Source organism: Ixodes scapularis, unplaced genomic scaffold, assembly GCF_016920785.2.
Source record: "Ixodes scapularis isolate PalLabHiFi unplaced genomic scaffold, ASM1692078v2 PGA_scaffold3__209_contigs__length_174095766, whole genome shotgun sequence".
NCBI lineage: Eukaryota > Metazoa > Arthropoda > Arachnida > Ixodida > Ixodidae > Ixodes > Ixodes scapularis.
This window is the reverse complement of record NW_024609868.1, coordinates 74,640,441-74,772,131: the sequence shown is the minus strand read 5'-3', so window position 1 is coordinate 74,772,131 and position 131,691 is coordinate 74,640,441. Positions and strand designations below refer to the sequence as shown.

Here is a 131,691-nt window from a genome sequence, read left to right as displayed (position 1 = left end):
CGGTGTTGTCCCGTGTGGTTATTTGTACTTTCCTTCTTCCCGTCGTTTTTCTGCCGTCACCGCAGTCTCGGGTAGTTCTTTTGTGTTCGCTTGACACTACGGCATTTACGTGGATTTGCGGAACAAGTACTGCTACAGTTTGAACGACGTGTGGCAACTAACTAGCCAACGATGAGACAGGTCGAGTATCGATAGACCTCTCTTTCGACAGAGAGACTTCTTTGTGTTCGTGTTCAAATGTTTTCGTGACGGATATCGCGGGACGTATGGATACGATTGACAGGTGAGAAACAACTTATTTACGGGCTTTGTCGGTAATGTAGGACGCGAGTAAAGTGCTGCAGTCGTGTATTTTGTTTTATATATCTCGTGATAGAATGGAATCTTGTTCTTCGTCGTTATCCGTGTGCAGTTGCGTCGACATTTGTAAATATGCGTGGTAATATTCTAGTTTTCACTGGAAGGTGAATAACGAGTTTTTGTGATTATAGAAAGAGCGTTGTTTGTGCTTATCTGTTTATTTATACTAATGTTAGTTTATTGCCTTTACCGTGTTTGTACTAGAATCTTAACTATATTAAGGTAATAGTATTATTGTATACAAAATAAGTTATATTTTGTTCTAAGGCAGCTCGAGCCCATGTTGAGAAGTAAATTAGTTGAGTGCAAATAGTAAGTTTAGTACCCTTACCACACGGAATAGTTAATATACTTTCATTGAATGATATGGGATTTAATCAGCTTACGGTCTTGAGTGATTATACGAGCGTCGCAAGCTGTTTTGTCGACACCCAAAATGTCATTCAATCGAAATTACATTAACTTTGTCATGTGGCTTGGGTATAATGGGAGAATTCAGCGACTGCACGCGATAGCATCGCTTACATGATCGTGACACTTGTCTAGCCGTGTCCGCGTTGACTACGTCTACCTGATTTTTAACTGTGATATATCTTGCTGTGTCCAATCGCTGTGTGTCTAGCCACTGTGTCGAAGTATTTCTGTATAAAATATGCATTCCTGCATCAATAATTGCGTGACTCAATGTTTTCTCTTATACGCATACCTCGTGCCATCTCGTACCGATTATTTAGCGGTGTAATATTTTGGCCGTGTAGTAAAATCTTTTCTAGGCCTGTTCCTATGTGCAGCCTTCATTTTAGCTAATAAGAGACGCTTATGTGACTAAAATCGCGTAACGACGGTCAATCCACTCGCCTTGCCTTCACTTCGACGCGCGCCCCCGATGGCCTTCCTTTGCGTCGTCACCAGAAGAGTGCGACGTTCTTAGATTTTAGTAGGTCTTGGTTACAGGAGCGCTCGGGGCGCGTACAGGCAGCGCCATGGGGCGGCGGTCGTTGAAACTGGCGCGCGCAGCGGCTAATGGGAGCCTCGTCCACGAGCGCCAGCTAATGGGACCGAAGGCGAACTTCATCTGCTTTACTCCACTCCTTTGGGATTGGGTAAACCAGGTGCCGTTGTCTAGGCTTTTCGCCTGGTTTCATAGCTGGGAGCTCGCTTCACTTGGAGAAAGGATTTAAGGTGCCGTTTGGCGCGATTCAAACTGATGACGTATGCTTGCTCCATGGAGCAGTTAATACTTTCGCAATAATAACGAGGAACACCTCCGGGTTCGCCACCGTCACATACCTATCGGCCGCCGCCTCAAATGGGGCACGAACAGCGATCGCCATTGGTGGAGTTCAGATTGCTGGTAATACTTTAATAAACACAAAGATATGACAAACCATCACTTGCACGTTCGTTGCCTAATCTGTTTTTGTTTTATTGCACCAGAACACAGAGGCGGCTTGCAGTGTAAAACGGTAAACAATCATTGGCTGCAAAAATAAACAGGCCTAACCTTGCGTCTGCCTCCGGATTTTCTGTCGTTCTTTTTCTCGCTCTTCCTCGCACGATCACAGATGTCAGCGCTTACGATTTACCACGCTCCAGTCCCGGCTTTTTATCCCTGATCTAAGTGAGGTAGACGTCATCAGGAACGATGCTCGTACTGCGCGAGCGCGCGTGCTTGGCAGGGACGCTGAAAGGTCGCAGGTCGCTCTTGCATCCTCCGTTACGCTGGCGCTTAGAATGGAACGGAGTATGAAAACTGCACTCGGGAAGCGTATTGACGCATGTTTGAAACGCAAACCAATCATTATGTTTTGCTCACCCGGAGCGCTGCTCAAAACTTGAGAGCTACGGCCTTTTGGAGCGCTTGAGATCTGCGGCGCAATTCACCATCAAAATAGTTCTCGCCCTCACCGTAGTCGCGGCGCTGGCGCTCCTATTACGCGCGGGTTAGAAACTAAAAGTGCCGGCAGATGGAGACACGTAGCGCGAGTTGGGCGGTCTTCCAACCCCGCCGCAGCGCAGACGCTGACGTCTTCCGCCGCTCTGGCAGCTCTGGCGCCAGCCGTCATGTCTCGAAGTAAAATGTCTTGTCTTTTTGCTTGTTTCGCTTCAACTCCTTCCGCCCGCTGGCCGAGCGCTTGAGGAAGGCGCGCTTTATTGGGATACAAGGGCGCATCATCGCCACTCTCGTGAAGAAGTATTCCTTACGGCGTGCAGTGTTCCTTTCAAGCATTCGTGACAACTTCATGCAGTACGGAATGGGCGTCTGCATCGTTGTTTATTCAAGTGTGAATTATTATTATTCAGACACGCACCAGCACGGGCGTGTATCTTCTTTCTGCATAGATTATTGCGAACTAGGACTGTTTGCTCGACAGTTCGTTGCCGATTATAGATTTTTTTATCGTCGTTTACACAAATTACTTAACCTAAGATAACTGCCTGGTAGATATTTCTTTTTCTGCAAGAAGGAACAATTGAAGGAATTCGTGCGTGCCATATTAGTGTATATTATTATTTTTGATCGCGTGTCTCATTTTTTCTTGCACCGCACATACCAGTTAAAACCGGAACGGTCTAATTTACCGACTTTGTGCCTCATAAAATGTTATACTTCATGGATCCTGACATAAGATCGTTATCGGGGTAAGACGCCTCCCGTGTACTTGTTGCTAAGACGATACGTGCTTGTGCTCAAACTCTTCAATGTGTTTGATGCAAATATTTACGAAGTTGTGTACAAATTCCACAAAGTTGTGTTTTCTATTAAAATTGTTTATAAATTTTTGGTGGAAGGGTGATAATTTGTAATGTGTTCAATAATCTGAGTGAATGAACGACCTAATTGTGTAAGTGCAAGTGCTTTTACTTTCGATATTTAAATTATTAATTTATCATTATTGATAGCCAAATTCGGATAACTACGCGATATTTGAAGAGGGGGAGTGCGCGGTCAGGAACCTAATTAAACGGCCTACATTTCTTCAAGATTTGTTTTGTTAGATACACAAAATGTGGCGCTTAATGTCTTCGGGTGAGCGAGGTTGCTTTCCCGCCAGCGCGCGCATGCACGCATATCATACATTTTCTAATTACTTATGTTTGGATCTTACCCCCTCCTCCCTGTTATTTAATCGTACAATTATAATCTCGCTAAAATAACAAAGTAACGCTGCAATAAACAACCTGGATTTGTTATCAGCAGTATCAATTGAAAGTGAAAAGATCGTTTCATATATTTTTGAATGTAATCTAGAAAATTATCGTCTACAATTATTCTATTACACCCTCAATTGAAATAACTATTACGTGCTATCAAGCAAATGTAGCAACACTTAAACCCAATTGCAAACAAAACGACGTTTCGGGCGTACTCGAAGCACGAAAACGTTTATCCATACTATTTTACAGAACTCCAGGTCATAACTTGAACAAACAATTTATCAGTGACTACTGAGCTCGTCTGCCAGAATACGATGAAGCTCCTGGCAACGCTCCTGGCGACGTCCTTTAATTGTCGCCTGCTTTGTCTTCAATCGAGGAATCGTAACTTCTGTCAGGAGAAGTTCACGGTCCTAGAAGAGCTGGTCAAACCTGCAGCAAGGGTAAAAATAAAATTGCACGTTAATTGTGTAGACAAAAAAAAAAAAAAAAACTATCTGTGTTTTGTGCTTTTGATCAAGCGCAGAGTTAAAGCGCATATGAGCCATGAGTCATGAACACTTTGATAACCATAATTCGGTTAAAATAATAAATCACAGTTTGTGTAAACCTCTAACAAAGTGTAAAGTCTTTCTATACAGGTTGTGAATGCCGCTCAAAAGCGCATTGATTTGAAGTGAGCAGAATCCTAGACCCGGCCACGAGCAGATGCTCCGGGCGGAGCTGTAACACTTTGTGAGGAATAGATACAATGGACATATTTTCGTCTCGCTGGATGATGTCGATAGCAGAAGTCAAGGGCTTCCTGACCTGTGAAAACGATGCAAGAAAGACTCAAGTGTTTACCATGCAACCTCCTGCAATTTCCTGCAAGCCTGCACGCGAGAAGCTCAGTTCTAATGACAACTCCCTTTACCCTAGCTCCGTCTGTTTTCTAGACAGCCGATTCCCATAATACCTTGCGGCGCCCCCGCGGAGGCCCTGCAATCATTGAAACAGGGCTATTGAAGGTATTGTATATTTACACTTATGATCGTACGAAATCTGTTTTGCACGCTCGATTTAACAAAGACTAGTCCTATGGGTCAAATAATGTTGCACTTTCGCGTTGCAAGTAAACTACAACAGCTCTGTTGCCCTTACCCGCAGTGCTCATTTATAAACTGAACGTCCTGGGCGCTGGAAGGCCGCACTTGCAGAGACCTGCAAAGATCGTCTATAGGTTCTTTCCTTCAGCGTAAAAGGAGAGGATGCAGTTTGGAGCATCAAGGAAGGGGTTCCACCGAATTGTCACCGGTCTTAGAAGTGTCCGCCCGCAATACTTGACGGTGTCCCCCGAAGCGACATGAGGGTTGGCCCTGCTTGTTCCACAGCGCGTAGCATGTGCTCAAGACGGATTTGAGAGGCCGCGTGAGCAGTTCGTGATGCTCTGCCTCAGTTATATCAGCACTTGCCACCAAGTTCAAGCTGTGCTGCGAACACCGGTGATGTGGAGGGAGGCGGGCTTTCCTTTCAACCACGTTGTTCTCGAGAGGTGTCACCTCCATCACTTCCGAAATGCTCGCTTCATCGCAAGAGCCCATATCACGTGGTTCGCCAAAAATCTCTGCATAAATACACCGGATATATTGAAGCGGAAGAGGTCGTCAAATTAAAAAAATGCTGCGAGTCTCCGGATTGACGCCACCTGAAGCCAGAGTGTCGAACCGAAATTTTTATCGGTTCGGTTCCGGTTCGGGTTCACGGCTTTCGGTTCGGTTCCGGTTCACTTCCGGGGTGCAAAAAATAACGGTTCGAACCGGTTTGAACCGCTAGATTGAGAATATATTTTCCGCGTTGTTGTGACACTATACACTATTTACGCCGTGAAACAATTAACTATATAGTTTCTCCTCTCATCCGTGCAATTAACTTTTGTTTTCAAGTACCAAAAATATGAAATTCATTTTTTTTAATTTCTTAACGTACTTCGTTACGGCGTGTTCATACCACATAACATATATACCTTTGTTTACCAGTAACATATATTTACTTGAATCCAAATGTTTCAGTACAACAGTAAAGAGTTGAGCTTGTTGGTATATACCTGTGAATTGATCAGCTTGAAATTTAGAACTATACTGTCATTTCCTGTCCTTTTTTTCGTGTTCAAGTAAAATTCTAAAATTCAAGCTGATTTATTCACACAGTATAAAATGTTGACGCCAAGTGTGGTCGCTCACCAAAAATACCCGTGATTGGTACAACTTTGTGTCGCAGTATTAAAAGTTAAATCGTGATTGTGTCCTTGAACTAAGGAATTAATTACTGCAAAAAATTATGAAATGGGCACCTCGGTGGCCATATATATCGTGAAATATTGTTCACTCAATACGTTTCACAATATATATGTATATGATGACGAAACAAATGAGAAAAAGGCAATGAAATTTTTGAAATGTCACGAAAGTTCTAGGATGATCCCTTTCAGTCTATTTCTTTTTAAAGAAATGCCAAGCGTCAGTCAAAATGCTTGTTGTTTTAACCAAACATTCCTTACACTCAGCACCGCGATGCATGCGACTAATCATGCAGCAAGGAGTAATCGAAATTGTTCACTCCAATCTATACGCACCTTCGCACTCAGATCGAATCTGGCCCAAAATAGCACTTGTCCAAGTTAACATTTTCTTAAACAAGATAAGCTGGCATAGCCTGCCTGTTGAGGTTTGTTCTTGACAAGATGCCGGTCAATTTAATTTGCAAATGAGCAGCACCCTTGCTAATTGATGATTTTAACGCGATAGCGTTGAGGAGCTCACGTCGCAGAAAAGCCGATTTCGGTGGAGTGACTGGAAAATCCTGATTGGTCGATAGGGTCATGACGTTAGAGCTACATGCCCTCGCTCAAGAATTTCAAACACTCACAATGCCCACGTGAAACGTGACATCACGGATGGAATGAAAGTGATGAAAACATGACCTGCAACGCGAATTACAGGTCGCCGCATGTCTCTAATAATTTCTCTTTGCCTTAAAGAAAAAAATTTAGAATTTCAGGCGGGATTCGAACCCACGACCCTTCCGTTGCGAGTCAGACGCTCCTGACTAGGCAACTGAGGCACGCTTGCGTGGGAAGTAAGAAGGCGATGCAAACAAGGTCTTTTAACGCTATCGCGTTCCAATTTTAAAGGCGAAGCTTAAGCGTCCTCCAAAATACTCTTCTTATTAAGTAAAACGAAGTAGTATTTAAAGTTGTGCTCGACATGGCAGCTACTTAATTGGACATTTTCTGACAGTTTGCGTGCGTAATCGTCATGGTTCCGCCGCGCGCCCCTGTTTACTTAGTTTTTGTCCAGCCCAGAGGCACATAAAAGCAATGTTTACCACATAAAAGAGGCAATAACAGGCTTCTATAAGTTTAAGAAGTTATATGTGTGAGGAGCACATTGTTGTTTAAATTAGCTTCAAAATCAGAAATGTGTGTAAGGCTGTCTCAAATAACTTTCAACGTACCTGTCGAGGATACAAACGCCGGAAAAGATTGGCAGAACACCTTTCAAATAATTTTGGGGAGCATAGCTTTTGGGTGGTCGGCCCTTTATTTATGTTGTCAAATATTCAGTTAGCAATTAAATATATTTTTATAATGATCAATAAAGATTACCTTAGAAAGTTCACATAACCGCGTGAGACCGACACGGAAGGACGATACTCGAAACTACGCGAGCTGTTGAGACTGCGTAAAAGTGTTTTTCTGTTCGCTGTTTGGTGAAATAGTGTAAAACATCGGGTTACAGGGTTCGCCAAAAAGGACTCTGTGTTCACATGGCATATTGGAAGGCAAATACTCGAAACGTTAAGAAAAAGATAATTAATGGCATTTTTCTAAATAGTCTCTTACAGATCGCCTTACTGCAAAAAGAGATGCGTAAAGATACACGCAATGAAATTAATAATTTTGCACGAATAGCACGAAGGACAGATGAAGATTTTTAAGATCTTAATATAAATCATATTTCATCAGCTTGCATGAGCTCGAAACTTCGCGAAATACTACCTCGTGAGGCTAATGTTATATTCGGTTTTACCTGCACTTGTTTTGTGCCCTCGCTTTACAACTCTATGCTTCAATAGTCATGCGCTCTAACATCTTTCTAGGCTGCCGTATATCATCGCGAGAGTGCTGTAAATACTGCACAAATTTACAATTGGGACATCTATTGCTAGTGTTGCGAACATCACATTTCACCAGAAAGCTGAACTGTTTAACATGGCATGCAAGTGACGTCATCACACTATTTGCTGGTGGTCATTTTGACTTCTTGCTGAGAAAATCAAATTCGATGGTACAAAAGTCACGCTGCAGGAGGTTCAAGCTCAGTGAAAGCCAAGTATTTGAAAGGCACGTATTATTATTCTTAGTGCATCTTCGCGAGGAACTGCGCGAGCGTCTGGCACGACAAAAACGTGCTTTTTGGAAAGTGTTTTTGCAAACAAAGTAGTTTCCGGGCCCACGCTTTTTGGTCTCCGCCAAAGATGAGGGAAAGAGGAACCTCTTTACAACGGAGTATGTTTTTAAAACTACCCCCCCCTCACACACACACACACTCACGCATACACACACGCTTATTTTTACAGCGGAGCTATTAAGGGCCAGCTTCCCATCATGTCAGTCAGCAAACAAATGATGGCACAAAACTCTGGACAGCTACCGCCATCTATAATTGACGGCGGCAACCAGACAACCGGCTTTCCAGTTGTCTGGTTGCCACCGTCGCGCATTGATGGCGACAACCTTTACAGCCTTTCCACTCTGGCTTGCCGACTGGCGGCCGGCGATTACTTCATTCCCACCATAGTACAGCTTCCCTGGTGTTCCTTCTTCACCAGGGTGGAAAGGCTGAAAGTATTCCTGAGGAATTGCCTCCTCCGTTTGCATGTGCTAATTCCACAATTTTATTTGTCACTTGTTAACAGCAACCCTCCATTGCTTTTTTTTATTATTTTGCACCCCGTAAAGTTCAAAGCGGTCGTAAAATGATATCTGGTCGGAATGTTCATGAATTTTCAGAGGCATATTCGTCCTAGGCTACGTTTACATGAATGCGATCGTAGCGCATCGAATCAAGCAGGGACCAATCGCGCGCAGCCTGTCTTCCTACTTCTTCCTCTTCTGCCCATCTGGTACCAATCAAAATTGTCAAATCTCGATTCGATGCGCAGCGGTCGCATCCATGTAAACGCAGCCCTAGTCTGGCCCAAGTATACTCGCACAGGCCGCCACTGATTCAGAAGCTTCTTTGTCGCGGTGAAATCGCGAGGATAAAATAAGACTATACCTTTTAGTCTTGCCTTCGCAAAGATTGATGACGTAATTGCGGGATCGAAACCACCCGTCTGACGACAGTAGAGTTCGGCTTATGGATTAGACACGAGAACTGCGTGAGCACTGGCCATCGGCTCGTAACAATCAATGCCTCGGCGGACACTCGGGTAGTGGCTCGTGTCCAACCACTGCGGTGAGGAGAAGAGCCAAACTCTAACAATGTCTGGAGCTCCAGCAGGCGTTTTCTTCCTTTCCAACCCCAGCACGGGGGCATGATTAACGTTGGCGGCCTCAGATAGGAACCAGGCCACGAGGCCACTTCTGGCTCCGAGTTGAGGGGAGCAACGATGTTCATATTTCTTTAATTTTTTGGCCACTGCCATTGCCTAAAAAAGAGAGTAAAGCCAAGTTTATTTAGTTATTAACGTTAGGAAGTGATTTTAAGCAGCGTTATGTGAATGTATAGAAATATTTTTATTGTTCTTTAAGCAAAATACAGAGGTGGTAGAAGCCTTGAGAACGACGCTCGTGTGAGACTTAGGCCGTGTTCCAAAATTTACTCGATCTTACTCCAGAGTAAGGGTTTTGTTTTCTAGCGTTCCAAAACCTACCCGCGTCCAGCACTTTTCAATCTGTGATGTCACGTGACACGACCCGCGGGAGTAACTCGGATCCATTTGGGTAAGATTTGGAACACAGCCTTAGAGCGACTGCCAATGTTCGGCTCTCCCTCTGAGGTCACTAATTTTTTTTTATTTTTTTCTTTCAAGTATTCCTTCCGTACACACATGTAGTTCGATGTAACGCCATATTAATAAGTCGAATTTAGTCATTTCAATACTTTTATTCTCGGGGACATCTTTCGGATGCAGTTCAACAATAACAAAAAAATGTTTGGGTGCTTCAATAATGTAAAATTGGTCGTGCAACATTTGTTTTTGTATTTTCAATAAATACTGTCAAGAAGTAACCCCTGACGTTGATAGCTTGCGAAAACATCCATTAGCTTTCCTCTCCACGCAATAGCAGACGCAAAAGAAAATAAAGAAAAAAGACAGCTGTCGATCCCCTCCTCAACTCGCAATTTGAACAAGCAGCCACGTGATCTGACGATATTTATATACCGTCAGTGTTCATCATAGTCATGCGCTAGGGTTTGGAAAGCAAAAGCTTGGGCTGGAGCTTCAGATATTGTTAGAGTTGGGCTATTATCATATTTAATTGAACACGAGGCGTTACCGGAATGTGTGGCGATGCTGATTGCCATGAACCCGAGCACTCAATTCGGGGCTATGAAAATTGCTTGCGTCATGGTGTCACGTGACTCTCCGTACAAAATCGTGATATCACGTTACGTCACGCAGTCAACAAGGTTAATACATCTAATGACTTCCTCAAATTAAATTGACTTGACGCGGTGAGTCACGTGACGTCAGAGGGCCACGTGTCGTTACTTGACAACATGTATTGACACCATGACGTCACGTGACAACGTGACACATGGTTAATCATAGTGCCAATACAAAAGCGCCACGAAAAGCCACAGTGTACCATACACTGCAATTCTGTATATGACAATTTCATCAATAGATAGAAATACAGCTGCCAATTTCATATTCCTATATGTTCATTTTGTGATACTAACAAAAAAAAATATCTTGAACCGTTTTGAACCGGTTACCGTTATATTTTTTTTCGGTTCGGTTCCGGTTCAGTTCCAAGATGGCGGCGAAGATTTTGGTTTGGTTCAGTTCCGATTAGGCTAAAAATAACGGTTCAGTTCCGGTTTTCGGTTCGGTTCGGTTCCGGTTCGACACCCTGCCTGAAGCACATGCATGTGGTTGATTTTTTTTTCTTCAGCTTAACAAATTTGTTTAAAAAAGTCGTGAAAGCTACACTAAAGCAGTTTGTGCAGGTAGGTTATACGGCCAGGGGGTCATAGTGTAGGGTCTAGCCGTAACGATCAGTCGGCGAATGAACTAGAATGTGTTCATTAACGCTTTAAGTATTGCAAATAAGCATATGGTTTCAAATAAAAACTTGCTGAGCGTCATCGAAAATCACTAAATCAGTCAATATTTGAAAGACTTGGAAAACGTGCGAAACACGGTGGAGGTGCTAAAGTTACCACTCGTGGAGCAGAAGCAAGGCTACCGGTATGACTTTGCGCCTGTCCGGACAAATCAGCAAACAAATTAAAAAGAGACACAGAAATTAAGAAGGTATTTAAAAGGCATAAATAGGACACATTTTTTAATAAGCTTTCAACGAAAAAAAAAAAAAAGACATTTAGCGGTATTTACGCCGTTAGACTTAATTTAGGTGGAGGTCACCGCACGCTGTAAGCTCCGCCACAGATCAGTGGCCCCGCCCATTACTACTACATTGGCTTGGCTGTTCGGGTGAACACGCTAACAAGCCTCGTTTCTCTTTTTCGCGACATACGGTGCGTCTAGTCACGGTGTCTCACACAGCCTGCTGCTTCGTGTGAGCAGACGCGCGGCATCCTCCGGTGTCGTCTGCTATTTCACCACCGTCTTTCGTCGTCTGCAATGACAGCCTTCTTCAACGCTCACTAGACGCGACCGTGAAAGCGGAGTCGATGTTGCCATAATAAGCGACCGAGAGGACAAAACATCAACAAAATGGATGTGTTTAAAAAAAAAAAAAAAAAAAAAAAAAAAACAAGACTGCAGATAACAACACACGTACTCAAAAGTCTAAACATGTTTCCTGAGACGCTCGATTGCCTCCAAACAAATGGCTCGCTTTGAATCATGTTTAATGTACACCAGCTCGTTTTCGCCCTTACATTTATTTCAAAATAAATATTCAGCCTTTTCAGCTTTACTGTTCTTGTTATTATTTTTCCATGACATGCGGGAGCAATGTGGGTTTAGTGTCATGACGCACAATTAAAACGCGCCGAAAAAAATATTAGCTTTGATAGGCCTGGTGAAACGCAAAACTTGAGAGCGACCTCAACCAGTGTAGCTTATGGAGCACGCCGGCAGCGCCGGCATCCACGTTTGGCATCGTTTGAAGCCGAAGCGAAAGGCAATTTCGGGATATTTTTGAAAACAACGAATCTATCTGTATTTGTTTCACAACCATAAAGATATTGTCAATATAAATACTATTAGGGCAAGGAGAAACAATTTTACATCGAACATTTCAGACGTCAATCATCTCTCCAATGAGAGCTGAGAAAAGGTGCTTAGTTTGCTAAGCACCGCGCGGGGCCCAGAACAGGGGACCCCCCCCCCCCCCCCCTTTCCTAAATTGCGTCTAACGCTGTAAATATTTTCTGCCATACAAAACATTTTTCGTTCAAACATTCACAAAAAAAATTGTATTTCCAATTTAAAGCTTGGAAAAGTTTTTTTTTTTTTTTGTTTCAGTGTTTTTTATGGTGTATTCACAAGACGGACATGTTCTTTTGCTCTGCGAAATCCACCGTGTTCAAGGAGAAAAAGAGCTTGTAAAACTCAAGAGCTAGTCCGCGGACTACAAAAACATGCGCCGGGACGAATCCGCGAACCTGTTGAATGTTGCGAATCACTTGGGTAGATGTCATAAAATAGGTGCCTGGACCTGTCGTACCCCGATTATTCAGATTTTAAACTCGTTCAATTGCCGCTGTTTCCTGGTCCGGCGAGGTCCGTGCCCGGTCCGCGGACTCGGCTAACTCGGAAAGGGGTATCCACACGAAGGAGAACTCCGCGGACGGAGCTCGTGACGTCAACAACCCGGGAAACTCTGTCCTCGGCTCCGCCGCCCACCTGCGGAGCTTTGATGCAAACATTACGAAGCCTCCGCGCCTGCGCCACGGAGGAGAACGGCGCCGCGAGACGTCAGAAAGGGATGACGTATGTCTCACGTGATGCACGCTCCGCGGAGGAAAGGGGCGGATTTCTCCTTCGTGTGGATACCCCAGAAGGAACCAATCGCGCCAAACTGCTCGCGCGACAAGTGGCTGCACAAGTCGTCTTTTTTTCTTCTTCTACGAACCACTTTCAGCGTTTGTTTCTACACCCTAGGTACACGAGCGCTGTCATATTTCCTTGAGCCAAGGACAGTTCACTCAATCGCGATCGGCCGGAGTTTCGCGGTGGCGCCAACTGTCATTGAGCCGCTATCGATAATTGGGTTGAACTGAGCTGGCCTACCTTAATTAAAGGGGCGGTGCAATGATTTTAACACTGAACGAATGTGCAGCTTGTATTTTTTATATTGTTTACCTCGGCATAAGTAAGAGAAAAAGTGCCTCCATACCCAAAATACCTCTATTTCCCTGCGTAATCATAAAATAAAAAACGCTTTTTTTCCCAACCTGCGGCCACATGGTGGCCGCAAATGGAACCTGTGGTGTGACGTCATTCGGAGTGGTTTTTGTAGTGATAGTGTTAGGCAATTGTAAGCTTGATTTAAGGTTAAGTTTAAAAAATCTTGTTGTTTAGGCATGCAGAAACGCTTCAAAAGCCTAATATTGCCGCTAAAAGGGTATGAACTATTTATGGCGCCATCTACCGCAAGTCAACAAAACCTGCCGTCGCCGTCATCCGTCGACGCCCGAGTGGAACACGGGGAGTAGTTGAAAAGGCCTTCCGTGCTCTCCTCCAATATCTTTGGGACAGTGAGCTCTCGGATCGACTCTGATGTTCGCAGACACAAAACAAAACTTACACGACGGATAGAGGACAAGTATTCAATTTTTAAATTAACGTATGCAGTGAATAGGTAGCACAGCAAGTTAGCAACATTCTTGTCTGGTGCGGAGCCGAGATGGGAACCTCCGCGGTACATTGACGGACTTTGCCATCTATGATCGGCTCTGCGATAGGAATGGTCATGGATGCTATCTTCCTGCTCGCTGTGGAGTCATTTTCTCACAAGCCCAATTCTTAACAAGCCCGTTGGCTTTTGGACAACAATGCATCAGATATGTTCGAACTTGTACATAACCATTTCTTCTTTCTCTTTCCTTTATTTACCCATCTCCCAAAAAGCCAGGTAGCGACTTGCCCCTGACTGGAGGCCCACATATCTCCTGGCTCCCCCCTTTCTCTTCACCCCAAAATAAACAAACAACAAACAACAACGAGGCGCCTACGGCGGCTACACGAGCAACCCGGCCGTTTTGTCTTTCCCTCGCTCGACGGAGTGCGTTGGTCGTGGTCCGTAGTATCGTGGTATCGTTATTGTTCCTGGTGTCTCTACCTCGACTTCGACTGCCCGCCGCGTCGCAAGCATCTTGGGCTCGACGTCGCTCAGGCCGTCCGCCCATGCCGCCATGTTGGTCGGGAATCGGCGGGAGAGCGGCGAGCCTGGCGAACCGGCGAGCGCTGGGGAAACGGAAGCCAGAAGAACCCAACCGGAAACCAACGCCACTCTGAATGACGTCACAGGCGAAGCTGGTGCCGCTTCAATGTTGAGTTGAGGGGTGCCAGAGATACCAATTTCTTTTAATTTTTTTTTAATGAAAACTAAGGCAAGCAGAAAAGAATAGTTTTCGGTCCTTCGTTTTATATATGGCCGAGATCAACTCCCGCAATTAATTAGCCAAAGTCCGCAAATTGTTGCACCGCTTCTTTAACTGGTGGGGGTTGGCCCCAATAGAGCTAAAGATGGCGGCGTCCACCGCATTTCCGCCGATGGCCGGCGCCAGCGAAGCATTTCCTATTCCGGAAACTCGGCGAAGCGGTATGGTTCGAACCCAGAGCTGCCGCTAAAACGATCATGGCACGTCGAAGAAGCCCAAGCTCGGCAAGCTCAGGCATGCTGATGTCAGTGCAGATAAGATTTTCGTTATGTCTTTGTTGCTTGAATTCGTGTGAAACGCTCTGATTATTGTTTTAAAAATAAAAATGAAGTTAATTATATTTGGTCGTAAACGTTTATATTGAATGAAAAGTAAACAAATAATCCATTTGCATCACGAAAAAAAAAGTGACATCAGTTTTCGTTTTGTCTCGGTTTCAACTCTGTTCGAAAGTCGCGGGGTTGCTAGGTCTATGTACCGTGCAGCACTTACCGTAACACCGGTAAACTTAGTTGAGCTCCATGACAGTTGTGAGATGCCAATTGTTGAAACGGCCCGTGAACAGGGGTATTACTTGACTGTGTTTTATGTAATGGTTTACATTAGTTGACACCTCATTGAACCGAAAGTGTTTATATGTTATTTCTTTTAATTACTGTATTTGTCCCTGCCACATGTAAAGAAACTTCAAAAATCGACGATGCTTTATTTTCTTTTTATTGCAGAATTCAGATATGTGTCTTAACATTTCAATTCGGGAACCCACTTCGACGAAAACAAACACCAATTAAAAATGGAATAAATACGGAAGGCAAAAGCAGTCATCAAAAAGCCCCAAGCCATACCATAATCCGTATCTATGCAAACCTATGCGAAGGGCAAGTTCGTCAGCTTTTTGCGCAGGGGGCAACGTTATTGGATTACCTCAGTTGTGGAACTCCCGCGGAGGGGGGTACCCCCCTCACTCACTTCAATCCGCCGATGATGATGATGATGATGATGATGCGGCTTTTCCCTTTATACCGGGCGAGCTCGAAAAGTCTTCGTGCCCTAGCCCAAAAAAAAAACTATAAGCTATCTGTTCTAAATTTTCTTCCACCAGTGTTCCAGACGCGCTTTCGTCCTTCGCACGCACTGCATGGTAGAAATCTCATGCCTGTCTTGTGGAGGGTCGTCTGCTTCGCCCGTGTAGGGTTTGTTTGAGTCAGCCGTCGTTTTAAAGCCCAGTGCATATGCTAGCATCGCCTCTGAGTGAAGCCGGCGATCTACCAGTGGGGTTGGCAGCAGGCACTCACAGTAGAGCACTATGTGTTCAACTGTCTCAGGTTCTTCTCTGCACGCGCGGCACATCGTGGAAACCACCTTGGGGTCAAACCGCGCCCGGTATACCAGAGTTCGTAGAGCGCCCGCTCGCGCCTCGAACAGAAGGCGGCTGCCCAAGCTGTTGTCATAGAGCAGGGTTTCAGCCGCGATCAGTTGCTTGTTTTTACTGTACACCAGCAGCGTTGGCTTCGCTTGAGCGGCTTCAAACCACTGGAAGACTTCCCTCTCACGTACTCTGCTTCTCACTTTCGACTCCAAGCTCTCGCCCGTCACTACCTCTAAGGGTTCTGCAAAGAAGCCATACTTTTTTTGGAGTTGATAAAGGCGCTTCTGCCACCTTGTTCTTGTCCCAGTCATGTGAGTGTATACAAAAAGTTTTTTGGCCCATCGGTTTCGATCCATGTGGCGGAGTCGTGTATCATAACTTATCTTGCTGGTGGCTTCCCTGGCTTCGAAGCTAGACCATCCTAGGTCTCCCTGGACGGCTTCGTTAGCCACATTTCCGTGGCAGGCCAGAGCCTGTCGTCCCACTGCTCGTTGTCATCGCTCCAGAAATTCTCGTAATTCACCAGGGACGCACACTACAGCATTCGCGAAAGTCAAGCCTGGAACCATTACTGCCTTCCACACTTCCCGTGTAACTAGGAACCTATTGCAGCTCCAGCGACTTCTTTTTCGGAGGACGTTGGCCCCTCGCCCTGCTGACTGGCGAAGATGAGCGTAATGATCTCGAAGGTATTCCGGCGTATTGGCAAGGATGACACCCAAGTATTTGTACGAGTCCTCAAGTGGCACAACCTCGTCACCAAACTTAAGTGTGCAGCAAAGCGTGTCTTCGACCCCTGAGAACTGTACAAGCGCAGATTTTTTTGCGTTGAAGCCTAGGTGTCGCACAGCAGCCTCCGCAGTGCATATATCCAATAGCCGCTGCATATCTTCCGCTGTCTCAGCCATTAAAACGATGTCGTCGGCGAACGTGAGCCCTGGAAGCACCCAGTTCACCTCCTCGCCGTCCTCTAGGTGGGTTAAAGAGAAGCCCACTCTTGACTGAATTAGCCTCTCCTCCATCCCAGCCACGTAAAGCATGTAGAGGAGCGGGGAGAGTGGACACCCCTGTCGAAGTCCCCTAGTCACTATCACGTCTTCGGATTCTACCCCTTTCATTTCTGCCCTCACCTTATTGCCCTCATAAAGAGATTGGACGAGAGAAACACACTGTTGTGGCAGGTCTAGTTGTTCCAAACACTGAATGAGCAGTGAATGAGGGACACTGTCATATGCTTTGGCAATATCCAGAAAGCAGCACAGTAATTGTCTTTTCTCCTTTCTGGCTACCTTCGAACCGCGCCAGCCGCCGTTCGAAGCGCCATCTATATTTTCGTTTCATAACTATGCGTTCCAAAGAGCCCAGCTCAAGCGTCAAATGGCGATCACAACGCCTCCATTTATCCTGCAGCGGTCACTCAAGGAACTGCACGTAACATCTATTTTGGCTTCAATCGGCTATTTCGGAGCCGAAACAGATATAGTGGTAAAGGTTACAGGGATGCCACCCCCCTCTACCAAGTGGACGCGCCGGGAAGTTACCCCGAAGTTAAGATGAGCCTATAGGTCGGGACGCGCTACCTGAAATCACCGCTGAGGCATGGTTGTATGAAAACAATATTAATTGTGCCGCAAAACCTTGCAAACTTAAGATTTTAGAAAACATCACGCGCCCCTCCATTTTGTACTAATCTCTAATAAAAGTTACTACAAAAAGAGTTTTTTTTTTTTTGTTGGTTTTATGTTTCTACCAACGTTACTAAAACACTCAGTTGGGAAACTCCCATAGAGAGAGCCCTAAAAATATGGACCCAATCTGTCTCCGAGCACCGAGCTTATGACGAAAACAACGCCACCATTTTTCCCGCAGCGGCCACTGGAGAAACTGCACGTGACTTCTATTTTTGGCTTTGACAGGGTGAACCCCCGTCTTCCCGGCGGGCGCGCCGCGTTAAACTACCGAAGTTGAAATGCACCTAGGTCGGGACGCGCTACCTGAAAGGCCCGCTGAGGCATGGTTTTATAAAAACAATATTAATTGTTCCGCAAAACCTTGCGAACTAAAGATGATAAAAACATCACGCGCCCATCATTTGGTACTAAACTCCAATAAATTTCATACAAAAAGAGTCTTTTCCGTTTGTTTTTACGCAAAAAAACAGGCTTTCAAAAAGCTCGAGGTGACCATAGTACAGACAAACGAAAAAGAGTGGCGCTGTTGTCGCATTTAGCTCGGTCTCGGTGGACGCCAGCGGCCCAGGTTTCGACGGCGAGTTTCCCAACTGAGTGTTTTAGTAACGTTGGTTTCTACTAACGTTGAAATGTTCGTATCCTGATTCAGTTACCAAAGCAGCCGTCTGGCGGCGCGTCGAGCGACGCTTGGCGAGTCGTGGTGAGTGAGGGGGGTACTCTTCATGCATGCGGCGTCTATGAGCAGTTCCGTAACTGAACTAATCTAATAACGTTGGCAGGGGGTAGCGGTGACGTCAGAACGCGAGCCTTGATTGGCTGATCGCGACCCCCTATCTGAGCGTCGTCTGCTCCTATGCAACGTCGTCTGCTCGCAACGTCGTCTGCGTCTGTCTTGCCTTTCCTGCGACTTTCGGAAGTGCAGAGGCCAGATTCACGAAACGATCTTACGCCAAAAATGTGCGTAAGACAAAACTTAAGAACAAATTCGTATTCACGAAACGAAATTTTCGTAAGTTTTGCGCAGGTTACGACAAAATCCTACGACAAATCCGAAGCTGTCTTACGCACTTCTTACGACCAAATCAGCATGGCCGACAGCGTCGTGGTTGCGAGGACCCACGGACGTTTATTTTTCTACGTGCGCTTCTCACGCGTCCCGACTTCAAGCAGCAAGAAAAAAGTACTTTAAACAGACCACGACGAACAAGAACCCTGGATCCACAAACACCCCGGGAAAAGCTCCAACGGCCACGATTCCACCGAACGCGACCAAGCGAGCTCGGCAGTTAGGCCTAGCAGCATTCCGCGACTTGGCGACCGTCTGCCAACGACCGGCTGGCGTGCAGAATGGAATATGCCCGCGCGACCCTTGTGAACCGTTCCCGTATTATACTTTGATCGCTGACCTCAATTTTAGATGAAGAGGTTCATTTCTTCCTCTTGTTATTTCCTTGTTTCCTGAGGCAACGGTGACTCTCGCCAGTAAAAAAGCGGTGAATCTCCGACAGAGGCAGGAAAGGTAAAGCAGCCATCGCTTTGACTAGCAGACGTAAAGCAGACGACGTTAACTGCGCCAACCCGCTGACGCCGTTAAAGAATGAGGGGTCTCGCCGCACACGAAAGGAGGGAAAAAGTAATACGCCTCGCAAGTGGGCTCATTTTCGTCTTCTGCGCATGAGAAAGGAAGTAGCAGTGACGTCAGAACGCCGAGCTCTGATTGGCTGATCGCGACCCCCCTATCTCAGCGTCGTCTGCTCCTGTGCAACGTCGTCTGCTTGCAACATCGTGTGCGTCTGTCTTACCTTTCCTGCGACTTTCGGAGCGAACTCGACATCGCCTTTAAGAGAAGGCAGACGAAAAAACTCGAGCGGTACGTTTTTTTTGTCTAACAACTAGCAAACCCGCATCAAGGAGGGAAGTCAAAGGACTCACTGGCGAGGTGTCCCGAGGCGCCGAGGTTCGTTTGCTTAGAACCGAGAGTGAGCGTGTTAGTGTCCGCAAGTTCCCTCCCAAATACTTGTTCCCTTCTTTCGTGTGCGGCGAGACCGCTCACTCCTTAACGGCGTCGGCGGGTTGGCGCAGTTAACGTCGTCTGCTTTACGTCTGCTGGTCAAAGCGATGGCTGCTTTACCTTTCCTGCGTCTGTCGGAAATTCACCGCTTTTTCACCGGTGAGAGTCACCGTTGCCTCGGGAAACAAGAAGATAGCAAGAAGAAGAAATTGACCTCTTAATCTAAAATTGAGGTCAGCGATCAAAATATAATACGGGAAGGGTTCACAAGAGTCGCTCGGGCATATTCCATTCAGCACGCCAGCCGGTCGTGGGCAGACGGTCGCCGAGTAGCGGAGTGCCTGCTAGGCCTAACTGCCCAGCTCGTTTGGTCGCGTTCGGTGGAATCTTGGCCGTCGCAGCTTTTCCCGGGTGTTTGTGGATCCAGCGTTCTTGTTCGTGGTGGTCTGTTTCAAGTACTTTTTTTTTACTTTTTTCTTGCTGCTTGAAGGTCGGGACGCGTCAGAAGCGCACGTAGAAAAATAAACGTCCGTGGGTAGTCGCGACGGCGACGCTGTCGGCCATGCTGATTTGATCGTAACAGCTTCGGAGCTGTCGTAGGATTTCGTCGTAACCTGCGCAAAACTTACGAAAATTTCGTTTCGTGAATACGAATTTGTTCTCAAGTTTTCTCTTACGCACATTTCTGGCGTAAGCTCGTTTCGTGATTCTGGCCTCTGCACTTCCGAAAGTCGCAGGAAGGGTAAGACAGACGCAGACGACGTTGCGAGCAGACGACGTTGCAAAGGAGCAGACGACGCTCAGATAGGGGGTCGCGATCAGCCAATCAGGGCTCGACGTTCTGACGTCACCTCTACCCCCTGCGCAAGAAGCAGACGAACTTGCCCTCCGCATTGGGAATGAACTTGTGGACACTAACACGCTCACTCTCGGTTCTTAGCAAACAAACCTCGGCGCCTCGGTACACCTCGCCAGTGAGTCCTTTGACTTCCCTCCTTGATGCGCGTCTACTAGTTGTCAGACAAAAACAACATACCGCTCGAGTTATTTCGTCTGCCCTCTCTGAAAGGCGAAGTCGAGCTCGCTCGTAAAGACCTGCACTTCCGAAAGTCGCAGGAAAGGTAAGACAGACGCAGACGACGTTACGAGCAGACGACGTTGCAAAGGAGCAGACGACGCTGAGATAGGGGGGTCGCGATCAGCCAATCAGGGCTCGGCGTTCTGACGTCACCGCTACTTCCCTTCTCATGCGCAGAAGACGAAAATGAGCCCACTTGCAAGGCGTATAGCCGGATGTAACACTCAATGCCAATACCACAACGCGAAATTGTGCAGTTATTTATGGCTCTGATAAGTAGCAACGAAATGTAAAATATACTGTTTATTTCAGGGGAAAAGGCTAATGAGCTTAGACTTCTCGTCCTATTCAGATTTCTCAGAGGATTAGTTATCTCGCGGTCTCCAAGTGAGCGCTTTTTTTTATCTAACTAAATTATAAATTAAACATGCAAATGCTAACTGCAAAAACTTTGGAATGTGTTCAAGAATAGAATGCTGGGAAAGCTGGGTGACTTTGTATATCGGTAATATCTGTTCCTAAAAATGTTTATCGCGTGCGGAGCATTAGGATTTAGGTAGAATAGGAAGGATAGCTATTTATTCTCGGATGGTCTCGGTAACATTCAATTAGTTACACGCCTCTATGTGGCACCGAATAAAACGCCTTTCATTTAATTTTGAGATGCGCTCCACCACTGTTGTATTAATATTGCCAATCACATTATCAAAAATCTATGCCGTGAAGCTTTCGGTAATTTTATTGAACGGCGCAGGAAATGGAAAAAAAGCATTGATCGTTTGCGTTTCCTTTTTTTTTGCGATTACAGACACTGCCGGCTCCACTCCATGGGATAGCTAAAGCTTTCGCATTAAGACGTAAATTACTCCCATGTTTTATTAGCTCCAAAGAGTAAGCAATAAAAAAGATAGTATCTATCTAAAAAATAGCCCTCTACAGCCCAGAGAAAGCCGAAGTGACACGTGTTTACCTTTCTTGCCTCGTGAACTCTTCTTTGGCAATTTTGTCGGCTGCCTTAAACGATGCGTAGCGAAAATAACGTGTTCGGGGGTTGTCAGGAATCTTAACTTGTCAATATTTAGCTCCCTCGTTTTTTTCTTTCTCTCCAAGATAATTAATTTCTTTCTCTCCAAGATAATTAAACGACATTAGGTCGTTTAAAACGAAACTTTAGTGAAGCATACCTATATTTTATGGAACTGGAGATGTGGTAAACATTCGCTACAAAGTATATAGTATTAAAGCATAAATAAAAAAGTGCCATTGCTTGGTCCCTTCCTTCGACGATAAAAAAATAAATAAGTTCCAGCACCGTTGTTGTGCGCAACACTCCTGAAATCTCACAGCCACGCCAGATGCTCACGCCCAGCGGGAGGTTACGAAGGCACGACGGTATGAAGGAAATTCGAGTTAAATATACGTTTCAAAGATCACACCCGCGTTTGGCCACAGCCGCGCGGAATACCCGCAGGAACGTGCTCTAGGAACGACAAGAAACTCTTATGGCTGCATTCCACCGCAGTACGTTCAATCGCACCGGGACTTGCGTCAATATAGCCCTGTGCCAACTTTGATAAATATTGCGAGTGGGACTAAAATCCGTTTCGTTTCGGGCACCAGAAGGCAGCCAGTGAAATCGTGTGTTGTCGGAAAAACTATCAGTTCGGCTCCAAAGTTCAATAAGCATAATAGTCGCAAAAAATTTTTTTTTTTACCTTAAAGGGGCACTGACACTCCAAGGGTTGTATATTTTTATTGTCTAAAACGATGCAAGTTATAGTCATTAACAACTAAAAAAAAAACGCATCGCAAAAAAAAAAAAAAAAAAAATTTTACGCGCGCGAGCGTTTTTTTATTTTTGGCGCTTTCTTCTGCCGCTCCTCGCCTCCTCGTACAACCGTTAATTCGGGCTCTGTCCCACGTGGCCGAAGCCACGCGGGAGAGAGCCCTAATTTGTTTCTGTCCCGCCTGTCCCCAGCTGTGCTAGTTAGTTGTGCATCATTCAATTTTCCCCTGATAATTTACACCTACCTTCTAATCGCCTCTTTGGGACTGTAATCCTTTGTCTTCCGTCCTTCCATCGTCGCCAGCAAAGCCCAGGGCCTAGGCCAAATCCGCTTCCCCTTCAGAGGGGACAGGGCGAAGCCCCGTGCACTTCAAAACCAAGTGCTCTAGTGTCGCGCTCTCATTACGACAGGCGGTAAATAATATGTCTGTCTCCTGAAACTTAGTCCTATACGTCCCCGTCCTCAAAACTCCCGTTTTTACCACGAACAGTAAAGAACTTCCCAGTGAATTCTCAAACACATATTACTTTCAACCCTGTTTTTGTGACCTGCACATTGTTAGAGCTGATTTTTTTTTTTTTTTTTGCATTCTTCCCTTTTTCATTTTCTTTTATGCCTACTTAACTCCCTTTTCCACCTAAATAGTTCGCTCAGCCCCATTTATAGTGTGTAGGTATTTAAATGTAAGTTCTCGGGTTTGGTTTGTCCAGTTTGCATTTGAAATTGTCATGTATAAATACTTGAATTCCTTCCGTGCCCACCGCGTATGATCCATATCGGCCAACCTTTCTTCAAATTTTACTTACTAATTCCTTCCCTGCTCTCAAAAGACAACCAGCTCATGTCCCCCATAATTCCTCATTTGGTGTCTTTTCATGTGCTTCAAGTGCCAATCTCACGCTTCTTTGTCGAAATTCTAATCCGGACTGAACCTATGATTTCATGTACAGTACTTCATTACCAAAAGAGTCCTGATACCACTACCCCTTTCCATATACCCCTGACCACTTCACATATATTGTAGTTCCATAGTGCCTTGAGATTCATAAAATATTCATTTATTTTTCCCTTTTCTAATTATATTCCCCTGATGTTCCTCTATATATTTCCTTCCCTAATTGAGCCATACTCTCAGATATCTGTATATTCCTGCGTGGTCTATTACAATTACTGGTATCCTCAAGGGTTCCCTCTCCGTCGTTCAACACAACTAGGCAAGCACTTCTTATGAGTTGTGAATGCGAAAGCATGAATGTCGTTCTTCCGCTCACTTACTTCGTGTGCGGTCTACTGGCGTGGACGGCCGCGGTTTGCTACTGCGGAGCTTGCAGCCGCCGACGAAATAAATGCGTCAGGCGCCGGCATGTTTCTCGGCGCCGAGAAAAGCGAAAGCGCCCGCAGCCCCCCCCCCCCCCCTCCCTCCCCCCCCCTCTCCCCCGCCCTCCGGCAATTCCTCACACTAGATCGCCGGCCGAGCGCGCGCTCTCGCGAAGCCGCCGCCGCGACCTAGCTAGGAGCCATTTGGCTCAGGCAATGGGAGAATGGGCATTTCGTTTGCGTTTACTTTCCTTTTCTTTTTTTTTTTTTTTTTTGCGATTCCAGAAATTGCGGGCTCCGCTCCTTGGAATATTTAATGCTTTCGCGTTAAAAAGAAAGACGGAAATTACTTCTATGTATTATTATTTCCAAAGAGTAAGCAAAAGAAAAAAGATTATCTATCTAAAATATGGCCCTCTACAGTCCAGAGAAAACCGACGTAACACGTGTTTGCCTTTCTTGCCTCGTAAACTGTTCTTTGGCAATTTTGTCGGCTGGTACCTTTATTTTAAACGATGCGTAGCGAAAACAACGTGTTCGGGGGTTGACAGGGATCTTAACGTGTCAATATTTAGCTCTCTTGTTTTTTTTCTCTGCACGATAATAGTATAAAACATTAGAACATTTAAAACGAAACTTTCGTGAAGCGTACCTATGTTTTATGGAACCGGAGATGTGGTAAATGTTCGCTACTAAGCGTATAAGTATTAAAACATAAAAAAAAAATATGCGCCATTACTTTGTCCCTTCCTTCCATGATAAAACAATAAATATGTTCCATGAACGCGGTTCTGCGCAATACCGTTAAAATCTCACAGCCACGCCAGATGCTCATGCCCAGCGGGAGGTTGTGAAGACACGACGGAACGAAGTAAATTCGTGTTAAAGATGCGTTTCCAAGATCACGCCCACGTTTGGCCACAGCCGCGCCGAATACCCGCAGGAACGTGCTCTAGGAACGACAAGAAACTTTCATTGCTGTATTTCACCGCAGTGCGTTTAATCGCACCGGGACCTGCATCAATATAGCACTTGTCCAACTTTGAGAAATATTGCGAGTGGGACTAAATTAAATCCGTTTCATTTCGAGAGCCAGAAGGCAGCCAGTGAAATCGTGTGTTGTCGAAAAAACGATCAGTTTGGTTTCAAAGTTCAATAAACATTTTATTCGCGGATTTTTTTTTTACCTCAAAGGACGGTGCAACGAAATTCAGTTCAAACATGCTTTTCCCTTTACACGTGCATACTGGCACTAGTGGGACCCAGAAATATCTTTGACGCTGTGTAATTTCAAAGATAAAAGCGAGCGTTTTCTTTAAATATCTCCTTCGCAAAACTTGATGATGTGGCTGGGTCGCAGTATCCCCCATTGACGGACGGTATTTGAATGCTGCCCATAGACTGGATTTGAGCGTTGCGTGAGTACTGGATTGGTGCTCGTGATAATAGACAGCTCGACGAGCATTCCGGTAGTGGCCCGTGCCCAATCGCGGCAGTGACGACAATAGCCGAACCCTAACAATGCCTGGAACTGATCAGCGCGTGTCCTCTGCTTTGCCAGCCCCAGCGCGTGGCTATCATCAACATTGTCGGCAAATAATCGGCTCCATAAAACGTAACCATTTCTTCCGGCTCCCCCGCATCGACGATACGTTAGACCGACTGCGCCACTCCCGATATTTTTCGTCGATGGATCTGAAGAGTGGCTACTGGCAGATTGAAGTCGACGAACGCGACCGGGAGAAAACTGCCTTCGTCACTCCCGACGGACTGTACGAATTCAAAGTGATGCCGTTCGGGTTTTGTACAGCGCCAGCCACCTTCCAGCGTGTCATGGACACCGTGCTGGCAGGTCTGAAATGGCAGAGCTGCCTCGTCTACCTCGACGACGTCGTGGTATTTTCACAAGATTTCGACGAGCACCTGAAACGACTTTGAGCCGTGCTTCAAGCCGTCAAGACCGCCAGCCTGTCACTCAAGACGACAAAGTGTCGATTTGCCTATGGTGAACTTAAGTTCCTTGGCCACGTCGCGAGCAACAAAGGTGTTCTCCCGGACCCCGAGAAGACCCGCGCCGTAGCTGCATTTACGCCACCGTCTGACAAGTAGGCCGTGAGAAGATTCCTCGGTCTTTGTGCCTACTACAGACGATTTGTTCGGGACTTCGCCAAGCTGACCGCACCGCTGACGCACCTCACGAAGGACGCCGTAAAGTTCGAATGGACAGACGAACACCAGCGGTCATTCGAGGAGCTGAAACGAAGACTCCAGACGCCCCCGATTCTTGGCCATTTCGACCAGTTCGCTGATACAGAGATCCACACGGACGCCAGTAACACCGGACTTGGCGCGGTGCTAGTTCAAAGGCGGGACGGGGCAGAGCGAGTCATCGCATACGCGAGTCGGATGCTGTCTAAGGCGGAGAGGAACTACTCAACAACTGAAAAGGAGTGCCTTGCTGTCGTCTGGGCAATAACAAAGTTTCGCCCATATCTGTATGGAAGTCCTTTTCGCGTGGTCACGGACCACCACTCGCTCTGCTGGCTCGCGAACCTGAAAGACCCCTCCGGACGCCTCGCCCGGTGGAGCCTACGGCTGCAGGAGTTTGTCATGACCGTTGTGTACAAGTCCGGCCGGAAGCACTATGACGCCGACTGCCTGTCAAGAGCTCCTGTCGAGGCCGGACCTGCCTGTATCGAAGACGACGACGATGAGTGTTTCCTCGGCGCTTTGGACGTCAGCGACATGGCAGCACACCAACGAGACGACCCTGAACTGCGAGTGCTCATCGAGCACTTAGAGAAACAAGCGAGTTCGGTTCCCCGTGCTTTCTTAAGAATCCTGCATACATTCTCCATGCGGCAAGGGGTGGTGTACAAGGAGAACTTCGTCAACAACAACACAGCATGGCTGTTAATTGGTTGTTCCTGCCAGCCTTCGAGATGAAATATTCCAAGGATGCCATGACGACCCAACCGCTGGACACCTTGGCTACAGCAGGACGCTCGCCAGGATTCGAGAAAAGTACTACTGGCCGAGGCTACCGAAGACCGTTCACCTATACATTCGATCATGCCACGAATGTCAGCGACGCAAGAAACCGCCGACGAAGCCGTCAGGACTTCTGCATCCGATTTCTCCCCCGTCTATGCCGTTCCAGCAGATCGGAATGGATTTACTTGGCCCTTTCCCGCCGTCAACGTCGGGAAACCGCTGGATTATCGTCGCCACCGATTATCTCACACGGTACGCCGAGACGAAAGCCCTTCCAGCAGGCACGGCCGTTGAAGTCGCCAAGTTTTTCATCGAGTCCATCGTCCTCCGGCACGGCGCTCCAGAAGTTTTGATTACTGATAGCGGATCATCGTTCATGGCACAACTGACCCAAGAAATCCTCCGACTCAGTCACACCAGCCACCGTCGTACAACTGCGTACCACCCGCAGACCAGCGGGCTGACGGAGAGACTGAACAAGACAATCGCCGACATGATCTCTATGTACGTTGACGTTGAGCGCAAGACGTGGGACGAGGTGCTGCCCTACGTCACGTTCGCCTACAATACGGCGGTTCAGGAGACCACTGGATTCACCCCTTTGCAGCTGGTACATGGTCGGAAGGTAACGACCATACTGGACGCAATGCTGCCCCATGAGCCATCTGACAGTCAGAGCGACGACGCCCAGGTGGTTGCTCAACGCGCCGAAGAAGTCCGCCAGCTCGCCCGACTCATGATTCAAGACCAGCAACGCGTCGACGCGGGCCGCTACAACCTTCGTCGCAGGGACGTTCACTTCCAGCCCGGAGACAGAGTGTGGGTGTGGACGCCCATCCGTCGCCGCGGCCTTAGTGAGAAACTGCTGAAACGGTACTTTGGAAGTACCTTGTATATACAAGGTACTTCGTCGCCTCGGCGAGCTGAACTGCGAGGTGATGCCCGACGGAACAAGAACATCATCACGCCGCCCACCACGACCTGAAGTCGTCCACGTCGTGCGCCTGAAGCCGTAACTACGCTCGATAGGACTGTGGATCTTATGTGTTTCAAATAACTCTTTAGTTTGCCTTTCTTTTTATGTGCTTTGTTTTGTTTTGTGTTGCATCGTGGCCATGCACTTTTTTACGGGGGGAGTAATGCCGCGCGCCAGGTAGGCAGCGCGGCCGTAGCCTAACGGTTATCGCGCTTGCCTCCCACGCGAAGGGCCAGGGTTCGATTCCTAGCCGCGGCTACGCATTTTGTTGACACTGTAATGTGATCTTCTGCTGAATTCGAGAACCGTCTAGCTGATTGGAGTTTAGAATGTTCTACCCGTCGAACCTTCTACGTCGAATGCTCCAGAAGCCAACGCGTGTACAAAAGCGGCTCCGCGTGGCAAGCCGGAGTCAGTTTCGCTCCAGCGTTCGACTCTGCTGCTACGCCGACTTCGACGCCCGCGACGCTCTGTTATTATCTTTTGTTCCCTTTTATTTTGGCACAAGTTCGCCACATTAAACGTTTATTTCTTCCTGTTCATTTCTTGTTTATTGGTCACCACCCGTGACAATATATATATATATATATATATATATATATATATATATATATATAGTGGTAGCTTTTGGAGAGGTTTATTATGAGACTGCTCAGGGCGCAGGCAGGATTCGAATATCCCGGTAGCGCCACAAGCAGCCAACGATCAATCTTCATGATGATGATCGTTGTAAAGATGAGGACGATGAATGTCTATATGATTCTGTGTATCGTGACGATGGAAGAAGATGATGTCCTCGTGACAATATATATATATATATATTGAAATACCTAAATTAAAAACTTATACAAAAAAAGTTCGGCAACTACTATATTCTTTTTTTCTAATAATTGCTCTGTGAGGCAGATCTCGAGTTAGGAGTGAAACCAAAATTATCAACAACATCAACACCGAGAAGTTGAATCCAAAATAAAGTTAGTCCCGGTTTTGTCCCTGATTTACAACGTGCCTACTGTCTTAAATTTTATCCTTAGTATATTTGTTTATGTTTACAGAAGAAAGAGGTGACCTCCGTGCTTAAAGGAACCATGAAACGATTTTGAAATCGAATTTCATCCACCGCACGTCGTAGGTGTGAAAAGAAAACCAAAACACAAAAATAGAGAGCCAAAAAAAAAAACGTTTTTGGCTACAGAATTTTTGAAAGATAAGCGCACTCCTTTATACCTTATTTCCTTCAAAAGCTGTCTGCCTTTTTGCTGCAATGCGTCCGCGGTGCCAATGCACGTCAGCCAAATCCACGTCGCCTATTGGATAAGAACATCACCAGCAGCACGATCATAAACAACAGCCGGCGAATGTTTCTTCGCGGTTTTTCAAAGAATATTCAAATCCACATTTTGGTGAATAATTCGCGATGTGACCGAAATTGCCGAATTTGATAATGCTAGAGCCCTTTATACTGAGAGAGTTTGGCCAATGGGCGGAGCTTGTTGCCCGATAGAACCAGCCGATTTTCCGATAACACAAAATGGCGTTACTTGTTTGTCTTCTTTATTGACGAGAAATCGTATAAAGTTCCTATGAGTAATAGCCCCAAAAGGGCAGACGGAAGTAGTCATCCCTCGGTTGTCAGACTATGCTATACTGCGGTTGCAAGGCTGTCAAAATCTCCCTAAAAAGGCCAAACTCTCTAGCACAGTGGTTCTCAACCATCGATGTTTCACGGACCCCTTGTGGATCGGCGGAGATGATGGAGGACCCCGTTCGGGGTGAGGGGAATAGAAAGGTATAGGTTAAATATGATAACGATTTAATAAATGGATATAACTAAGGACTAGTGTGAAGTAGAAATCTCGTATTGACATACACACGAGAAAACTAGCCCTAAAACTGAAACATTTTTTCTCGACCTGAAGAAAGACAACTTTTATTGCCGTGCTTGACTGATGAGGCAGGGCTTCGCGGACCCCTAGAATGCCTTCGCGGACCCGAAAGGGTTCGCGGACCCCCATTTGAGAACCACTGCTCTAGCATAAAGGGCTCTGATAATGCTCGGAGCTATGCGCCATCTATCGTGTGGGAAACGAAGCAAGAGAAAGATAAGACTGCGCCTGCGCGGTTCCCGGTTCCTGCTCTGCTGAAAAACATGACGCCGGTGGTGATCGTTGACGTGGCCGGTGTGGTGGAAGCTCATCGTTCCGAGTCGAGCGCTATCCTTGACTCAATTTTCGTCATGTGTCGCGATGATAACCCAGCTCGTCCTACAGAAGGAAATATCCATTTATTTGTGCGGCGATGTTGTGGCCGCACCCCCAAGAAAGCAGAAACGCTGGAGCCGCCGTCGTTATTTACTCCGACTACAGTGGTGCTTATTTAGCATTTGTGTCCTCGAACATCGCCCGGATTTCGTATCTTGCGCATTCCATACGTGTGTCAAGTTCAAGGTATTACTCGTGTGTACTGTACTTAAAAGCATATATGACGGATTCGAAATTTTACGCGTTTTCACCACTCAAGAAAAGTGATTAGTGTTAGCATTTTTTAACGATCGCAACGCCTATGGGATTACGAAATCGTATTACCACGTTGCTAAACTTCTGCTAAGATTATCACGTTGCTAAACCTCTGGCATGATTACATCGTCTTTTGCAATCGTAGAAAATGTGTATTGCGAGATTCGTACCATCATCAAAGTCATCTGTTAAAGCCGTGATTGTTCAAGACTACGTAATACGTATTTTTCTATTTTCTTTTCATCGGCTCTGCCCTACGAGCCTCTCCAGACAAAATCAAAGTGAATAAAGCTTGAGCCGATAGAAAACTCTGTGCACTTTCTGCTACGCAAGTGAGGGACAGCGCGTCTCCTTCTTTTTAGCGATACCGCAGAAACAATTGACGGCGGCGAAGAAGCGGCTGTTTTGCTGATGACCTGCTGCGCTTCTTGCAGCGGTTGCAGCAGTGTGTGCGCGCGGCACAGAGCGGTTGTTCCGGTCGCTCCGGTCACAACGGACGAAGTCGTAGCTAACGCGTTCGTTGCAAGTGCCCGAATTACAGCCTTGTGCAGTCCCCAGTTTAAAAAGAAACGGCTGCAGTTTGTCACTCGAGGAACCACGTCGAAGCACTTGGTGAAGGCTCACCGGTTTGAGACCCCAGGTCTGACGTCATATGTGCATGCTTGCAATATTCCCGTACATTGGAGTGGCCACTCCTTTCCGCACTTTCCAATAGGCGTGCAGGTGTATGGGACTAAATCAAATAGAAATCAAATCAAAATTCTTTTTTTTTCTCCATTTCGAGAAGAAAAACCTCCCATGCTATCGCTGTAGCGCAACATATCTAATTGAATTTCGTTCAGCGACGATGTGTCCATGGCTATCGCGGTGATGAAGTCGCCGTTTCTGAAAATATTGTCACGGGTGGTGGCAAAAGAAACAATAAATAAACAGGAAGAAATAAACTTTTAATGTGGCAAACTTGTGCCAAAAATGAAAAGGGTACAAAAGGTAATAACAGAGCGTCGCGGGCGTCGAAGTCGGCGTAACAGCAGAGTAGAACGCTGGGGCGAGACTGCTTGCAGATCGCCACGCGGAGCCCCATATGTACACGTGTGGGCTTCTGGAATAATCGGCGTGGAAGGTTCGGCGTGTAGAACATTCCGACCTCGAACAAGCAACACGGTTCTCGAATTTACCAGAACATTACTTTACAGAGTCAACAAAAATGTGACTTCGCGGCCAGGAATCGAACCCTGGCTTTCAGCTTGGAAAGCAAGCGCGATAACCGTTCGGCCACGTGCGCGCTGCCTACTTGGCCAGCTGCGCGCGCGGCATTACTCCCCCCTTTAAAAAGTGCATCGCCCCGATGCAACACAAAACAAAACAAAGCACATGAAAAGAACGGCAAATTAGAGTCTTTTGAAACACATAAGATCCACAGTCCTATCGAGCGAAGTACGGCTTCAGGCGCACGACGTGGACGACTTCAGGTCGTGGTGGGCGGCGTGATGATGTTCTTGTTCCGACGGGCATCACCTCGTAGTGCAGCTCGCCGAGGCGACGAAGTACCTTGTATGGTCCAAAGTACCGTTTCAGCAGTTTCTCACTGAGGCCGCGGCGACGGATGGGCGTCCACACCCACACCCTGTCTCCGGGATGGAAGTGAACGTCCCTGCGACGAAGGTTGTAGCGGCCAGTGTCGACACGTTGTTGAGCCTTAATCCGGAGTCTGGCGAGCTGACGGACTTCTTCTGCCCTTTGGGCAACCACCTGGGCGTCGTCGCTTGCGTCGACTGCCGGTTCGTGGGGTAACATAGCGTCCAGCATTGTCGTTACCTTGCGCCCATGCTCCAGTTGAAAAGGTGTCACTCCGGTGGTCTCTTGTACGGCCGTGTTATAGGCAAATGTGACGTACGGCAACACCTCGTCCCATGTCTTGTGCTCCACGTCGACGTACATGGAGATCATGTCGGCGATGGTCTTGTTGAGTCTCTCCGTTAGCCCGTTGGTCTGCGGGTGGTACGCCGTGGTGCGACGATGGCTGGTGTGGCTGAGACGAAGGACTTCCTGCGTCAGCTGGGCCATGAATGACGATCCACGGTCTGAGATCAGTACTTCGGGAGCGCCGTGCCGGAGGACGATGGACTCGATGAAAAACTTCGCGACTTCAACAGCCGTTCCTGACGGAAGGGCTTTGGTCTCGGCGTACCGCGTGAGATAATCGGTTGCGACGATGATCCATCGATTTCCTTGCGTCGACGGTGGGAAAGGTCCGAGTAAATCCATACCGATTTGCTGGAATGGAGCAGATGGCGGCGCAATAGGCTGAAGATGTCCTGCCGGTCTCGTCGGTGGCTTCTTCCGTCGTTGACACTCGTGGCAAGATCGGGTGTAGTGGTGCACAGTCTTCGCAAGCTTGGGCCAGTAGTACTTTTCGCGTATCCTGGCAAGAGTCCTGCTGTAACCAAGGTGTCCCGCCGTCGGGTCATCGTGGCAGGCTTGAAAAATTTCTTCTTGAAGACTGGAAGGGACCACCAACAGCCACGCCGTGCTATTGTCGCTAAAGTTCTCCTTGTAGAGCACACCTTGTCGGATGGAGAAGGTTGGCAGTGTTCGTACAAAACCGCGCGGAACGGCGCTTCCTTGTCCCTCTAGGTGCTCGATGAGTGCTCGCAGCTCAGGGTCGTCTCGCTGGAGTGCTGCCATGTCGCTGACATCCAGAGCGCCGAGGAAACACTCATCGTCGTCCTCTTTGGTGCAGGAAGGACCGGCCTCGACTGGGGCCCTCGACAGGCAGTCGGCATCACTGTGCTTTCGGCCGGACTTGTACACCACGGTCATGTCGAACTCCTGCAGTCGTAGGCTCCACCGAGCGAGGCGTCCGGAGGGGTCTTTCAGATTCGCCAGCCCGCAGAGCGAGTGGTGGTCTGTGACCACGCGAAAAGGACTTCCATACAAATATGGGCGAAACTTTGTTATTGCCCAGACGACAGCAAGGCACTCCTTTTCAGTCGTTGAATAGTTCGTCTCCGCGTTAGACAGCGTCCGACTTGCGTATGCGATAACTCGCTCTGCACCGTCCTGCACTTGGACTAGTACCGCACCCAGTCCGGTGTTACTGGCGTCGGTGTGGACCTCGGTTTCAGCAAACTGGTCGAAATGGCCAAGAATCGGGGGCGTCTGGAGTCTTCGTTTGAGCTCCTCGAATGACCTTTGGTGTTCTTCTGTCCACTCGAACTTTACGGCGTCCTTCGTGAGGTGTGTCAGCGGTGCGGATAGTTTGGCGAAGTCTCGAACAAAGCGCCTGTAATAGGCACAGAGTCCGAGAAATCTTCTTACTGCCTTTTTGTCAGACGGCGGCGCAAATGCAGCTACGGCGCGGGTTTTCTCGGGGTCAGGTAGAACACCTTTGTTGTTCACGACGTGGCCGAGGAACTTTAGTTCCCCATAGGCGAACCGACACTTTGTTGGCTTAAGTGACAGGCCGGCGGTCTTGATGGCTTGAAGCACGGCTCGAAGTCGTCTGAGGTGTTTGTCGAAATCTCGTGAGAATACCACGATATCGTCCAGGTAGACGAGGCAGCTCTGCCATTTCAGACCTGCCAGCACGGTGTCCATGACGCGCTGAAAGGTGGCTGGTGCTGTACAAAGTCCGAACGGCATCACTTTGAATTCGTACAGTCCGTCGGGAGTGACAAAGGCAGTTTTCTCCCGGTCACGTTCGTCGACTTCAATCTGCCAGTAACCACTCTTCAGGTCCATCGACGAAAAATATTGGGAGTGGCGCAGTCGGTCTAACGTATCGTCGATGCGGGGGAGCGGATAGACGTCCTTCTTCGTCACAGCGTTCAGTCGACGATAGTCCACGCAGAACCGCAGGGTCCCATCCTTCTTCTTTACAAGGACGACTGGGGACGCCCATGGACTTCTTGAGTGTTGAATGATGTCGTCGTCGAGCATCTCCTGGACTTGATCTTGAATCACTTTCCTTTCCTTTAAGGAGACTCGATACGGCGACTGGTGGACAGGGAGTGCGTCGTCGTCAGTAATAATGCGATGTTTCACCATTGGTGTTTGGCGAACTTTAGATGTCGTGGCAAAACAGTCACTGTATTCGGCGAGGAGGTCAACCAGTTGCCGGCGCTTGGGAGCTGGGAGCTCGGGGTCGATGTCTAGCGGCGGCGGCGTCGTACTCTTCTGCTGTGGCGACGAGGTTTCCTCGGAGATTGCGGTGACCACGGCTGGCGCCTGAAGCTCCTCGATGTGGCCCACGGTGGTACCCTTCGTTAGGTGCTGCGGCTCCTCTCGGAAGTTCGTCAAAAGAACAGTTGTACGTCTTTCTTGGAGATCCGTCACGCCTCTTGCGACACCAATTCCTTTTTCGAGGAGCAGTTGGACGCTGCCTTCCAGAAGAGCTTCACCGTGCATGGCTGCGTCGGTTATAACGGTGACGAAAACACTCGACCGCGGCGGTAGATTCACATGGTCGGTGATAACTCGGATTGCGGTTGACGTCGTGTTGATCTCCACCGGCGGCACGACGGGCTTTCGAAGCGTCAACTGGTTTGCAGCGAGGTCGATGACGGCGCCATACTCGCAGAGAAAGTCCATTCCGAGGATAACGTCCCTCGAACAGTCTTGCAGAACGACGAACTTCACAGGGCACGTCTCACCGTGGATCTCGACGCGAGCAGTGCACCTCCCGACTGGTGTGATGAAGTGCCCTCCGGCGGTTCGTATTTGAGGTCCATCCCACGTCGTCGTGACTTTTCGAAGGCGGCGGGAGAGCCTCTCACTCAAAACTGAGTAGTCTGCTCCGGTGTCCACGAGTGCCGATGCGTCGTGGCCGTCGATGATGACGTTTAGGTTGTTGGACACCGTTTCAGGAGCGTCGTTTCGGTCCCCGGTAGCGTTCGAGTGGGGGCCCTCCGACGTTCGTGGAGGATCTTGGCGTCGGTCGTCTTCGGCAATTCCACCTCCAGGGGTTGCCGCGCCTAGTTTCCCCGGCGTGGAGCGAGGGGCGACAGGCTTTCACGTCGGCGTCGGTGCATCGGCGAAGCTGGACGTCGTGGTGAAGGCGATCGAAACTCTCGGCGGGACGCAGGCTCGGGGGACTGGGGTCGTCGCAGGTACTCGTCGATCTCCCGAGGGCGTTCACCATACCTGGGGCGCGGGTCACTTGGGTGGAATCCGCACAGCCCGAGTCGTCGGTATGGGCATCGGCGGTACACATGGTCAGCTTCCCCGCAGTGGTAACACAGCGGGCGTCGGTCGGCCGTCCTCCAGACGTCTGTCTTCCTCGGCGCAGGTCGGTCTGGGTGAACGTGCGCCTGATCTTCCTGTCGTCGGGGATACTGCGGCGTTGGGGCGTCTCTTCGCGGTGGCGCCGCGGCTTGGCGGGGAGCTTGCGGCGGTCGTCGGGCTATGGCAGCGTAGCTCAACGTCGGTTCTTCCGGTACCACCGTGGTGACGGGAACCTCTGGTTGGAGCGCCCGTTGTACTTCCTCGCGCACAGCCTCGGCAACGGAGAGTGTCGCTGGACGACTTGCGGCTGGCAGCAACTGGCGGAGTTCCTCCCGGACGACCTCCCGGATAATTTCGCGGATGTCCGTACCAGGAGCGTTTTCGCCGCCAAGCAGCGGGGTTGCAGCGACACTTGGATGTCGCTGGTAGTGGGAAGCGCGCGCTTGGAGGGCGCGCTCGATGTTTGTCGCCTCGGTGACGAAGGCTTCGACGGTGCCCGGCGGGTTGCGCACGAGGCCTCCAAAGATGTCGTCTCTCACCCCGCGCACGAGGACCCGCAGCTTCTTGTCGTCTGTGGCTCGTGGGTCGGCACGGGCGCTCAGTCGGAGGACATCTTCTACGAAGCTTGTGATGCTTTCGTCGGGGCCCTGCGTTCGAACTCGGAGGAGATCTTCTGCCTTCTCCCGTCGGTGTAGGGTGGCGAACGTCAGCTGCAACTCGGCCACACAGATGTCCCACGACGTAAGCGAAGCCTCGTGATTCTCGAACCAATGCCTCGCAGTACCCTCCAGCGAAAAGTAGAGGTTCTGGAGGCACTGCTCCGCAGTCCATCCGTTGTGCCGCGCCACACGCTCGTAGTGCTTGATCCAGTCTTCGACATCCTCATGGATCTCGCCGTGGAAGGGAGTCGGCGTACGGGGAGCGGCGGGCAGGTAGACGACGGCTGGAGCGGCGGGGGTCGGCGACTGGTCGGCCATCGTCGGCTTCGTTGGCTGCTTGGTCCTGGGCGGCAGAAGTCCGAATTCCGGGTGTAGGCCTTGGGTGCGACGACTGAACCGGATCTCGGTAGTGCCTTCGTTGGTTCTTCGTGGGCTTGGCGTCGGACTTGCACTGCGGTCCCTCGGAGGGGTACGCGGCAGGGGCATGCGTTACCGAGCACCTCCACCAAAATGTCACGGGTGGTGGCAAAAGAAACAATAAATAAACAGGAAGAAATAAACGTTTAATGTGGTGAACTTGTGCCAAAAATGAAAAGGGTACAAAAGGTAATAACAGAGCGTCGCGGGCGTCGAAGTCGGCGTAACAGCAGAGTCGAACGCTGGGGCGAGACTGCTTGCAGATCGCCACGCGGAGCCCCTTATGTACACGTGTGGGCTTCTGGAATAATCGGCGTGGAAGGTTCGGCGTGTAGAACATTCCGACCTCGAACAAGCAACACGGTTCTCGAATTTACCAGAACATTACTTTACAGAGTCAACAAAAATGTGACTTCGCGGCCAGGAATCGAACCCTGGCTTTCAGCTTGGAAAGCAAGCGCGATAACCGTTAGGCCACGCGCGCGCTGCCTACTTGGCCAGCTGCGCGCGCGGCAATATGTCGGCGCCAACAGCATCGAAACCCTGTGGTAAAACCTACGGGCACACCACCAGCTCGCCGCTAACGCTCCCATTCTTCTACTTCCGAGAGAACTTTCGGCTCCGGTTACAGAGCACGTCACGAGCGTCAAAATTGCGCCGCGGCTTGTTTTGCGGTGAGTACCGAGGAGGGCAGTGTTATCCACTGTCCCCCTCTTCACAAGCTGGTAAAAAGTAGTGATAAACCGAATCTGCCGAATTTCAGATTCGGCATGAACTTTTGAAGGAAAGTTCGTCAAAGATTCGGCAAAAATTCGGCAAACGTGTGCGCACGCGCGAAAACGCGACGGGGCCATGAATTGGAAATGGACGCCGTGCCGTTACCATTATACAGTGTAGTACTACCAGCAGTTATGGCGAGGTGCGGTGTAGACGACATGGTAAATGTGTAGTTGTTAGCCTTTGTGAGTGCGGTTTTCTTCAATATTTTCTGTCTCAAGAAGGGAAGTTCGACCGGAAATGGACGCAAAAATGACGCAGCCGACAGCGCAAGAGATAAAGTATGCGGCACATTAGGGATAACGTGATTTTCATTTGATCTTCCCAGTGATGCAACGAGGTAGTTGCAGCATTGGCTGACAAGTAGGTTAAAACACTCCTCGTCATTCTAGCAATTCTCATTCGGCTCACAAGCAGTTCGTTCCAAAATAAAATACTATTGCTTTTCACTGCGTTATTTCGCGGATTTCATCTATCCGCATAAAACTAAACACAAAACTATCATACTCGACGTTGCACATCCGACATTCCTAACTCCTCCGATTTTCTAAACGTCCGGCGTGTCCTGATATCAAAAACCGGCATTTTAAAGGTTAAAAATGAGACGTGAATATGCGATGCCCACTTTCATACAAAGCTAAACTGACTGAAATCGAAAAATATGCATATTTACAATAATATTGTTATTTCTTCTGATGCAGGCTAAGCAGCCGTTGCATTCATTTTCGCGCACGACACGATGACTCGCAGAGGAAGTAACAGCACAGTGTTACCGTCTTTATCTGAACAGTACACACCTGCAGGCTTGCGCTGATGAGGCCTCAAAAGGAAAACTCGCGTATCGTGACTGCGCCGACTCCGCCCGCACCCAACCCCGTTGTCACAGCACTTCTGCAAGAAGTCACTTTAAAATTACCAGTAAACACACAAAAATTACACTGATACACTTATCTCGTAGAACATTCCCTTATTTTGTAAGAACTGCGTCAATAGGCACTAAGGAAAAAGCCTAGAAACCTCTTTCGCATGTAAAAATTATATATCAACTATTAGGTTTGGAAAATATGTATTCTTGCCGAAATTTGCCGAATCTTTAGAAAAGTTTGGCCAAAATCGGCTTTGCAGAGTCCCAAGATTCGGCGCGGAATTTTCGATTCGGCAAAAGTTCGGCCCATCACTAGTAAAAATCCTCTTCGATTGCCTTCCTAATACATTCTCCTGCCTCTTCCCTCTCTATTCTTCTCCCCTCCTGTGTGGTCAGTAGGTGTTGGAAACCCCCTGTTTTTTTCCCCTGCGCTTTAATGTGCTCCCGAAACCTTTTTGCCGCTTTCCTATTTTTTTTTTTAATTTATTTTCGACATCCACTGCACTCCTGTACTCACAATCTTAGCCTGTATTAAAGCTCATGCTTCCATTTTCCGCTCTTGGAAGTTCTCCCATTTTGATGCTACGTCAGCTGGCTAGGCTCATGTTTCCTTTGCCCACCCACGCTCCCTAGATGCTTCTTGGCGCCACAATATGACTGCTTTGACCTCCTTATCGTCAAAGCTTTTTTGTTTTGTGTGTTCGTTTTCGCTTTCCACTTTGTTTAATTCGATGCTTTTCCAACTCTTTTTAATATATTCCTATTAGATCCTCATACGTCCATTCTCTCTGGGGTTGTTTCGATACGATGTTCTCAATACTTTCAGATACTTTTTTTGCATTTCAGCTTCACTTAGAGTCGGCTTACCCTCTCGTTCCTGGGCTTGATCTGGTATGGATGCACCAATATTTTTTTTTGTCCCTTCCTAAGGTTTTTGTACCTTCCATCAATGTCCATACTTTCAAACCTGTCTTAATGTTTGTTGCACATGGGCAGACGACTATTGTTGAATGAGTTGTTTCGTTCCCACGTTATTTTCCCGTCACATTTTATGTGTCGATTAACTAACACTAGATGAATATATTACATAAATCTTCTAACAACTTTCCGGTTGTCTCTGTGAACCCGTCAAACGCGTTAGTGGGTATTCATGTTTCCTATGATAGATATTTCATGATTCAGGCCAATTTCTCTGATGTACCTCGATATAAGTAAAGTGTTCTGTATTTTCGTCCCTTGAATCATTTCCTGTTTTCAGATAAGCAAACACCAGAAGAGTGTTCAGACCTGTTATTCTACTTTCACTCATAAGTGTTCGCTGCAGGTTTCCTTCTCTCTCTCCCAGTCTCGTCCTTTAACAAATAGATCCAAACCTCCGCCTTCGTGTTCTCCTCACTTCGGGTTGTATCCCATCCACGAGTAGAATGGTATGTACGTGTGGGTTTCCGCTACCCCATACTCAGTGAAATTTTCACCCTTTAATTGTTCACCAATCTCCTCCCATATTTTGTTCCTACCTCCCTGCATGTTTCGGAACCCTATATTGAGCCGATTCTATATCTTATTTCTACGGGGCTTCCTCCTGCTTACCCTGCTCCTCCTGCAGTGCTCACACCCAGGAGCTTCTCCCGACTGTGGTACAGATGCATTCATAATGGTATATTTACACCGGGACCCTTCGGGCTCTGTGAGTTCCAAAAAGGTTGAAACATGACAACCCAGCCTATCTCCCACTTTCCTACTTGTGTCTCCACTTTAGTGGATTCCAATCCCGTGTAAAGAGGCAGGGGCAAGCCGGATAAACTTCCCAGTTTATCTCTTTTACGCTGTACTGAGGTCGTCGGCTTATCCCCTTAATCACTCGGTAAGTCTCAATCACTCGCCCCTCGATTTCAAGAGACTGTCTTTGGACACGTGAAATAGTGCATATTTCCACATCCACCCTATCACTGACCGCTCTTAGCTCACCCGGTCCTTCCTCCATCTGTCTTCCCAAGTTCTCGCTCCTCCCGTTCAACGCGTCGTTGAACCCTGCATTGCTCAACGCTAGATTTTCCGCCTCCATATTGTCCAACAATACCTCCACAGCTTTGGCAATGGCATCGACCATGTACGTTTCTGGCTCGGCCCCTAATTGCACCACTTTCCACCCTTCCACCTTGCCTAGAGCTCTCTCTTCAATCCTTGCCACGTTGGAGCCTCCAACTACCAAAACTCTCCTAACTGTCCACGGCTGCCCTCCTTTTCCTGGATGGAGAAGGAGGGCAGCAGGGTAAGCGGGAGGAAGCCTAAACTAATGCCATTTACCATCGGCACTATAGGTCCTGTAAACCTCCTGCGTGTCCGCACTGCTGGTTCCCTGCTCGCTAGCCCTCTGTACTCTCGCTATCGACTCCTTCTTCACCTCTTCGCACTGAGCTTCTAGGTTGACCCTCTTCTCAACCTCTACTCTGAGAGTACCCAGTGATTCTGCCATCACTGCTTGTCTTTCGTCGCTCTTCTCCTTTGCTTTCTTAATTACACCTATGTAACGCTCCACCCTATCCTCACACTCCTTTTTTCGCTCTTCTAGCCCTGCCTTCTACGCTTTCGCCTGCTGAGCTCCTCCACCTGCTTCTCAAGTTCGGCCCGCCTCTCCCTGTCCTCGTCAAGCTCAGCCCCCATGGGATCTAGCTTGCCGACACATTCCTTAATAAGCTCCCGCACACTTACTTTAGGCTCCACCTCTTCAACTCACCGACCTGCGTCTTGAGCAGGACCCGCTTTTTCCGCTCTTCCTTCAGTTTCCCTTTCATCCCTTTGAATTTAGCCTTCCATTCTCGGTGTATCCTTCCAAAGCATTCTTCAATCTTCTCACAGAGTTGTCAGGGAAGGTATCTTTCTCTGCATCAGTTTCACTCACGAAGTCAGTTTCTTGTAAATACCTCCATCACTTCCATCCTCCGCACTCCACCATGTTCAGGCCCCCTTCATCTTCCTGCCTTTTCTAATACCTAGCTCAGGGGTCTCAAACACGCGGCCCGCGACTCGCTGGGACGCGGCTCGCCGGCAACCAGCTAAGAGTCCCTGTACCAATGTCTCGAGGTCTGGAAATGGCACGCGCCATCGTCATCTCATCTCGCCGATTCATTTTCGCTCGAAAAGTAGCCCTGCTCTCTTAACGTATTCACATAGTTTATACTTATCTATGTTCATTTGCCTTTCGTTTCGCTTTGTATTTTGGTTCCCAGACTTTTGTAATGTACAATAACTCCGCTACTAGGCTGCAAGCGCAAGCTATTCGTTGGAGGGTGCATTTCGGCTGCGCGAACTCTCGATCAGCAGGAGCAACTGGCAAAGATAAAGCTACGAGCTCAGAATTTTCGCCTTCAAAAAGATAACAACATTAAAAGAAAACTATATGTCCGAGTGTTGTAGTAAAAATCGCAAGGAAAACAACAACTGTCATATCAACTGATTGTTTTTAGAGACATGTTGAGTTTGGTTAATTCCTGGGTAACTTGAGCAACGGGAACGACAGTGTACTTCTTTTATTAAAAATGTCAGCACTTTGGCGGAGCGGTGTCATTTTTATCGTTACCACATCAGGTCAGGGCCCAAAGTAGTCTTATAAGCAAATCAAATCTAAAGAGGTCACTGGCAAGATTTTGAGTTTAAAAAAGCATAAAGCACGAGGTCTCCAGAACCCCCCCCCCCGCCCCCCCTCTCCCCCCCGCCCACACACATGTCTTACGTTGGCCCTCGACCTTTCAGGTATGGGATATATCTGACCCCCACACTCAAATGAGTTGGAAAGCACTGGCCTAGCTACTCGAAAACTCGCGCTTCTATCACAAACAAAAAAGACCCGCCAATAAACTACAAAAAGACCGACGCTACTCTACCTTCCAAAGGCTCGCCCGGCCGCCTAGACTAACTCCCTAACCCTAGCGTATTTAAACGTGCAGCCATTACACCATGACACCTTTAAGGAAAGGTGCTGAGGCCAGATTCACAAAGAACTCATAGGTTAAACAAATTAGCTAAGAAGTTCGTAAGTTAAGAACAAGGCAAGAAGATGAGAAATCGGTATTTACGAACGCGTTCTTAAGTGAGAGGAGAAAAGCGACATTCTCATACGGAAAAACTAGAACTTCCGATGTAACGCAAGCTCCCGATCCCCGCGAGAGCGGGCTGTTGCTATGGTGACGGCGTGTTTGGCAACACGAATAATCAATCGAAGAGCTCGGCATGGTTCGGAGCAGGTCGGAGCATGAGGATTTTTTATGACTAACACAAATGGCATTTCCACCTCCCTTTGTCTGGGATTCGTATCCGTGCAGTGATACGTCGACCCTAAGACGATTTAAACGCGCCCGAATGCCGAGGCCGGGACAACCGCCTTCGTTGAATGCTACGAACTTAATCGCTACGAAGTCAACACAACTGTCATCATTGTTAAATGAAGACGGCCCGTGCCAGTCGTTTGCAAAGGGGCGTAGATAGAAACAAATCGCCGCGGCGTTTTTCGTGGCCTCGGGGAATCAGAATCGAGCCGACGTTAAAGAAGATACGCTTGAACAACGCTTTGGTTTTAACTACGAGAGTGTCAGTATGGGCCACGTAAATACCTCTTCACAGCACTCGAAGCGGACGCGCGCGTTGGATCGACGTGCTGGCTTCGCGCTGTTAAACCGCGCCTTGGTAAGCGCTTCGGGACCGATATTTTACGATTGCAACTCGATACTGACGTGACACTCGCCAAAGAAAGGTTGGACCGGCATCGTGTAGACGTACCGTCATGTCAGAATAAAAATGGCATACCAATTACAAAGTGTACATAGCGTGTTGCGAAGGTAATCCATATGGCGTTTATTTGAGCTCTATATCACACAAAACAAGGAGGTAGAATCGATGAGAGTCCCTTTTCTACGACACCGTTCGTCACAGTTGCCTCGGAAAACAAGAAGACAAGAGGAATAAATTGACCTCTTAATCTAAAATTCAGTTCAGCGATCAAACTATTAATACGGGAATGAATCGCAAGGGTCGCGCGAGTACATTCCATTCAGCCAGCAGCCGGTCGTGGGCAGATGGTCTTGGCCAAGGACCGTCGGAGCAGGTTGGAGTGCCGGCTGGGCCTATATTCTGCCGAGCTCGCTTGGTCGGCGGGATCGCTATCGTCGGAGCTTTTCCCAGGTGTTCGCGGATCCAGCGTTCATGTTTGTCGTGGTCGGTTTCAAATACTTCTTTCTTTTTTTCTTGCTGCTTGAAGTCGGGACGCGTGAGAAGCTCACGCAGAAAAATAAATCTCCGTTGGTCATCACGGCCAAGTAACTGAGCGACGCTGTCGGCCATGTTGATTTGATCGTAAAAAAAATGCATAAGACAGCTCCGGAGCTGTCATGGGATTCCATCGTAACCTGCACGCAAAAGTTACGATAATTTCATTTTGTGAATACAAACTTGTTCTTACGTTTTGTCTTAGGCACATTTTTGGCGAAGATCATTTCATGAATCTGGCCTCTTCTTTTTAATTTTGTTTTATTTATCGTGCTAAAATATAGTATACTGAAGTATTTCTCAAAGGCGATTTCAAATATGCAATAAGTTTTCCGATAGCTTTCTCAGATCCTGAGTTATCAATAAATTTCTCACTTCATTTAGGTCCTTTTTTCGGGTCGTTACCATAAAATTCTTCAGAATATATCAGAATTGTTTAAAAAAATTGCGTTTACCAAGACATTTTTGGTGCGGTGATGCTATTTTAAGCCTGATTTAATGATATTACATTCTTAAAAAACATTTGCAATCAAGTTGCAGAAAACGGGAGGCTATATCTTTTTTAGACTAGGTAATTAAAATTATTGTATGACATATAAAGCAACAAAAATTGCATCACTGCCCAAAGCATGTCTTAGTAAATGCAATTCTATAAAAAAAGTATGTAATTTGAAGAATGTTACACTGAGAAGGACCTAATTAAAGTTACAAATTTATTGATAACTAAGGATCTAGTAAAGGTATCTGAAAACTAATTCCATATTTGATTTCACCACTGAGAAATACATCAGTATACTAAATTTCAGAAAGATAAATGAAAAAAGGGTAATTTAAATACAAGTTCAATCCCTTAAACCCAAAAAAATATAGTAAGAAAAAAAAAAGGAACGCACTTAGCTTCGCAGGTTGACCAGGTACATTTCTGTGTTGTTTTGGACAAAACCAGACAAAAACCTGCCTTCTCGTTGAAACGCCTCGAATAGGGCTGTACCAAAAGAGTCTGGAACGGTTTGAAGGGCAGTTTTCATGCGTCTTCTGCTTGCTCACTCGGTTCGTCCGAGAACATAAATAGGGGTCAAGAAAAAAAAAAAACTAGACGCCGTCGGAGCACGATTGCTGGTGCGGGAAAAACTTTGGGTCAAATTCACGGATGCTTGTGGTCGTCAGATTTATTTGTTTTGTTCCAATATGAACACGGGAAAACCGCCAAGTTGTACAAACCACCTGCGTTCTACGTTCAGTGCGCCTTGAAATTCAAACCACCGCCTGAACTTTCGCACTGTCGTCTGCTCTTTCAAATGTTTCTCCTTGTCGTCGTCTGCTCGTTTTAACGTCAGTGCCCGTAGACCAAACGTTGACCCAAAACTTTTGATAAGAAGGAAGTGGAGGCCTCAAAAGACTTTTAAGTTTGTCGGTTGGTTGGGGCAAGTAGGCTCGGTAAAAGTAGTAGATACAAGAAGATGTTGATAATTGTTACCAGTGGCCATCACCGACTTGCTACGCCTGATTCTCTTGTTCCGATTCTGCTTGAGATTTTCAGTATCGACGTCGATCATCTCAGCCACGGTTTACGTTTTTGCAGCCCAAGCGACGTCATGACTGAAAATAGCGAGCAGAATCTCATCGCGCAAATCAGGCTTTAGCGTCCATTCTACGGTGTCCACACGGAATAAATCGCCGCATCTTTCACATGAAGTTTTGCGATGTAACAAGCCTTGTCAGCTTCGCTGAGGCCGCTTGATTAATCCGACATTTCCAGGAAGACCTTCAATCAACAACAATTCGAAAAAGAGCAGGGGGACTCACACCGACGCCGATAACATCGCATTCCAATGGTCTGTTCATGGGTAACGGCGAGTTTCTTGCCTACCCTCCAAAGCGCATGCGCAGCACCGGTGGCGTCCGCTAGGGGCGCTCCGCTTTGCTTGTAAACATGAGTTTGTCTGTGTAGGGTTACGGGTAGCACGTGGTTCCCTGTTCACAAACAGTATTCCTAGATGCTAAAATTGCAACGCCGCCTCCTCGCTTAGCAGTACGGTTAAGAAAATAAGATCAGAAGAATCGCTTGGAGCAGATTGTACTTTTAGAAGGAAACACTTTACAGGAAAACGACAACCATCGTCACGAAAACTTCGCAGGTCACGAAGCAAAAAAGATGTACGATCTGCCAACTTAAAGAATACAAAGATAAAACAAAAATTGCTTACAACGACGTAAGAACGATCAGTTTATTCATTAACTTAAAGTAGGTAATCCGCGTCCTTCACGACCCAAGCTCTATCCTTGGATTTTTTCCTTTTTTTTTCTTTTTTCTAACTAGTACGCTTCAATAACGATGCCATACGTACTCATATGTTTTTTCACTGCCCACTCATTCGCAGCGTGAAGCAGAGCCGTGTGTTTCCTCGTCAGGTTATCGAGAATGCACGGGCCAGATCGAGTTCGGTTCGACTTTCCCTGCGCATGCAGCCATTATTCTATTGTGCGCTGTTTCGTAAAAAGAACAATGATGAACGTTCAACGGTTCGGAATGTGAATGACAGGCCGCTAAAGATCTAAACTGTAGAGCTGTGAATAGTTTCAATTGTGTTGTTCAAACCAGCTATACGCCACACCAAATTAAAATTTCCGACCACAATTTTTTTTTTTTTTTTTTTGGGGGGGGGGGGGGGGGGGCGGGAGGGGCTTTGGAGGTTTTCGAAATTAAATATATAAACAGGTGTTGAGTGCCGTAACTGCAATTTATCCGCTCTGTAAACTGACTTGCGGCCTCTCGCCTTCTCTTTCCATTGAAAAATTAACAGTTAGATTGCTCCTACGCAAAGGAATCCCAAGACTACATCGGACCACTTGTCAAAATATGCTGCAAAAAGTAGGATATTTGTTTACAGGCTTATTGCTAATCGTAAACGCTGCATCAGACGACCCAAGCTTCGACGACGCAAGCGTATGCCAAAACGTGTCTGTACCTGTTGGTTTCAAAGACATCCCATCGTCAGAGCAGGACACCTGGAGTGTAAGTTTTATTGCGAAAATATTGTATTACTTTACAATTATCAGCAATCTCGGAGATTTAGTTCGACTGATTCCAAGATTTCTAGAACCATGTAGAGCGCTATTGATCTGGCAATATTCAGTATGGGGATATGTTTTCTATATAGATAAATTAAATAAGTTACTAAATTACATCTCACTTTTTAGATATACTGGGCTGACATGTACACTGTTTGTTTATTATTGTTTTATATAAAAACGTTGGTGGAATAACTAAGGTTTCTCGAACGACCTTCAAATCTTTGAAGATCCGCATATTCTATGTTTTGGGAGGAAAGGCAACGCAAAATATCCCCTTGGCGTTGCCCTTTATCGCGTGATTATTCGAGTACAGCACAAACTACGGGAGCACCAGATGAGCTTCAGAGCAGGTTCTGGATTTCGTTCATTTTGTTGCCTCCTTTGAGTGGGGATGCAGTGTGTGCACCTCCTGTAGCGTGCGAGAGTTTCTACGTTAGAAGGAAGCGGGAACCAGCCCTTTCTTCGAATGGGTCAAGTCTCCTTGAACGTCGGGATTCAAAGAAACGTCAGTCTTCGGCTCTAATCCCGCAGTTACTCGGCCTCTCTTGCGTCGTGCCTGTTCGCTCCCCGCGCTTCGTAGCAGTGTTGTTGAAGGGGGGGGGGGGGGGGGGGGGATTTGGGAACATTTTGGTGGGTTTCGGAATGTCTAACCTATTTTCTTCCAACCCCCCCCCCCCTTTCCTACGCCACATGCTTTCCCCTCTTTGCGAATATCAGCTCATCTTCCCACGCCTTATCTCTTTTGTGCAGGAATGTTTGTTGGTAGGCAAAACACCACTAAAATTCGAAAGTAATTTGTAATTTGAGTAGAAGTTACTCAGAAAAACAAATTAAAGTAAACTCCTAATTACCGAAATAAAAATGTAATTGAAAGTTAGTAAACTACTCAGAAAAGTAGTTAAACTACAGTAACTTGAGTAGAGTAGTTGAACTACGTACAAGTCTGATACTGGGTGTTTGGGAGAAAGAAAAATTGCGTTTTTCTTTTCCCCAACTAAGGGAAAAAAATTGCAAGAATCATTGCACTTTGATTTTTTTTTAATTTTATCTGTTTTCGGCCTTCTCACAATTTTTTTTCAAGCAGAACGGCGATTTAACGATTGAAGCATCGCAAGCGAGAAGGGGATATCGACATGTCTCTCGCCAATAACACCGGGTCTTTCACAGATTGTAACGGGTTTGTTCCTAAACTCCCTTATGTGTACACCATTGCGCTCTAAGTCGGATCGCATTCGATGGATCCAATCAAACAGCGGCAAAAGTGCAACGTCATAACACCCTTTTTTTTTCGGGGGGGTGTTTAATTTATTGGTTGAACCAGTTACGTACAAAAAATACTCGAAGATCCAGTAATAAATTCTTGTGGAATCTTAGAATTTCTCTTGGGAACGCCACACGCACCTCCCTTTGGGAAGCGCTAATGCTGACCACTTCACGTTTCTCTTTTGGCTATCTTCTTTTGCTTCCTCTATTTTGTGCTGCCTGTTCTTGGCCTCATTACGGGGTCAGTGTTAGCGTTGCCCAACGTTGCTAAAACACTCAGTTGGGAAACAGCCATAGAGGCTAATCTGAAAAAGTGGCCCCCACCTGTCCTCGAGAACCGAGCTAATGACGAACACAACGCCGCCATTTCTCCCGCAGCGGCCACTCGAGGAACTGTACGTTACTTTTATTTTGGCTTTGATCGGCCATTGTGGAGCCGAAACAGATACAGCGGAAGAGGTTACAGAGGTGCCACACCCGTCTCCCCAGCGGACGCGCCGCGACTTACTACCGAAGTTAAAATGCACCTAGGTCGGGACGCGCTACCTAAAAGCACCGGTGAGGCATGGTTGTATAAAAACAATATTAATTGTGCCACAAAACCCTGAAACCTAAAGATTTTAAAAACATCATGCGCCCATCATTTGGTACTAAACTCCAATAAATTTCATGCAAAAAGAGTCTTTTCCGTTTGCTTTTACGCAAAAACATGCTTTCTAAAAGCTCAATATGACCACAGTACAGACAAATGATAAAGAGTGGAGCTGTTGTCGTATTTCGCTCGGTCTCGGTGGACGCCAGCGGCCTAGGTTTCGATGGCGAGTTTCCCAACTGAGTGTTCTAGTAGCGTTGGCGTTGCCTAAAGGGGGCGTGTGTGGCGTTTCCAAGGTACACTGGAGCTACTGCGGCCCACCATGAGGGGCATCGTATGGCCTTATTAGAACGCCTACTCCTGTGGTGACTCTGCAGGCTACTTGACGCGTGTGTATTTGTGCGAGTTTTCTTTTTTTATTATTTACCTGAGATAGCATTTTTTTGTTTTTCCCATTTTCTTCACCGCCTGAGACTGCTGGGAGAACTAAAAAATTAAGTGGACGAGAAAAAGAATAAAAATATATAAGACGTTGCCTTCTGTCATTCTGCTCCTTTCTCTTCCACCTAGGATTCTTCTCATCCTCCGCTCACCCCACTGTTTGGCCCAGTCTTAGGTGGTATAAAGGGACACTGAAGACGATTTTTTAAATTATGTTTTTAGGTTTTTTGGGAGCCTAGCACGCTGCCTAGTTTTTTGTAGACATTTGTGACGCGTATTTCTGTGCCTACGAAAGAACTGAAGAAACCGAAACTGAACTATCTCCATTCTCATTTCTGGGCCTCCGAAAACGGAGTTGACGTAGGGAGTGACATCACGTGTGAATAGTCAGTATCGGTAGTATTTAGGAGATCGAGACTCTGGTTACCGCGGTGGGTTGTAGCAGCGCGGTGGCGCGGTCGTTTCATCGGATCTGTCAACATGGACGACAATGCCGCTCTCGCGAGTGAGTTCGGGCTTCCGTTCACTCACCTAACACCTACGGAAAGGGAGTACGTGTGTGGCGGCCTCCGCCATCACCCGACGGAGACCGTCCAGCCGGCAACGAGCGGCCCGCAGGCTACGACCAGGGAAGCAGTGAGCAACATTCGCGCGGGCGAGACGAGAGCGGCGCGTTGCCGAAGGACAGGGACGCGGGGGAGATGCCGAGGGGAAAGCGGCAGTGAGCCGGCCGTTCCGGGAACGGGTTTCTCCGCGGGGGACGCTCCTCAAGAAGGAGAAAATAAACAGCACCTTTTATGTTTTCACCAAAGTCGGACGTCCTCTGTTTTCGTTGTCAAAGAACACAATTAGTGAACCACACGTGAAATCAAGCGTCGCCCGAACGAATACTGGTATTCAGTCGACCGTTAGAACCGCCATCTACAGCCCACAAATTTGGCATGACTACCATTTTGAAGAATCCTTCTAGTACCGTTCTCCTAAAGTAAACACGACACCGACATCTGAAAACAAAACCAAACGTCTCCCGCGTTCTTTTTTTTTTACTTTATTTTGTTTGTCCTTAGTTTCTCGTTGCCCGTTTTGCGTCCAACGTAGCAAAGAGAAAAACAATTATGCGGTTTTATTTACGGTTTAGTAATCATTTCCGGACCGATTCATACTTTTCATGGTTATTCAAGTGGAAATTACAACACTATTGCTAAAAATCGCGAAGGAGCGCCCCTTGCGGGATGCCGCTCCTTCGGACGACTCTGCCCATGCACCGTTGCACCTTCGGTGCCCGGTCCCGGCGGACTTGCCGGACCCAGGATTCGGCGGCGGTCTCGCAGAGTTCCCGGCGCTCCCGTCCTCGGCGGTCGTCCCCGACTGCTTCGCCCAGTCGAACCATGGACTCGCCTGCGGCTCTTCGGCAAACGCCACCCCTCCGCCGTCGGAGGACAACCCCAAACGTCCCGCCCTGGCGACCCGCCCTGCGGGGCGAGTGAATCGCATCCCTAGGCCTACCCTTCTACCCAGATACAACCTGCGGAGCACGTTCGGCGACGTTGTCCGTTCCCAGCGGGATTGACGACCACCGCGGGACACATCACGAGCTCCCCCTGTACTGAGTGAGACCCACGCAGGCCGCGACAACTTGCTATCTCGGACGTTTTTACAACTTAGAAAATTAGATGACAAAAGAGTACGCCATGATTTGCATGCCGCATACCTTAAATATTACCTTGACGCGCGCATCGCCCCTAAGGGCTTACAAATTACCTTGAAGCCTGGCATGACAGCGCTGTCTCAGAGTGAACTGGAGAGTTAGAATACGGTTCTCACTAACGCGTCTCTCGAGTCTCGAGTTGGTGAGGATAACTATTGAACATTGCGAAACAGCCTCAACCACGGTTAAACAAGCCGAACGTAATTTACTCCGCGATCGTGATTTAGCACAGCATGAAACCGTGGCTTTAAGAGTGTTGGAAGAGTGAAAACGGGGGATGCCCTGTGAGGTAAAGGAAAACAAATTGACAAGGGACAATGTTGGACCTCCTCCGGCAGGTGTGTTTGAACGCAACGTGCGGAGCTGCAGGGCCGAATCCCATAACGCAGTTAGCTCATCAGACGTAGAACTACCAGCTCGGGATCCACCGAGGACAGTGTGCGAACGAGAAGCGCAGAATTGTGTTCCCGAATCCACTAACATAGTTAACTTATCAAACATAGAACTGTCCACCGACGAGTCGTCGCTCCTCTCGCGGGGACTCAACTTCTGCCCCACAACAGGCCGATATGATGAATTTCCTTTGCTTCAAGACCTAGACAATTTTGCCCGCAATCTTCGGCTTCAGGAGTTCTTTTTCGACAGGCCCCGCGAAGGCGCGTCTGCTCTTCCATCCACATCGACTGGTTGGACTCCCAAAACTGGCAGATACAAGCATTTAGACATTTTTTATTAATGCTGTTCAGAAAGACATCGTAGCGGCATTTAGAAAACAGCAGCCTAACCACTACAACCTTTCCGCTCTAGAGCGGAGGGCACTCAGGTGCCTTAGCGAGAGAGACGACATCGTGATAAAACCTGCCGACAAGGGGGGCGCCATAGTCATTTTTAACACCAGCGATTACTTACAGGAAGGCAATAGACAACTTAACGATGCAAAATTCTATTGTCATCTCAAAAACTATCCGACCAGGCAACATGCCGACACCATATGGGGGCAGGTAGGCCAGCTAGTAAAACAGGAGGAAATTAGCGAAAATACGGCAAAGGCATTAACTGCTAAAAACGCCGTGCCAGGTAGATTTTACATGCTACCAAAAATTCATAAAGAAGGGAACCCAGGCCGTCCTATTATATCTGGATCAGGAACCCTCACCGAACCAATATCTAGCTATATTGATAACTTGATTAGGAACATCCCACCCAGCTTCCCATCTTACATTCAGGACACGAACCACTTCCTCAGGGAAATTTCTGAAATTAATATCCCTAGAGATGCTTTTCTTGTTACGGTGGACGTGTCGTTTTTATATACAACATCCCCCACAATGATGGCATAGAGGTTCCTGTGAATGCGTACGACACTCACAGGAGTGACGATTTACCAGATAAGCATGTCGTGGCTACTCTCTCGCGTCTGGTGCTTGAGTTAAATAGCTTTGAATTCCAATGGAAGTTTCTTCCATCAAACCAGCGGCACTGCAATGGGAACGAAGATGGTATCTAACTACGCTAATATATTTATGGTAAATTTAGAGTCCAACCTTTTGGCATCGCGTTCACTCAAACCACTTTTCTATAAAAGGTACATTGCCGATATATTTCTTATTGGTCGCATTCGGAAGAAGAGCTTCTCGAGTTCTTTAGAGCTTTTAATTTTGCGCACCCCTCCATTTCTTTTACACATAGTTACTCAAAATTTGAAATTACCTTCCTAGACACAAGAGTGCTAATTAATGACTCTAAATTGGCCACTCGACTATATCGAAAACCTACGGGTCGTCAGAAATACTTGCACTACGACAGCTGCCACCCACGGCACTGCAAAACTAGCATACCTTACAGTCAGGCTCATAGGTTTAAACGTATATGTTCAAACAACGACGATTTTAAAACACACACCGATCAATTACGCCAAGTCCTGAAAGAACAGAAGTATCCGGAAAAGATCATAGACAGTGCGATCAATCAGGCACAGGTCCTTGATCGTGGCCTCTTGTTGAGTGAGCGGAGCCCTCAGACACAGGAGCGTCGGGCGAACCTCGTACTAACTTTCAACAATAAGACTCCGAATGTCCCACCCATATTAAGAAAACATTTTAACATTTTACAACAAAGTGAACGCCTCGCAAGGATTATCCCTTCCGTTCCCCGAGTAGTCTACAGACGCTCACGCAATCTTAGGGACGCCATAGTTTGGCCTAAGACAACCTACACTGAAAGCACTGGCAGTCGCCCTTGTGGAAGAACAAATTACGACGTCTGTCAACACGTGACACCTAAAACCACGGTAGAGAGTACGAATTCCAATTTCACCTACATAATACACGGAAACTTAAACTGCGGCACAAGTAATGTGATATACCTCCTCACATGTGGCACTTGCGGTAAGCAGTACGTGGGCCAAACCAGCACACCTTTCAGATTGAGGTTTAACAATCACAGGGCGCATGTAAATTCATTTCCCAAACTCCCCCTTTCAAAAGATATGGCTTTACCCAAACACACGTTTGACAAACTGGACGTTACATTTTTACAATCCAATTTCAAAAGCAACCGTGATCGCGAGCAGAGAAAATCGTATCTTATTCACAAATTTAATTCAATCCGGGCCGGTATTGATGAAGATCCAGGTATAATGTCATTTATGCATGCAGTCCACCTTGATCGCCCTGTAGCGGAGTGACTGTAGCTAATTCAATCCCATTATTTCAACCCTTTAATTTTTCCGTGTACCGTTCTGTATAACCTGTCGATGAGTCAACGGGTCATGACCTTCAACGGGCATCTTCCACCTGTTGGTCCTTGTTGAATGTTCTGGGACTGTGGTTAACACTGGTTATATTTACGATTCTTTTTCCTTTTTTTTTGCAAGAGATTTGTTTATGCTTTTTGGCCGAGCGTTTGCTTGATTTACTGTGTGCGCTTTTTTCAGTCTTTTTTTTTTTTTTCAATGCAGAGATTTGTCTATGCGCGTTGGCGTTGATTTACTCTGTGCGCTTATTTCACCTTTTCTTTCTCTATGCAGGGTTTTTTTCTATGCGTTTTGGCGTTATTTACTGTGTGCGCTTATTTCATTCCTCCCTTTGCTTTGTTTGGCTTTGTGTCCTTCCGCGGCGTGTGTTGCTGGCCATCTGGGCTGACTCTGTGAACGTTACTGCGCCCACCGCACGTGACGCTCCTGGGGTCACGAACTCTGACGTGGCCTTTGGTTGGCTCTGATGGCTGGCGGCGTCTGCTGCGGCCGTGCGTTGACTGGGGTGGAGTACAGCAGCGTTTTTTTACTTGGGCTCTTTTACTTCGGCATTTTTACACGTGATCTGACAGGTGACGTGGCCCGGGTGTGGAAACCGAAAACAACTCTGTAACCGACTCTGGCAACCACTCTTGAGGAAGGCCTGTCTCAGGCCGAAACGTCGACTCACTAAATGCTTTAAAACTCCAACAACGTTTCGAAGTGCGACTTCAATACTTTATAGTCTTCGGCATCCTACGCTATATTTTCGTTATCTATATATATATATATATATCAGGGTTCTCCCCACGGTGGGTGGCGGTGGCTTTGCCGCCCACTGCTCCCCCCCCCCCTCCCCCCCCCAACTGGCCGTCCACCGCTCCAACTAACCGGCCACCGCTCGTTTTTTTGTTTGTTTTTTTAATGCCGCGGGATGACGATTTGATTTTGCCCGCGCACATGGCTGCAAACCGTCGGCGTCGTGCTCAGCACGTCCAGGGCCGGATTAAGGTAGGGGCTAAGGGGGCTGCAGCCCCGGGCCCCCGACTCTCTGGGGGCCCATATGCAGCTCGTAAAAAAAAAAAAAAAAAAATGCCGAAATTTAAAATTATTTTGGAAAGCGATGTTGCTTTGCCTCAGCATTCGAAAAGAGGGAACGCGCACTTCACGTAGCACACCCCTGTCCCTGAACAAAGCCGGCCCTTTGGGTGGGTGACCGGCCCCTGAGGGTGCTTGAGCAAACGAAGAAAACACGCGAGGGGCCCCACGATTTGGGGTTTTCACTCCTCTTTTCTTTTTTTATCAGGAAGGGAAATACCATAAACACCTCCCCCTTCGCCCTACTCGGGCACGTGTCTCATGGCCGAAAACACGTGTTTTTGAGCAGCGCTTACACTTTGAAAGTGCGGCCTTTGACGCTGCTGGGGAAGGGAACAAAGCTGCATGCCACCTCCGCGGTGGTCTTGCCGGAGTGCTCCCTAGTTGAAACCAGATGGGAATGGGATTTTTTTTTTGTATTTTGAGGCTACTTTCTATTGATTAAAAAATAAAGGAAACTGCATTATTTCCAGGTTCATTGCATTAACCAGACATCATTATCATCATCATCGTCGTCGCCATCATCATCATCATTAGGGCCCCTGAAGCGTCCTTAGCCCAGGGCCTCGAGATGCCTTAATCCGGCTCTGAGCAGGTCCGCGCACCGCCACGTTATCGTTCGCTATCGCATCGCAAATTGCCGCCACTGCTACACTGCTTCAAAGAGCGCGGGCGCTGGGCGTGTCTTTTTTTAATTTTCTTTATCTATCTTAGCGGCGCGCCGCCGGCAGTGCCAGGGGGGGGGGGGGTGGATAAACAAACGCGACGAACCCCCCCCCCCCCCCCCCCCCCCCCAAAGGGAGAGGGATAGTGGCGGTGTTGTAGATTTACCAAAGAAGAGTTGCCGGTCCGTCGAGCCGGTGAAGTTAAAACACTTATAATCATCTAATGGCGGGCCTACCCGCTGGGGTTGCGGCGGCTTCCCATTTTGCCTCCTTATCCCTCTTCTCCCTCTTATCTCCCAACTGGCGTTGAGCTTGTGGCCATTCTGGACCGAATGACATTACTCGGTTTTCTCTCTCCTCAAAGCACTATATCTCTCCATATGCTGAGCTGGTCCTGCTGGCGGTGGCCTTCTGGCAGCTCAGAGCCCAAGAACATACCGCCTTCTTCCTTTTCTCAAAACTCAGTCACGCAGTCAGCTGAGCTGGTCCTAGCACCGAAGAAGGGACGATGGCAGGCACCTTCAGCAAATGTAGACTCTTTTGCCGATTATGCCAGAAGACACTAAAGTAAAATTGAATACCAGCGCAATTTCCGCAAAGTGTCTGATCTGGACTTCGAATTGCTGAAGCAGCTGCTTCCAGCTGAACAAGCGGCATATGTCAACGGCGACGACAGCTTTTCCAAGAACTGCTTTGCAATGTTCAAGCGCGACCTGCAAGACTTTGTCAAGGAGCAGAGAAGACTTTCACTGAGCGACGCCGCAGTTGAGGACGAGCAAGCCATGATCGAAGACGTGAAGGAAGTCATCAGCGCAGCAAACGTAAGTGTGACACCGTTAAAACTGCCGTCTGCGCTGAAGACAGATCTTCGACATGAATACTTCGAAAGAAAGCTAACACAAGCAACAAAAGACTTCTCGAAGAAGGTCGGCCGCCGTCTTAGTGAGGTTTATAACGCAACAGAAAGCCCCGACCTGCAGAATTCTTGTTCGTCCTGCTCTGAGTGGGCATCCAACATACGGTGCGCTTACATGAACAGCTCGTCCTTACAAGAAAAGCGCCGAATCCTGATTCTGCTACCCTCCGGTTTGACGAAGAAAAAAGTTATGTCTCTAATTCCCGAAGTCACAACTTATCTTCTGGAGAGATCAAGAAAGCCGAAAGCTGAAAATGGTGTGTGGGCGATCGTCGACGCCTATCAAGGCCATCCCTTAAACAAAAATGATGTGGCCCTCGCACTGAGCTACAATAGGTGACATTCACTTGACGTCACACGCTAGGTGCGCTGGCATCGGCCACCGCGGTTGCCGATTTCGAGGTCTCCTTCTATCTCAGGTAGGTGTCGGGTGCCGTCTGGCCGGACCTTTCAGCATAGGTTAGCAGCATTTTACAACTTTAAAGGGTTTTTTTTTGGCCGAAACTGCGCGTTATTCTTACACTTTGGTGCTTTTGAAGCGCCGTAGGAATATTTCTTGTGTGTGTTTTAGTTCGTTTCTGTCGCTATCGGACTTTTCCACTGTGACCGTGTTGCTCCATGGCTCCATGCAGCGCTCCGTGTCGCATGCCCTCGGCGGTAGCTCTTTTGCAAGAACTGTGAATTTTCTACTTTGGGCGCTTTTGTAGCACGGTGTGATTACTCTTTGTTTTGTTTTGCTAGTTTCCTTATTGTTTTTTCTCTAGCCGATTGTCTGCACTACGGCCGTGTAACCGTGTTGGTCCATCGCCACCGTGTTGTACGTCGTGCCTTCGATGTTCGTTCCTTTGCAGAAACATACCGTGCAGCTCACCCAGTGCGCAGGTAATGGAAAATGCGCCGCATTTTTCATTAGCCCAAACGATTTAAAAACCGCATGCAACCGATTTGGCGAGCGACTAGACAAGCGACGGCGACCCGCTTCGCTATCATTCGGTGACTCGCGCGACGAGGCAAATGGCATGAAAGCAACGGAAGCAAACCACCAAGACGATGAGCGCTAAGTTTTCTAGAACTCCAAAAACCGAGCTACGCCACAAGCGACAGTGAAGGGTGAACCTCATGTAAAGGGGTGTCCAAACAGGACACTACAAAACGCACGACTCCGACAAATCGTGAAAATTGAAGCGGACGCGCCCGCTTCGCGCCCGCTTCAATTTTCACGATTTGTCGGAGTCGTGCGTTTTGTAGTGTCCTGTTTGGACACCCCTTAAGCGAGCGACGGCGACAGCGACGGGAGTCGGCGACAAGCGACGGAGATTTCTCACGGTCGCTCGTCGCGTCGTTCGGTTTTTAGATTTCTAGAAATCGTCGCTCATCGTCTTGGTCGCTTGCTCCCGTCGCTTTCATGAGGCTTGCCTCGTCGCGCGAGCGACCGAGCGACGGCGAAGCGGGTCGTCGTCGCTTGTCTCGTCGCCGTCGCTCGTCTCGTCTTGTCGCTCGCTAAATTGTTTACATGCGGTTCAGCCTTTACACACGGTACTCGGCAGCAACAAAGGAATTTAAACGGCCCACCCCCGAGATAAACTGTTTTCTATTTTTAGCTCAACGAAGCTTCTTCAACGATAGGAAATTAGCACGCACTACCAACGGACGACCGCGTACCCAAGCCAGTCAAACGTCAAACCGCGACCTCGAAGATGGCGGATCGACGGTGGCGCTCCCTGGCAAAGTCGAACCTGCAGGCCCAGTGAATACCACCTATAGGTGACATTCACTTGACGTCACTCGCTAGGTGCGCTGGCATCGGCCACCACGGTCGCCATCTTCGAGGTCTCCTTTTATCCCACGTAGGTGTCAGGTGCCGTCTGGCCGGACCTTTCAGCGTGGGTTAGCAACATTTTACAACTTTAAAGGGTATTTTTGGCCGGAACTATGGGTTATTCTTAGACTTTGGTGCTTTTAAAGCGCCGTAGGAATATTTTTTGTGTGTGTTTTAGTTCGTTTTTGTCGCTATCGGACTTTTCCGCCGCGGCCGTGTGGCTCCATCGGCTCCATGCAGCGCTCCGTGTCGCGCTCCGTGCCCACGGCGGTAGCTCTTTTACAAGAACTGTGATTTTATACTTTGGGGCTTTTGTAGCATGGTGTGATTACTCTTTGTTTTGTTTTGCTACTTCCCTTATTGTTTTTTCTCTAGCGGATATTCTGCACTACGGCCGTGTAACCGTGTTGCTCCCTCGCCTCCGCGTCGTTCGTCGTGCCTTCGGTGTTCGTTCTGTGCAGAAACATACCGTGCGGCTCACCGAGTGCGCAGCTAATTAAAAATGCATCGCATTTTTTCTTAGCCCGAACGATTTCAAAACCGCATGCAAGCGATTTGCCAAGCGACGATACAAGCGACGGCGACCCGCTTCGCTGTCGCTCGGTCACTCGCGCGACGAGGCAAACCGCATGAAAGCGACGGAGGCAAACGACCAAAGCGATGAGCGCTACGTTTTCTAAAAATCTAAAAACCGAGCTATGCGAGGAGCGACAGTGAAGGGTGAACCGCATGTAAGCGATTTAGCGAGCGACAGCGACGGGAGTCGGCGACGAGCGACGGAGATTTCTCACGGTCGCTCGTCGCGTCGTTCGGTTTTTAGATTTCTGGAAATCGTCGCTCATAGCCTTGGTAGCTTGCTCCCGTCGCTTTTATTCGGTTTGCCTCGTCGCGCGAGTGACCGAGCGACAGCGAAGCGGGTCGTCGTCGCTTGTCTCGTCGCCGTCGCTCGTCTCGTCTCGTGGCTCGATCGCTAAATTGCTTACATTCGGTTCAGCCTTTACACACGGTACTCGGCGGCAACAAAGGCTTTAAAACGGCCCGCCCCCGAGGTGAACTGTTTTCTCTATTCTGTTCAACGAAGCTGCCTAAACGATATGAAATTATCAGACACCACCAACTGACGACCGCTTACACAAGCCAATCAAACGTCAAATAGCGACCTCGAAGATGGCGGATCGACGGTGGCGCTCCCTGGCAAAATCGAACCTGCAGGCTCAGTGAATACCACCTATACGTCCGATGACAAAGGCTGCACAAGGGCAAGCCCCAAGACAAAAAATGTTGTGACGCTGTACTGAGACGGACAAAAGACCCTCGTTGCAAAACGTTTTTTAACAATGCCTGTCCGTGAGATGTACAAAAAAATGAAGACATCTTATCCAGAAATCAAGCTTGGGTTGACAAAGTTTCACGCCCTGCGACCAAAATGGGTCATGAAACGTCCCATGCACGAAGAGTGCGTTTGCATTTATTGTGCGAGCTACGCCCTTTGTTTGGCAGCATTATCAAACGCAGGCAGAAAAGATTTGAGCCTAGAACACGTCAAGAAACTTTGCCTGTGCGAAAAACCATCGAAGGAGTGTCTTCTGCTAAACTGTATATCGTGTCCAAAAAAAGATGGTTTAACTCTAGAATCGTTATCAATCAATGAAAAAGGCGAAGTGGAGCTGGCAATATGGGAATCCGGTGAATTGACTAAGATACATTTGGAAGGTAATGCATTTCTTAACGAAATAAGAAAATGGGCAACGAAGTACATTCCCCACTCGATCATCCGACAAGCCCAGAGACTTGCAATATGCTTCGAAAAAAGTCAGATCAAGCCGCGTACTGCCGTGTTGCATTTTGACTTCGCAGAAAACTGGAGTGTTGTTCTTCCTCGAGCCGTACAAGGTTTTCATTGGAAAAATCAAATGGTATCTACCTTCACCTGCGTTGCCACAACACAGCAGACGACCTACAGCTTTGGCGCCATCAGTGAGGACATCGTACATGATGCAGCACACGTATTCTTCGCCCTGAGTGCAATTGAAGAGTGGCTTGAAGAAAATATTCCCGTGTTTCTAGAACTAATCTACAGGGTGTCACAAAAGAAAATTTACACGGTCTTTTTCACCGCAAAAATAAACTAGGCATCGCCGAACGCTCATTGTCCGCCCAAAGGTAGAGCTAGACGTCACAACCAGTTGCCAAAGTTTCAGCCCGATCCGATAACTTAGTCAAAAGTTATAAGTAATTTTCTGAAAATTTCAATGGGAAAATGGAGCCCATTTTTGCCCGTTTTCGGTGTCTGGTGCCATAAAGCCCCATGTGTGTGAAAACTCCGTCGGCCGCCATTTTCCCATTGAACTTTTCAGAAAATTACTTATAACTTTTGATAAAGTTTTCGAATCGGGCTGAAACTTTGGCATCTGGTTGTGACCTCTAGCTCTACCTTTGGGCGGAGAATGAGCGTTCGGCGATGCTTAGTCTATTTTTGCGGTAAAAACGTCCGTGTAAATTTTCTATTGTGACACCCTGTACGTATCCGACGGAGCAGCAAGCCATTTCAAGAATAGGATCCAGCTGCACGAGGTGGCGAAAAGAAATGAAGTGACCAAGTGTATTTTTTCTGCTTCAGGACATGGCAAAAGTGCATGTGATGGCATGGATGCAGTGCTCAAACACCAGGCATGCCTACACAACCTCAGATCATCGGAACTGGAAACAATCGGATGTGCGGAGGACTTTTTTTGGGTGGTTGCCGCAAAAGTACCTGGAATCGTACTTCTAAAAAGTGACGCAACTTGCCTGAAAGACTACCGTAACAAAAAAAAACAAAAAAAAAAAAAGAACGAAGACGGGTCTGTTAACCTGGTGATTGAAAAATACGCAAAACAGTGAAAGTGAAGTGTTAGCCAAGTTACCAGACTGATCCCATTGAACGTTTTTGAGGTTTTGTATTGTTCGTATTAGAGTCCATACTTCTATTTCCCCTACACAAGTTCTTATTTTAAAGAGATATTAAGATTAGAAAAAAAACTAGTCGATTGTCAATGGCCCTAGCGCGTAGGGAGAAGCGGCCATGTTAGTTAACTTTTACTTCTCCTCGTTCTGTAGATCGACGTGATCGACCTGTCAGTGGTTCGACAGGATTTTTTTTTTTGTGTCACGGTAGCAGTCTTTACAAAACCTTGTAAATGTTGTACCTACATATTTGTGAATGCAGCTGTGCCAAGTTTCAGAAATATTTTTTTGCTAAGAAATTGCGTTTCACATTGTTTTTAAGTATTTAATGTTGAATTGCGCCAATAGATGTTCATATCTTGTATTAAACGTACCTTTCATGTATCTGTGCTGCTTAAATATATGCGAAATTTCAGTCAATAAATGCAATAAGTCAGTTCTCAACAAATAATAGATAACCACGCAAAACAATCGGTAACAATCGAGATTGTCATTGCACAGCAAACCGTATAATATGTTTTTAAACGCTTGGCGTTACATCAAAAAACAAAATACCCACTCTAATTTTTATCAACGTTTCAAGACTATGTTAAAAGGTTTCCGTACACAAAATTAAAAAAAAAATGAAAAATGTTTTTTTTTTTAGAAAATTGATTTTGAATATTGTGTGTACTTTTAGCGATTCCTCTTTTCTTCAGAGGTTTGTTTCACTGTATTACACCTGATTGACAATACCGATTATATTTTTCTGAAAAAGATACTGTTTTAAGCTTTCGTTTTATGTGCTGTTTATGCCAAAACATTGAACGAAACGAAAATTATAATCACTCAAGTTCGGCCAATATTTGTCAAAGGGACTAGGTTTGACCATTTTTATTTTACGAAATATTAAAAAAAATATTTTTCTCAGTGGTAATTAGAAAATTGTACCTAAAGTATAAAGCAAGTAAAAAAAGTTTGATAGCTGTGCGGCTTATATATGAGCGTAGCGGGACTCTCAAAGGTGCGACCTCTGACAATCGCCAAAATCTCAAAACCCGCTTTCGGTCAAATGAGATATAATAACTCGAGAACAAAATTTTTTTCTTCAAAACCGCTTCCCATTTCGTTCTAATGAAGAATTAGCCCACAACATATATTTTTTCCAGAATTTTTGAAGACCCAACATTTTTTCTTGCATGATTTGAGATGAAACCACCTATACGTATATATATATATATATATATATATATATATATATATATATGTATATGTCTGTGTGTGTGTGTGTGTGTGTGTGTGTGTGTGTGTGAAGTAAGGTAAATGTAAATACAATGGACCGGGAAACGTTAATAAGTCAAAGATGCGTACTGTCAGAGTTACTAATTCGAAGTTAATTACGACGTTTCAAGCGGGGACCGCTCTTCATCAGGTGACGAGTGTCACCTGATGTCACACTCGTGTGACATCACACACACATCACACACACACATGTCACACTCGTCACCTGATGAAGAGCGGTCTCCGCTCAAAAGTCGCAAGTGTGAACGGACCTTAATGGCGAACCCGCGACTTCAGAAAAACGTCAGTGGCTGGAAGCACATGTAACGTCGTGCGTAGATAGGGACGCTTCCGAAGCCACAATTACTAGGAATCTTATATGTAGATCCCCGGTTTTCTCTCTGTGCGTATAGTTCGTCGCTGCACCCGGAGACTTCATGCACGTGCTGTACAGAAATTATCACAGTGACCGTCAAAACCAGGGAACAAATAAGTGTACCATGGTACAGAAAGTGCCCTATAATGATACAGGGGAGACAAAATTTGCTAACTACACAAAGTGGTACAATGGAACCACATGTGAAAGGTATGTAAAATTGAATTTTGTTGCTACTAAACCAAGCATTTTCAATTAAAAACAAATAGGAAAGTTAATAACGCCCAAGTAACAAACTCTTGTTTTCAGGCGCGCAATGCGGTCGTTCTACAAAGTGGTAAACTTGTATGGAAGTGAAGGTACAACAAATAACGTGTTGGTTGCACGGCATAAAATTGGTAAGCCTCAAAGACCATTTACGAGAATGCTGACTGCTCGTCGTGACACACAATTGCAGTTGTGCTTAATGCATTCCAAAAATTTCTGCGCGCCTCGTTTGTAGCATTTAAGGCAGATCAACACGAATGGCGTGACCGCGAAAATCAATTGCATTCCAACACACAATCGGCTTGAACAGAATGATTCTGGTGTTTCAGATGTTGATTGTACCTGTGAAAATCACGTTTTTTATGGCCAAATCGCTTTTTGCTCGCATCGTTATTTTCTGTAAAAGTCATACATAAGCATATACGACCAGACTAAAATTATTACACTGATATCTTTCAAGTTATGAAAGAACTTAAGCAACAGTGACCGCCTTATTAGCTATCACTTTGTTCAAAGGGCTGTCCTCACTGAACAGGATTGTTGCCTTCCACAACAATAAGCAAATCCGCGCCACAGAAGTGCGCAGCCAAGGGGATTGGCAACAAATTGGACCCGGACGGCGCTTCTCGTGCGCGCCTGTGCGAGGCGGATACGATTTTTGACCTAGGCGACAAAAGTCGTGTTCGGTGTGAGAGCCCTTAATTAACTTTCCACGTATCTGCTGAGGAAAAAGAGATGGTAATGGCGCGATTGACTCAGGCTGTTGCCTAAATGCCTAAATCATTAGAAACTCTGTTTAGCATAATCGTTACTGCAATCGCGTTGACTTTTCGCCGGAGACAACACACTGGTCATGCCATTCACAGAGTGGTTTTCACTTTTTTTCAGTATTTGATCGAGTGGCAAGTGACAGCAGGATTGTGCCCGGTTAGTCTCTTTATCGAGCACACCATTGTACGAAAACTTGCAGATTTAAAGTCGGACATTGGCGCTTTAAACGATCTATAATAACGCGATTTTAAACCACGTTTGAACGCCAGCCGTAGGCTCCTAAGCACGGTCTACATAGCAGACGACTCGCCGGGGTGAGAGATGAAAGGGCGTTTCCCTCTCTCCGCTCTTCCGAGTGGAATGGTAAACGTAGAAAAATGTTTGAACAGCAGTAGAGGCTCTAATACACGACGTTTCGGGAAGAAACTTCTCTTCTTCAAATGTGCAGAAAATACAGTTGCAAAGCGTTTTTAGAGAGACCAAAGGAGAGGAGGAACATTGGAAACAGCAAAAGAAAAAAGTCATATATATAATAGTACAAGTAAAAACACTTGAGCATGAAAAAACTACATTCCAACAAAACACACATGAAAAAAAAAAAAGAAAAGAGAAGTGGTAGTTTTAAGGGGAACATGGTCGCGGGCACTCGTTAGCGAAACCAAGAAAATATATCACAGGCAACGGCCTCCGTCACGTTAGAGTTCGAGCTCCCGATCCAGAAAAATAACAACATACAGGGGTCAAGTCGAGTGAGCCTAAGGCAATATAACGCTGAAGCAAACGAAGGTCATAAATAAGCCCGAAGTGTGTGTAAGCGGACACCAGAAATGTCACACGTGGGTGGCACCGCCCAACAGAATACCGAGAAATACTCCTTAAAACGCCTCCCAACACGTTCTCCCTCCTCCCCGCCAAAAAAAAAAAGAAAAAGGAAGAGGAGGGAAGTTAGCGGGCGACGTCCCCACATCCCAATGTTTCTAGATCTCCCCTCAAAGAGCTTTAGCTCTCCCCCGCTCTCCTCTGCAATGGGGGAGGTGGTTTGCCTGTAGTATACTAAGAACTAAAAACCTACAACAGCCTATACAAGTTTCCTTTTAAAACGTTCATACCAAATGGGGTTAGGGTTTTAAATTTAGATACATGAAAGGACTCTTTCTTTTTGCGCTTAATATCATTTTTGAAACTGCTTTCCACGATGATCATTTTTAGGTGCGTATGAAGGTCGGGGTCGTCGGAGTTAAAGTGTTTAGCTACTGGTGTTTGTCCTTTATTTACAATGTCAGACTTATGGCCATAAGATCGCGCTTTCATAGAATTTTTAGTTTCTCCTATGTATTGCTTCTTACACAGTGTGCAGTTAATAATATATATCACGTCAGGGGTTTTGCAGTCGATATGCTGTTTAATATTTAAGTAGAAATCTGATGCGTAGCTCGAAATTTTATCAGCGGTCAAAACAAACGGGCAGAGTTGGCAAGGAGTGTCGAGGCAAGGACCACAACCGCGGCATGAATTGGGTTTTTTTTATATACGAGGGACATAACATCCTCCCAAGATTCCGATGCTTACGAAATCTGACAAATGTTGATTCGGGAAATATTTTTTTAAGTTTATCGTCGGCATGTAGGATATTTAAATGGCGTTTCAATATGGAATTCAGGCTTGATAGGTTCGAATAGTAGTTTATAACCAACGGCACCCTTGTTTCGTTGGAGTGAAGCTGTCGTGTGGATTCAAGGAGTGTGCTACGTTCGAGAGGGATGCCTTTCTTGTGGCGTCGTCGAGAATAGATGCAGGATAATTTCTGTTGAATAGTGTGTTCTTCAAGGACATTACGTTCTCGTTAAAGTCCGATTCTTCAAAACAAATTTTACGCAACCGAAGGAATTGGCTGTAAGGTATATTATTTTTTTTACATTTTTGGTGGTGGCTATCATAGCGTAGAACCTGAAGTTTGTCTGCAGGCTTTCTGTACAACTCCGTTATCAAATGGCTTCCCATCTTTTTAACGTTAACGTCGAGAAAGTTCATAAAGTCTGCTGAGTAATTACATGTAAATTTAATTGTACGGTGACAACCGTTGAGGTAACTTAGAAAAGAGAGGAGTGCATCTTTAGTGTCATTCCAAATGATAAATATATCGTCAATATACCGGAGATATATGGCGGGAATCTTGGCGTAAGTCCACACAAAGGTCTCCTCAAACTTCCCCATAAAAATATTAGCGTAATTTGGGGACATTCTCGACCCCATGGCCGCGCCTTGAATTTGCAAATAATGATCATCATCAAAAAGAAAGTTATTGCAGTCTAAAATTAATTTTAATAAGCGCAGAATATAGCTACTGTCTGCGAGAGACCAAGGGTAGAAAAAGAGAAATTCTTTTAAAAGTACCAGGGTCTCCGGGTTTAAGTAGAACAGTTGTTAAAACGACCTCCGCTTCAGTTGCAAAAATATGTCCCCTTTTTGTAGCTGCTTTTTTTTACATACCGCCACAAACAAGTGTCATAAACAACCATTCTTTGCTATCGACTCTATTCAACAAAAACAAGCTTATAGAAAAAATAGTCAGAGTGCAGGCGAGCTGGTGTAAGTTGAACATGATTGGAAACCTGAGACTGGAGCAGGAAGAGAACACAACAGAAGGTAGTAAAAGAGGAGGCAACGTCTCAAACTCAGCTGCAAAGTTTATTTCGAACACGCTTTATATACCCAATCTCCAACGTCGTCTCTACAAAAAAAAACATGACAAGAGGACAATGACACTTCGGTACACCTTCTCTTATCTCCCTTGACCTTGGCTGTGGGACACTCACACAAAGGGACACATTCTAGCATAACCACCGCTACCCGGCGAACGTAGGTGAAAACACTACTGAACACAAAGAAAGGGTTTGACCTTCAAAGGTGCGTTCCCTTTAACAAATCACTCAGTCCAAAGAAACAATACTATACACTGCTACCAGCCGGAACTGGGGCCATCTCCAAAAATGAGAACGACATTGCCCTCCTACCACGAACCACAAATGCGACTTTCTCGAAAATGTCCAAGGATTCACATATAAAACACAGTTGTACTACAAAAAAAAAAAAAAAAATTTACAAGCGTAGAAATTGTTTACATTCGTTCCCAAACTGCAATGACGCCTGACTTATACAGTTGCCAGACGTTTTTATACGAATCGTTTCTTGGACTACACGTTTCATATCTTCGCGTTCTTTGTGAATTACTTCCGTTTCGTAAAGCGTGTTCGAAATAAACTTTGCAGCTGAGTTTGAGACGTTGCCTCCTCTTTTACTACCTTCTGTTGTGTTCTCTTCCTGCCCCAGTCTCAGGTTTACAATCATGTTCAAGCTTATAGGTCATGTGATTTCGAGCTATAAGTTGCACACGGACTTCAATTTCTGCACCAATCCCGATAATTCCTCCTTGTTTGTTTGTTTGTTGTTGTTGTTGTTCTTTTTGTTGTTTTTTTGTGAAACTGCTAATGTTTAAGACGGCGCATGTTAATAGTTATTAACGGTTATAAATGACTTAATTTCTGAAAGAAGACAGTGAGCAGTCTGAAAAAATACACTGCAGGTGAAGCTCGTCTCTGTAGTCAATATTGCGAAATTAGTGAGAAATTATTCCACTACATACTGACTGTGCGGTCGTTCATCTCTCAATGACTAGCAGTCAGTAAAACAAAGTTGAGAACACTGTTACCCAAGCCCGGCTCCTCCAATTTAATCATTTTATCGACGTACACAGCAATTGCCGCCCCCGCTGACTGCTCCAATTGGACTACGAAGCGCCTGGGAGTATGCAACCTCCAGGGGAAGCGCCTCCAGGACCTACTTCACCGGACATAGACCTGATCTCAGATGCTGCTTAACGGCAACAGCCCATTTTGTCAAGCGCTGCCTCCGAGGACTCGGTAATGAACGATGCTGATCATGAAGGCAGGCTCTTCCATTTGCCCAAATAAAGGCTGAGGTCAAAAAAATCAACCTCAAGTGGTGAAACCGTCAGCGTTGGCTCATCGCATCGACTGACAGTAATCCTGAAGCCGAAAGAGACCACCAAAAATTATCATGAAATTGAATCCTCTGAAGCTTAAAGACACGTTTAAAGGTATTGCACCGGACGGCGTCATAATGGTACGACCAAACCGCAGGCTCGACGTTCTCACCCTGGACACAAGAGACATTGAATCAACAAAGTATCTTCTTAAGCTGACATCACTTGCAGGAATTGGGGTCTACGCATACGAACCACGCCCTTAGGACTCCGTGATCGGCATCCTTCGGGACGTGGACTAGGCTGTCACCGAACTTGAACTGGAAACAGCTCTACTAGCCAAGGTACCGGTCATCAGCGTTAGACGCATTGGCTCTTCCGAGGTAGTCAAAGTTGCCTTTTGAATAACTTCGCCTGAGTATGTCACAGTCGAGTAAACACGTTTTAAAGTATATCCATATTTTGAAAAACCCGGTGATGCCCCAAGTGTCACCGCTTTGACCACGTTAAAGGCGTCTGTGATGAATCACCTTGCTGCATTTTCTGCGGTGGTCAACGTGACTCTTCCCTTTGTGATAGGCAAAATGCGAAAACTGCAAGAAAACCCATGAGGCAATCTCAAGGCAGTGTCCTGTACCTAACAGAAAAAATAGTACTATACTGCCGAAGAGAGAACAGTGTCGACTATATGATGGCAAAAGCAACTATCGCCTCAACACCTCTGGCCAGCAACCACCAGAGCTTTTACCCGAACGCACATTCGCGTGGAGCGCCAAGCGCAGCATTGCAAACACTACCACTTCACACAAACTTTGTCGAGACCGATGCAAAATCCACTGATGCATTTCCTCCCCTCCCCAATCTCTCGGGAAAAGCCCACTCAACAATCCGTTGTGAAGTAACCCCACTAGAAACATCAAACGCCAATTCAACATCAGCTTGGAAGCTTCAGCCTAAGGGACCCTCCTCAGTTATTACGCCGAGAAAAGAACCCGAACCAACACAAGCGGCTGCTCCGTCGTCAACTAGCAGGACCGCTTCCGGTCTGTGGAGCATTTTTCATATTTGAGGAATTCTTTAGGCGATTCATGTCACCTTCCGCGCAGACATTTCTTTCAAAATTGGATATGGTCACACCTCTTCTTCTTTCGTGGGGTTCCTAATAATTTTAAATTCACTTAGATATGACCTGGGTTGCACCCTGTGACTTCAGCAGATGAAATACGTACCACAGCGTTAATTTTTCAGTTGAACACAGGAGGTCTTCAAGGATGTCTTGCAGAGCTCAGGAACTTTACCAACAAACATCGATTTCCAATCATAACTATATCGGGGTCTCGAGTAGACGAGAACTTTCGGCTATCCGGACACGAGGTTTTCCAATCAGAAAACCCCCGTGGACGAAGCAGTGTGTTTCTAGATTGAAGTAACGATTTAACGTCCATCCGACACAAAATATCATCTCATTGTAGTAACGAGTATATTGCCGCGAGTGTTACACATAGATCTCTGAAGTTCACACTGATCACATCGTATATACAACCAGGCCTTACATTTGACTCAGATCGTTTGGCAGAAATTATTCGAAGAACCCCTTCCCCACATATACTAACACGTGATTTCAACAGCCACAACATAGCCTGGGGGAGTAAGACCACGAGTGCTCGTAGCAGAAAAGCCAGCTGACCTTGCCGAAACTACAGATTTACTATTTCTGAACGATGGAAGCCCAACCTTCTTCCGGGGAACGTCCACTGTCATCTGCCTTGATTTATCTTTTGTAGTGTCACGCCTAGCTGACCAGGCGGTATGGTTCACTGACTTTGAAGCCCATCGAAGAGACCATACTTCCACATACACTATCATACAGGACTTCAATCTTCAATATCGGACGCCCATTGTAAAACGAATAAATTGGATCGCTTTTCAAGACAGTCTTGAAAATAAAACAAATAATAAAGCTACCTACACTGATTTTGTGGATGCAATATCTACGTCGAAATGTGAAGCTACAAGAGCCCATAGGTTACCAGTTCTCCGAACAGTCATCGATGCTGAATTTGGACGTTTACGCGCCTTACGGCGTCGTGCTGAACGGTGGGCAAGGCGCACTAAAGGCATTTCTGACGCCAAATTGGCCAGCTATCTCCAGAACAAAATCAAGCGACATTCATCCAAATTGACACGGTGGCAATGTCAGTCCCATTCTGCGAGGCTAGATCCCAGGAAACCGATTACTAGAATATAGAGGACAGCAAAGTATTTTCAAACAACACCACATCAGCTATGTGGTTTCCGAGCATTAGATTTTTCTCGTGATAGCTCTTAACTTGCTTTGTCCGCAAGAATACTGCCTAAAGCTCACTGTAAATCCTAATGCTCCTACATATGTAAAACAAACGAGTACAAACCTTCAAACCGCTAGCCTTGATGAACTTTTACGACTTCATGAACTTGAAGAGGCTTTCCGAACATCAGAGCCCACATCCACTACAGGGCCCGATGGAGTTCGATACTCAACATTGGCTCACCTAGGCAGCGCTGCCAAAGCAAAATTTCTCGAATTTTACAATTTTCATGGTTGTCCGGTGGCATTCCTGAGGCTTGGAAATGCGCGAAAACTATCCCAATATCAAAACAAGGTAAATCGCCAGCGTACATTTTGTCCTATCGCATTGGGAAGATCCCTGACTGCAATGGGAACATCCCTGAGCGCATGATTCTTGTAAGATTTGAGTGGTACCTTGAAGAATATAAGATATATCCCAGCAATATTACTGGCTTTCGCCGTAAACTCAGGTCAGTCTACAACGTTATCGGCCTTGTCACAAGTGTTGAACACCAAAAATCACGCCGGCACATTACATCAGCTGTATTTCTCGATGTAAAAGGAGCTTTTGATTGTGTTCACTATCAAGCAATTTCAGATTTTTTTAGGCAATTTCTCAGAAATTGTAATTGGTGGGAGCCTCTCGAGATGAATCGAATGTCACTTACAAGGCAGATGCATCTACATCTCTACCTCTAGAGGAGATACCGAACCAGTCACAATCACTAGAGAAATGCCCCAAGGAGGAGTTTTAAGCCCTACACTTTTTAACATCACACTCATAGGCTTTTCCAGATTGCTTCCAAGAACTTTGAATATCTCGCTTTATGATGATGACATTTTTATATGGACATCGTCAGTCTCACAGCGCTACGTTTCCACCGGGTACAACAAGACTCGAGTTAATCATGAGACACCTGGCAAAATGAGGCCTCACTTTTTCTCTAAAAAAATCAGCAGTATTCGCGTTTACAAAAACAAAAGTTAAGAAATGTCTTATATGTGAACAAGGGGTTACTATTCCTTATGTAAAACAGCATCTTTCCCTTTGGATAACCTCGACAGATCTTTAACGTGGACATCGCATATCAAACGGCTAAGACAAAGCTTATCAGTCTTCGTAAATATCGTAAAATATATCTGTGGCACTAGATGGGGCACTTCAGTATCACCTTTGCTACATCTATATAATGCCCTCTTCGTTGGCATATTGCACTATAGCATGCCTGTACTACATGGGATCTCACGTTCGACTAAGGTCGACCTTGAGCGCTTGCAACACAAGCTTTACGAATTTGTCTTGGATTGCCCAGTCAAACCTCGAATGTTGGTGCCTTGGCCGAAGCTAAAGCTATATCTCCAGCGGTCATAAGAACTCAAGAAACCATTCGCGTTCATTTGAGACACTGATCAAGGCACAAGGCACACCCCTTTCCTAAAATTGGAAGCACACGTACAACCATCCGCAGGATATCCACAGGTTATTGACCTACTCAATGAATTTATTCCAGAAAACTTTGATCATATGGAAATAAGCTTGTCCCCGCCATGGCTGAACTCTAGGACACCAATAATTTTGAATATTGAAGGAATTAAAAAAAAATCAAGCACACCATCCCATGTCCTAAAACAATTGACCCTAGCCTGCATTGAGGAGTATCACTCTTCGTGTACACATATTTTTAAAGATGGTTCGTGCATGCCGAACTCATCACCCTTTGGACTGTGGATTCCAGACATCGATTATGAGATGCACGGTTCGTTCATTCATGCAACGTCATCAACGGCTGATGAGCTGGCGGGGATTCGACAGGCCATGAAGTATGTTACAACTTATAGGTCACAAAGATTAAAACATGGACTTACCGATTCCAAAGACGCACTACAAGCTCTGTCGTCGCTAGGCAACTAAAGGGACTTAGCGCACCTAGTTCAACAGACAGTCACTGTACGTCAAAAGGCAATTACTCAGGGACATGGCATAATCCTCCAATGGCTGCCTAGACGTTGTGGTGTGTTGGGCAATGAGACTGCCAATGCTCTTGCAAGAAACACAGAGCACTCGAAAAACGTTATGATACTATATTTAAGGGCTGACGGAGCACGCTTAGTTAGCAATGTCGGCTGAGAAATTACAAGATCACTCTGCGAAAATACACAATATCATTATAAGTACCTTCATGCTATAAATCCTCTGCTCAATATTCGTGTACATCGTGGTCTGCTACGATCAACTGAAACAGTCTTACATCGGTTGCGCTTGAATGTGACTTTCACAGGGTCATACCTCCATCCAATTGGCAAGGCAGCCTCGCCCTTGTGCCCAGCCTGTCAAGAACCAAAAAGCGTCTACTATCTTCTCTGCGCCTGTACAACCCATATACAAGAGCGTGAAACATTGTTACGTTTTACAAAAAAACTCGAAGCGTCCGTGTTGACCATCAATGATATTCTAAGCCCAAAGAAAACTATCAAAGACTGCCAGAGAGCAACAAATTCGTTGTTAATTTTTCTTGAAGACACAGGCCTGCTTCACAAGATATGACACAACTGCACCAAGACATCATTTCCTGTGCAACCTTGACGGCATGTTAACTGGCGTGTGTTTGTGTGTGTGTGTAACTGTGAGTTTATTTAATGATATGGTATAAACATTTAATGCTTTTTCTTTGTTGTGTTTCTATTCATTTTGTTTAACGGGGCAGCCGACGAGCAAAATTTGCGGTGTCAACATCTCCGCGTTTTATTTTTTCCTTCATTAATAAAACAAAAACTAGAAGTCGGACAACTACTATGAGTGGTCCAAACCCAAAACCTTATGCGCCTGCGTTTTTTTTTATTGTTGTATTTTTGTTATAAATTTCGTGTGTAAGCAATTTGCCTAATTCAAAAAACATGTTCGACACGCCAACTTTCAAGAAACGTGTTTCTACTACCAGGGGGAAGCACTTCTAAAAAGTGGGAACTTATTAAACGCAATCAGCTAATGCCGCTTCGAACATTTTCCAAACGGTCTATCATTCGCATCATTCTTCCTGTCAATGCAGCATGTAGGCAAAAAAAAAAAAAAAAAGATTGTTTTCTTTTTTATTACAATATGTTGTCACCAAAGTAAACGGCACAGGCACCCGCAATGTTATTTCTTGGTGTGACAAAAAATTAAGCCAAGGTGGACGTCGGCTCATACAGTATATTAAGTTTTTCTCTTTCTGTTTTTAATCCAGGTAACGTCACGTTTTAAAACGTTCGCACTTTATAACCAGTACTAGCATTTATTTATGCCTGCCGAAAAAAGGTATTTCCTTTTCTAGGTGAAATCCTCTATGTCCGTCTGTACTGGGTTCATTTACTGATGCATTACGATAAGAAAATAACTCGAAGAAGATGACGGACATGTGCAAGAAACAATAAAACGAAGCGGTCTCTTACAACTGAATACTAATTTAGAAAAAAAAAAGAAATTCGCGAAACCATTAGCAATTCACTGCTCTGATGCTTTTCACGATTGGCGTGATACTGACTTAGAAATGCTATCTGGCATTCACATAATGCAATTGATGGTGCACTAACGCACCTGCCCTTCTAGTATTGTGAAACCTAGGAAGCTTCAGGAATCTCCGTTGTCCTCTGGCTGCCATGCCGCGTCTTGATCCCAATGTCGGTAAACTGTCAAACACATCCATATCTCTCACAATGGATCGCTAAATGTCCGGAAGGAGATGACCTCGTATCTAATGCGGGAGGTCATTGACTTTGAGAGAGTTAATTATAGCTAAAACACTATCCATCATTCGCGTTTTACTGCGAACAAAATCCGACATGGTGCCATCTCTGAGAAGCTCCTGCTAATATACTGCCCCCTAACGCGCTTACTATAGAACTATTTTTGTTTTTAATTCTTTACTGCACAGTAAAAAAAGGAATTGAAAATCACGTGCTGTTGCGCAAAAAGAGGGAGATGCATGTGCACGGTGCATGATAATCGTCGGAAATACTTTGTAGCTAAAACAGTTAAAAAGGAACGCGCGCGCACACATACACACACACTCACACACATACAAATATTTTTTAAAAAAAGTTCCGAGACAGAAAATGCGCATTCCACCTTAAAGGGATGCTGAACCGAAATCTGGATTCCCCCAAAACACGCGGCAAAAGCGTGCAACGGGATGCTACAAACACCAAAACATCACTCATACAGCGATCTCTCAACGGATGACCGTATTTTTCAAAAAAAAGAGGCGCATTTGGAAGGAATCTTGACGTCATGTTTCTCTGCGAAGGAGAGCGAACGGTCTCGCGTCTTCTCCGCCTCGCAGCCTCGACGGAGCGAAGCGAAGAGAGGAGGATACTAGGTATCTTGACGGTCACGCGCCTCGTCGGCCTGGTTCAATCTCGACTTCTTTTTCCAAAAATACGGCCGTTCATTTGAGACATCGCCTTACTAGTAGTGTTGTACGGATTGTAGCGTCCCACCTACATATCCAGCATTGTTTTTATGAAATCCAAATTTCGATTCACCATCCCTTTAAACAACCCGTAAAACAAATTCAGAAAATAGTGTCTATACACCAGGATCTAAACTCTTTCCTGGACGATTTAAGTAACTGCGGTTTTGCGAGTTCAGCAGGCACCACATTATAGTAATGAGGTATCTAAAAATAACGTAATTCTTTTGTACAAACTTTGTAAACCCAGGACAATTAATTCGTGAGATCATGCGCGTCAGTCTGTCATGGCTTGACAGCTAAAATTGAGGTAGCGTTTCTCTCTCGCTAATTGTAACGGGAAACCTGAATTTGTGTTTGGTTATGCATCAAATCAATTTTCCCGTTAAATTCAGTAACTAAACCTGAGTTGATGCATAAAATGAGTGTACTGAACCTTTTATTGAACGCCTCTCAACGAACACCGTTTGATAGAGTAAGTGAACATTTTATGAAACGCCGATTTGTCGAACTCCATTTCATCGAAACTCTTGACGCTGTTTCATAGAATTTCACCTCACCCAATTTTGGAGGTTATAGTGCATTTTAAGTGTTTTACTCTCACTTCTGAGTCGTTTTGACGCTGTGGTCAAATCATCAGAAATCGAATTACTACCCTATTTGAGAAAAAAAGTTTGGTTTTTGAATAATAGAACATATATCGAAACTTGAGTGGGTATGCGACATACAGTTTACAGGTAAGATAAGCGTCCGTACTCCACCGCATACTGTGTTCCCTTTCTTCACGCTAATAGTGTTATTCTTCGCTGCGCCTTTTCTTTTAATTTGTATTTATCTATTTACTTGTGTTACTGTGTTTATTTATATATACAGCTGCCACCCACGGCAGTGCAAAAATAGCATACCTTACAGTCAGGCTCATAGGTTTAAACGTATATGTTCAAACAACGATGATTTTAAAACAAATACCGATGAATTACGCCAAGTCCTGAAAGAACAGAAGTACCCGGAAAAGATCATAGACGATGCGATCAATAAGGCACAGGTCCTTGATCGTGGCCTCTTGTTGAGTGAGCGGAGCCCTCAGACAAAGGAGCGTCGGGCGAACCTCGTACTAACTTTCAACAATAAGTCCCCCAATGTCGCACCCATATTAAGAAAACATTTTAACATTTTACAACAAAGTAAACGCCTCGCAAGGATTATCCCTTCCGTTCCCCGAGTAGTCTACAGACGCTCACGCAATCTTAGGGACGCCATAGTTAGGTTTAAGACGACCTACACTGAAAGCACTGCCAGTCGCCCTTGTGGAAGAACAAATTGCGAGGTCTGTCAACACGCGACACCTAAAACCCAGGTAGAGAGTACGAATTCCAATTTCACCTACATAATCCACGGAAACTTAAACTGCGGCACAAGTAATGTGATATACCTCCTCACATGTAGCACCTGCGGTAAGCAGTACGTGGGCCAAACCAGCACACCTTTCAGATTGAGGTTTAACAATCACAGGGCGCATGTAAATTCATTTCCCAAACTCCCCCTTTCAAAAGATATGGCTTTACCCAAACACATGTTTGACAAACTGGACGTTACATTTTTACAACCCAATTTCAAAAGCAACCGTGATAGCGAGCAGAGAGAATCGTATCTTATTTACAAATTTAATTCAATCCGGGCCGGTATTAATGAAGATCGAGGTATAATGTCATCTCTGCATGCAGTCTACCTTGATCGACCTGTAGCGGAGTGACTGTAGCTAATTCAATCCCATTAGTTCAACCCTTTAATTTTTCCGTGTACCTTTCGGTATAACCTGTCGATGAGTCAACGGGTCATGACCTTCAACAGGCATCTTCCACCTGTTGGTCCTTGTTGAATGTCCTGGGACTCTGGTTAACAATGTTATATTTACGTTTTTTTTGTTTTTTTTTTTTTGTTACAAGAGATTTGTTTATGCGCTTTGGCCGAGCGTTTGCTTGATTTACTGTGTGCGCTTTTTTCAGTCTTTTTTTTCTTTTGATATAGGAGATTCGTCTATGCGCGTTGGCGTTGATTTACTCTATGCGCTTATTTCACCTTTTCTTTCTCTATGCAGGGTTTTTTTTTTCTATGCGTTTTGGCGTTATTTACTGTGTGCGCTTATTTCATTCCTCCCTTTGCTTTGTTTGGCTTTGTGTCTTTCCGCGGCGTGCGTTGCTGGCCATCTGGGCTGACTCTGTGAACGTTACTGCGCCTTCCGCACGTGACGTTCCTGGGGTCACGAAATCTGACGTGGCCTTTGGTTGGCTCCGATGGCTGGCGGCGTCTGCTGCGGCCGTGCGTGGAGTGGGGGGGGGGAGTATAGCAGCGTTTTTTTTTTGTTTTTTTTTTTTACTTGGGCTCTTTTACTTCGGCATTTTTACACGTGATCTGACAGGTGACGTGGCCCGGGTGTGGAAACCGAAAACAACTCTGTAACCGATTCTGGCTAGCAGTCTTGAAGAAGGCCTGTCTCAGGCCGAAACGTCGACTCACTAAATGCTTTAAAACTCCAACAACGTTTCGAAGTGCGACTTCATTACTTTATATATATATATATATATATATATATGTCTGTGTACGTATGTGTGTGCGTCAGCGTGTGCCAGCTTCAAAATTACGTGCTGGTATCAATATTTCCTGAACTTGATTTGGCGTTTGCGCCATTGCCGTTGACAATACTAGTTTGTCCCACGACAAAAGTTGCAAACAAGCGTGCCTTCGATAAACCGTCGAAACCTTAAAATAAAACTCCCGGAGGTGGTCGCTAGGAAACTCGTATTTCTCCCATCTAGTTTTGTTAGCGTTACCGAAAAAAGTAACGAAATACGTTACTCGTTCCTTGCAAATAACAGGAACGCGTTACCTCGATATAAACGGAACGCGTTACCGTTACCGATAAAACGTTACACAAGTTACTTTTGAGTCACTTTTTTTTATTTATGGATTTACATGCTTTACTGTTTTGATGTTACAAGTATGGATAACGCATAAGTGCCATATTTTAAAAAAATATTATGCCCATGCAGAAACGGAACTTAATTACTTATCTTTTTTTTTTTTTTGCAGTTTCACCTATCAACTTACAAGACAAAACACAAAAGTAACACGCAAAAAAGAAAATAATTCCTAAGTCTTGGAGCCTTGAAACACGAAACTAATTGAGGCGTAACTTTTTTTAAGTCTTGAAAAAAAAAAGTAACGAGTAACGTAACTCCGTTACCCGTTACTCGAAATAAGTAAAGTCAGTGGGTTACTCGTTATTGTTTGGAAAAAGTAACAAACCAAAGAAACGCGTTACCCGTAACGCCGTTACTTGTAACGTGTTACCGCCCACACTTATCCCATCCTATCCATCAACCTACCCGCGGCTGCGCTGGTTAGTGTGGTCAAGGGGTTTCCACTGCCCGCCCGCTATTCCCCCTTTTAGGAAATCTCTAAGGTTCACAGCTTTCACTGTTACAAAAACACAACCCCTGCTTTCTCTAGGTAGTGCTAAGGCCCAAACTGAAATTGGGAACAGTGGTTTTTGCCCTAGAAAATCCCAGACCTTTTGTCAATGGTCTGAGATTTGAAAGAAAGGTGGGGTGACATTTTCTCAAGGCTATTGACCATGCGCGCTGTTCAAACCTAATTGTAAAATGTCTTTTCTATGTTAACATTGGGACTCTGAAATTTAGAATTTATCGGATAAATCTAAATTGATGACAATTTTACAGGCTGTTGTTTTTCGGGGTTTTTCAGATCTATCCTAAGACGTAAAATCCTATACTCCGTTTTACTCCAAGTGTGAGCGTAGCAGAAGCTACAAGAGCGAACTCTCGGCTTTCAGCGTTCATGCCAGGCACGGGCGCTCGTGCAGTGCAAACACTGTTCAGGTACAGTGTAGTTAAGGGCCACATGCTCGCGCTTGTAGCATCGGCTACGTTTGGTGAAACAAAGTATAGGTATAATTCAGCGGTTTCTCACCTACGCTTTCTTATAATGTTAGCAGAGCAATTGAATAAGAGTATGACTACATTGGGTCCAAACACTTCATCGAACACCGTTTCAACGAAAACCATTTCATCAAAACCGTTCAATTGAACGCCGTTTCATCGAACGCGTTTCATCGAAGCCGTTTCACTGAAAAACGCCCAGTTGAGCGGGAGAAATTTTTGAATTAGGAATTTATTTTTAATGCGAAAGCATTCACTGTCACATGGAGCGAAGCCGGCGTTGTCTGTACCAGCGAAACGAGCCATAAATTGCCATTGGCTGCAAAGCGTCATGTGGCTCAATAGCAACCGCGTCGTTGTTGTTAAGGAGCCAGATGAACTGCTGTCAGAGCAGCGGTCAGAGCAGCGGGAAAGATGGACGCGGGTATGCATGTCCTCTAGGCGCGTCTTGTAGGCGGCGTCTTCGAGGTCGTCCTAGATTTAGTCCTCTAGGCGTCGTTCTAGACGTCGTCCTAGATGCCGTCCTCTAGGCGTCGTCCTCGACGTCGTCCTAAAAGTCATCCTAAAAAGCGTTCTGGACGTCGTCCTCGACGTCGGCCTTGCGGACATCCTAGAGGTCTTCCTTAAGGTCGTCCAAGAAGTCATCCTGCAAGTCGTTCTAGACGTCGTCCTCGACGTTTGCCTTGAGGACATCCTAGAGGTCGCCCTCGGCGTCGTCCTTGACGCCGTACTTGACGTCGTCCTATAGACGCCGGACTCGGCATTCATCTCTAGGACGCCGTCCTTGACGTCGTCCTATACGTCGTCCTAAAGTTTAGTACGTGTAGAAAGTTACATTACCGGAAAAAATTTCACCCGCGGGACTATAATGCTTTCGTGTGCCTACACGTAAGCGGTCTTAAGAGTTCTCGTGTAATTTTATTTGCTAGCAAAGTGGGAACTGTTTTCTAACACGGCGCGCACGCTAGGATCCAGCGTGTGTGCCAGAATACTCGGACCTACTTCCGTCGCAGAGATTTCTCGGTCGGAAACCAAAAAGATGTCACTCTGCTGCAGACTTGTACACGTTACTGAAAAATAGTAAGGAATTACATTTACAATTACTCAAGGCGACATTGTAATTTATTACAATTACAATTACCCTCCCATAAAAGTGACTGACCGTTACCCCAAAAAGTAATCCGTTACTTTCGTGGCGATTTCCCCGCAGGGGGCACCTGTGAAAGCAGGTGTTCGGAGGGTGGCGTCTCCACGGACCCCGAGCCATGCGGGTTCCCCCGCCCACGTCTGGCTGTGCGTGGCTTTCCCGTGTCTGGGGAAAAGGGCATCCTGGTGGTTGAGCCGAGCCCGGGGTAGGTTTGGACCCCTCGGGGCCCCCCGGGTGAGGCAATACACCACTTCGGCCCCCGCTTCTCATAGACGGGAGTCCTGGTAAGGCCCGGCCAGGATGATTCAGTCTAGTCGCCTTTTCTTCTACTATCCCCTCCGATCTTTCACTTTTACCTTTCCTGGTTCTTTTACTTCTCTCTCACTTACCTTACTCCTTTTCACCCCTCTTTGGCGACAAGGGCTAACCATGGGTGGTGATGGACCTCTGTCTTGACCCACACTTGGGTATAGTTTCCCGGCAGCACTGTTAGCGTAACGTCTCCAGCCAAGCCTTTCTTGTTATGGTGCGTTACCTAACCCCTTGTTGGGCTCGGTGGTGGGCGGTGCACCGCGGATTCTGAACACTCTTTGCCCTCTTATGGCGCCCCACCCCTCTAAACCCCGTTCAGGGCACGCCCTTAAAAGGCGTTGTCTTGAACACAAAACCATTGACAAAGATGCTGAGATAGAATCCTTCACAAAGTTTTTTGTTGTTCATTCTCTTGATGAACAGAAGTCAGTTGCAAAGATGTCACCTTTCATTGTAGCCAAAGTTCTAGAGCACCTTGTAGGGTTTTCCTACAAGGCAAAAAAACTGTACTCTGGAGACCTCCTTGTGGAAGTCAACACAAAAAAACAAAGCGAAGCACTCCTCAACCTAACCACCATTGTTGACGTAAAGGTGTCGGTGAGTCCTCATCGCACACTTAACACCATTCGTGGAGTTCTCTCTGAGGACGACTTTTTGGACACGAGTGAAGAAGAACTCCTCGAGGGACTCAAAAGTTCCGGCGTTGTTGCTGTTAAACGCATCATGTTTTGGAAAAATGGTGAACAGGTTCCTTCCAAACATGTTATCCTGACCTTTGAAAAGCACATACTCCCTGAGACCGTCAAGGCAGGATATCTGAACTGCCGCATTCGCCCTTACGTCCCCAACTCCCAGCGGTGCTTCCGTTGCCAACGTTTTGGTCACGGAGCACGCAGCTGCCGAGGAAAGGAGACATGTGCAAAGTGTGGCAGTCAGGGCCATGTTTCTGACATTTGTGAGGAGGCTGTGGCCCACTGTGTTAATTGCGGTGGACCACACCCCGCTTACTATCGTACCTGTCCCTCGTTTAAACAAGAAAAAGACGTCCTTACCATTAAAGTGAAGGAGAACCTATCGTATTCAGAAGCAAAGAAGCGGTTCTCCTTTGTGTCAAAGGGGAGTTTTGCCGACGTGGTGCGCAACGGCCCAGCACCACGCTCGGAGTCGAGGGCCACCCGGGTCTCTCCCGAGATCTTGGCGGCCGACCGCAGGGCCCCAGCTCCGCAACAGAGGCAGCGGCAGCTTCCCCCAGTACCTGGTGGTAGCACGCGTGCTGCCCTTCCATCCAAGGACAGGCCGGCAGCAGCCGCGCCTTCCCCCTCTCCTAGGTCCCCTCCTAGGGAGGAGCGAGCTTCTCGCTCCTGCTCGGTGGAGAGGGTCCCCCTACCGAAGGAGGAGCATGGTACCCATGCAGCTCCTGTGAAAGGAGGTGTCAAGTCGAGCTTGGGTGACCCCTCGCCCAGCTCGTCTGCCACTCCCCCATCCGGTCGTGGCCGGGGTTTTCCCCCGCGCGTGCCAGGCCGGACCAGCTCCGTCGTACTCCATCCATCGGACACTTCCCAGGACATGGAGATAACAACTGATGCTGACAGTCAGTCTACTCCTGGGTCCGACCAGGAGGGTATGGAATGGGAAACACCTTCTCGTAAATCTAAAAAGAAGCAACCTGTAGTAGCGCCCAAGTGATGACCCAATAGCTGCCGTATTGTGGTCACATCTTCCGCCTAGCTTGAGTTGGCTCTCTATAGCTTTATATATTTTGCTAGGTTTTATCTCCTTATATTTACATATTTACACACTTTTTTAATAGATGACGAAGTTACATTTTATGCAATGGAATTGTCGCGGTATTTTAAGGAATATCGATGATGTCAATCATTTCATGGATGATCTTCGACCCATCGCTCTTGCCTTGCAAGAAACCCATCTTCATTCTAATTCTTTTAACAATTTAAGACGTCACCAGGTTTTTAGGAAAGACCGTCCCGCTTCCCCTCCTTCTGGTGGCGTTGCAGTAGTTGTGCAGAGAGGAGTCGCTTGCTCTCAAGTTCCGCTCCGCACACCTCTGGAGGCTGTTGCAGTGCGTCTCCTCGTGGACCGCCTTGTAACGCTTGTTTCTTTATACTTGCCACCAAATGTTCCTTTGAATATTCAAGAGCTGCAGGGACTTGTAGGACAGCTTCCTCAACCGTTCTTAATTTTGGGTGATTTTAACGCTCATCATCCCATGTGGGGTAGTACCCTTCAGGACTCCCATGGCAGTGTGATTGAACGTCTTTTATTGTCTTCTGGGCTGTGTCTTCTTAACGGGAAAGAACCAACTTTTTTTAGTGCGGCACACAACTCATTCACATCTATTGATTTTTCTATCGCTTCACCTTCATTACCTCCTTGCTTTTCATGGAAGGTTCTCCATAACCCTTTTGGAAGTGATCATTATCCTATTGTTTTAGAAAGTACTGTTCCATTGCCTAATCTTTTAAAGCGTTCCCCTAGGTGGAAATTAGACAAGGCCGACTGGACGCTTTTTAATCTTCACTCCACTTTAGATCCTTCGATTCTTTCTTCTATGTCCCCTGAGAACGCTACACTTTATGTTACTGAGCAGATACTAAAGGCTGCTCAGCAGTCCATTCCACAAACATCTGGTAATATACCCAAAAAATGTAAACCTTGGTGGAATAAGGAGTGTGCCACAACCCGGGCGGACCAAAATAGGGCGTGGGGCAGATTTCGCAGATACCCCACTTCAAGCAACCTTGTTGAGTTCAAGCGACGAAAAGCCAAGGCTCGTTGGACAAGGAAGCAGGCAAAGCGGAAGTCGTGGATGAAGTATCTCTCTTCTTTAACCAGCTTTGTCCCAGCCAAGGAGGCCTGGGACAGATACAGGAAAGTAAATGGGGATTACAGGTGCTTTGCCATTCCAACGTTTAATGCTCCTTCTTCGTCACTAAAAGATATTGGGAACATACTCGGGAAACATTTTATAATTCATCTAGTTCGGCCAACTACAGTGTTACCTTCGAACAGTTAAAAGCTCGTGCGGAACGACAAAAGCTTGTCATGTCGGGAGGAAACTCAGCATCCTATAACCAACCATTTACGCGATGCGAGCTTGAGATGGCTCTTAATGTGACAAAGCTCTCTGCCCCTGGTCCCGATGGAATTCATTATGAAATGCTGCGCCGCCTTTCCCCAGAATCCCTTGAAAGCCTTCTCCTATTTTTTAATCTTTTGTGGGAAAAGGCATGTTTCCCTCAGGCTTGGAAACACGCACATATCATCCCACTCCTAAAGCCTAACAAAGACCCCTCACAACCATCAAGCTATCGCCCAATTGCTCTCACAAGCTGCCTTGGGAAAACATATGAAAGGCTTATAAACAGGCGACTGGTCTACATGTTAGAAAGACAGAGGGCCTTTGATAACTATCAATGTGGATTCCGCCAAGGTCGATCTACCCTTGACCACTTAGTTCGCCTGGAAACTGTGATACGTGAGGCATTTGTAAACAGGCAGCACTGTGTTGCGGTTTTTTTCGACTTAGAAAGGGCATATGACACAGCGTGGAAGTACGGGATTCTCCGAAACCTGTATGCCTGTAATATCCGGGGCCGTCTGCTGCAAAGCATAAAGGAATATCTGACAGACAGGACTTTCTAAGTTCGTCTTGGCTCAGCCCTATCTGATTCCTTTGTTCAAGAAAATGGAGTCCCTCAAGGGGGTGTTTTAAGTGTAACTTTGTTTTTGCTAACAATGCATTCACTCGCACGACTGCTGCCACCCTCTATTTCATATTCTCTTTATGCTGATGATATACAGATTTCATCATCGTCCTGTAACCTTTCTAGTTGTGAGCGCCAGTTGCAGTTAGCCATAAACAAACTGTCCAAGTGGGCCGACGAAAATGGGTTCAAGTTTTCTGCTTCAAAAACGGTCTGTGTTCCTTTTTCTTTGCGTCGCGGGCTGTCTTTGGATCCATCCCTGGAATTAAATGGAACACCTATTCCAGTTAGAAAAGAGCACCGATTTCTTGGTGTAATATTCGATAAAAAACTTAACTTTATTTCCCACCTTAAAGCTCTGAAGCAAAAATGCCTTCAGTCCACAAACCTTTTGAAAGTTTTATCTCACAAGTCTTGGGGGTCTGATAGAAAATGTATCCTGCAGTTATACAACGCCCTTGTACGATCCCGTCTTGACTACGGTGCAGTAGTGTATGGATCGGCTCGGCCCTCTGCCCTTAAAATGTTGGACCCAGTTCACCATCTCGGCTTGCAACTGGCAACAGGAGCCTTCCGGACGTCGCCCGTCCTCAGTTTGTATGCAGAATCCAATGAGCTGTCCCTGGACAAACGACGTACATATCTTAGTCTAACGTACGCTTACAAGATTCTGGCCGACCCACAGCATCCGACGTACTCTTCACTTACAAGGTCAAGGTTCTTTCGCCTTTTTGAAAATAAACCAAGCATTGTGACACCGTTAAGCTTCCGTATTGAACATCTTCGCACTTCTCTGCACCTTCCTCTGGACCAGGTCAGCCTCGTTAGGAGAGTCAACGGTATTCCACCTTGGAAAGCACAGCGAGTTGAATCTGACTGGTCACTTGCGAAGTTCAACAAGCACGGCATTTCCCATGTTGTAATTACGCAAGAGTTTGGTGAACTGCAAACTAAGTATGATGGGTATCTTCATGTTTATACAGATGGTGCCAAGACCTCTTCTTTTGTCGGTTGCGCTGTACATTCTGAATGCTTCTCCAAGGTTCAACAACTCGATTGTGTCGCCAGCATTTTTACTGCGGAGCTCTATGCGGTATCAATGGCGATCGAATGCATTATCAATAGGAAAATACTGAGGGCGGTCCTGTTTGTTGACTCTCAAAGTGTGATTCTTGCAGTTTGCTCTCTTAAAGATACTAAAAATATGCTTGTACAACAGATTCAATACAAACTTAACACTGCTTTGCATGGAGGTCAAAATATAAAATTTTGTTGGATACCCAGTCACACTGGCATACAAGGCAATGAAGAAGCCGACAAACTTGCAGGGTCTGCCGGTAACCTTCCACAATCTCTGTCCTGTTTACCCTATCAAGATATTAAGCCCTTGGTGAAGTCCTCGATTCTTCATTCTTGGCAATTGGAATGGGACATGGAGTGCGGTAACAAGCTTCATGTTACCAAACCGGCTTTGGGAGTTTGGGAAAGCTCTTCATGCAAGAGCCGACTTCATGAAACGTTGTTGTGCCGTCTGATAATCGGACACTCTTTTATAACCCATAGGTATCTGCTTTCGGGAGAGGATCCACCAGTCTGCGATCAGTGTGGTGATAGGCTTACTGTTTTGCATATCCTGTGGTTGTGCCCTGGCCTTGAGCCCAAGCGCCGCATTCATTTTCCTGAATTTTTTCAACATCATATCCCATTTCATCCTGCTCTCCTTCTGGGAGAGAATCCTCTGGTCTCTTTTGAACGAGTAATAGAATTTCTTGCTAGTATTGGCCTTTTACACCGATTATAGCTTTTTGGTTTTCCGTTTTGTAAAACCCGTTTTATAGTAAGGACCTTCAATTAGTTTGGCGCAGATGGCCTGGTAGCTATTGCGCCATAAACCCCCGAAATCAATCAATCAATCGTGGCGATACTTTTAACATTATTGTCCTCAAGTAAGAAACAAAGGGAAGAGAGTTCTTCAAGTTCTTATCGTTGCCACCTGTTCCATTTAATAAGCTTGAGTATTTTGAGATAAGCTGGCTCTCGAACGTCTCGTCAAATATTTTGCGTTCTTTCTTACTCAATATGTCGACCGCTACGCTCAACACCATTTGAACTGAGGGACCGGATGGGAGTGCCATATTGTTCCTCACGAATTCTTCATGTTCTGTAATTGAGCTTTTTCAGCGAAACAATGGAAGTACTCTTTAACTCAAATGTAGAACAAAGCTTCGTCGTTGCAGCCGTTGCCTAATATTCGAGAGATTTAGTAGATTTTTCCGATAAATCCGGTACCCGTGGTAACGGTACCTGGTAACAATATGATGCATGCGCAAAGACGCCGGTGAAGTATCGGATATCGTTATCGGAGTCATCGGACCGATCCATTAAGATTCTCCGTTATCTAAGTCTCGAAGCTGTGGAAGTCATCATACATCTAGCCAAAACTAGAATAAGAATTGATTTATGTCCACCTTACTATACCGGCATATATTGCCAGACAATAGCAAAACATAGTTGTAACAGTAAGGTGATATATAAATAATAAATAAGGTTTGGCTGGATATTCTTCTTCCTTTGGTTCTGAAGATGTCGAGCCTGGGTTGAGACGTAGGTGAATAAAAAAAAAAGGTTCCAGCATATAAATATAAGTAATAAAAAAAACACTCATAGCAATTAATTAGAACGTCGGTTAAAACAAGGAAATGTAAACGCACGTTTGCTTTGTGTATACCTTTCTTGGTGCCGTTCAAAAACGCACGGACCACGAACCGACTGCAGTTTACTCCGGTGTTCTCCAGATAGACGTCCGCTGATGCCACGGCCAGCGAAGGGCAGAGTACTAAGTACTGCCCTTCGTTAAACTGCTGCAATCGTTCGTGGTATTAGTGCAGTCAATGCCCGTCACCGATCCCCTCCAACAGCCTAAAGCAGACGCAATTTTCAAAACCACGGCCATCGCTATCACTGCAACGAATCCCGGAGAAAAGCTCACCGGAGAAAAGCTCACCGGAGAAAAGCTCACCGGAGATAAGCTCACCGGAGAAAAGCTCACCGCAAAACCGGCGGATGCGGAGAAAAGCTCACCGGCCATTGAGCGTATGCGAAGAAAAGCTCACCGTGTTTATCTCTTCTTTATATATGAAGGCTCTTGGATCATGCGTAACATATATCAATTTATTATCCTTAGAATTCGTCAACTTTATAAAAAATAAAATGTCCTACTTTGTATTATTTGTTAAGCTTATTGGGTATATGGCTCCCAAATTAATAATTGCGGGCGTGTGTTTTCTGTGGCTTACTCTGTAGGCAACGAAAGCCAAACTGAAAACCTTATGAGCTTCAAAAACAGGGCAAAGTTCGAAAACTTAATAATGTCTGCCTAAAACCTAAAAATCAAAACTGTGAATGCCAAAAATACGAAAGTGCATGCGCAACAACGTGATGCCTGGAATTCTATTTGAACTTTTGTTAACCTTTGAAAACAGGTGGGATAAAATAGTCAGTAGGATATTCGAGGTTTCTTTCTTGCACGGACACGCACGTTTTCTAGCCGTTCGTGCTGGTGCTTCGAGATGTTACCTTTGTATGATAGTGCCTTTCTACGGTGAGCCACCCATGATCTTCGGAGGTGCACACTGTCACCGTTGTTACTCGTGACCTATATAAGAAGTAGTCTTCGGTAGCGCACCGAATAGGGCGAATTGGTAAACATTATACTCGATGAAAACCGCTCAAACGACGAAGACGGAGTGAAGACAACAAACACGACAGGACGAAGCTGTTCTCGGAACTAAAGTTTGGTTAGTGAAATTAACAGAAAGAAAACAGTGTAGCCGACACTGATTGCATTAACAAACACCTACTTATCTATTAGGCACTACACAAAATTTGGAGCTGAAGCGGTTCACACACCGCTTCAGAATCCGCCAAGTTAAAAAAATCGGTGAGCTTTTCTCCGCATCTGCCGGTTTTGCGGTGAGCTTTTCTCCGGTGAGCTTTTCTCCGGTGAGCTTTTCTCCGGTGAGCTTTTCTCCGCCGCCCCACTGCAACGCACACCGCCGTGGAGTAGGGGGCGTCGTCTGGGGATGCAACATTTGACGTCACGAGTGCCCCTGCTCGTTGTTGCCAGTAGAGCGGCAGCTAGTGATACGGAGGTGTACGCGGGAAATATTTCGTCGGAGCTCGCCTTTATATAATGCCTTCTTTTACACGAAAAACTTTTTTTTTTGTGCAGCGTTAGCTGTTATTGGCACACTTAGCCGTTTCGCGCCGTCTACCGCACTTTATATCGACGTGGGCCATTTTCAGCACTAGTCCAAAACATTCCACGGTCCGCTGGTAACAAGATAACAAGCAAGCAATATAGCATGCCTGGTCCTGCATGGCCAATAAAGCGGTCCCCGCCGGGCAATCTGACAGTGCACTGGAATAGAAAGCCAGAGAATTAACACAAACAACAATTCTCGGGAGATACGCAGATAAAAGTGCCTCGTAATTTTACAATGGCTCAAGTATCAGAAACAAGGGGAAAGCCAGGGCCTTAGTTTCCCGTGAAGGCACCTTACAGATACAGTTTCTTTAACACCGGAAGGATAGCAGACCTATCGTTTCTTACTGAGAGGGAAACTTAAAAATAGGAAAGTTCATTTTCTCCCCTGCAACTTCCACTTATTCGTTTTCATGGTAATTAATGACGTAACAGTAAGAAAGCACAAAACAAACACGCTCGTCAAAGTCTTCTAGTTAATTACTTGTGCTGCTAATGCGGCCAATAATAAACTGTAACACCGCCTTGACAATTTATGAAACATGCGGTCATCGGGTGCGGTGACAAAGGTACGTTCCTTCAAGGGCGTGTCCTCGCCCTTTAAGGTACGTACTGTGCTTGAAGCACGAAGCCGTCCTTAAAGCAATGACATAAAACAGAAGAAAAAGACGCACATCCCACTTCTGTTTATTTTGCGTAATACGCATAATCGTGAACCTGCCGGGTTTTCAACCTAGGATCTTAAAGAGGAAGGTATTTTCCTAGGAGTAAATAAAAACACATGTAAATAGGTAAGAACAGACTTCAAAAAACGTACAGCGAAGACTAATTATATTTGCGTGAACAAAGGGAACAAAAAATGTGCTGAAGCACAGCCACTTATCTTACCTGAAAACAGCACGTCGCATACCCACTCAAGTTTTGGTATGCTCTATTTCTATGATTTAAAAACCAAATTTTTGGTAAGAAAGTTACCAGGGTAGCAATTCTATTTCTGATGATTTGACAACTGCGTGGTAATGGCTCAGAGTCGATATTGAAACATGCAAAATAAGCTATTGTCACAGGTGGTGACCGAAATAACAATAAATAAACAGGAAGAAATAAACGTTCAATGTGGCGAACCTGTGCCCAAAACAAAAAAAAAAGGAATAGAAGATAACAACAGCTAGAGCGTCGCGAGCGTCGAAATCGGCTTAACAGCAGGGTCGAACGCTGGGGCGAGAATGACTGCGGCTAGTCCTAGAATTCGACTCACTGACTGCGGCTCGCCACGCGGAGCCCCCTGTACACGCGTGGGCTTCTGGAACATTCGGCGTAGAAGGTTCGTGCGTAGAACATTCTAACCTCGATTCAGCCAGACCTCCTGGGTTCGATTCCCCACCGCCCCCACCCGTTTCGATCTGGATAAGTTTCGTACCGGCACGTGTTCGTGTAATCACTACTGCGTGATGCACGTTAAGCATCTCAGGTTAGCGGTTGTACTGCACTGGCTAAATTGCTCATCTACAGCTAAGAGACCGATTACCCGTCGTGGCGTATCTCCATCAAGGCTGTATAAACATAGAGAGCAAACCAATTTTTCGGGGCAGGACTTTCGCTGGGGTATGCTGTGCTCGACGGAGCCTTCCTTTCGCTATCTGATTCTCCCCCTCCGTGATACTGTCAATAGCGGCAGCGCGGACTCCGACTGGCGATCCTGTCAAAAGAGACAGCGCCGTCATCTTCGACATTGTTCGCCCTCAGGACAAGCGTGTGGCGTTATCGTGAATAAACACGGCTTTATCCGGACCAAAGGAATCTTTTTTGTGTTTCTAAGTGGTACCCCACGAAGAGGAAACCCACACCTTTCGCGTGGAAGGCAAGCGCGATAAAGCGCGAAACACATGTACGACGAAACCGTCCGATCCGACGTCCGACCGCGAAATACGACGGTCGGAGGCGAGGGTTTTCAACGCTCTCCGATGCTACGAAAACCCTCTCCCCCCAAGGTCATTCCGGCAGTCCGCACGTCGGATCGGAAGATTTCGTCGTACTTGTGTTTCGCGCTTAACAGTTAAGGCACGGGCGCGCTGCCTACTTAGTCAGCTGCGTGCCTTGCACTTGACGTCATTTCCGATGCCCTCCAAAGAAAAGGGGAAGAAGGAGCTCCCCTTTTATCAGGGTCCTCCTTTGTGCCTCCCGGATTGGCACCAGGCGTCGCTTTTCTGCTCCCAGAAGATTATAGAAGATTAACCTGTCACTCATAACTTTTACAAAAGCAGCTTCCCTCTCCTCCTTTTACTTGGTGTTCAAAAGTAGGCGATGTGACATCAGTGCAAGGAGCCTATACACGAACTCAACTCTCCTACGTCACGCCGCGGTGGTGGCGCGCCGGACGCACTTCCGGTCTGGGGCGGTGGGCAGAAGTCGCCGTGCCAGACATGCATTCCTGTGTTCCCTTGGAAGAAACGAGACAAAAAACCTGCCTTCTCATCAAAATGCTGCGACGGGGGTTGTACCAAGAGAGTCTGGAAAGGTTTGAAGATCAGTTTTCATGTGTTTTTGCCCCTCCGTTCGTCCAAAAACGTGGATAGTAACCGTGAAAAGGGCAAACCAGATGCTGTCGAACTACGACTGCGTGCGCGGACAACACTTTGTGGTCGCCAGATGTATTTGCTTTGTTCCAGCATAAATGAGAGAAAACCGCCAAGTTGTCCGAACCACCCACGGGTTCAGTGCGTTTTCAAATTCACACGGTTGCCTGATCGTTCGAACTTTCGTCTGCTCTTTCAAATGTCTGCTTTTTGTCGTCTGCTCGTTCAAACAAACGCGGCCCGAAGACCAAATTTTGACCCGGTGATTGAAATAAGAAGTAATTGCAGGCCTCAAAAGACTTAAGTAGGCTCGGTGTAAACAGTAGATACAAATGTTGATCATTAGTACCGGTGGCCATCACCGACTTGTTACGCTTGGTCTGTTCCCGCTTCCGGTTTTCAGTATCGACGTCGATCATCGCAGCTATCTTCTACACTTTTGCAACACGAGCCACGTCACTACCGAAAACAGCTGGAAGAATCTCATCATGGTTTTGGCGTCCATTCTGCGGCGTTCATGCGAATGAATCGCCGCACGTCAAATTATTTACGGAAAGTTTAGCGGCGTAACGAGCCTTGATAATTTCGCTTAGGCGATTAAAGTGGTAAAACATTGGCGATTAGGACGTAGAATCGACAATTCCAACGCGAAAAAAAGTATGCAGACTTACACAGACGCCGACAACGTGACATTCGAGTGGTTTGTTGACGTGGGACGGCGGTGCTTCTTGCCCGTACACCATTACGCATGCCTTCGAGCTGATCGTCTGCTCTTTCAAACTTGGCTGCTTTTTGTCGTCAGCTCGTTCAAACCACAGGGGCCCGTAAACCAAACGTTGACCCGGTAATTGCGATAAAAACTAAGTGCAGGCCTCACACCACTTTTGAAGGTTGGTTGGGGTAAGTAGGCTAAGTGTAAACAGATACAAGAAGATGTTTATCATTATTGTTACCGGTGGCCATCACCGACTTGTAATGCCCGATTCTACTTGCGGTTTCCAGTAGCGACGTCCACCATCTAGCTACGCGGTCCACGCTTTTGCAGTCCGAGCAACGTCGCGTCTGAAAACAGCGAGCAGAATCTCATCGTGGGAGTCAGGCTTTAGCGCCCATTCTGCGGCGTCCACGTGAAATGAATCGCCGCACGTCACATTATTCACGCAAAGTTTTGCCTCCTTAGTTTTGCTGAAGCCGCTCAAGTAGTCAGATATTGTTAGGAGGACGTAGCATCAACAATTTCAACGCGAAAAAGAGCACGGGGACTCCCACCGACGCCGACAACAACGCAATTCAATGGTTTGTTTATGGGCGACGGCGGGCTTCTTGCCCACCATCCACCGCGCATGCGCGGCGCCGGTGGCGTCCGCTAAAGGCGCTCCGGTTTGTTTGTAAACATGAGTTGGTGTATAGACCCTTTCTTCAAGGGCGCCGCTATCTTGAATTGTCCCCACTTCCAGTATGGGCGAGAACATTGTTTTGCCGTCGCCACGCCAATAGAATGCACTTAGGAAATAAGCGTAACCGTCACACATTCTCGTTTTGCCTCCCCTTTATAGGTCCAGGTTGAAACGTTTTAGTATTTTTTCGTCGCCCATACCGGATACGCCTATTAGGTGGCTGGGGACCAGAGTACACAAAAAAGGTCTATAATACTCCAAAATTAGGAGAGGGGAAATTCGATAAAACGGTGTCAGGGGATTCGATGAAACTTAGTTCCATGAACCGGCGTTCGATGAAATGTCCGCTTATTCGATGAAACGGCGTTCGTTGAATGGCGTTCTATATATGTCCGATACTATCATCCTATACATCAACTCAGGTTTACTTACTGAATTTAGCGGCAAAACTGATTTGATGCATAACAAAACACAAATTCAGGTTTCTCGCGACATTTAGTGCTGGGGAAACGCTTCCCTCAATTTTAACTGTCGAGCCGTGACGGACGGACGCGCATGGTCTCACGGTTTGATTGTCCTAGTCCTACAGATTTTGAAAAAAAAAAAAAGTAGTGCTTATTTTTTCTTTTTTAAAAAATGAACTCAGAATTCTTGGCAAAAACTAAACTCCGACAAACACTCCGAATTCGGCAAAACAATAGATTCCCAAAACACCGAATCCTAATTGTACCCCTTTTCGGTTGATGAAAGATAGGCGCAAGAATGCCGCCGCGCTGAGGCTGACCGAAAGCGCGAGTTCATTTCATCGGGTTGTGATCTCGCCCGGCCTTCACACTGAATGAGCAGAATAAAAAAAAATTATATTCATTGGTGTTTCACGAGTATCACGATTGACTACGCCTATGTGAACTTTGAGTGTGTAATTCAACTTCCTAACATATTGCAATTATGAACTCATCACCGTATTCTCTCGACCACGATCAGTGTGCGCATATGTAAAATAAATTTTAAAAAACGCTCCCTCATTTTTATTGCCGTCTCGTACCCTTCTTTCAGGTGAAAACCTCACAAATGAATCTTGCTACCCTTTTGCGTACACCGATGCAAATTGCGCCGTCGTGTTGATGAATCATTGGAACGAAGGTAGGCATTCAATATCCAGACCGGGTTTGTATGTAGCAGCAGCTAATTCTTCTTCGGTGTAGTCGATCTATCCTTGACATTTTTTTGTTTGTTTATTGTTGTCCTCAACCTAACAAACACTCACCGGTTAGAGCATTGTTCAAAGAAACAAAACACAGCTACCCTGCCGTCGTCGCCTGTCATACTTATTATTCCTTATTTCAAGTCAGTCCGTAAACGTTTTATTAGTAAGTAGGTGACTCCATGTCTCGACTAAACCGGGACTCGGTCCCCACCCCTGCCTCTTTCGATCGGGATGGGCGTCGTACCGGCGTGCGGACGTGTATCACGGCTGTGTGATGTTCGTTCAAGACCTCATCCATACTGCTCTGACTGCGTGTCTCTTCTACATAACGCTGCCTAAACATCTGAGTAATTTCATTTGTGACTTTAACACTGGAATACAGAAAAACCAGTCTTATCAGTTAATACTCAGCCCTTAGTAAGAAAAAGAAAAAAACAACAAAGAGTGAAACAAACTATGTTGTTGAAGTGTGGCGTTCGGTTAGTAAAAACGTACGGCATACAATGTTTCGTGATATGACCCATCTGACGAGCGTAATTAAAAGTAAATATAAGAAACAAATACTAATAAAAGTTGGAACAAAAAAGAGACATAAACTAAGTAAAAGCTCATACAATCCTTTGATCATGGCTGTTTCGTCTTCCTGTTTTGGCTGTTTCGTCTTCCTGTTTAAGTTATGTTAAATTTACTTTAAACATATTTTCTTAGAGGAACTGTTGATTTCTGCGGGCTAACATTAATGATGCCCTGAGCGCCAATCAAACTGAAATATTGTGTATTGTTTCATAAGCGGGAAATTTGTCACTTTAGTTTTATTACCTATCCTGGTTTTATGGCGTTTAACTTGTCATATTGTCCTTTCCTATTCAAGCTGCCAAACTACAGTGCAAAAAGAATCCCTCAGCTCACAAGCACGAAGGCGGTGAGAACACTCTCGAAGCGGGTAAACTGGATTTTTTTTTCTTTTATTTATAGTTATTGCTTTTTACGTCGCTGTGAGATGTAAAAAAAAAAAAAAGGTTTAAAAAAACGGATAGCTTTAAACAGCTAACTTTAGCGCTAACAGCGCCCATTAGCCGTGTTTTCTATTATTTCAGACAGACACTTTAAGACTGCACATTACTCATAAAAGAAGGTACTACATCAACGTAGCGAGTTCAAAACAATTATCCACCAACGTGTTTTTTTTTAAGAATCGAGATCAATAAAAACGCATTTAGCTAGTGTTCACAAAAATCATTAACGAAGGTAAGATTAGCTGGCAGGGTCGCAAAACAGTGGATAAAGACAAAACCTGCATATTTGTTGTTGGTGTTGTTTTTAGGCAACAAAGTGAGAAAAAAAACACAATGGCACATCCACATCTGGCTTACATTGAGAGGTATATATAAGACACATAAATAAGTGTACGGCGTGCATGCCGGTAAAAAAAAAGAAAAACATAAAAAAACTGGATTGAAGAAACATTTAACAACGTGTTGCCTTACCGGAATCAGCTGGAACAAAGATACGCTCGTTTTTGTGATTTGGCTAGATGGAAGCTAGACATAAACAAATAAAATACCTATATGCCAGCTCAAAAAACAGTAGACTGACACACAGATTCACCAGACTATAGTTTCTCCGGAATATATTTTGAAAGAAATCGATTCCAGAGAACATGTCTACGCTAAATTGTACAATAATTCAGAAATTAAGTTAACGTTTTTATGTCACAATAAATAAAGGCGAAATCCCACCCATGTGAGGTTTTCTTTGAATGAGTATAAATCGAAAAACATTTGTTAAAGCGTTGCCTAAACATCTGACTAATATTTTCATCACTTTGACACGAGGGAAGCCAAAAAACCTGTCCTATCAGTCATTACTTAACCCTTACTAACAGAAAGGAAGAGATATAAAGAGTAAAAAAAACTATTGTTGAACTCCGGCGTTCGCTGACAAATAACGCACGGCAAAACTGTTTCGTGATATGACCCATCTGACAAGCGTAATTAAAGATAAATTTAAAAATTACAAGCACAGATAATTCTAATTTCAAAATCACAAAATTGTGTGCCGTGTCATTAAACAGCAGATCAAGACCAAAAACAAAGAAACGTGTTATTCAACTGAAATATGTCTGAGAGAGACTCAGCTATAATGAAATTTAAAAAAAAAATATTATAACGTAGAATGACGTGTATGACCAGATATTTTATAAAATACATAATTTTGAATGCTATAAAATCCGTGTATCTTGGGAACATTAAGCCCCAGGGCAAAACAACAAGGACGCCTGTACATGTAAACCATGCTGTTGGTCAGCGTTTTCGGTTCTTGGTTGGCTTCCATCTTACAACACCACCGTTCCATGTTTCTTAAAACGTTAATTCATTTTCTCGCAGTAGAATAAAGCATTTTCTTCCCGAGTGTGTGTGTGTGTGTGTGCGTGAGTGCGCGCGTGTGTGTGTATCGCGTGTGCGTCTGTGCGTGTCAGCGCACACAGGCAAACGCGCGCGCTTGTGTGTGTGCGTGTGTGTGTGTGTTTGTGTGTTTGTGTGTGTGTGTGATTTTACGTAGTATTTTGAGGGAAATTAAAGTGTGAGAACAGGGTAATTTAATATCTCCAAGTTTCATTTCTCTGAAACGATCTCTGTAATGGAAGTGGGCCGTTATCAAAAACCTTTGACTACCAACAAACCTTCAATACTACGAACTCAAAAGAGCGTGTTTTATTACTATTTGCATTCCACTTCATACCAAAGAACTTTCAAAGATAACGTGGATATACGGGTGTGATATAGTTAGGGCTCATTTATTAGACAGTTCTAGTATCGCGTTGCTGGCTCTTACGTAGGCAATACGCAATAATATAGCGTGCGCTAAAAACGACCTGCTCGGACCGAATTTAGTTGTGCGTTACGTTTCCGAGTGAACACCTCGCATGATCTTGGTTAAATTCGCCCGAGCCGTAGAATTCCGCGGGCTTATACAGCCACCATGCTCCTCACAAAAAAAAAAAAAAAAAAAAAAATGAAAATGATAACGTGGAAAATCATTTCATTTCGAATTAAACCAAGCCGTAGCTGCCTCGTCAAGCGAGCTTTTCTGCAGGGTACAGAGGCTACGAGTACGAGTGCGTAGCAAAATTCGATCACAAAGTCTCCGTCAATCGTCCCGTGGAAACGGCACCCTTCATCAATACTATCGCGGAATGAATCCATGACCTACTAATGTACAGTGCATAGCGAGAACTTGAGCGATTTCTTGAAGTTCGTCCGTCGGCGATGAACTGTGCGAATAGGCTTAGCGTTGAGCAGATCGCAGTGTTGACGCACATTGCGAGCGGTGAACGTTTTCACTGTGCACTCCTTCAGCTGCACGGTGATCTGATTCGACCGCGGTATAGGTCTCGGAAGGAATTGCCGAGCTGAACATCACACAATTTCACGTAACACTGTACTTCCCGAATACCCTGTCGCCCTTGCTGCGCCAGTCGAGGTAACTGCCATCTGAAAACTGATGCCCTCGTTGGGCCCGAAATCTCTCGAGAGTTTCCCGCAAAGTCCTCTAGCCCGCAACGCAACATCCCCAGCGTTGCGTGCGTACGCAATACGCTAGCTCTTCAATTGCGTTCTGGGCATGCGACGACCCGCAATTTCCTTGCGCTCTAGCGTACGGTCCACTAAAACTCTGCATTATAGCTATGGTTAACCAATGTCTAGATACGTCTGTATTTGTTTTCTTTTTTAATCCTTGATTTTTTAGTGTATATTACGAATATAAACCTGTTCAATATATTTTCAGGTGAAAACATGCCCTGCCAACAAGCTTGCGAAATGTGGGTGAGGCATGAAAATCTAAACGAAACTTATCTAAACGAGAACTGCACCAAATATTACGAAAAGTTTTGCGGTGACCGCAAATTTTTTCTCTACGAGAAGCCAATTTGTGATGGAGTCGAAAAACTTCCAATTAACATTACCGAACCTATATCTGAAGATCAATAAAACAGCCATTCAAATGGTGCAGTTGATTTTGTTTTGAATGTGTCACGATTAATATCATGAAAAAAAAACGCTTGACAAGATGCTTAAGTGGGAGGGGTGGCGGGACTATAGTTCTGCCCTACGGTGCATGAGAAAAGTATGTTCAGATTCCGAACTAAAAACATGTATTTCGTGTAAAGGTATTAGGCACTGGGGAAAATCAGCCATCTGCACAAAGCTCTTATTTCTACCTCTTTTGGTTCACATTCAGCCCATTGAAAAGTACACCGGAAAAAAAAAACAAGCAACCACCTAATCTCGCCACACCACGGTCTCCTTCCGCACGATAAACCCATCTGATGTAGTCATTTTCACCATGGCAACGAAACCTCTGCTGAAAAGACGCACGCGCGAACGCCGTGTCCGAAGTATGGTGCCTGCAACGCCTCTCTGACTGATGTGTTCACCGCGCCCAAAAAAGTGGTCCCTCGATTTCCGCCTGATGACGTCATAGAAGTGTCATGCTGTCGCCGGTCGCGATCCTGGCGGCGTCCCAATAGCTGTGGTGTATGTTGCAGACGCCTGTTTTGCTGCAGGTCGCTCTTTCGTCCGCAGCCAGAAGTTGGGACGCCGCGACAACAGTGACACTCACGTTGGCTCGTGGTTTTCGCCAGCATTTCGACGGCCAGCCGCCAGGATCGCGACCTCCGACAGCGTGACACTCCGGTTTCTGTGACGTCATCTGTTGCCACTTCGGGATCACTTTTGATGTATGGGCGGCATAGGACGATAAACATACAAGTCGGAGACGCGCTAGAGGCACCAAAGTCTGAAGCCAGCAACAACAGACGCCATTTCTCAAACACCGCCGTGTTTGTAACTAGCATCAACGCGGCGACGCTAAACAAAACCGGGCATGCTGATGCGACGGTCTACCCTGAGAGCGCGAAGCTGTCGCCTGCCAAACCGTTGGCAGTTCCAACGTGGCTTGACAGGACCTCGAGTCTGAATTACACGTTATCTTTCCCGAGCGAAGCGGAGCGAAGCGGAGCGAAGCGGAGCGAAGCGGAGCGAAGCGGAGCGGAACGAGGGTTGAGTGTGCGTGAGGCGGCCTGTTCGGAAGCCTACACTCGAAGAAAAAATAGAGAGAAAAGGTAACAACGGCGCGTCTTCCTTCCTTCTACTGACGCGCCTCCATGCGGACACAAGAAACAGGGATGAACGAAACGTTTTTCTCCTCCATGCAGACGGGAGAAAGCTTTCGCCTTCCCGATTCATCTTCTTTTGGTTTCGTTTGTCGAGCACGTCGCGCACGTTGCTTAATGAATGTTGTTGAGTTGATCGAGCTTCAGCGGCACCGAAGGCCGCCTGTAATTTCGTCTTCTAGTCCAAACGTGCAGAACATTTCGGTTGCATTGACGTTTTAGATTAAGGCACGACCACATTGGCGTCGCGGAGGCCTGCGGCGCGACGGTCGGTGCTGCCGTTTGCCGACCCAAACAAGTTTTCGGCTTCAACGGCGCGACGTACGGCGCCGCAGAGTCAACCGCTTCGTGCGTGGTTCAGAGCTCGGCGCCGTTCGCCGCAGAAGAGAGGAGCCAATGGGAGGTGGCGTAGATAGTGACGTCGCGATGCCATGGCACCGCTCAAGCCGGTCCTCGGCGCGTCTTTCACATTCCGAAGGACGTGTTTCGTGTCGTCTGCTCTCCCTATTTCCCCCCGATGCCTTCTCCAACGGAGCGGTTCCTTGAGACTGCGTCTGTTTCCCTTTTGATATGACAAGACGCAGCCAGACTACCTAGATCAGGACGCTAAGAACAACCGCTGGGAAATTATAGGAGAGGAATTCGGAATTACAAGTGAGTTTCTACGTGGCACTTTTTGCATGCCGTCTGTGTTGTGACGGATGTCGTGTTGATTTGGTGACACTTTCGAAAGTAGCCTTCATCTCTGGCGCGCCGCCGGGCAGCAAAGCCCCGGCGGCGCGCCACACCTGTCCCGTCCTTCGGTATTTCGGTAGAACCAACTCGGCCGGATCCAAAACCTGCGCCTCCTTCCCTTCAGAGCGCGGCGACGTCGCAAAATCAACGAGCAGGCTAGGATAATCACATTCACGCTGATCACCAGTTCATTATGGACTCCTACCATGTAGGCAGCGAGTGCGGAACGGAAGAATGTAACGAAGAGCAGACGACGAAAGAGCGGGAAATCCGCCGGGAGGCGCGATCGCGGGATCCAGTACTGTCACGTGACGCCTGCAAAACGGAGGCCAATGTGGACTTCTCACGTTAGGACGCCGGACGGCGGTGCCGCCCGGCGGCGCCGCCCGGCGGCGCTGTTCACGCTAGTGTGGTCAGGCCTTTAGGCGCCCGTTTCCGGCTTGAGGTGAGATGAGGTAGACTTTATTGGGTCCAAGACTGTTAGATCCCCGCGTCAACCGAGTCTCTCTTAGGGAGAGACTCTTGACGAAGCGATCCCCTCGGTGGACAGACGAGACGCGATGTTCCCGGCGGCGTCCGAGGCCAGCTGGACTAGAATTTTCTGAGTCGTATGGTCAGGATCCCGCAGGAAGGATTCCCAGGCGCCTGGTTGCCTGGCTTGCTTGATGAACTCCTTATTCTTCAAATGAAGAAGCAGCTCCGGACACCCCCAGAGTATATGGTGGAGTGTTTCGATCTCGCCACAGTCCCTGCAAGACGGGTCGTAGGTATCTGGGTACCACGAGTGCAACTGCGCCGGGTTGAGGAAGGTCTCCGTCTGGACTTGACGGAGGATGGTGGATTCTGCCTTGTTGAGAGTGCTGTGAGCCTCTGGGTGGGCTCGGCGTTCTACTCGGTAGTGGTCCAGCACCCCCTTAAAGGTGTAGAGGTTGTCGTGGTTCCACGTGGCGAAGGTCGAGTGCTCACTTGGTGTGCTAGCCCGGTTGGTAAGAGCGCAGGCTGCACTGTGAGCACTCTCGTTGCCTGGGAGTGACGCATGGGCTGGAGACCACAGTATGAGGACTGGGTGGTCAATCAGACGATGTCCAGTGGCGATCTTGAGGGCTTTGTCAGAGATATGACCACGCATGTACTGGCGGATGGCCATCTGGGAGTCACTGACGATGACTTTCGTGGTGCTGAGGGTGAGGGCCAAGGCGATGGCTGCCTCCTCTGCCTCTGCACTGTTGCTGGTATACACGCTGCCTGCCGTGAGGATTTGGCCGGAGCGATTCGTAACTGCAAGGGTCATTCGACCCCTGTCAGCTGAGGCTGCGTCGACATAGGTCACCTCAGAGTCGTCGTAGCCTTGCTGTAGAGTGTTCTCCAGAGCCTTAACTCTGGCCATGCGTCTGCCTGCGTCGTGCACTGGATGCATGTGACGAGGCAGAGGCGAAATCTTTAGTTGCTCGCGTAGCTCGTTTGGAAGCCAGCCTCGCGTGCTGTGCCCTGCTGGGTGGTAGTTGATGCCCAAAGATGTGAGGAGGGTTCTTCCCGCTGTGGTCAGAGATAGCCTTTCGTAGTGGGCTATCCTCTGTGCCTCAATGATTTCCGAGAGGGTGTTGTGAAGCCCAAGCTTCTCGAGTCGCTTGGTCTCTGTTGAAGGTGTTAGGTGAAGCGCTTTCTTGTATACGCAGCGGATGATGCGATCGATGGCATCCCTCTCCGTGAGTGTCAAGTCCAGGAAGGGTGCAATGTAGGCAATCCGGCTAATCACGAAGGCTTTGATAAGGCGAATGACATTCCGCTCTTTCATCCCGTACCGTTTTCCGGCGATTCTTGCTATGAGTCTTCCTACTTGCTGTGCGTGGTTACGGAGGACTCCGATGCTGTATGTGTTCTTGCCATCCTCCTGCAACCACAGACCGAGTATCCGAAGTCGCCGGACCCGAGGGACGTCTTTGCCTCCGACCTGCAGTATGATGCTTGAGGGAGTTTTTACCGTGGTGCCGGCCATGAGCAGCAACTCCGACTTTTCCTGAGAGCAGGCTAGTCCGCGCTCCTTAGCGTAGGCTTCCACGATGCGTATAGCTTCTTGCAGCGAGTCTTGGATGGCGCCATCGCTTCCTCCTACCATCCACAGAGTGACATCGTCTGCGTATATGCTGTGGTGAAGGTTGGGGATATCTTGTAGTTTCGTCGGTAAATCTTTCATGGCGATATTGAAGAGAAACGGAGAGAGTACTGCTCCTTGCGGTGTTCCGACTCCGCCCAGAGTTTGCAGGTCAGATTGGAAACCGCCGATCGAGACCTGCACCTGCCTACTTGATAGGAAGTTCTGTATGTATTTGAAGATGCGCTCGCCCACATCAATGGAGTTTAGCCCACGGAGGATGGCTGCGTGGCTGACATTTGTGAATGCTTTCGAGATGTCCAGCCCGAGTATGGCTCTGGTGTCCCTTTTGGGTGCGTATTCCCGTTCCACAATCTGATGATACAGTCGGAGCATCACGTCCTGCGTCGAGAACTTGGGTCTGAACCCGACCATCGTGTCCGCGAAGACTTTGTTGGCCTCTGCGTACCTGTTAAGGCGATTGAGTACGACATGCTCCAAGACTTTCCCGAGACAGGACGTGAGCGAAATGGGGCGCAGGGCTTCCAGTTGAAGTTTTTTCCCAGGCTTGGGTATAAACACCGTCTTCGCAGTCCTCCAGGATTCTGGGATTTCTCCTTTTTGCCAGCAGACGTTGAAGTGTGATGTTAGCCGGTCAATCTCTCTGTCATCCAAGTGCCGCAGTAGCTTGTTGGAGACCTCATCAGGTCCTGGAGCGGAGCGGGTCTTGAGCTCTCGGATCGCAGCCATGACTTCGAAGGGTCGGAACTCTTCGTCTAGCGTAGGGTTTGGCTGGCAAGTGTATTCCATCGCAGGTGTTGGCGGAGCTCGTCCGATATACTTGTTTTGTACTGCTTGGACAAGCTCGTTTCCATCTCCCTTGAATGAGTTCAGGATACACTCCATCTGATTTCGGACTGTGGTTCGGCTTTGTCCGGGGTCGAGGAGATGTCGAAGGATGTTCCACGTCTTTGGAGTGTTGGGAGCTCCTTCGAACTCTTTGTAGGTGTCTTCCCATTGCTTGAGATAAGTGGCATGACTCTCGATGGTCTTGTACAATGCTGCGATTCGCTTGCGTAGCCGACGATTTCCTTTCTTTCGCCTTAAGCGTGCCTCAAGGTTTGTCTTCATTTCCCATAGGTGCAGGAGCCGACTGTCCGCCGCGGTCAGATTTGCTTCCTCGGGAATGTTTCTTGTGGCTGAGGCTTCAACTTCTCTGATGCCTGCGGTCCACTGATCCAGGTCCTTGATCTCTCCGTCTCGGTCCACTTCGTCAAGCTCCTGCCTGAAAGTGTCCCACTCGACTACTCGCAGAGGCCTTCCCATGGGCTTCGTAGGGCCGCGTCTCAGGAGAATGTTGAGGATATAGTGGTCACTGCCCAGAGTTTCCAGGGTGTTGTGCCATTCTGCGTGCAAGCAGTGACCGAGTGTGAGGTCTGGTGATGTGTCTTTGCATCCGCCCGTGGCTTTCCGAGTTGGCTGCGTCGGGTCTGTGAGCAGGTCCAGTCCCAGGGTGGCAATGTCCTGCCAAAGCTGCCGACCCTTAGCGCTATCTTGCGGATAGCCCCATGACATGTGTGGTGCGTTAAAGTCACCAACGATGAGCAGAGCTTTTCCCTTGGCCATGTCTATGGCGGCGCGCAGGAGCTGGTGAAACGAGTGTCGTGCCTTCGGAGGACTGTATACATTGAGGATGAACGTGCTGCGATGGCTCTTCTTCTTGCCCGCCAAGATTTCGATGAAGGTGTGCTCGATGTTTTCGATGCCGGTTCATTGAAGTTGTGCTGGTAGGTTGCGTCGCACTAGCGTGGTGACTCGTACGACCCCTGATGAGTTGGTGTGATTAAAGGCTTAGTATCCCGGAATAGTGATGGCCTTCCACGTTTCTTGTATGGCCAAAACGTCTGTTCTGCGTTCTGGTGGTAGGATTGTAGGTACTGGTGAAGGTGTCCCCTCTTCGGAGCCAAGCTTGAGCGGCGTCGCCGTCGCCGTCGGCGTAACCGCGCGGTGCATTGTGCGTAAATTTCCCCGCTATATCGAGCGGAAAAACTTCCCCGCTAAATGTAGCGGAAAATTTTCCCCGCTAAATCTAGCGGGAAAAATTCCCCACTAAATCTCGCGGAGAAAATTCCCCGCTCAATCTAGAGGAAAAATTATCCGCTAAATCTAGCGGACAAATTTCCACGCTAAATCTAGCGGAGAAATTTCCCCGCTAAATCTAACGGAAAAACTTCCCGCTAAATCTTGCGGAAACAATTCCCCGCTAAATCGAGCCGACAAAATTCCCTGCTAAATCTAGCGGAAAATTTTTCCCGCTAAATCTAGCAGAAAAAATTCCCCTCTAAATCTAGTGGAAAAATTTTCCACTAGATTTCCACGTGACCCCCGACGACAGGTGACCCTAGTACCCTTGCCCCCTGCACAAAAGCTGCGCTCTAATTCGGCGTTACAGGGAGTTGTAATTGGCTTTTTTTATCACTAATTTTTTCAAACAAGCAAATGAAGCCTCTAGAAACAGCGAAGTTCCGGAGCAGTTCCAGCAGCGCTACGTACACTGGGTAAGATGGCCGTCTCCGGATTGCGCGTGGGGTTTGCACATGGATCACGGGACCCACGTGGAACTACAATAGTGGAACCATGATGAACTGTGTCGACATTTTCGACGTTATGGAAATCGTAGGAACTGCGTCCAAGACGCAGATTTTGCTGCCGGCTGCCTGGGTGCCTTCCGTGCTGAGTTCGGTTCTGTTTTCCGATTTCGAATGCCAACCGGCGTTCAACGAGGTTTTGTATTTCTGCGTGGCAGCAACATAGCAGCAACATCGTGATGGCAGTGTTGTGCGTTGTGAACAGAAGACTGGAATTATCGCCGATGTAACCGTGTGTTCGCGTATCAGTGGTGTAGCAACAGGATGAGATGACGTAAACTGGTCGGGCATTGATGGCGCTGGTCGGGCCGTGATCGGAGGGGGCGGGGTGTCGCTGGTTGACATTCCGCTTTACATTAAAGAATTAGACCACTTGAGGGATTAGGTGCAATCGATCGACGTGCGGATAGTCATGTTGGAACGTTGGTCTGAACAGTAAGCTTCTATCGTACAGTGGCCAATGTGACTGTAGGTTGTCTTTTCCCCGAGAGCGATTGCGCACTGGGGAAAGGACTGAACAGTACGAAATTATGACGGAAAGTTCATATCTTTACAGTGCGGAATTATATCATTAAAAAAGAATAGTAGGTAAAATCGGAAAAAAAAAGTGAAAGCCGTTTACAACTTCCTGTAACGCCGAATTGGAGCGCAGCTCTTGAGGAGGAGGAGTGGAGGGTATATTCCTCCTCCTCCCTCGTGATCATGCCTGCTAGTCCTCCTCCCCTCCTGCTCCCCCTCCCTCTCCTTTACCACCTCCTCGTCCCTCAAGCTCCTCCCCTCCCCTCGCATCCGCCTCCTCGTCTCTCCTCCCCCCCTTCTCCACCTTCGTACTGCTTTCCTCCTCGCCGCTGAAGTCATGTGACCCCCTCCCCCCGAGGTCACGTGACCCCCCCGAACCAGACAATGAGGGGAGGAGGAGGAGGGGGAGGAGGGCAGAGGTCCGGGGTGTCACGTGACCTCGAGGGGACGGGATCACATGACCTTGGGCGGGCCGTCACGTGACCGGCGGGGGGAGGGGAGCCACCCCCCGGGGTCACGTGACCTGGGCGGGGGAGGAGGGGGGAGGAGGAGGAGCGGGGGGGAGGAGGAGGGGGAGGGGCGACGCCGACGCCCCACAGGCTGGAAACGGGTCATGTGACCCCCTCCCCCCGAGGTCACGTGACCCACCCGGACCATACTACACAATGAGGGGAGGAGGAGAAGGAGGGGAAGAGGAGGAGGAGGGAGGAGGAGGAGAGGGAGGGGCGCGGTTACGCCGACGCCAACGCCGACGCCGACGCCGACGGCGACGGCGACGGCGACGCCGACGGCGACGCCAACGGCGACGCCGCTCAGGCTGGAAACGGGCCCCTAAGAGCTGCGCTCTAAAAAGCTACCCTTTTATTTGCTCTTTAAATATACTACGGTTCTTGGAGAAACTACCCTCCAAGTGGCGCGCTGGGATGAGCGCTAGAATTTTTCGAGCTCGCCACGTCGTAGCTCCGTACATTAACACCCGCCGCAAGTCGCGGCCTGACTGCATTCAAGATTATCGGAAAGCGATTTCTCTGCCTGTGAAGCATCACTTCCAGCTGAGTGAATATCCGCTCTAGAGAGATTAATTGAAGATCGCAATTGTAGCCGTGCGCGAACAGCACAAATAGAAAAAAAAAAAACACTACAATAGAAATACACACTACGACCTGCCGTACGGGGAAACAAACTCATGGCTTTGAACCGCATTGGAGCGACTTGATGTATTGGTTTTCAAAAAATTACGGCATGATCGAGCGTTTACTTTTAGAGCGCAGCTCTTAAGGCCCGTTCACACTTGCGACTTGGGACAGTCGCTGGGGCAACTAGCGACAAGCGACTGGCAACCACCAGTGTTCACACCTTGAGCGACCGACGAGTCGCCAGGCTCGCTGCCAACTTAACGGATAGTAATCAACACCTTTTCGAGTCGGCTGAAAGGTTTTTCTGATCAAAGGTGCCGGCAGGAAAAAACAAGAAAACGTAATGGTGCTTCGGAACGTAAAACAACGGCTATATGTGCGCTCCCTCAACCGTGATATTGTACGTATTTGCCATGCCGAAAATGTCGCCGATCTCGTTTTAGGCCTGCAGCTTTTTGCCCCGATCCTTGTGGTCGGGGTGCCGCTTATTGTAAAGAAACAAATAGTCTTTGGCAGCATTAATATGAGCTTCCGAGGAGAACTACATGCCAGTGACCGTCGCCGTGCGCGCGTCGCTATTTCCCGCGGGTAGCTGCGGGTAGCACTGCCGGATGTAAACAAACGCACGCATCACTTCCGACGAGACTCCGATTGGCTCCGCCGTCCAGCGACTCGGTTTTGCGACTTGAGAAATCGGTCAGGGAGCGACTGCCCAAAATCGGTCGCTACCCACCTGTTTTGGTCGCTCCGCGACAAAAAAAAAGTGAAAGCCGTTTACAACTCCCTGTAACGCCGAATTGGAGCGCAGCTCTTGAGGAGGAGGAGGGAAGGGTACTGAGGGGAGGGTAGACCCCTCCTCATCCTCCTTCTCCTCCTCCTCCCCTCATTCTTTAATATGCTCCGGGGGGGTCAGCTGACCTCGGGGGGGAGGGGGTCACGTGACCTCGGGGGGGTGGTGTCACATTATTCCGGGGAGGGGGAGGGGGGGTCACGTGACCTCGGGGAGGGTGTCACGTGACCTGGGGGGTCACGTGACCTTGGGGTGACCTGGGGGTCATGTGACCTTGGGGTGACCTTGGTTACGCCGACGCCGACGGCGACGCCGCTCAAGCCGGAAACGGGCGCCTAAGAGCTGCGCTCTAAAACCAGTCGCTAGTCGCTGGACGCTCCAGCGACTGTCGCAAGTAACGGGCCTTTAGGCGCCCGTTTCCGTCGGCGTAACCGCGACCCTCCTCACTCCCCCCCGCCCCCTCCCCCCTCCCTTCCTTCCTCCCCCCCCCCCCCCCCCCCCCCCCCCCCCCGAGGACATCGGGAGGACCTCGCGTTCCTTCGGGAGGACCTCGGGAGGACCTCGGGTTACCATAGTGTAATATAGTAAACGTAAAGAGGAGGCAGGAGCCGATTCGCGGCCAAGATAGTGCGTTTAATGCCCTGTGGCGTTTTTCTGTAATTTGGTTCAAATTAGTTAGAACCCTTTCCGTGATGAGTATTCATTTTTTAAAATGTTATGCTTTAGAATTCTTTAAAGTACTTAAAACGACTAAATAGTTTTAATTTAATACGCCACAAGAATCACGTGAGGTATGGCGCCAGCCATGGCCTGCCGTGTGCCTGCCTTGCCTCTGCTCGTCCCTGCGTCGTTCGTCCGTGCCGTGCGTGCCGTCCGTTTGTGCTTTCTGCTACAGCGTGTTGCAGCGGCTTTGCATCAAATAAGGTGACGCATGACTGCCCGCGTGCTCGCATGCTCAGCGGGAGTTTGGGGAGCCGAGCGGCTTGAGCTTCTCGCGCCGTTGTTTCCGTCGGGCTGTCGGGCTGCAATCATGTGTGCACCTTGATTTTCGATGAGATTTCTTTGAAAAGGGACTTGACTTATGACTCTGCGAACGACATTCTCCATGGATTTACAGATGACGGTGTTGAACGGTGTTTCACATAGATCCTTGGTTGTTGTGTTGTGCTCTCTGGAATTTCCAGGAGGTGGGTTCAGCCACTTACATACACTGTTGTACACACTTCAACACCGTTTTCTGTTATCCGCAGTCTCCCCAATGCTCTCATTGCAAGAGCTGTGGGCACCCTGGCGGCTCCCAAGCCAAGTTGCCCGACTGCGAGGCTCAAGCCGAACTTTTCCCGCGTGGCGGCGACGTCGCGCCAGCCACGCGCACATCGGATGCGCCGCCTTGATAAGGCAGATCAGAGGCGGCGCACGGAGAGTCGCTGCCTGGACTCCGGCACCGCCGGTTGCAATGTTAATCGTCTTGTCCATGTCCAATTAAATGTAGTTTCTTGTTGTTGAAACCGTTGGCTCCGTGTTGTTCCTCCGGGTCGGGTATGCAGCAAGGCAAACCGACCACAATGGCGCCCAACCGTGGTATGCTACCCACTCGCAGGAATTTCACGGGGCTTGGTTTCTTCTTTCGGTAAGCCTTTTTCATATTCCCCGTGTTTCCTATCGTTGTTTCGTACTTCCGTCACGTCCACGTTTGCTGTATTGGCGTGTTTGTGAATGTGTCTTTGTGACTGGCGGCAATTGTTTTGCGCGCTTGTGTTGTGTTTTTGGGGCGTTTCTTTTTTTTGTGCTTGCAGGAATGCTTACGCGACGCAGCACCCGGATGAAAGTCTGGCCCGGTACGTTCGGGTCATGCAGGAGCTCTTCAAGAGGGCGGACCCGAAGTCACCGGAATCGGACAGATTAGCTCGGGTCAGAAGACAGTGTCACCCCAGGTACCATGGCTACCTGATCAACCGCACCTTTGAGACCCTTGAAGAGCTAGCCCGGGGCGCCCGCCTCATCGAGGAAGCTCTTCATGCCGAGCGGAACTACGTGCCGCCGCCACCAGCCAATTACGCGCTCGAGCCGGCATGCGCATGGCGGGGCCCCGAGGCCTCCACGCAAGTGGACTGTCCGAACGAGACCTCCCTTCCCCACCACGTCAACCAGGAGAGTTGGCGTGGCATGCATGGTGAACTCCCGTGCGGGATAAGCGTATGTTCGCCTAACTCTCCCCGAGAGGTCCCCGGAGGTCACAGCGAGGCCCGTGAGGGTTTCGGGCGGGGGTCGCCACGACAGGTGGGAGGTCGTTGGCCGTGCCCTATCGTAAGCTGGGGCCCAACGGAGATCACCACCCAAGCGAACCATCTTCATCAGTCTGCTCCTGCAAGTGCTGGCGAAAACTGGCACGGTGCGGTCGCAAACCCGCAGCCCAGCAGCATTGACCCCCGCCGCAACGGAACAAGCCCTCCTCACAACAGCCAGTCGCAAGCCTGGTGGAGGCCCTCCCATAGTGGTTCCTTATCCGATCACTGGAGGCCGTCCGACGGGCACCTCGGTGCGGGTGGCCTAAGCAGGCAACTGTCGTCGGACTGCTGCTACGAGTGCGAGCAGCCCGGCCATCACCGAAAGCAGTGTCCAAGGCTTCTGGACACTACAAACAAGAGGTGGCACGAGACGGCGGCAAAGGGCCGGAACCAAAACAACCAGGGAAACTACTACGGCCGGCGACGCTGAAACCAGACAGCCACTCGCCGACGGCCGGTGCAGTCCCTGGGAGCGGTCAGGCCGCGGCACAGATTCCATCGGTGCATCGGTATGTCGAATCCAGCCCGAGCCTAATATCATTGAACCGCGCATGACTATTTTTCTGCTCGATTTTCCTATTGCCGCACTTTTGGATTCCGGGGCCGCTATCTCGCTCATAGGGGATTTCGTTTTCGAACTCTGCAAAGCAAAAAAGATAAGCCTCCGGGAGTGCGAAACCCGTTTGCAGCTAGCTTCTGGTACAGCGATAACAGCTGGAGGAGCCGTGAGGCTGCAGATTCGGTTTAATGGAAAGAAGCGGCGTCAGCGATTTCTTTATATGCCAGGACTTGTGGTACCCGTGATCTTGGGCCGAGATTTCACTACAGGCGAAAGCATGACACTCGACTTTTCTGGTGGTGGATACCGGCTGGGACAACAACCGGAGCTGACTCCGTTTACCAAAAGAGAGGACTGCATCCCTAACCCGACCACCGCAGCCCACTTCACCACGGTGCCAGACGTCTTGCCTGTCGGCGTTCCGGACCGTGATACCCCGCAAGCTACGTATGCTTTTCATCCGATACATGCATGACTCTGCCCTGGCAGGACACAGCAGTGGGAGCAAGACTTACGAAAAGTTATCCCGAATTGCTACCTGGCCAGGCATGAGGCAAGATGTGCTCCGATATGCTCGTAGCTGCTCGGTGTGCCAGAAGGCAAAACCACGTGGTGGTCAGGCCCCCGGTCTAATGCAACCAATCGCGAGTCAGAGCCCTTGGCAGATTTGTTGCTGTGACGTCATGGGCCCCTTCCCACGTAGTACCCGTGGCAATCAGTACCTATTCGTTGTAACCGACCACTTCACGAAGTGGGTCGAGTTATTCCCTTTGCGGAAGCTAGATTCGCAAAAAATCTGGGAGTGTCTACTCGAAACATTCGCTAGGTTTGGCTTTCCCGCACAGCTTGTAAGCGATAATGCCTCCTATCTCACGAGTAAGGTGTTTGTGGACGCATGCGCGGCACAAAAGAACTTCCCCGTACCACCCGCAAGCAAACATCACGGAAAGGGTAAATCGAAACCTTAAGATGATGCTAGTGGCCTACACAGAGCGCCACAAGGACTGGGACGCGAAACTGCCCGAGCTGGCATTCGCGACCCGTACAACCACTAATCGGTCAACGGGTCTCACTCCTGCCCAATTAAATTTCGGCAAGGAGCTCGCATTCCCGCTTTCTAACAGCCTCCTTTCTACAGAGTCTGGAGGAAGGCCTCGCCCCTACGTGAAGTTCGCAGAGGACCTGCGAAAGCGCTTCTCCGATAACCTTCGAGAGGCCAGAGAAAATCTAGACGTCACCCGGGTACAGCAGGCTGAACAGTACAACCGGGGGCGACGTGACTTGCAGTTCGAGGTGGGAGATATTGTGCTCCGGCGCACTCACCCACTGAGTGACGCCGCTCGAGGCTTCACAGCCTCCCTCGCCAACAGGTGGGAAGGTCCGTTTCGCGTGCGTGAAAAGTGCTCGCCACTCACTTACAAACTAGTTAACTGTGAGTCTAGTGAGGAAACCGGACCTGTTCATGTCACCGACCTTAAACGATTTTTCCAAGCAGAAGACGAAGATTCCTCGCAGGACCGGAACGACACTGACGGCAGTGCCGTTCCGGAAACCCCCTTGTCTCCACCAAGGCGGCGGTATAACCTGCGACGTCGGTGACACCAAAGAGAGAGGAACCTTTTTTTTTTGTCTCCTTGGCTTTGCCTCTCTCGCATTTTGGGGGTAGTTTTCTACTTCCACGGATCTGCCCCTTTTTCAAGAGAGGGGGGAGAGGATTGTGTGCCCACCTCAGATCCGTTATTTCAAACTTTCTGAAAGGGGTCCGAAGATAACGTCAGGCTCAGCCCTCAACTGAGTCCCATGTCGTCTGCTTCTATGTTTTCTACCAAGCTGACTCGTGGACAAAACCGTCGCCACACCCGCCATCTGAACGACACGGCGGCCGGTCTCATCGTGGACCGCGGCCACCCTCTACAGGACGGAGCAGCAGCTGGCTAGGATCAAGGACCACGTGCAAAGCAGCCACCTGGTGGAGCCCTGATCCCGAACAAGCGACAAGCTGGAGCTGACCGAGCCGCCGCGCTCGTCAGCAGCCGCCGCGCTCGTCAGCAGCCGCCGCGCTCGTCCAGCAGGCGCCGGCCGGACTTACAACGTCAGTCCGCCCAACAGCGCCATCCACCCCCTGACGCCCACAACGTCTCCGTCATCGACATGCCGGACGAAGCTTGAGGGGGGGGGAAGTGTGGGCACCCTGGCGGCTCCCAAGCCAAGTTGCCCGACTGCGAGGCTCAAGCCGAACTTTTCCCGCGTGGCGGCGACGTCGCGCCAGCCACGCGCACATCGGATGCGCCGCCTTGATAAGGCAGATCAGAGGCGGCGCACGGAGAGTCGCTGCCTGGACTCCGGCACCGCCGGTTGCAATGTTAATCGTCTTGTCCATGTCCAATTAAATGTAGTTTCTTGTTGTTGAAACCGTTGGCTCCGTGTTGTTCCTCCGGGTCGGGTATGCAGCAAGGCAAACCGACCACAGAGCTTAAAGGGGCACTGACACCCCAAAGGTCGTATTTATTTTTATTGTATAAAACGATGCAAGTTGCAGTCATAGACACGCAAAAAAAAAAACCGCATCGCGAAAAAAAATTTTCCCGCGCACGCGCGCACCTTTTTATTTTTGGCGTTTGATTCTCTTGCCTTCGCCTCCTCGCTTCTTTTGATTCGTGACGTCAAGAATCATGAAATTGAGAAGCTTTGTAGGCGACATCTTTATAACATTTAAAAACGGCAATCCTATAACCTGTTTTTTAACGCAATTGCGAACGCACTACGGCCCTTCTTTTTGAAATACCAAAAATCGGGAGTTCGTTGTGGTGCCGCCTCCTGGATTTGTATCCTCCAACGGAAAACAGGTGACACCGCTCAAAACCGGTCCGCCGCAACGCCGGCACTCGCTCCTTTCCTCCTCGCTTTGGGTCGCCATGGCAACAGCAGGGAGTGGTGAAAGAAAGTGGACTCTCAGGACTCCGCAATATTTGACGTCAAGGCACCGGCGCCGATCGCGCGGGAAGTTCGAATTCGGCATTTGGAAATTGTTTTTTTACTTCACAAATACTGAATTCCCCAATTTCAAATTTTGAGGGTAATGTCCCGGCATCGTTTTCAATCGTTTCGGATAATAAAAAAAAATGATTTTGATGTGTCAGTGCCCCTTTAAGACTTGCTTCACAGTAAAGGCTTTGGCCTGAGATCAGGGGGCTCCAAAAGTAATCTTGGCCAACCAACTTGGTGTGTCTGTGGGTAAGCCGTGTTTTTTGAAGTTGATAACGAATTTTTTTTTTTTCATCTTCGATGTTCCGCACCTTATCAAAACAACCAGGAACAATCTCCAAGCACACAAATTTTGCATTGGAAATGAGGTCATTGAGTGGTCCCATAGTGTTAAACTTTATCGTTCTACCCATGAGATGAGGTTGCGATTGGCTCCGAAACCTAGAGACAAATTTTTCAAAACCCTTTCAATAACAGGAAAGTAAAACGTGCCGCACAGGTAATGAGTGCCTCAATCTGTCTTACAATCGTATTCATTGTTTATGCCAAGGAGCTTCCTGGGGTAGTCATGACTACAGACTATTTCTGCGATAGAATTGACAACTTTCTAAATAGCTCACAATTCAAGAAGAGAGGGCGGAAGTTGCGTCATGCCATTCTGAAAGGAGAATCTGAGGTTTTTGATTTCCTTCACCTGCAACTCAGATAGATTTCAGCATGGAAGTTCGAAAATATAATGCAGTCACAAAACATCATAGGGTGGCATGTTACTATAAAGAGTTTCCTCATGCTCTGGGAGGAGCTTTCAAATAGCCATGACTTCAAGTTCTTACTTACATGACGCCTGCAGCAAGACCCACTTGAGAACATTTTTGGAGCTATATGACAAATGAAGGGCTGCAATACAAACCCAAAGGTGTATCAGTTCACCCCAGGACTGACACAGATAGGGATAAAGGAACTGTTCAAACTGTCGAACAATGGAAACGTAGAGGATGACAAGGCTGACCTCTCGAAGGAGTTGCCAATATTTTTGCATCATGAAAGTTCAATTGCAGACAATGCATGTGGAATGTCTTCCAATTGAAAACTTCCCGCCACTCGAGGATATTTCTGAGCAGACATCAGACATCAGTTTTAACATATTTTATGACTCGTCCACTTGTTACGTTAGGGGCTATTTGATCAAGCATTTCCTTGAACTGACAACCCACAGCTGTCGCTGTTCTCAGCCGCTGAGGGAAGAGTCTGACAGCTTGGCCAGGCCTCACCAGTACTTTGTTCTGCTTAAAGCATATCACGTGCCTCGAAAGCTCTTCGGGAATCTGATATACCATCCCAGGCTGCCTTTAATTTCATTCAGCAACTAGAAAATCGCTTCTTTGCCGTAATAGAGAGCGTGGCGCATGTTTGAGGAGTGTGTGCTGTCTTGTATCGCACACTTTCAGGTCTGGGTAGTTTTGGCTTTGCTCAGAGTGCCACAAATGGTTTTTAAAAATGTCTTGCAGAATACACTTGTGTTGGCATGTTCGATTTCTTAAAAGGAACCTGGACAAAGTTTGGTTACACTCTTCAGTGGCTGTAAAGCAACTAGACAAGTTTAACTGTTAATAGTGCATTAACGGAGGTGGTTGCCAAATCAGAAGCAGAAAGTGCGTATTAATTGAGCGGTGCAGCTTGCACTGGAAAAATTTGTTTCCCTTGTATCCAGCAAATGTGTATCACGGCCCTCTTGCAAAAGTGTTTATCCACTTTCTACAGAATTTCTATGGAAAATAGTGTATATATGCTATAGATATTAGAAAGAAGATGTATCCACTTTTGTATCCTCTGTCTATAGTTTTTTAGCCGCTTTTTTTTTTAGCCATAATTTCTTTCTGATCAAATGTATTTCGGGGAATATTTAGAAACGTTGAATATTGTCAGACTCCGAATGGAGTTCACAATGTTTGGTATTGGCTCGCCCGCAGTGTGTTTCAGGCTATGCCAATTCGAATGTTTTATAATGGTCGGAAATTGGGAATTCATACTCTTCGCTGTGTGCTCAGCACTCTTATTATACTCATATGATTGGTAATGATAGCAATGTCTTATTTATTTCTGGACTTACGTCCCGAGCCCGAGTCGGCGTGAAAGCGAATGAACCATTCAGCACGTTCCATATGGAAAATTTTTGTTAACTTGGTTCCGCTAAAAATTTATTACGAAGTGTACGATATATCGAACTCCTTCATATTCATTTATTTTTGTGAGCATTAGTATCTGCTTCTTATAAAGCATACAGAGCGTCTGAGGTTAATCATGTATATACGAATATGGTCCAATAAAACATTTTTGAGCCACTTATTGATGTTGACCCCGAAATGCTCCACCAGTCAGGAGTCAATGTGGAGGTTGTGTAACTTCAATGTTTTACAGTAGAAAAGACAAACAAACAAGATGTACGCATCTCTTTCATAAAGTATAAATTTTGTTTTGCACATTTTGCACAGATTATATCATAAAAATTAAAATAAAACTGCGTTAACATTAAAAAAAAGGAAAAAAAAAAAAAAAGAAACAGCGGCTCCGGGAGTCGAAGAGCTCCCGAGAGCGTAGCGAGGAGCGACGCAGGGAGGAAAGATGGGGAGAAAGAGAAGGGTACCGGAGAAACCGCAGCAGAAACGCCCAAACCGAAATGTTTAATGCCGCCCGCTAGGAGCGCTAGTTGTCACTCGTCTATCTGGGCTGCTGGAGCCTATGGCAGTGTCCGGTCTTTACCTTGCGTATATTACTCTATGGGGTTACTTCGGGAGGACCTCGGGTACCTTCGGTGACCTCGGGAGGGGTCACGTGACTCCCCAGGTCACGTGCCCCCCCCCCCCCCGAGGTCACGTGACCCCCTCCCGCCCCCGAAGTCATGTGACCCCCCAGGTCACGTGACCTGGGGCGGTCACATGACTCCCCTCAGTACCCTTCCCTACTCCTCCTCAAGAGCTGCGCTCTATTTCGGCGTTACAGGGAATTGTAAACGGCTTTCCTTTTTTTAATAAGAGATTCATCCCCTGAGCCATTCAAAATACTCTCAGACGTATGGCATTGCTGGAAAAAAAATCAACATGCTGGGAATATTTTTATTGCTTAGGCAGTAACCGAGAAATTCCACACGTTCAAAACGACCACTATAAAAGACGAAAACGCAGAGCTCGGGTGTAGTGTTCGGGTAAGTGTGCTGTTGTATTGATCAGTATTTACAGCGCCAAAAAACGACAGGACAAAGACGAGAGTAAACAGGACGAGGCGCACTCGCAACTAAAGTTTATTTAGGAAAAAACACCTGCCGTACGAGTCTGCCCATTCAAAATTGGTAAAAAGGGGCATTGCTAGCACGTGTTTGGAGATGGCCCTAAAACGATCTTGTGAACATTCTGTGCAAGACAGCTTTAATCTACAGATTTCACGCCTGCAGAAGGCAGGTTTCCCACAAGGATGCCTGACTGAGGTTGCAGAAGGATTGTTAAAAAAATTCCAAGGGGCAACTAATCGGGCAAGAGAGAAGCCAAAAACGAGACCGGTAATTATTCCGTACTTGCATGCCATGTCCCATAATTTAAAGAAAGTTGCACAGCGGTTTAGAGTACCCGTAGTATTTTCAGCTCCGGAAAAGATGGCACGCTTGTGCCGTAGAATCAATAATCCCCAGACAGACATGGAGCAGTGCGGCACAAAACACAAAACCAAATATGCTGAGTGTGCTGTCGGAGTGGTTTACGAAATTCCGCTGACTTGCGGCTCCGTGTACATCGGCCAGACTGGCAGATGTGTCAATGATCGTGCACGGGAACATGCGTCAGCTATGAGAGCAAGCCCGTCTGGTAACCTAGCTGTTCATTGTAGTCGCTGCCCGTGCTCACCAGTTCTGCATGATGTGAAGGTTCTGGCGAAATACAAAGATAAAATATGCCGAGAAGTGCACGAGGCGTTTGAGATTAGAGCAAAGGGAGATGAATGCGTTAGCGAGCCTTCCCTTGCCCTCTCAGGGAAAGAGTTTGATTTTATCAAGAGGTCTTCTGGATTGATGGGATGAATAGGCATTTTTAACGGCCTATATATTATGTGTTTTTTCCTAAATAAACTTTAGTTGCGAGTGCGCCTCGTCCTGTTTACTCTCGTCTTTGTCCTGTCGTTTTTTGGCGCTGTAAATACTGATCATGAACCAACTAGCCCAAATTTCTACTTTGCTGTTGTATTGATGTTTGTATGTGCCATGTATGTGTATGCACTCAATGTATGTTCGCCAGATTCTCGTAGTATGCGTAATGCTTCTAGTGTCTACGTTTTTGTATAGTAGAGGTTGCCGAAGCCCAATGGTGGCCCGAGGAAATAAAAATATCTTTTGTATACAAGAATTAAGCGGTACTAGCGCCGCCTAGCATACTTATTTGCAATTACTCTGCTTGAACCTGCCATCTTGTGGCAAGCGATTTAACTTTCTTTCACGCTAAGCGATAAACAGAGGCTTCGAGTTTGATCTTTTGGGAGCGGCTTTTGGTTTCGCGGATTGGTTTTTCATTCCTCCGTGATGTGCGGTTGACGAAGGAATTGTGACTCGAGGAATAGCAAGGGTAAGTGCGCGAAGTAACTGGGTATTGGTTGTCTCCGTTTAACATCGCAGTGCTGACGACGAGGAGTCTGAGTAACTGCTTTCGAAACGCAAGTTTCTGTGCCTGCGGGGGGAATCTGGCTTCGGAAATAAACACAGTTCGCGGAAAGCTCGTGTTACGCTTTTATTTGCTGCTCCTCTCGTCCCGTACAAGAGACGTAGCGTCCTCGTTAAGCCTTATTGAGCTCGATTTGATAAATTTAGGGCCGCCATAATGAGATGCAGGCGACGGAGGAACTATTTGCTCCCCTGCTTCAGGGACGAAAGTTTCTCCCTTTCTAAATGAACATAGGTTACAAGACCGTCCCTTTCCTTAGGGAGAACTATCGATACCCTTTTTTCTAAGAGTGTAGCATGGAGCTCCAGGTTCGCGTTTCCGCGTTGACTCGCCCATTCCTCCGGTTTGCTCAATCTGCTCGGTATGCGCATTGCGCCTGCTCTTCAACTCGCGTGTCCGCGCCGCAAGTGAAGTGATCAAGTGACGTGATGTGATCAGAAAGATCAACGTCACGGACTCCTTCGCCGGGTAAGTTTCGATTTGAAGCCGTGCAGAAGAATAGCATTTCTCGCCTCGTTGCGCCCACCACGAATTCTAACCCAGATTGTGCTTATCGGCTGGTATTCATGCAAGAGGCGTCACACTCAAGTGGTATTTAAAAAAAAGCGTTACACACACACGCCAAGGTGACATAAAGCATACACATTAAAAACGGATGCGCTGCAGTTTATAATGCGTTCCCTTCCACTTTTACGGCGCTCCGTAATGGCGGCCATGATAAAGACGGAAACCAATGTTGCCATAGCTCTTTAAGTTGAGTTGACGAGAATGTCAGGTCACATATGCGTTTTTAATGGCGGCCGCCTCATTTCACTGCGCTGCCAGTGTTTGTTTTTGTTGCTTTGGTTTTGTTTGGACTAAGAGAGCGCTGAACAACACTGCCAACAGCGCATTTCAAATTTCCCGCCGTTGTTTCTGGTTGCGCAGGTGCGCAATGCTCCTCCCTCTCCTCGCTTTACGTGCTCGTGTGTCAAAAACGTGCTAAAACTGTTTCTTTGATGTGACTGAAAGACGGAAGAGTATTTCCGAAACCATCCGAACTGTTCTAACGGCGACAAGAGCGGATGAATCCACTCAAAAGCGCAATTATAAGCCAGGATTCGTTCTCTGTCGACAGCAGTGCATAGGCTTCGTCAGTCCAAGCAGTAGTGTTTTTTAGTGTTGCACTCTGTTTGCTGCAACATTGCGATACAATCACACGGCGAAGAGCTCGAATGTCATGATGTGTGGTGTAGCGAATCCCGGAGAAAAGCTCACCGGAGAAAAGCTCACCAAAAAAACGACGGATGCGGAGAAAAGCTCACCGGCCATTGAGCGTATGCGGAGAAAAGCTCACCGATTTTTTTTTCTTCTTTTTATATGGAGGCTGCTGGACCATGCGTAACATATATCAATCTATTATCATTAAAATTCGTCAGCTTTGTAGAAAAGAAAATGTTCGAACACTTAATAATATCTGCCTAAAACCTAAAAATCAAAACTGTAAATGCCGGAAATTCGAAAGTATATTCGCAACAACGCGGTGTCTGAAATTCTTTTTGAAGATTTTGTTAACTTTTGAAAACAGGATAAAACAGTAAGTAGGATATCAATGCTGCTTTCTTCAACGGACATGCACGTTTTCTAGCCGTTCGTGCTGACGTTTCCACACGTTGCCCTTGTGTGATAGTGCGCTTCTACGGTCAGCCACTCATGACCTTCAGAGCTGCACACTGGCACCGTTGTTACTCGTGCCTATAGACGCTTTCAGCGAGTCAGTTACTCGAGCTGCCACCAGTCGGCGCACCCTTCGCGCGCTTTTCGGGCCGCCATAGCCGACCTTCAGTTTTGCGCCGTTGCTCCGCGTTGTGTGCTGCACAGGCCACTACCGGAGCTTCGTTTTCGTGTTCTTTTACGTTTCGCGTTGAAATATTGTATTTTCTTTAGGTCTTTTCGATATTTAGGACTTTCATTTAATCATTTGATATTTATATTTCGACATTAGCTCTTGTATTTTCTTATTTATGGAATGGAATCGGACAGCGAATGGGTTGACGATGCAAGATTATGAGGCTTCAATGACCATGCAAGTTCATGCCATTCTTACGTTTTTGTCGCTAATAAAGGGCAGTAACACTATTCCGACATATGTAAATTGCAACTGACACAGTAAGGCTATCACAGTCGTGCTTCCCGCTGCATGTGCGCGCTCGTTTCCGTAAAGCCGACCCGCATGTAAGCGATTTAGCGTGCGACGAGACGAGCAACGGAGATTTCTCACTGTCGCCCGTCGCATCGCTAGGTTTTGGGATTTCTAGAAAACGTCGCTCACCGTCTTGGTCGCTTGCTCCGTCGCTTCCATCCGGTTGCCTCGTCGCGCGACTGACTGATCGACAGCGAAGCGGGTTGCCGTCGCTTATCTGGTCGCTCGCCAAATCGCTTACATGCGGTTTATACTCAATTAATTTCGATGCACACAGCATTGAACAATTGGCGCCTCGATATTAAGTATAAACCGCAAGCAAGCGATTCGGCGAGCAACGAGACAAGCGACGGTGACCCGCTACGCTGTTGCTCGGGCAGTCGCCTGACGAGGCAAACCGCATGAAAGCGACGGGAGCAAGCGACCAAGACGGTGAGCTACGAAACCCAAAAAACCAAGCGATGTAACAGGCGACAGTGAGAAATCTTCGTCGCTGACTCTCGTCGTTGTCGCCGTCGCTCGTCTCGTCGCAGGCTAAAGCGCTTACATGCGGGTCGGCTTTACGGAAACAAGTGCGGACATGCAGCAAGAAGCACGACTGGATAGCCTTTCTGCGTCAGTTGAAATTTGCATATGTCGCGATGGTGTTGACTGCCCTTTATTAGCGAGAAAAACGTTAGAATGCGATGAACTGACATGGTTTCTGAAGCCATAATCTTGTATCGTCGATCCATTCGCTGTCCGATTCCATTCCATAAATAAGAAAATACAAGAGCTAATGTCAAAATATAAATATCAAATGATTAAATGAAATTCCTAAATATCGAAAAGACCTAAAGAAAACACGATTTCAATGCGGAACGTAAAAGAACGCGAAACAAAGCTCCGGTAGTGGCCTATGCAGCACACAACGCGGAGGAACGGCGAGAAACTGAAGGGCGGCTATGGCGGCAGGGTCACGTGACGTCAAGATGGCGGCGCCCACGAAATGTTGCCTGAAAGGGTCTATATAAGAAGTAGTCTTCTGTAAGGTAGTGAATCGGGCGAGTTGGTAAATGTTGCACACGATGAAAACCGCTCAAACGACGACGCCGGAGTAAGGAAAACAAAGACGACAGGACGAAGCTCTTCTCGCAACTAAAGATTTGTTAGTCAAATTAACAGAAATAAAACAGCGTAGCCGACACTGATTACATCAACAAACACCTACTTATCTATTAGGCATCACACAATATTTGGAGCTGAAACTGTTCGCCACACCGCTATTCATATTAGCTCGCAAAGAACAAACCTCTTTATCTGACAGAGCTACCGACTGCGCACTGTCATCTGTCGATAAATTGTTGTCTTTTTTACCGGTGTACAATGTTCTGATTTTATACTTGCGGCTTCATTAATAAACAAAATGGTTGATTACTAATTTCTGAGGAATTAGTAAATATGCACAATGAACTTCGAGAATATTACAAAAACGAGGATATATTTTTAATGAAGTGACCAATGCGAATTGTCTTAAATTGCCGCGTTTGGCGCGGAATCCACTAAGTTAAAAAAAAAAAAAAAAATCGGTGAGCTTTCTTTGCACCCGCGCGAAGGCCGGTGAGCTTTTCTCCGCATCTGCCGGTTTTGCGGTGAGCTTTTCTCCGGTGAGCTTTTCTCCGTTGCCCGGTGTAGCACAGGGTGACAGAAACGTAGCGCCTTAGTTTATTTCTTTATTTATTTGTTTATCGTACTCTCAGGACCAAAGGCATTACAGAGGGGAGTGGTAAAAAACTGAAATAATAAAAATAACATGAACAAAGGTTAAACATTTCTAAACATGTAGCTACTGGCACTTGAGCAAAGAAAGAGCACGATTAAAATAAATGTGAGTGATAAAAGTAAATGATTCCAGTCGTTTGACACTCCTGGGATGAAAGATGCGTAAAATATGTTACAGCGACAAAATGGAACGCCAAACTCGTGAAAATGATCGTGGCGACAAGAAACAAAAGAGGTTGGGGTTACTAGCTGATCTTTTAGTTGTGATGGATTATTTTGTGAAAAAGACACACGCTAGAGATTCTACGGCGATGCTCGAAGATATGTAGGAGTCACCAGTTTTACATTTAATGTCACATTCAATTGGGACGCTCCACACCGCACCGCACTGCACCGACGGACGCGTCGCGTTCACATGGTCGTGTCGGTGCGGTTGCACTACGTTCATTTGGGACTTGGTGCGGCGCACGACACCGGCGCTTTGCTGCACCAGCTGCACCGTCGGAAGGAGACCGTGCAGCCTCACGCACTGCGGGCCGGCGCGGCCTTCAGCTACCGCTCTCCGCCTCCTTCGGCCCCTTCTTTCCCTCGCTTAGTCTTCCTGGTTTCGGTATCTCGGTAAACATGGCGGCTCGGGAGACTCTCGCTAGATGGCGCGCGCCGCCGCCCCACTCGCGGCGGATTTTGTTCAGTGGTCCACCCGTTTATGTTTTGCCCTTGAAGTGACCGCGCCAAGCGCGTTGCACGGCGGAATGCTTCGCGTTCACTGGAGATGCGTTCCAGGCACCACCGAGAACGGTCGACTTCTCCGGGCTCCGCGAACCCCGGAGGAGAACGTGATCCTGGCGTAAACACCGCCCCGATCCGTCGGCCCGCCGCCGCCCGTCCGCAGAGAGATCGGCGTCTCGTACAACGAGCGGCGAATATCTGCCAGCCCTTTGCCCCAACATGGAGGTCGTCGTCGAGGGAGAAGTCATCGCCCCGGAGGACCTCAATGCGGACTGGATCCCAGTCCATACGGCCAGAAAGAAGGCTCGACAGCCGAAAGTATCCTCACCGAAGCCATCGAACCCAGCCGATCGTCTGGCTTCCCGCAGCTCGCCAAGGCCTGGCTCCAATCCGCGCCCGCCGCAACTCCCAAGACTACCTGACGACGACTACAAGATCGTCATTCGTCCACGTGGTGGCCTCAACCTAAGCTCCAGGAGCACAGGCAAGCTGCAAGACCTTATCTTCAACGCTGCCCAGACCAACTACGACGCCGCACGCGCAGACCAAATCCGAATCAACGCTACTCAAAACTCTATACTAATCAGCACCCCCTCAGAAGAGCGGGCGCGCACGTACTTCAACCTTCACACCTTACGCATCGGAGAGGAGAACTATCCCCTGGCCACATACGTGGCAGATCCTGCCAACACCTCACGCGGAATCATCTTTGATGTTACAGAATACGATACACCGGACAACATCAGCCGATACCTAATCGACTACAATCACGACCCGGCTATTCTCCTTGCCCGCCGGATGGGAAAAACTAACTCCGTGCTAATAGTCTTCGACAGCCCGGAGGTGCCCCACTGGGTCAGCTATCACGGGGCCCCCTACCGCTGCGTACTATTCAAACACAAGACGGAGGCCTGCAATATCTGCTGGAAGATCGGGCATAGGGCAGATGTGTGCCCCTCACCGAGAGCCAATAAGTGCCCACGCTGTGGAATCGACAATCGGCCCACACTCTCAGAAAAAAAAGTGTATTATTACACCCCTTGTCCCATATAATACACCCCAAAACTTCAATTCGACGTACAGCGCCCCATAATCGAACAGGCGGCCCCAAAGTTTACGAGGGGCTTGATAGCCGTGTTGTACAACTTACTAAGATAGCTGATGTACGTATTAATGACTACAAAAAAGATTATCGGCATTTTCTTGGCCGTACTGCAAAAGCTCCGTGTTTTCTTTCTTTGGTCTTTAATACGTACTTTAGCAATTCATTAAGTTTTATCGCACCGTTATAAAGCCCCTGGTAAAATTTGGTGCCGTCTGTTCGACTATAGGGCGTTGTACGTCGATATGAAGTTTTGGGGTGTATTATATGGGACAAAAGGGTGTAAGGTGATACCCTTTTTTTTTAGAGTGCACTGACCACGACTGTGAAGTGAAATGCGCCGTATGCCGAGGACCCCACCCCACGGGTTCCCCGAGGTGCAAGAAACGCTTTCAAGAACACCCTGCCATTCGCCGCCGTCAGGCACAACGCCCGGTGGGCGATTTCAGCAAAAGTTCAACCCCACCGCCCCCCCCCCCCCCCCCCCCCCGTGGCAGGTCCAGGGAAAGCAAATAGTACCCTCCGAGCCCGGATTTTGATCCCGGTCCCGTACTCACTCCAGACCCCGACCACGATCCAGATCCAGGTCCAAACCGCGCCAGGTCCCGCAAGACGAGCCGCCCCGACAACCAGCGGCCACCAAACAGGTGAGCTGGGCTAATGTGGCCTCCGGTTCCATGGGTGGTGATGCCAGAGGCAACGAGCTCACGGCTATACGGCGAGAGGTCCAAACCCTCACGAAATTAATCACTGCCGTTCAGAAGGAAAATACTGAATTACGAACCCTAATTAAACAGAAAGAGGTTACCCCTCCAGCACCCACTCCTGTCCCTCTCCCACATCCCGTTGCGGTCGCCATACCCTCGCCTGATAGCGCCGCCCAGCCTACCAAGCGTAGAGCAATCGATACTAATGACGTCCAAATCGTAGACGAATTACGCCGACTCTCAGAGTCAATGACCGAAATGTCTCGCACTTTCAGTGCCAGACTACAAATCTTAGAGCAAAACGTTCACAGCCTTTTTACGGCAATCGAAGGCATTGTTTCAAAGCGCTCCTCCGAATTGGCCCCACTCACCGGTCAAATGGACCAACTCACCAACCTCTCATCCCAGGCGGGGTCCTCCAATCCTCCACCACCCCCACTATCCACACCCTACCTCCAACAGTGCATCCCTGAGTATGGCTTTACCTCTCCCCCACCCGCCACGCCTCAGTAGACACCAAACCACTATCTGGCAATGGAACTGCCGCAGCTTCCGATGGAAACGTGGCAATCTCGAACACTACATACAATCCCTCGAAACACCCCCCGATATCATAGCGATTCAGGAAACCCGCGGCCTGGTCAAACTTGCCGGCTATAGAACTTTCCAAAATCCTGATAATAAGGAACCCAATACCGCCATCCTTACACGTAGACACATAACCGCTTCATACAAAAGCCTTGGCGGAGTTGACGTCGAGCACGACTTCCTGGAGATCCTTCCGCAGCGGAAAGGCGACCCCCGTCTCTATATACTAAACGTATACAGCCCCCCGTCGGCTCGCTAACACAGATTTGGCGTTCTCTTTTCCCGTGCCCTAAGGGAGGCGGGTCCTCACTGCCTGGTCATAGTGGGAGACTTCAATGCCTCCCAGACGGCATGGGGTTACAGGACATGCACTCCCAAGGGTCTGGATATATGGACCCAAGCGCAACAACACCGTATCACCCTGATAACGGACCCCCTCCAGCAAACACGAATAGGTACCAGCGTAACGGTTGACACGACACCGGACCTAACGTTCACACACAACACAGCCCTCTTAAACTGGCGAAATCTCGGAGAACCGCTAGGTAGTGACCACTACATACTAGAAACCACGGTAGGGGAGTGCCTTGGAAAATCCCGTCGCAACCGCCTCCGCATTATTAAATGGGACGACTTTAGGGCCAGTAGAGAGGCATCTGCAACCGAAACCATTACCAACCTAGAAGAATGGACCTCCACTCTCCTAACAGACATTCAGCTGAACACCACGGACATCCCAGACGAAGCCCACTTAGAGGCAATAGACGCCCGCCTCCATCGTCTCTGGGAGGCGAGGTCCAGCCTACATAAGCGATGGAAAACCCAGCGGCACAACCGCAAGTTACGCCGCAAAATAGCCTACTTAGATAGAGAAATTGAAGAATATTCTCTGAAGTTACTAACCCAACAATGGGGCCAGATATGCGACAAGATGCAAGGGCAATTGGGGCTTAAGCGCACATGGCTTCTGCTTCGTCACCTCCTTGATCCAACCTCAAGCAAGCACGAGCAGCAACGTCGACTTAATACTTTCCTGCACCAAAGGCCGGGGACTGAGGACGAACTCCTCCAGGAACTCCAATCGCGATACGTAGGCGTCCCCCGGACTACTTCCTTGCCCCCGTATGCAGGGTCCAGTAACCCCCTCCTGGATTCGGACATTACGGTCCCCGAGGTTCGTGCGGCTCTGCTTCAGCTTCATACCAACTCGACGCCCGGCCCGACCAAATCACTAACAAGGCCCTTCGCAACCTGGATGACCCATCCATAGATGCCCTCACAAGATACATGAATGAATGCTGGAAAACAGGCAATCTTTCCCCCGCCTGGAAAACCGCAAAAATTATCTTTATCCCAAAGCCGGGTAAGACCCTCGCCTTAGAAAACCTCCGGCCGATCTCGCTCACGTCTTGCGCCGGGAAGGTGATGGAGCACGTCACCCTGAATCGCCTCGTGGCGTTCGTGGAGGACAACCATCTCCTCCCTCCGCAGATGGTGGGCTTTCGAGCCGGCCTCTTAGTCCAGGATGTGATGCTACAGCTTAAGCATCAAATCCTACAACCCACTACCTCTCGCGACACCCGAGCCATCCTAGGCCTCGACCTCACCAATTCTTTTGACAATGTCTCGCACGAGGCAATCCTTACTAACCTAGCCGCCATTAACCCAGGCCCCGCATGTACGGGTACATCAAGGCTTTCTTAACTGACAGGCAGGCAATCATTACACTAGGGTCCCTCACCTCCGATCCCATACAACTGGGAAGCTACGGTACCCCCCAAGGCTCCGTACTTTCCCCCTTCCTTTTCAACTTAGCCCTTTTACCCCTTCCGGCTAAACTTAACACCCTTCCGGGACTTCATTATAGTCTCTACGCAGACGACATTACGCTGTGGATGGGAGGTGGCAGCGATGGACACATTGAGGCCACGCTACAGTCCGCCGTGGACATCATAGCAGTACACGCGGGAGCGTCCAACTTGTCTTGCTCTCCACAAAAGTCCGAACTCCTTCTACTGCGCCCCAGCAGAGTGGCCACGACCCCTCCCGAAATCAGGTTGCAAGTAAACAACCATCTCATCCCTGAGGTTCCTACCATACGAGTTCTGGGCCTCTCAATCCAAAACAACGGCAAGAATACACAAGCATTACAAAATACAAATAAGCGTAGATCAAACGCTCCGACTCATTCATCGAATCTCCTCACGACATCATGGCCTGAAGGAGCAGGAGATGCCTCGGCTGGTCCAAGCCTTTGTGATCAGCCGACTTGTCTTCTCCACTCCCTACCTTTCCCTACAGCGAGCAGAGCTCGACAAAGTTAACGCCCTTATTAGAAAAACCTACAAGGCGGCCCTCAGCCTCTCGCCCTCTACCTCCACTGATAGACTCCTTAAATTAGGAGTCCATAACACGGCCGAGGAATTAGCCGAGGCCCATCTCACCGCACAATACGAACGGCTATCCACTACTCAGGCGGGCCGACACATCCTCACGTCGCTGCAGATTAACTTCCCATCCAACCCATCTCACAAATGCTCCCTACCCCTCGATATCCGCCAATCACTCCAGGTTTCTCCTATCCCACGAAACATGCACCCTCAATATCACGAACAGAGGCGCCTTAAACGCGCCGAGGCCCTCCATAAGCGACTCGGCGGCCGAGAGGACGTGGCCTACGTCGACGCCGCTGAATACACCCGCCGAGGCGTTTGCCCTCTCGGCGGTTAACGATGCAGGCTCCCTTCTGACCTCCGCAACTCTTTACACTACACTTTCAGAAGAGGCAGAAGAGTTCGCCATTGCTCTGGCGATGACCAACACCTCCGCCACCACAATTGTTAGCGATTCCAAAACAGCTATCCGTAATTTCATGAAGGGGCGAGTTTCCCCCTACACCCTACGCCTTCTCACCACACACCCTCCTCACCATTCTGTCCACCTAATCTGGACCCCTGCGCACTCCTCCCTTCCTGGCAACGAGGCCGCCCACACATCCGCCCGAGGACTCACCGACCGGGCTGGGGACCCCGCGCCTCCTGGGATGGAGTTTCGCACGGCCCGGGACCGATTGGTCACCTTCCACGAGATCACAAACCATTATCGACTAAGGCGGCGCATCTACCCTCCCCCACACACTTCCCTGCCTCGAGCTCAAGCCACTACGTGGCGACAGCTCCAGACCAACTCATATCCCAATCCAGTCCTCTACTCCCATATACACCCAGGCCTCTTCACCCCCTCTTGTGCGCTATGCCATGGGAGGGCAGACCTAACCCATATCATTTGGAATTGCCCGAAGGACCCTTGGCCCGACGGGCCTGGCATTGCTACCCTGGGGCAGTGGGAGGCCACGCTGCTCAGCTCGGACCCGGTCCTTAAGGACAGGGTCACCAAACGGGCTGAGTGGGTCGCTGGGGTCCATGGACTCCTAGCCACCAGGCGGGGATAAGCTCCCTATCCTGCCCGCTCAACAATCACCCTAAGACAAATAAAGTTTTTCCTCCTCCTCCTCCTCGCGTTCACTTGGTAGTGCGTCATACGCTGCACCCGCGCGGTGGCGCGGCCTTGGGGGCAGCACTTTCTCGGTGCTGCGTGCGCCCCAATTGAATGTGACATAAGTAACACAACAGGTGCGATGATAATTTGCCAAAATGAAACGCGCTGATCTATTTTTTACAGCCTCAATTGTTCTTAGTAAGGTCATTTGATCCAGGATACCAGATGGAGGTTGCATATTTTAGTTGTGATCTGCCTAATATTTTATATAGACGTAGCTTAAAAGCTGAAGGTGTTCCAGAGAAGTTACGTTTACCATAACCGATCATCCGGTTAACATTGTTAATTATGTGAGCAACATATAGGTTCCAAGTAAGATCGCCGCTGAGGATTACACCGAGGTACTTGTAAGATCCGACAAGTTCTAATGCAGTGATGTTAAGTCTATAAGCAGACTTGTGCGTAATCCGTTACAATGTGCCTGACAGAGGATCGTGATATCAAGTATCCCTCAAATGCCTGTGGCCAGGTATTCGGGAGGAGATCGAACATTCACGCCTCTAGAGGTAAGCTTCAGCTGTGGGGACGACGAACTGAATTTTCTTGTTCGTTCAGGGTGATTCAAGGAGACGCCAGGCTCTTTAAATCGACAGCAAAATTCGGTTTCTTAACCTATCGCGCTACGACTTTGTGCAGCGTTGCCCACAGATGGCGCTGAATTTGTGGATTTGTGTTTTGTGAATTTTTCAAAGAGCGAACTTACCCGAGGAAAAAGTAAAGAAAGAAAAAGGCATAGCTCCAATGGAAACGCAGCGACGCCACCGGTCTTCAAACAACACGGCACCGTTTCGCACGGTAGACAAGAGATTGCGCCAACTGCCGCCAACGAACGAGCATACGACGCCGAGAGCCAGCGTCTTTAGCAGAAGAGGAACTGCAGTTCCTTGTTGTTACCGCGCCTGTTTTTGTTTCTGCGACTGTCGCTGCCTGCGGAACGCGCGCCGCTTTTGAGTCGAAAAGATCATCTGCGAAACACGCCGGCTCTCGGCGCAGTATGCTCGTTCGTTGGCGGCGTTCGTTGCGCCATTTCTTGTCTCCCGTGAGAAACGGCGCCGTGTTGTTTGAAGACCAGTTTCGTCCCTGCGTTCCTATAGGTTGTTTGCACATGACGTCAATCCGCCATTTTGTTGTTAGTTTGGTTTTTCAAACAAATTTACTACATTGAAGGATTACATCGTAACCGGTTGAAATGATGTCAGCGGTGCTCTACACATTCAAGAAGGCATGTAAATTCTTGAAATGCTCAAGTTTGGCACACGCCAGACAGATCGCAACAACAAAATGGTGGACGAAATTACGTCAGTGAAAACACCCTATTGGAGCTAAGCCTTTTGCTTTCTTTGCTTTTTCCTCAGGTAAGATCGCTCTTCGCAAATTTAAAAAAAAAAAAAAAAAAAACACTGTGACGTACCCGTCTTGAGTTAATCTTCGAAATGGGGCGCTCGGGCCCAACCCAAAATCCGGCCAGGTGCGCGCCCGCGCGGGTGTGTGGGTGTGTGATTGTGTGAGAGAGAAGAAGAGCGAGAAAGGAGGGGCTCTTCGGGAGCGGTGAGGAACGCGGATGCACCCCTCTGACACTGCTGGGCATCTACCCTCTGATGGGTGAAGTGGACCAAACTGATAGGCGACTACCCTCTAATGGGGAAAATGGACAAGCCTGCAGAAGGGAACAAAAAGGGAAGAGAGCCCGGGGACGAGGTCTCGGGGCGGCGGAGACGAAGGGTGGGAGGCGAGGCCAGGCTGGTGGGAAGCGGAACAAAGGGAATCGGTGAGGCTGCGGGGCGACACCAACGAGAGTGTCGACATTCCTGGACTCTGCGCGACTTCGACAGCCTCCGAGACATCCAAGCTCCCTTCGAGACGTCCACCTTCCCTTCGAGACGTCCAAGTCCCCTCCGAGACCCCACCCAAGCAGTCAACCAAGTCGTGAGTGTTCGCCCTTCGAACTCGTTATCGCGTCGTGGCGTGGAACTCTTTCGGAACATTCCTAATTATTTTGCGAGAGTGTGAGCGATTGTATGCCTGTGCCATAATTATTGTCCTTACCTGTATAAAGTTGCAGTTTTTGTTATCGACAACCCTGGGTGCCTTACTCCAGCGACAGAGCCCGTGACGACTTAGTGACCGAACCGCAGATTTTAGGGTCGTCACAATTGGTGGCAGCGGTGGGATCTGTCGCTGAGATTTTGTACGGGTGTCCCCCACATACGTGAGTGTACCCATGGCTGACGATGACGCGAGTGTCGCGGCCGTTAATACCCTTTCTCAGATAATGGCGAATTCGGTGGGAGCGGGGGTTCTCGCGCTAGGTGCCATGGTTCCATCAGTCACCGGAGATGGGCCGGACCCACTCCGAGCGAGTTTCTAGAGGTGCTGGGCCAGGTGTCTCAAATGGGGGGTTGGAACGATGAGCAGAGGATTGGAATGGCGAAATGCAAGATGGTCGGGAAGGCATACTCGTTTGCGTGGCATGATGAGCAGATGAAGGCTGTAAAGACGTACGCTGCTTTTAAAGAGCTTGTACTCAAGAGGTACGACAATGAGCCGGACAGCGTGAAGTTGGACAAATTTCTGTCCGCCAGGCAGGAAGCAAATGAAGATGTTCGAGGCTTCGCGAGCCGCCTTCGGGGTTTGGGAGTCAAGACACTTCGCAGGCACGAGGGCGCTGACGCGGAGCAGGTAGATGCCGCTGCGCAGTCCATGCTGCTCAGACAGCTTATGTTTCGATTCGTAAATGGGTTACGGGACCCGGTCCGACGATTCGTCTTGTCAAGTGACCCTGCTACGTTTGAGGAGGCTGTGGAAGTTGCCGCCAAGGAAGAACGAAACCAAAGGCTGGTTGCATCGTCTTCCACGATCCGCGCTCTCGAAAAACGCGAAGAGCAGAAGGAAGTTGTCGAGCATGGGCCAACGCATGGATCGTTTGGAAATGCTTCTGGCTGAAAACTGCTGCTCGCGTGCCGTCTTCTAGAAGACGGCACGCGAGCGGCAGTTTTCTCATGATATCGCGGGTCGGGCTCGCATGCGATGTTGGTACTGCAATCGGGCTGGTCACAGGAGCCGGGATTGCAGGCCTAAAGCCGAGAACGAGAGAGAAACGCCTTCGTCGGATGGCCGTCCGCGATTCAAGCCCAGGGCATTCGAAGGGACCCTCCCCAAGGAGAGCAATCACTCGGGAAACTAAGCGCGCCCTCCTCGGCCGGACCCAACGAGGAGGAGAAACCACGTGTCGCCGTCAGATTTTGTGGAGAGACGAGTCCGATCCTAGCCGGAAAAGTGAGGGGCAAGGACGTGCGTCTTTTGATCGACACAGGGTCGAAGGTTAGTTTGTTGAAGGAATCTGTTTTCCGAGAGCTAAGCAAGGATGGGGACGCTTTTGAAGAGCACCGTTCAGCCATGTCCACGCGTCTTGCAGGCATCACGGGGCAGGAACTAGAAACGAAAGGGTGCTATCGAATTCCATTTACGCTTGGAAATACCTTGCTCACGCATCCATGCTTCATATGCACTGACGACGCCATGATTCCAGTTTCCGGCATTCTGGGTCAGGACATAGTGCGCAGTTATGAAGTCGACGTGTTGTCATCGAGGGGAATGGTGGCGCTGAACGGCAAGGAGATTCCTATCTTGAATTGGTCACCCGATGAGGTGGTACGGATGGTGCCTCACACCGAGGTTTCGATAATGTTGGTCTCAGAGTGCGTGATTCCTCCCAGAACAGCAGTGATTGTGGCGGGGAGAGTTCGGGGCAACCTGCCCACGGGTTCGGAGGGCGTAGTAGAATTGACGGAGCTCGAGCCTCACGGTCTCTTGGGGGTTGACTCGTTGGCGGTGACTGACAAATGGGGACAAGTCCCGGTCAGATTGGTGAATATCTCAATGGCAGAGGTTCGTCTGCCAAAGCACAAACGTGTCGCGGTGCTCGTTGAGGCTGAGGTTGACCAATGCCCTGGGGAGGCCGTGCTCAGTTGTGGCCACGCGGAAGAGGTATCAGAGTCGGAGTTTTTGGACATGTTTCCTCTTGCCCACCTCACCGCCGGAGAAAGGCAACAGGTTGGGCAGTTGCTGTGTAAATATCGTACCGCCTTTGCCTCGTCGAAGCTTGACTTGGGTCACTGCAGCACCATCAAACATCGCATCACCACGTCCGAGGGCGCTCCAGTCTACAGGCGGGCTTACCGAATACCTTTTTCAAAAAGAGACGAGATGCAACAGCAAGTCGAGGAACTGCTAGAGAAAGGCATAATCGAGCACTCCACATCCCCTTGGGGCTCCCCGGCTCTTCGTGTACAGAAGCCTGACAGCTCATTCAGCTTACTGATTACCAGCTGAACGTTCGGAAAAGCGGATAACCAACCGGCTCAGCTACAGGCCATGGCTCATTCAGGTTCGTCGTGGACTATCGGGAACTTAACAAGGTCACGCGAATTGACCCGTATCCTCTACCCAACATCCAGGAGACGATTTCGCAGTTGGGCGCTGCCAAATGTTTTACAGTTGTTGACATGGCCTCCGGATTTTGGCAGATTGAAATTGACGAGAAAGACAGAGAGAAGACTGCTTTCAACACACCGGCAGGCCATTACCAATGGAGACGCATGTCCATGGGCCTTGTGAATAGTTCCGCAGTCTGGCAGCGCACGGCTGACGTAATATTGGCGGGTTTGCTTGGAAAGTCATGCCACGTGTATTTGGATGACGTTATCATCTACAGTGAGAACTTGGACCAGCATCTTGTTGATGTCGAGACAGTGTTGATGCGTTTTCGCTCCGCCGGTTTAAAGTTGAAGCCATCGAAGTGCCAATTCTTAAGGGATGAGGTCA

The 131,691-nt window shown here is 47.7% G+C and overlaps 1 protein-coding gene and 1 pseudogene across 1 annotated transcript; both read left to right on the top strand.

Annotated features, from left to right (window-relative positions):
* The first annotated feature begins 46,174 nt into the window (after positions 1–46,174).
* LOC115320769 lies at positions 46,175–96,604 on the top strand. The gene is made up of 6 exons (XM_040218471.2): positions 46,175–46,330; positions 62,245–62,417; positions 62,517–62,605; positions 92,462–92,548; positions 93,484–93,555; positions 96,402–96,604. The coding sequence occupies exons 1-6, from the start codon at positions 46,175–46,177 to the stop codon at positions 96,602–96,604; spliced, it is 780 nt and encodes a 259-aa protein (XP_040074405.2).
* Positions 96,605–121,131: 24,527 nt separating this feature from the next.
* Positions 121,132–123,234, top strand: LOC120846637 (annotated as a pseudogene).
* The last annotated feature ends 8,457 nt before the right edge of the window (positions 123,235–131,691 follow it).

Excerpts from the sequence above, each read along its gene's own strand:
- LOC115320769 (XM_040218471.2), top strand. The coding sequence starts at position 46,175 with ATGCTGCAAAAAGTAGGATATTTGTTTACAGGCTTATTGCTAATCGTA. Across the intron at positions 46,331-62,244 it reads CAGAGCAGGACACCTGGAGT|TTCGTCGCTGCACCCGGAGA; the intron begins GTAAGTTTTATT and ends CTGTGCGTATAG. Across the intron at positions 92,549-93,483 it reads GATGAATCATTGGAACGAAG|CTGCCAAACTACAGTGCAAA; the intron begins GTAGGCATTCAA and ends TTCCTATTCAAG.